Below are 136,518 nucleotides of genomic sequence, written 5' to 3'. Positions count from 1 at the left end.
TAAAAAGAAAAGAACTCCCCCCCCCTCTCCCCCCTAGGTTGCTGCTGCCCATGACCATTGTCTACCGTTCTGCCAGGAAGTCTAGAAACGCTTGCCACCGCCTAAAAGACCCTTGCGCCGACCCCCTCAAAGCAAATTTCACCTTTTCCAATTTAATAAACTCCGCCATGTCGTTGATCCAGGCCTCCACGCCCGGGGGCCTCGCATCCTTCCACTGGAGAAGAATCCTCCGTCGGGCTACCAGGAACGCTACCAGGCCAGAATACCGGCATCTTTCGCCTCCTGCACTCCCGGCTCCTCTGCAACCCCAAATATTGCGAACCCTTAGCCTGGTTTGACCCTGGATCCTGCCACCCTCGACACCGTCTTCACTACGCCCTTCCAAAACTCCCCCAGCGCTGGGCAAGACAAGAACTATGGGTGTGGTTTGCTGGGCTCCCTGAGCACCTAACACACCTGTCCTCACTCCCAAAAAACCGGCTCATCCTTGTCCCGGTCATGTGTGCCCTATGCAACATCTTGAACTGTATGAGGCTGAGCCTCGCGCATGAAGAGGAAGAGTTGACCCTCCCTAGGGCATCTGCCCAAGTCCCCTCCTCGATATCCTCCCCAACCCCTCCTCCCACTTACCTTTCAGCTCCTCCACCGAGGCCTCCTCCTCCTCCTGCATCACCTGGTATGTTGCCGAAATCGTCCCCTCTCCAACCCACACCCCGAGAGCACCCTGTCCTGTACCGTGCATGGCGGCAGCAGCAGGAATTCCACCGCTTGCCGCCTGGCAAACGCCCTTACCTGTAGATACCTAAAGGCGTTTCCCGGGGGAGCCCGTACCTCTCCTCCAGCTCCCCCAGGCTCGCAAACTTCCCATTCACAAACAGGTCCCCCAACCTTCTTATCCCTGCCCTATGCCAGCCCGCAAACCATTTATCCTCCCCGGGACAAACCAGTGGTTCCCCCGTATTGGGGTCCACACCGAGGCCCCCACTTCCCCCCTGTGTCGCCTCCATTGCCCCCATATTTTGAGGGTAGCAGCCACCACCGGGCTCGTGGTATACCTCGTTGTTGGAGGGAGCAGCAGCGGCGCCGTTGCCAGCGCTTCCTGACTCGTACCCCCACAAGACGCAGTGTCCAGCCTCTTCCATGCCGCCCCCTCCCCCTCCATCACCCACTTACGCACCATCGCCGCATTAGCAGCCCAGTAGTACCCACAGAGGTTGGGCAGCGCCAGCGCCCCCCATCCCTGCTCCGCTCCAGGAACAACCTTCTCTCTGTCGGTGTCCCTCGCACCCACACAAACCCCGTTATGCTCCTGTTGACCCGACTGAAGAAGGCCTTCGGGATAAGAATGGGGAGACACTGGAACAGGAACAGAAACCTCGGGAGCACCGTCATCTTGACTGACTGCACCCTACCCGCCAAGGACAGCGACAACGCATCCCACCTCTTAAACTCCTCCTCCATCTGCTTCACCAGCCTCGTGAAATTAAGTCTATGCAGCTCCTGGCCACCTGGACCCCCAGGTATCTGAAGCTCCTCTCTGCCCTTTTTAGTGGGAGCTCACCAATCCCCCTCTCCTGGTCCCCTGGGTGAACCACGAACAACTCGCTCTTCCCCATGTTGAGCTTGTACCCTGAAAAATCCCAAAACTCCCCGAGGATCCTCATTACCTCCGGCATCCCCCCCACCGGATCCGCCACATATAGCAGCAAGTCATCTGCATAGAGCAACACCCTGTGCTCCCCCCCACTCCGCACCAGCACCCTCCAGTTCCTCGACTCCCTCAGTGCCATAGCCAGGGGTTCAATCGCCAATGCAAAGAGCAGGGGGGGGGCAAGGGACACCCCTGCCTCGTCCCTCGATACAATCAAAAGTACTCAGACCTCCTCTTGTTTGTGGCCACACTCGCCATCGGGGCCTCGTACAGCAGCCTAACCCACCTGACAAACCCCCCCCCCCCAACCCGAACCTCTTCAGCACCTCCCACAAGTACCCCCACTCTACCCTATCGAAGGCCTTCTCAGTGTCCATCGCCGCCACTATCTTAGCCTCCCCCTCCCTCGCCGGCATCATAATAACATTCAGGAGCCTCCGCACATTCGCATTCAACTGCCTCCCCTTCACAAACCCCGTCTGATCCTTGTGGATGACCTGCGGCACACAATCCTCAACTCTCGAGGCTAAGACCTTCGCCAGCACCTTGGCATCTACATTTAACAGCGAGATTGGCCTGTAAGACCCACATTGCAGGGGATCCTTGTCCCGCTTCAAGATCAAGGAGATCAGTGCCTTGGATATCATCAGGGGCAAACCACCCACACCCCCCCCCCCCCCCCCCCCCCCCCCCCTCCCTTGCCTTATTGAAGGTCCTAACCAGCAACGGGCCCAACAGGTCCACATACTTTTTGTAAAACTCGACCGGGAAACCGTCCGGCCCCGGTGCCTTCCCCGCCTGCATGCTCCCTATCCCTTTAGTCAGCTCCTCCAGCCCAATCGGAGCCCCCAAACCCACCACCAGTCCCTCCTCCACCTTCGGGAACCTCAGTTGGTCCAGAAAGTGGCCCAACCCTCCCTCCTCCACCGGGGGCTCGGAGCGATACAGCTCCTCATAAAAGTCCCTAAAGACCCCATTGATGCCAACTCCACTCCGAACCACACTCCCTCCCCTATCCTTAGCTCCCCCAATCCTCTAGCTGCGTCCTGTTTCCAAAGCTGATGCGCCAGCATCCGCCTTGCCTTTTCCCCGTACTCATAGATCGCCCCCTGGGCCTTCCTCCACTGCGTCTCCGCCTTCCTGGTGGTCAACAGGTCGAATTTGGCCTGGAGGCTGCGCATCTCCCTCAATAGTCCCTCCTCCGGCACCTCGGCATACCTCCTATCTACCCTCACCATTTCCCCCACCAGCCTCTCCCTCTCCCTCTGTTCTCTGTTCTCCCTGTATGCCCTAATGGAGATCAGCTCTCCCCTAACCACTGCCTTCAGCACCTCCCAGACCATCCCCACTTGAACCTCCCCGTTATCGTTGTCCTCCAGGTATCGCTCTATGCTTCCTCGGACCCGCTCGCTCACCTCCTCGTCCGCCAACAACCCCACCTCCAAGCGCCACAGTGGGGGCTTGTCCCTCTCCTCCCCCAGCCCTAAGTCTACCCAATGCGGAGCGTGATCCCAAATGGCTATCGCTCAGTACTCGGTATCCTCTACTCTCGCAATCAGCGCCCTGCTCATAACAAAGAAGTCAATCCGGGAATTGACCTTATGAACGTGCGAGAAGAATGAAAATTCCCTAGCCCCCGGCCTTGCAAATCTCCAAGGGTCCACCCCTCCCATCTGGTCCATGAACCCCCTCAGCACTTTAGCCGCCGTCGGCCTCCTACCCGTCCTAGGCCTGGGGCGATCCAGTGCCGGATCTAACACCGTGTTAAAATCCCCCCCCATTATTAGGCCCCCCACTTCCAAGTCCGGGATCCGACCCAACATACGCCGCATAAAGCCAGCATCGTCCCAGTTCGGGGCGTACACTTTGACCAGCACCACCCTCTCCCCTTGCAGCTTACCACTCACCATTACACACCTACCGCCATTGTCTGTCACAATGCTCGACGCCTCGAACGACACCCTCTTTCCCGCCAAGATTGCCAACCCCCCGATTTTTGGCATATAGCCCCGAATGAAACACCTAGCCTACCCACCCCTTCCTCAATCTTACCTGGTCTGCCACCTTCAGGTGTGTCTCCTGTAGCATTACCACATCCGCCTTCAGCCCCTTCAGGTGCGCGAACACCCGGGCCCATTTAATCGGCCCATTCAGTCCCCTTACGTTCCAGGTTATCAGCTGCCCACCCCCCTCCCCCGCCGACTAGCCATAGCCCCTCCTCGGCCAGCCACGCGCCCACTCCCGGCCCGTTCCCCACGGCGGCAGAACCCCGTCCCGACCCCCTTTACTCGCTCCAGCTCCCCCTTGACCATACCAGCAGCAACCCGGTTCCCCACTACTAGGACCGGTTCCCCCCAGCTAGGACCCCTCCTAGCTGCGTTGCTCCCCCCATTACACTCCCGTAAGTCAGCTGACTCCTGCTGACCCCGGCCACTCCCGCCTCTCCTTCGACTCCTCCCATTGTGGGACTTCCACACCCACCCCCACTCCATTACCCACCAACAGGTTCTCCGCCTCCTCCATCCATCCCAAGCGCGGGAAAACGCCCGCGCTTCCCCGCCCTGGCCCCGCCTCCTTCAGCCATCAGCGCGGGAAAAAGCCCGCTCTTTCCACCTTCCCGGCCCCGCCTCCTCTGGCGCAGCTCCTTTTACAGGCCCAGTCCCCTCACCCCCGGCTCGGGCCTCACCCACCCCCGCGGGCCCCATTCCCCCTACCTGCCATCCACCCTCCCTTCCGCTTACTTGCCCCCTTCCAAGAGCCCACCCGACAGACCCAACCAAAACAGTGCCCAACCCTCCCTAATCACCCACACCAAACCCAAAAATAAACAAGAACAGGGAACCCCCCCCTCAAAATGTAACACAACCACAATAATCCCCAATCATCCCCAATCATCCCCACACATGACCCCTCGTCCCGACTCTGTTTGTGTCCAGCTTCTCGGCCTGAACAAAGGCCCATGCCTCCTCCGGGGACTCAAAGTAATGGTGTCGGTCCTTGTAGGTGCCCCACAGACCCACCGGCTGCAGCATGCCGAACTTCACTCCCTTCCTGTGCAGCACCGCTTTTGCCTGGTTGTACCCGGCTCGCTCTTCGCCACCTCCGCGCTCCAGTCCTGATAAATGCGAACCTCCGCGTTCTCCCACCTGCTGCTCCTCTCTTTCTTGGCCCATCTGAGCACCCACTCCCGGTTGGCAAATCGATGAAACTGCACCAGCACTGTCCGCGGCGGCTCGTTAGCCTTGGGCCTCCTCGCCAACACTCTATGGGCCCCTTCCAGTTCCAGGGGCCCTTGGAAGGACCCCGCTCTCATCAGCGAGTTTAACATGGTGACCACATAGGCCCCCACGTCCGACCCCTCTAGTCCCTCCGGGAGGCCCAGGATCCGCCTTGATCGATTCTCCATCTCCTCGAACCGTTCCTGCCATTTCTTGTGGAGCGCCTCGTGCGCCTCCACCTTTACCGCCAGGCCCAAGATCTCGTCTTTGTGCTCCGAGACCTTCTGTTGGACCTCGCGGATCGCCACCCCCTGGGCTGCCTGGATCTCCAGCAACTTATCAATGGAAGCCTTCATCAGCTCCAGCAGGTCCGCTTTAAGCTCCCTGAAGCAGCGCTGAAGAGCCTCCTGCCTCTCCTCCGCCCACTGCATCCACGCTGCTTGGTCTCCGCCCGCCGCCATCTTGCTTTTCTTCCCTCGCACTTTCTTTGGCTTCACCACCACTTTTTTAGTCGCCTCGCTCCTGGTCCAAGTGATACAATGTCGGGGGAATGTTGCAGTCTCCTTCCCACACTGGGAAATGTCAAAAACATGCCATTGGGGGCCCTGAAAAGAGCCCAAATGTCCGTTCCTAGTGGGAGCTGCCGAACGTGTATAGCCGCTCTGCATAGCCGCAACTGGAAGTCTTGATGATAATAGTTGATGAACAGATAAAATGCTTCAATCCATTTTATTGATGGAGCATTGTTATCCTTCTTGTTTTAACTTTCCTCTGGGCGTCACCAAATGATTAAGAGGATGTAGAGAGAGTGAAGAAGGGGCAGAAAAGATTTACAAAGAGGACGCCAGAACTAAATATATAAATGTCAGGAAAATCCGAACAGGCTGGACAAAAAAGAAGGATGTGGGGAGAACCAGAAAGTGGCCTTGAAAATTTTTAAAGGGTTTGATAGGGCAGTAACAGAGAAAATGTTTCTGCTTGAGGGAATTCCAAAACCAAGGCACAGTGAATATAAGATAGGCGGAAATAAATCCAATTAGGAGTTCTGGAAAAATGTCTTTACCCTGAGAGTGGTTAGAATATAAACTTTCGACAGCAAGGAGTTGGGGACAACAAGCATCAATCCATTTAAGGGGAAGGTAGATAAATACACTTGGGAGAGATGATCAGAAGGATTTTTAAAAAAATCATTTATCGGATTATTGGGCAGCACGGTAGCATTGTGGTTAGCACTGTGACTTCACAACTCCAGGGTCCCAGGTTCGATTCCCCGCTGGGTCACTGTCTGTGCAGAGTCTGCACGTTCTCCCCATGTCTGAGTGGGTTTCCTCCGGGTGCTCCGGTTTCCTCCCACAGTCCAAAGACGTGCAGGTTAGGTGGATTGCCCTTAATGACCAAAAAAGTTAGGAGGGGTTATTGGGTTACAGGGATAGGGTGGAAGTGAGGGCTTAGGTGGGTCGGTGCAGACTTCTGCACTGTATGTTCTATGTTCTATGGAAGTAGCTGGGTCACTGGCTAGGCCAACATTTATTGCCCATCACTAATTGCCCTTCAGAAGGTGGTGGTGAGTTGCCTTCTTGAACTGCTGCAGTCCCTGAGGGATGGGTACACTTACTGCGCTGTTAGGGAGGGAGTTCCTGGATCTTGACCCAGCCACAGTGAAGAAACGGTGATACATTTCCAAGTCAGGGTCGTAAGCGACTTGGAGGGGAACCTCCAGGTGGCAGGTTTCCCAGTTATCTGCTGCTCTTGTCCTTCTAGGTGATAGTGGTGATGGGTTTGCAAAATGCTGCCGAAGAAGCCTTGGTGCATCTTATAGATGGTGCACATGGGTTGCTACTGTGCATTGGTGATGGAGGGAGTGAATCTTTCATTAATGGGGTGCCAAACAGGTGGACTGCTTTGTCCTGGGTGCAGCAACACTCATCCAGGCAAGTGGAGAGTATTCCACCACACTCCTGACTCCTACCACAAGATAATAAACTTTGCAAGGACGTGACTTGTGCCTTGTAGATGGTGGACAGGCTTTGGGGGGTCAGGAGGTGAGTTACTCACCTGCAGGATTCCTAGCCTTTGACCTGCTCTGCTAGTCACAGTAGTTATATGGCTGGTCCAGTTCAGATTCTGATCAATGGTAAGCCGCAGGATGTTGATAGTGGGGGATTCAGCGATGGTAATGCCATTTACATAGAATTTACAGTGCAGAAGGAGGCCATTCGGCCCATCGAGTCTGCACCGGCTCCTGGAAAGAGCACCCTACCCAAGGTTAACACCTCCACTCTATCCCCATAACCCAGTAACCCCACCCAACACTAAGGGCAATTTTGGACACTAAGGGGAAATTTATCATGGCCAATCCACCTAACCTGCACATCTTTGGACTGTGGGAGGTAACCGGAGCACCCGGAGGAAACCCACGCACACACGGGGAGGATGTGCAGACTCCGTGTGGTGATATGATCTGCATACTCGTCTGCCATTGGGCCAGAACGTCGGCTTACCATTGGTCCTGGTCGGTCATGTGCCTCTCGACCGATTGGCCGAGAGGCTGAGTTAACCACGCCTCTATTAACGAGGTATAAATGGTCAGACGACTGACGATCGTCCCTTTCCATTGTAGACGATCGCAGAGCTGTGTTCTAGTCAATTAAAGCCAGACTTTGGTAAATCACTCGCCTCGCGTACAATTGATGGTACATCACTCCGCACAGACAGTGACCCAAGCCGGAATTGAACCTGGGACCCTGGAGCTGTGAAGCGATTGTGCTATCCACAATGCTACCGTGCTGCCCGTTGAATGTGAAGGGGCGATAATTAGATTATCTTGTGTTGGAGATGGTCATTGCCTGGCACTTGGCTGAAATTTTCTGGCCGCTCCAGCCGTCAGGACCTTCTCGTCCCGGAGACAGCGAACTCCCACCACAAGTTTCCTGGTAGTATGAGCGGGGGTGATACAGGGTTCCTTACAACGGCAAACCCGTTGTTTGGTGTGAATGGTACTTACCATTTGTCAGCCCAAGCCTGGATATTGTCTAGGTCTTCCTGCATTTGGACATGGACTGCTTCAGTATCTGAGGAGTTGCGAATGCCGCTGAACATCGTGTAGTCATCAGCAAACATCCCCACTTCTAACCTTATGATGGAAGGACGGTCATTATTGAAGCAGCTGAGGAGTAGCAGGTTGGCCCAGTTGTTAGCACTGCTGCCTCACGGCGCCAAGGACCCAGGTTTGATCCCGGCCCCGGGCCACTGTCAGTCTGGAGTTTGCCCATTCTCCCCATGTCTGCGTGGGACAACCCAAAGAAGTGCAGGATAAGGTGGATTATCCACGCTAAATTGCCCCTTAAATTGGAAAAAAAAGAATTGGGCACTTTAATGTTTTTTAAATTGTTGAAGCAGCTAAAGATGTTTGGGCCCAGGACGCTACCGTGAGGAACTTTGATAAGGCTGGTTGAAGAAAAGTGTGTGGAGCATGAACACCAGCCGAGGACTTTAAAGCTGAACAATCTGTTTCTGTGTTCTGAAATTCTTTGTAACTCCACACAAATTGCATCAAAACTGGCAAAAACTACCCACCTTTTCATTTCTGAAATGTCTCTCAGCCCTCCGAGGAGACACTCGTACGGGTTTCAACAGCAGAAATACGGCAGCCTCTGAATTACTAACGAAATACACAAAATAAATTGGCCAAGAAATTAAAAGCTGCAGGGAGAGCAAGCCTCAGATCCTGCTTGGAAAATTAATTCCATACTTCCAGCCCTCTTGTGCCCCTGCCCTAATTTCTAAACTCACCATTGGCATAAAACGCATTTTTATTAACTTATTTACGGACCCTTTCCCCCCGGGAATAAACCTGATTGAACGTTTGAGTGTCAGCGTTGGTCAGTTTGGATGTGGGTGTCGATCAACTTCTCCAGGCATGCACAGGCCGGCCTCTCCACCCGTCCACTACAGGAATGACCGCAGAACTCATGAGGAGGCTGCAAGTTCGGAGTTGGCCACCGGGGGGTGCCAAGCACCCACACATCTCAGTGTAACCTGACCAACTGCAGAATCAATTTTTATTTTCATTCAAGAGAGGATTGTTGACTTACTGATAGAAACCTCCCTGATCAGCAGTGGATTTCAGTGCCTTAATGTTTAATCCCAGCAAGGGGATTTGCCACAGCTCACCACTAGCTCCTTAAGGAGAACTCGGATGGCTCGGCCTACAGCACCCAGAATTCGCGATTAAATAAAAACATTTTTAAAAAACACCGGTGGTAGAGTTTGAAATCAAAAGATACAGAGTCGCACAGGAAGGGAGTTAAAGAGGAATAATTGTGGATTTAGACGGATTCTCCGGTCCCCCAGCCCCGTGTTTCCCAGCAGCACGCCGCTGGATTCTCTATTCCCCCCGCTTGTCAATGGGATTTCCCATTGAAGCCAACCCAAGCCGCCGAGAATCCCACAGGCGGGGATGCATGGCCAGCGGGAACAGAGAATCAAAGACAATGATACATTCCATAGTCCCTGAGATGTATCTTCAAGGCCACAATGGCAGAGGTTATATTTGCACCGTTCCGGCCACAAATAACTTTACCCCATCTTCTTGGGTCTGTCAGCCTACGCCTCTGCGAAGGCATTGATCACGCTCATATTAAAAACAAACTTTCAGCGATCTGATTGATTCAAATATTTGCTTTCATCAATTGCTGCAGGCCTATTGTATTGGAGTCCCCACGCCGGCGTGAAAAGTGGTGTTTTACAGCAGGAGAACTGGTGCCAAACGAGCACTGATTCCCTGCTCCGGAGGGGAGACCAGCAGCCAGGCAGCATTGAGCTCCTAGCAGCCCAGAGCATTTCCGAGTCCGTGGCCACGCATGTGCACGGCAGCACCCTGCAGCGGCCGTGCTGTGCTTCATGGCGGACTTAGCCCACAGACCCTGACAGCAAAAAAGTCCCCTTCTTCGGCTGCTCGCACCCCCGGACCGCCCCACCACAGTGCCCCCAACTCCGATTGAAGCCTCCCTTGCCTGCGGATCGGCCCTCCACCAACTGTGGCGGCGCCGGACTGAGTTCACGTCGGGTGAGACCACATCTGTCCCACTCCGTCGAGGAATCTGTCAGTCGCAGAATGGAACATTGCAGGTCGGGCCTCAGGCAATGGCCTAAGGCCGTGGATCCGGCGTGCGGCGTACTCCTAGAGTATGCTGCTTTTCAGGGGGCAGAGCATCGCAAAAGCAGCGCTGCCCTGATTTGGGCATCATCAGGGATTCTCCGCTCCGCCGCCAAATGCGATTTCAGCATCGGGGATCGGAGAATCTAGCCCGTGATCTCAGGTGTGCAGTTGCTGAGATCTCACAGCATAATTGAACAATAGACTGATTACAGCACAGAAAGAGGCCATTCAGCCCGTTCTCTACAGGTTGCCCACAACAGTAACACAGCGAGTCCTACTCACCCACACTTCCCCCATAGACTAGCAAATCTTTGCCTTTAGGGATTTATCAATCCCCTTTCAACAGGCTCGATTGAATCTTTCTCCACCACCTTTTCTGATCTTGTGTAAAATGTTTTTCTCCTATTGTGTCAATGCCATAAACCTGTGGGGCGGGACTCTTCGTTGGCTGACATCAAAATCTGGAAATGCGATTGGGCGGAGAATAGGTTCCAACGTCAAAATTACGGTGGGTGACAATTTGACGCCAAATCGCAATTCTCTGACACCACGACAGTGGCATCAATGTGTTCTACTCCACACGTACAGTAAACACAGTTTGCATGTCATTAGCGGGCCTGACCCACTATTCTCCGCGGCCTCCGTGATGCTCTGCCTCCGATGGGCCACGTTCCTGATGGCGCGGTTCACTTGTGCTTTTAAAAATCGTGAAACTGGCACCGTGGCTGGTGAGGGAGAGAGAGGGGGTATGGAATGTGTCCGACATCGCCATAGTTTTCTGACAGCTGTGCCAGTAGCCGGGGCGCTTCTGCCAGGGCCGGGCGGAGTAGCGAGGGTGGCCAGAAAATGGGCTGAGGGGCCGGGGTGGACACGCAAGGTACACCATTGCCGCAACCGGCAAGGCAGCCATGCAGCTGCGCACGCCGCTGACTGCCCACTGTGAACCTAGGGCACTCCCCTAGGTACCCTCTGACCCCCAGCTGATCCACCAGTAGTATGGGCGCACTCCAGCACAATCAGTGCAGAAGGAGGCCACTTGGCCCATCGAGTCTGCATCGACCCTCCGAAAGAGCACCCTCCTAGGTCCACTCCCCACCCTGTTCCTGTAACCCCACCTAACCTTTTGGACACTAAGGGGCAATTGATCATGGCCAATCCACAAACCTACACACTCTTGGACAGTGGGAAGAAACCGGAGCACCCGGAGGAAACACATACAGACACAGGGAGAAAGTGCAAACTCCACACACACAGACAGGGCCGGCTCAAGGCACCGGCAACTCGGGCAGTCGCCCGGGGCGCCATGTGCTAGGGGGCGCCAGAGACTCGGGTCCCGCGCATGCGCTGGTTGGCACCGGCCTCCGCCCCCCCCCCTCGGCCCCGCCCCCCGTGGCTCCGCCCCCCCTCGGCCCCACCCCCCTCGGCCCCGCCCCCCTCACACACCCCCCGCGGCCCCACCCCCCGTGGCCCCGCCCCCCCTGCGGCCCCGCCCCCCCGCTCCCCCTCGGCTCCGCCCCCCCCCTCGGTCCGCCGCCCCCCCCCCCTCGGTCCCCCCCGCCCCCCCCCCCTCGGCCCCGCCCGCCTCCCCTCGGCCCCCCCTCGGCACCCCCCTCCCCCAGGGCGCCGAAGTTCAGCTTGCCCAGGGCGCCAGCAACCCTAGGGCCGGCGCTGCAAACAGACACCCGAAGCTGAAATTGAATCCAGCATCCTGGAGCTGTGAGGCAGCAGTGCTAACTACCATGCCATCCATACTCAGAACCATTCTCAGAAATATTTTCTGCACCCTCTATAAAGCCTTCACATCTTTCAAAATGTGCAGTCTCCGGAATTGACCACAACATCCCAGTTGAGACCATACGTTGACAAAGGCTCTCCATAACGTTCTTCCTTTTGTAATCTCTGTCTCTATCTACAAAGCCTAGGAGCCCATCAACCTTATTAGCCGCACATGCTCCCGCTGTCACTGGCAGGGAGGGTGCATGATGATGTGAAAATGACAGTCCCCCAGATTTTTGTTTGTCTTTCAGTGACTCCCCTAAGGTCTATTTAAGCGGGTGAGTAGGATCATTACGGGCTTTGTGTGGGCGAATAAGACCCCGTGAGTAAGGAGATCGCTGTTGGAGCGCAGTTTGGGGGGGGGGGGGGTTGGCGCTGCTGAACTTTCGCAACTACTACTGGCCCGCCAATATAGCTATGGTTAGGAAGTGGGCGATGGGGAGTGGGGGAGGGGGGGTGGGGAGAGCAGCTGGAGGCGGCATCATGTAACGATACTGTGGTGAATCACAGTAGCGTAATTCACACCGTATTACACATGTTGTACTATGTCTCTGTAAGCTCGGCATATGAGCAGTTGCGCTGCTCTGCCACTAGGGGCAGATGCACTGGGAGTGTACGGGAGTTTGTACTGGGCTCCAACTTGGCTCCACCCACGGCTCCTCCCCCTAACCGGAAGTATAAAGATTGATGCTGAGAGCCTGCCTGCCAGTTCATCTGGAGTTCACCTTGTCACAGGCAGGCTCTGCTGTAAGACGATTAAAACCACTGTTCACTTCTAACCACGTGTCGTGTGAATTGATGGTCTCACCAATTTAATCGTCTTAAGAAACAGTAAGGAATGACCATGGAATCAGCCCTCAAGCCTAATCGACTGGAACGCAACCCGCAGGATGCAGAGGCAAAATAAATCTTTTCGCATTGGCTCCGATGTTTTAAGGCCTACCTGGCTGAAGCAAGCACCCCAGAAACTACGGAGGAGCAGAAACTCAGCCTACTGCACGCAAGGGTGAGCCATCGTATATCTACTCAGCTAAACTGTACCGGCTCATATACAGAGGCCCTGGCCCTACTCGATAGAATGTACGTGAGGTCTATCAATGAGGTCTACGCACGCCACGCTTTTACTACTCACCGCCAGCGCCCTACAGAATCGCTAGAAGAATTCCTCAGAGACTTAAAAGCCTTACCCCGGGACTGTAATTATCAGGATGTAACTGCTGCAGAACATAGAGAACTTGCTGTCCGCGATGTCTTTATTGCAGGCCTTAGATCGAATTACATGTGCCAGCGACTGCTGGAGAAGGGGGCCCTAAATTTAGAAGATACTGTTGAACTCGCTACAACTATGGAGGTCTCATTTCGTAGCCTCACTTCGTTTCCTGCCGACTGCGCGACCCCGTCATGGGCCTCCGACCAGCGACTCCCCCAGGCCTGCGCCGCACAGCCACCCAGCCACCATGCTGCCCCAGCCTGCCACTTTTGTGGCCAGCCCCAGCACCCGCGGCAGCACTGCCCGGCCCGCAGCAGCTGCGGGCGAAAAGGCCACTACGCCAGAGTGTGCCTGGCAAGGAAGGCCCCAGCCCCTAAACCTCCAGCGGCACAAAGTAATCGCCCTCCACACTCGCAGGCCCGCAGGCCCCGGAACGCAGCGGCCTATGCCCCGACTTTGCCCCCACCCGCTACGTGCAATCCATGGGGGCCGCCATCTTTAGGACCCCCACCACGCGGTCCACCACGGGCGACTTATGGGAGCCGCCATCTTGGACGCCATCTTCCTCGCCGCCCGCCACGTGCGATCCAAGGGGGCGGCCACCTTGGGCCCCATCCTCTCCACACTCAGAAAACTCGATTGAAGACTGCAACCTCAGCGGGCACTCATCGCGGGGCCATCCCAGCGCAGCCGACCGAGCCGCCGACTACCCGCAACTCAACGCAGTCACACTGGACCAATCGCGCCCAAAGCATCTCCACAACTCGATGACGAAGGTCAAAATCAACCGGTACAATACACCGTGCCTTTTCGACTCCGGGAGCACTGAGAGCTTCGTACACCCAGATCTGGAGCACTACTAGGGGGGTTTCGCCCCGGGCATGGTTGAAGACACCGGGCCCGGTACTCCTCCGGAAGCACGTCAGGGCGCACAAAACTGACCCATTCGTAGAGAAAGTGCTCCTACTGCATTCGAACCCCCAGTACGCCTTCGTAGAGTTACCTGACGGCCGTCAGGACACTGTATCCCTCCGGGACCTAGCACCTGCAGGATCCAACCCCCCCCCCCCCCACTACCATCGCCGAGGTACCCCTCACACTACATCCCACCCAACTCGCCCCCCCCACCTACTAGTTCGCTACATTTTTTTGCGCGCCCGCGCCAGCTAGCTCCCAGCGCCCCCAGTCGCCAGTCGAACCAGACGGGTACAAAGCTCGGGCGGAATCGCCCCCGGAGTCCGCCATCGTACCCCAACCGACGGTGCTCATCCAGCCACCAGAATGGGCTGCAACTCCGGTGCTCCGCCGATCACAGCGGACAACTCGGCCACCGGACAGACTCAATCTGTAAGCCACCACCCCCACCGGACTTGATTTTTTTACAGGGGGTGAATGTGGTGAATCACAGTAGCGTAATTCACACTGTATTGCACATGTTGTACTATGTCTCTGTAAGCTCGGCACACGAGCAGTTGCGCTGCTCTGCCACTAGGGGGAGATGCACTGGGAGTTTACGGGAGTTTGTACTGGACTCCACCCTTGGCTCCACCCACAGCTCCTCCCCCTAACCGGAAGTATAAAGGTTGATGCTGAGAGCCTGCCTGCCAGTTCATCTGGAGTTCACCTTGTCACAGGCAGGCTCTGCTGTAAGACGATTAAAACCACTGTTCACTTCTAACCACGTGTCGCGCGAATTGATTTTCTCATCAGGTACTGGTCTGGGAGCTTTGATAATGGCTCCTTTGCTGTTCTCGCCGACCTGTTACTCCACATGTCCGGTGGTGGTGGCGACACTGCGGATCTGGGGACAGTGAGGGATGTACAAGAAGGTGGAGGGAGCGTCGGTCTGGACACCGATATGCAACAACCCACAGGTGTGTCCCGGGTAGGATGGATCGTGGGTTCCAGAGCTGGCAGAGGGCAGGCATCAGAAGGATGGGAGATCTGTTCATAGATGGAAGCTTTCCCAGTTTGAAGGCGCTAGAGGACAAATTTAATCTGCCACCAGGAAATGCCTTTAAATATCTGCAAGTACGAGTCTTCCTGAAAAAACAGGTAGTGGCCTTTCCGACGCTGCTGCCACTGAGGATACAGGAGAGGGTGGTCCCCGCACCTGGGTGGGGGAGGGGGGGTGTCGGATATCTACCAGGAACTACAGGAGGCATAGGAAACCCCGGTGGAGGAGCTCAAGGGCAAGTGGGAGGAGGAGTTAGGTGAGGAGTTGGAAGCGAGTCTGTGGGCAGAGGTCCTGGGCAGGGTTAATTCCTCCTCATCATGTGCCAGGCTCAGTCTTATTCAATTTAAGTGGTTTGCCGGGCACACATGATGTCACCAAGAATGCGCAAGTTTTTTGGGGTAGAAGACAGTTGTATGAGGTGCAAGGCAGCCCTGCAAACCATGTCCACATGTTTTGGGCATGCCCGGAGCTTAGAGTGTTCTGGCAAGGGTTCGCGAGGGCAATGTCCAAGGTGCTTAACACCCGGGTGGTGCCGAGTCCAGAGATAGCGATCTGTGGAGTGTCAGAAGACCCGGGAGTTCAGGGGGCGAAAGAGGCCGACGTCTTGGCCTTTGCCTCCCTAGTAGCCCGGAGATGGATTTTATTAATGTGGAGGAATTCGAAGCCCCTGAGTGTAGAGACTTGGGTTAACAACATGGCTGGGTTTCTCAGCCTCGAGAAAATAAAGTTTGCCTTAAGAGGATCTACGCTAGGGTTCTCTCGGAGGTGGCAGCCGTTCGTCGACTTTCTCGGGGAAAATTAAAATGTCAGCAGCAGTTATCTGTCGGGAGCGGGGGGGTGAGTGCTTCATTGGGATGGTGTGAGAAGACTGGGTCACGTGGGGTAATGTCTATTTAATTGTTATTGTATATTCTCTTTTTGCACTATGTTAATGTTCACTCTAGTTTGTTTTGTTATTATGGTTACTACTGTTTTAATATGAAAAATTCTGCAAAACCTTAATTAAAATACTTTTTTAAAAAACCTTATTAGCCGCTTTCTCAACTTGCCACTTTCAGTGATTTGTGCTGATATACCTTCAGCTCCATCTGCTCCTCCACCCCCTTTAGAATTGCACCCTTCATTTTGATATTGCCTCACTGCATTCTTCCTGCCAAAATGAATCACTCCACATTTCTCTGCAATAAATTCCATCTCCACATGTCTGCCCATTCCACTGGCTTGTCTATGTTCTCTTGCAGTCTGCCCCTATGCTTCTCGCATCTCCAAAAGGTGGATATTGTGCCCTGTGCGCCCATGTCTAGGTCATTAATATATATCAGGACAAGTAGTGACACCAGCAATGACCCTTGGGGAGCTCGAGTTCACCTTGTGCAGAAAACAAATATTCACCGTGCTTTTTGCTTCCTATTGCTCAGCCAGTTTTGTATCTACTCCTGCCCTTGTCTCTTTTATTCCATGGCCTTTCATTTTGCTGGCAAGTCTTCTATTTGGCAATGAATCAAAATGCCTTTTGGAAGTCCATAAATACCACATCAATTATAGTACCCTCATCAACCCTCCCTGTTACTTGATCACAATTTCATCAAATACATTTTAGCTTTCCTTAATTAATTCACAGTTGTGCAAGTCACGGTTAATTTGAAATATATACAAATAAGAAGCAGGAGTAGACCGTTCAGCCCCCTCAAACCTGCTGCCTCACGATCGTGACTGATCTGATGGAAACCTCAAATCTGCATCCTGCCTACCATTAGACCTTAAGACATAGGAGCAGAATTAGACCATTCGGCCCATCGAGTCTGCTCCGCAATTCAATCATGGCTGATATTTTTCTCATCCCCATTTTCCTGCCTTCTCTAGATAGAACCTATCTATCTCTGTCTTAACGACACTCAGTGATTTGGCCTCCACAGCCTTCTGCGGCAAAGAGTCCCACAGATTCACCACCCTCTGGCTGAAGAAATTCCTCCTTATCTCAGTTTCCCCCAATAATCTTTCACCCCCTTTGCTACCAAGAATCTATCCACCTCAGCCATAAAAATATTCAAAGATTCTGCTTCCGCTCCCTTTTGAGGAAGAGTGTTCCAAAGACTGACAGGCCTCTAAGTGAAAAGGTTTCACTTTATCTCCATTTTGAATTGTTTATTTTTAAACAATGGCGCCTAGTTCTAGATTCTCCCACAAGAGGACACATCCTTTCCATATCCACCCTGTCAAAACCCCTCAGAATTTTGGGCGAAATTCTCCCCTACCCTGCGGGGCGGGGGTCCCGGCGTAGCGGAGTGGCGCCAACCACCCCGGCGTCGGGCCTCCCCAAAAGTGCGGAATTCTCCACACCTTTAGGGGCCAAGCCCTCACATTGAGGGGCTAGGCCCACGCCGGAGCAGTTGGCACCAGCCGGCAACAACGGCTTTTGACGCCCAGCGCCCGGCGCCGGGGCTGGCCGAAAGGCCTTCGCCAGTTCGCGCATGCGCCTGTGTGTCAGCTGCAGCTGACATCACCACCGGCACATGCGATCTGGGGGATTCTCTTCCGCCTCCACCATGAGGCCATGGCGGCGGTGGAAGGAAAAGAGTGCCCCCACGGCACTGGCCCGCCCGCTGATCGGTGGGCGTCGATCGCGGGCCTGGCCACCGTGGGGGCACCCCCCAGGGTCCGATCGCCCCGCGCCCCCCCCCCCCCCAGGACCCCAGGGGCCCCGTTCGTGCCGGCGATCCCGCCGGCACAGAGGTGGTTCAAACCATGGAGGCCTCTCAGCGGCGGGACTTCGGCCCATCCGGGCCGGAGAATAACGGCAGCACAGAAACCCGTAGCCTCCCGCCGGCCCCCGCCATTCTCCGAGGCGGGCAGCGGGATTGGCGGCACGCCGACCTTTTGCGGGTGGGAGAATTCTGGAATTCTGGACCCCCTGCTGGGGGTCGGAGAATTTCACCCCTTTTGTTTCAACCAAGTCGCCTTTTACTGTTCTAAACTCCAGCGGATAAGAGACCGGACTGCCCAACCGTCCCTCATAAGACAACCCGCCCATTTGAGGTATTATTCTGATAAACCTTCTCCGAACTGCTTCCAATGCATTTACATCCTTAAATAAGAAGCCCAATATTGTGCACAGTCCAGATGTGGTCGCATTCGTGCCCCTGTATAACGGAAGCATAAATTCCCTACTTTCGTATTCAATTCTCCTCAGGATAAACAATAACATTCTACAGTATTAGCTTTCCTAATCACTTGCTGCACCTGCATACAATCCTTTTGCGATTTATGCCTCGACCCTTCTGCCTCTCAGAGCTCTGCAATCTCTCACCAATTGGATAATATGCTTCTCTTTTATTCCTCCTGTTAAATTGGACAATTTTACATTATAATTTTGCCCTGGATTATCATTTCCAAAAATGTCCCCACTACCAAAGTGAAATTGTAATTGCTGGGTATATCCTTACACCCCTTTTGTGCAAGGGTGTAACTTTTACAATTCTCCAGTTTGATTGGATTGGTTCATTGTCACGTGTACTGAGGTACGGTGAAAAGTATTGTTCTGCGTGCAGCTCAAAACAACCACTCGTGCACCAAAAACAACCTCTCTAAATGTTGGCAAGACCAAGGAATGATCATTGACTTCAGGAAGCGTAGCAAGACGCCCCCCCACCCCCCTCTACATCAATGGCTACAATGAAATGAAAATCGCTTATTGTCACGAGTAGGCTTCAATGAAGTTACTGTGAAAAGCCCCTAGTCGCCATATTCCGCCGCCTGTCCGGGGAGGCTGGTACGGGAATTGAACCGTGCTGCTGGCCTGCTTGGTCTGCTTTAAAAGCCAGCGATTTAGCCCAGTGAGCTAAACCAGCCCCTCGACCATCTCCAAGTGGAGATGGTCGAGAGCGTTAAGTTCCTGGGAGTGACCATCACCAACAGTCTGTCGTGGTCCACTCACATTGATGCAACAGTGAAGAAAACCCAACAACATCTCTACTTCCTATGGAAGCAAAAGGAATTTGGCATGTCTGCATCGACTCTCACAAACATTTTCAGATGTGCCATAGAGAGCATCCTATCCGGCTGCATCACAGCCTGGTATGGCAACTGCTCGGCCCAAGATCGCAAGAAACTGTAGAGTGCGGTGAACTCAGCCCAAAGTATCACACAAGCTTGCCATCCTCCCATTGATTCTGTCTACACCTCCTGCTGCCTCAGGAAGGCAGACAGCATTGACAGAGATCCCTCTCACCCAGGTTTTTCCCTCTTCCAAACCCTTCCATCAGGCAGAAGATACAGAAGTCTGAAGACCCTGCCATGTGAGAGTACCTTTAAGAAATGGGTGTTTATATATGAGGGTGTATATAAATATCTGTCATGAGAGTACCTTTAAGAAATGGGTGTTTACTACTGCAGGGATGTCAGAGAGTGGGTGGAGCTGGGCTGTCTGTCATCCTTTTACTTTCGTTTTAGGCTGTTTGCTGCAGGGTGTCTTTTAGTTTTGCTTTCAGTGTTGGAGCTGAAGCCAGACAAAGCAGGTGTACTGTTGATCACTCTGCCATCAAAATACTATCTCTTGATCATTTGGTGAATTCAGAATTATAAATGTTCTCAGTAGTGAATGTAAACCTAATGTGCTTCTGTTAAAAGGTGTTTCTTCTGTCTTCTGGATGTTGTTCGGGAAGTTATTAAGGATTACTTAGTGTTGCATTCTTTGGGGGGTTGTATTTGAATTAATGGTTGCTAAGATGTTCATTGTACGTTTTAAAAGGGTTAACTTGAGCTCACAGAATAAACATTGTTTTGCTTTAAAAAATACTTTTCCATTTCTGCTGTACCACACCTGTAGAGTGGGCTGTGTGCTCCCCATAACACAATCTATTAAAAGTTGGGTGTCAGATGAAATCCATGATACACTTTGGGGTTCTCTAAACCCTGGCCCATAACAACCCGCACATCCAGACAAAGGAACAGTTTCTTCCCCACAGCTACTAGACTTCTCAGCGATTCTCCCTTGGACTGATCTGTTTCCTGTAAGAACACTACTCATGATGCCCTATGCTGCTCTCCAATCACTCTTTGTCAATGTACCATTTGTCAATGTGCTTTGTCGATTATTCTTTTGTCTACTATGTATGTACTGTGTACGTTCCCTTGGCCAAAGAAAAATACTTTTCACTACTTCGGTACATGTAACAATAAATCAATAAATAAATTAATCAGATCTTTCCATAGATGAAAAGAAAATACATAATAGGGCAGACATAAAATACACAATGTAAATACATAGACACAGTCCTCTAGATACCTTCGAAGGATTGGAAGCTTATGACCAATACCGTCACAATTTCCACCCTGAGTTTCCTTCACTTTCTCAGATGCATCTGATCCTCTTCTGGCCATTTATCAACGAGGCGCATTGCCAAACTTTCTAACTACTTTATCAATCTTTGCATATCCAGTAGGCTGATTTTTATATTTTATTATTTATATGCTGTAAGGGCTCTTCCTGTTGATTCCCTTATTTCCCATTTCTTTTACTTTGTCGTCATCTTTCGGATCCATGGATATGTAATTGACATATAGCTTTAAATCAAGCAGAGGAAGTGAGGAACTCAATGTTGCAAAATGGTACGACCATGGGCTGCCGGTCGTAACGCTGGCAGGGCTTGCTGGGGGGGGGGTGGGGTGGACCTCTGCCAGGCCGTGACGGGAGGGGCAGCAGGGGGTGACCAGGGGATGGGTTGTGGGGTTGGAGGGATGGACCGCCATTTCCGTGGTTATGCAGAGTGATGCCAGCCGTATGGAGGCACCCACTTCATCACCAACCGCAACCTCCACCTCACCAATTCCTCCCCCCCCCACAAGCGGCCGCCACCCTCTGGTGGTGCAGCATACGGTCCACCCAACGATAGCCACAGTAAGGGAGCGCTGGACGGGTGTCATGAAGCTTATCACTGGCAGCAAGGACAGGCGTCAGGGCCAGAGGTCCCCCTGGTGGCGGAGACCGATGGTGCCAGGGGGGCGGAAGGCAGAATGCCAGGAGGATGGCTGGGGGTGGGTTGGGGGATGGGGGGGGGATGGGGAGAAGGGGGACATGCGAGAGCAGGGTCTGCAGTGCAGACCGGGGCTACCATGTAGACCGGTGGACCTGGTTGGGCATGGGGGTACAAACCATGTTAACATGTCCTTCACCCCCTGGGGACAATGTACTTCAGAATTCAGTCAACAATGGTGGCCTTCATCCTCATTGTCGCAGCCCTGGGGGATGGACTGAAACTGTACGAGCTGGAGCTGGCTGTGGAGGACCCTGCAGCCCCGGAGCCTGCCCCAGAGAAACAGGAGCCAGCCATGTGAGAATGGGGAGCCAGCCGCCAACAGGCCGAGGAGGGGCAGATGGAAAGGAGGTGCCATATCAGGCCTCACGTGTACCAGCAGTGCCTGTAATTCGTGGACCTGACGAACCGGGCATGCCATCGAAGACACTGGCTGAGAGGGTGACAGTGCGACATATGTGCCAGATAATGGCTCACCTGGCACCGCGGGGCGGGAGGGGGTATGGGGTAGGAGACCCACTCCCGGTGCTGTCAAGGTGACTGTCACCCTGAACCTTTACGCCATGGGTCCTTCCAGGTAACCAGTGGGGGCATGTCCAGAATCTTAGACCTTGGTGTACAGGTGCATCATGCCATCACAGAGGCCCGATATGCCCAGTCGGCACAATACATCAAATTCAATGTGTACCAGCCCACCGGGATGCCCGGGCAGCGGGGTTCGCGTCATCGCCGAGATGACCCAGGATGATTGACGGGATGAATGGGATGAAAAGGAGCACCGGCCCATGACAGGCAGGTCTTCGGAAAGGGAAAGGGGTTCTGTTTGATCAACATGTAGCTGGTGTGTGACCACATCATGTGTCTGATACCCGGGCAGTGTGCACGACGCCTTCATCTAGACACACGCAACAGTTCATGACTTCTTTGAGGTGCACCCCTAGCTGAGGGGCTGGCTCCTGAGCGACAGGGGTTATCAACTGCGGTCATGGTTAATGACGCCTTTCTGGAGGCCACACACCGAGGCGGAGACCTGTAATAACGACACCCATACCGCGACCAGGGGAATGATCGAGTGATGCTCCTATAGCTGCACCTGCAGGCACTGGATAGTTGCTGACACCCCCTAATGTAATCCCTGCCTCTGCAACTGCATCTCCACTATCGATGGGACCACACTGTCCAGAAATCTGAAGCCTGTTGAGACGGCAGCTAGTCCCTGGGGTCAGGCCACTCTCTGACAGTCCGCCCCTGCTGTACCAAAGCATGTGTGTGGTGCGCACCAGATAGTGGCCCAGGAGCCTCCTTGCTAACATGTCCAACTAAGGTGAGAGGAGGGTATTGGAGATAGCTATGATGGGAAGTTAGTGTCATCCTCAGATTGGAGCTCCGGCGTGTCTCTGGCTGCGGGTCGATAGTTCCCGTCGCTGTCCGTATACCCTTCCTCGCTGCTTTCAACCTGGGGCAGTGGTTGGCGTCGGGGGAAGGGGACACCAGAAGGGTCCGCCTCATCGCCAGGTGATCCTGCAAGACACAAGAAATGACCCATGATTGGACAACAGGGGCTGGTTGTGTGAGGGGGGGGGGGGGGGGGGGGGGGGGGGGTGGTGGAAGGGTGGGTGTGGGGTGGTGGTGATGATAGTGAAGGGGGTTGTGGCGGTGGGGCTGGCGGTGGTGGTCCTGTCATCTTCCAGGTGGGGGGGGAGGGGTTACGGGTCTGTGGGTTGGGGGTTAGTGCTAGGTGCACAGTGCTGCCGACTCACATTGACCGCCCTGAGGCGGTTGTGCAGTATTATAGCGTTGGATAATAAATGCTGGCCCAGCCAGCCATGTCCACATCCCACAAATGGACTTTTAAAAAAATTCGCCCATCTTCCACATCACAGAACAAAACGTAAATCCATGCTGAACCAGGTATTGAATGTAATTAGTGCACGGGGCAATCAGCAATAAGGCTGAAGCATCCTTCAAGCATAATGAAGAAACCATTTATACCAGAAAAGTGGATACCTCAGGATTATAATCAATAGTGGTTATTTTTTACATGGGAGGTGGGCGTCGTTGGCAGGGCCAGAATTTTTTCCCCAACCTGAAATACCCTTGAACTGAGTGGCTTGCTCGGCCATTTCAGAGGGACGTTCAGAGTGAACCACATTGCTGTGGGTCTGGAGTCACATGTAGGCCATACCAGGTAAGGACGGCTGATTTCCTGCCCTAAAGGACATGTGAACCAGATGGGTTTTTACAACCATCGATCATAGCTTCACAGTCACCATTACTGAGACGAGGGGAAGGATTCTCTGGCCTCCCAGCCACATGTACCTCGATAGGGCGGGGGGGGGGGGGGGGGGGGGGGGCACGCCGTTCGTTGGCTGTGGGATTGTCAAGACCCGCCGCTGTCAATGGGAATTTCCATTGAAGCCACCCCGTGTCGCCAGGAAACCTGGGGACGGCAGACGCGCTGCCGACGGGACCAGTTAATCACGCCGCCAGCGAACAGCCAGAGAATTGAAGCCTAGCTTTATATTCCAGATCTAATAACTGATTTGGAATTCCACCAACTCCTGTGGTGGGATTTCAAACCCATGTCCCCGAGCATTACCCCGTGCTTCTGAATTACTAGTCCAGTGGCAGTAACACAAGGTCACTGTTAGGGGATACTGCCCCTCAGCTGAGATGTGAAATATCAGCCCAGTCTGCCCTCTCTGCTCAATGGACAAGATCCCAAAGCACTTTCGGTCAAGATTAGGGGAGCTCTCCCGAATATCTGGCCAACATTTATCCCTTACCCAACACCTAAAAAGAGGTTTTCTGGTCAGTTAACCAATTGCTGTTTGCAGGATATTGTGGCTGCCACATTTTCTGCATGTTAGCAGTGAATGTACTAAAAGGAAGCCATTGGCCGTGACACATTTTGATGTCCTAAGGTAGTGACAAGGGACATATCAGTCTGTGGATATTGTAAGGGTGCTTCCTGTTGATTTACTTATTTCCCATTTCTTTTATTTTGCCATTATCCTTTTTGATCCATGGATTATGGACATATAACTTTGAGTTGAGCAGAGAGAGGAAGTGAGGAACTCAAAAGTTACAAAATAGTAAACTGTGCTATCTTTCGAATAGCCCAAACTCACTTTTTGGCACTCGGGAGATCAGAGGGACTTGGTTGGATTGGTTGGCTGGTGATCAATGAATTGGCCAAGAGGTCGCATTCTGCCCGGCAACAGGTGGTGATTGGGTCCTACCCAAGTGGGATGGTTTTCAGAGAACCAAGGAAAGCACAGTCGGGCACTGGACGCTCAGTGAAGCTACCTGAGTGTGTCTCTCGCTTTCAGTCTCTCTCCGGAAAAGCTGCATAGCTAGCTGCTGTATTTCTGAACCTAAGAAAACCTGGATAAATCTACAGTGAAACCCATTACAGACTGAAAGCAGAAAGCTCGAGCTGAAAGCTTAAACTGAAGGGTGTGCTAGAAGACACCCATCTGAAGCAAAGACTCTTATCCTTTTTACTTTCATCATTATTTTTGCACTCCTCTTTTCCCCTCTGTGTTTTTCTTTCTTGTGTGCGTGTAGAGGGTGAGTCCCGTTAAAGGGGTGGGGATAGGAACTAGATAATAGTTAACCAATTGTATTTGCTGCATATTGAATTATAGTTATTGTTATTAATGAAATTAATTGTGTTTAAATTTACAAACCCGGTGACTGTAATTATTGGGCAGCCAAGGGCCAAAGACTTTGGGTATTTTTCTAAGAATTATTTGTCAATGCAAATTGTGTTGTGACTCCAGGTCAAGTGGGGCTGGAATTGACCGTGCATTAGCCCAAGGTGTCGCAACAGTGTATAGAAATGTCATTACGTCGCCATTATTTCAGTCAGGAACAGAGAATCATCATTGTAGAACCAAGCCGCTTGTGAGTTTCATAATAGCTGATGGCTTTTTGAGTGTTATCAGATGGATTTTAGCATAACATGAAGCCATGAGACAACATAAGTTGGCTCATTTGATCAACCATGAACATTGTAAATTTTGGTTATACCTTTTTGGGAAAACGTAACAGCAGAACACGTTTCTTTTTTTTGTATTGACCAATATTTTGACAAAGTGGGGGGAGGGGCATGCATGCATGCAAAGGAGGTAGGTTCATACAACTGGAATTACTGGTCAGCGACACTACATTCTTCTGGAGCCTGTTCGATTTTTCCTTGGGAGCATCTTTCTAGAGTACCCCACCGGCTAAATTGGTTGAAGGTTTTTGTTCCTTCTGTTTTTCACCTGTCCCCCCAGGCAGGAACAAACGCCTGGCTGCGTATTGACTGAGACTCCAGCATACCTGGCCGGTCAGGCTGGATGGACTAGGTGACCCATTCCTGTCCCTTTACTTAGGTTTACCTTTGTTACCCACTGAGTGTAAGAGGAAGAACATTCTAGATCCCCATGGTTGCTGCTGGAAAACTATGGTTGCTATCCAGCCTGATATCTCTTTACTGGAGAGAATTCTGCACCGGGCAGATCAGCAAGTGCTGGAGAGTGAACGCGTTAGCTCGCTCGTCAACATAGCAACTGCCATCAGCTCTTTCAGATTTCCCCTCCCACCACGAGGTTTCTAGAATTGTGCAGTCCTTAGTGAAGAGCTTCCCAAAGTAAATACCTTAGAACAACATCATCTCCTATTTATTTGGTCTGAGTGAGGTTATTACTGAACTAAAGATAGCCATTGGGTTACCAGTAAAATGGTTTCCATTCAGTTAGAACCAGAGTACCATAAGATCCCTACAGTGCACACGGAGGCCATTCGGCACATCGAGTCAGCACTGACCCTCTGAAAGAGCACTCAACCAAGACCCACTCCCCACCCTATCCCTGTAACCCCACCCAACCTGCCTATCTTTGGACACTAAGGGACAATTGTAGAATGGCCAATCCACCTAACCTGCACATATTTCTGGTGTTTTACAGCTTGTTGCAGACTTGCACTTTCTTCAGTTATGGAAAATATATATTATTTTTATCTTGCGTTGGCTTTTTTAGATCATCTTTGTTATTTGAACTTCAGGTCAATTGAGGAGCTATTGTCCAGCCATTATCTTTTGAGCCACCAATTGACCCAATTCACTCAAATGTAGGAAGCAGCCCTGTATTCACTTGCAGCCTCAGATACAGTGTGCGCTGGGTGCGGGTTGGTGAGGGGAGGTGAGTTTTATAAGCAGGTGAGAGAGTTATGGCATGGGATCAAAATTAGGCAGAACCTGTGGATGCCAGATCTCTATCCAAAAGAGAATCCATGGTCAGTTTCTGATGGGAACATCCATCAGCCTCCATGGAAGACGCCAAGGAGACAAGGTCAGTTTGCCCTGCTGGAATTGGAGAGCTTCTCTCCTGAATTGGGCAACAACTGGCGTCCATGTTCGAGCTCAGCAGGGCCACTATTCAGAACATCACCAAACCTAACAGGGTCGCTAATGTCCTTTAGCCTGCCCTCCTTACCAGGCCTGACCTCTATTAGACTCCAATCCCATTCCAACATGGTTGACCTGAATACCCTCAGAAGTAGCTTGGAAAACAATTCCGTTTCAGGGCAAATGTGGATTGGCAATGTCTTTGTCAGCGACGACCACACCTCTCGGATGGACAGGTGCTGAAAGAGATTCAGCCACATTTTATTTTGACTGGTGAAGTGGAGTAAGGGGCAATTGCTCCCAGGCCTGCAGCTTTCTCACTCAGTGTACCACTGACCGATATTCCCAACAAACCATATCGTGTTGGCAATGTTCCCAGCCAGTGGAAACATGCTGTCATCAGCACTGTGCCAAGTTACTGTTGAGAATGTGCACCTCATGTTTCACCGATCATTTTTCCAAATCAGCCAAAAGCTGATTGTCAATTAGGCGATGAACAATATGACAAAACATTCAGACCGTCAACAGTTTGGCCCTCAGGCACGTCCTTCTCATTTCCCGCATTTCTGCTCTCACCCCTTCTACTTCCTGTACTTAATGTTCCATTGCATCTTTGCCATTTAATCTCTCAATCCTATCCCAGTCATTCCCTTTTGTTCCCCCTCCCCCTTTCAACAGATTTGCACCTTCCTTCAGACCTGAAGAAGAGTCATATTCGACTGGAAATGTTGGGCTGGATTCTCCATTTCTGAGACTAAGTGTTGACGCCGAGGCAGGATTCATGGACTTTCACAACAGCAAAACTGGTGCCGAATCTGGACCGATTCAGCGACTGTGGAGGGGCTAGCACCAGTGCCATGTGGAATACAATCGATTCCAATGAAAAAAGGTGCCGGATTCCCCAGATCTGTGATTGACACTCAGGAGGCTGACAAGCTGCAGCCGCACATACACATTACACTCCCCACACACACTCATCCCAGCCAACAAGATGGCACTGGTTGTGCTGGAGCTCACCCATATGGCTGATGAGTCGGCTGGGGCCAGAGGACTTCTAGGGGAGTGGCCTGGGGGGGCCACCCATACGACCTGTGGCCCTAAGTTCACAGTGGGCTGTCACGCATGTGCACAGCGGTATGGCTGCTTTCCAGGCTGTGGCAATGGTGTTCCATGACTGTCCACCCCGACACCACAGTCCACCTCCTGGCAACTCCCTGCTGCTCCCTCCTGCCCTGGCAGAAGCCACATTCCCTCCGTCAGCAAACTATGGCGATTTTGGGCACTTTTTCCATACATTGAGCAATTGCTGTCCTTTGCATTGGGATTAAGGTCCTCCCTCTCCCTGTGCCTGATCTTCCCAAAAGGACTGCTTGCAGCACAATTCATATCCAAACACTCACAATAAGGATCTGCCTCATCATCTCCCTGTGCAATTCTGGTCATGCGGTGCTCTCGTGAAAGCATTGTCAGTGCTCGGGAACTATTCCACCTTGGTGCTTGAAAGATCTTTCCCAAACATTGGTGACAGTAACTAACTGGTTCATAAAGGTTTGTATGTCCTCTATCTGCCACTCAGGAATCATACAGTCAATGATTGCCCATCCACTGCTGTTAATGGATTAGTCAAGATTCTGATACATGTTTCCAGTAACCATGGGTCCACGTAGGGAGAATGCAGTCAGAAGATTTATACTTTGGTGTCAACACTGATGAGCTGGTGATCAATAATGGGAAGGGTAAGAAGTCTTACAACACCAGGTTAAAGTCCAACAGGTTTGTTTTGAATCACTAGCTTTCGGAGCACAGCTCCTTCCTCAGGTGAATGAAGAGGTGGGTTCCAGAAGCACATATATAGACAAAGTCAATGATGCAAGACGATACTTTGAACGCGAGCCTTTGCAGGTAATTAAGTCTTTACCAGGTGCAGATGGAGCGACTGGAGAGAGGAATAATCACAGGTAAATTGTGATACGAAACAAACCTGTTGGACTTCAACCTGGTGTTGTAAGACTTCTTCCTGTGCCTCCCACCCAAGTCCAACGCCGGCATCTCCACAATAATGGGAAGGATTAACAAAGTCCCCCCCCCCCCCCCCCCCCACACACACACTGTCAGTGGTCAGCTGACTGTGCAATACAGAGGAGCTAACACCGAGACATATATTAAACCATAGTGTAATTGGACAAGGACTGAACCATTTTTAAAAACTCGGGTGCATGATGCACATTCAGGAGCTGAAATGGAGATGCACTCAGGGAATGAAGTTTTCCTTTTTTTTAAGCTCGGCGTATGATAGATGACGGGGAAGGATGTTGCGGAGCAGTGTGGCTGTGACAGAGTTAAGTTCTGAAACTTGAAGTAGGTGTGGAATGAGAAGCAGCCTGTTGTTGTCTGGTCGGGCTGAGGCGGGAACCGGGGCATCAGCTCGACTGGAGGTCAGATCTTTACACAGGGCGACGCCACAAGAGGCAGAAAGAAACCTCTACATGTTCAACGGAAGGAGATGGGAGGTAGAATGTACCAGAGCAGCACTGCCACCTGAGGCAGGTAGTCATCAGGGGCACTTCCCATCACCTCAGAGAGAAGGCTGATTCTCAAAGCAGCTTTCATTGTTCGGCAGGATGTGGAAAGTGCACATTTGCCTGAACTGAGTTTGCAAGCAGGGTGTCTTTGCAAAGTTCTTATTTAAGGCAGAGGGAGATCAGCTCTCTTCGACCTTTTAGTCTCAAGGCAAAATCAGATTATTATTATTATTATTAATAACCCAATCGTGAATCTTGCTTCCAAGGAATAAGGAACACCAACGACAGGTCATATTCCTTGGAGGGTTTTTTTTTTTAGAAACGAGTGTATTCGAGGACGTTTGGATCAAAAGTAACAGCATGTAGATGAAAACCTTGGAATGTGAGTGTTGGAGTTCTCTGCAAAGGGGCATGCAGATCCCAGTGTGAACTCGATCTAATAGAAAAACCCTCCAATCCAGAAACCAGCGAAATAAATCAAATCCATTCCACTGAGGAGAAAGCGGAGAGGACATCAATTCCCAATATCAGATTGATGTTTATTGTTGTCTGGCTGTGGACAGCAACTCACACGGAGACAGATGGCAGCAGCCTCGCTCGCAGTGCTCCTGACCGTTACCTTGTGTGTCGACTTTGTCTTGTTCAAGTTGGTGCAGGCTGAGCGGAGCGTTGTGAAAACCACGGGGAGTAAAGCACTGCCGGTGGAAAAGGGATTCGACCCAATAATCAACGTCCCAGACAATCAGCAGGTAAGTGAACTCACAGGTAAGCTAGACAGGGGGAGTGAGCCCAGTGCACAGGTGGGCAAGTGTGTCAGTGGGGCATAGCAGGGAGAGTGTGCAAGTCGTGAGGTTCTGAAACAGGCTGTATTCTACCTGGCTGCTTTTTTTTTTGTGTGTTTAAAACATCTTAACACCATCAGAGAAATGTGCTGCCAAGGATTGAGTTACAGACTGCGGTGTAATTGCTGTATTCAGATTGTTTATAGCTGCAATAACAGATACTCTGGGAGTTAAGTTACAGGTTGGAAATAAGCAGTGAGTTTCTATATAGATTCATGGTTACAGAGAGTGAGGTGCAGGATGGAATCTAATCGAGGGCTTCAGATGGTTTATATATAAAATAATAGGCAGCTTGGGAATGAGCCACAGGCTGGAATTTAATCAAGGGGTTCGTATGGTTTATATATAAAATAACAGACACCCGGGGAGTCCACTTCAAGGAACCTAATCAAACGCATCATATGGTTTGGATATAAAATAATCCACACCTTTCCAGTGAGTGACAGGTTGAATTTACATCAAGAGGCTTGTCTGCTTCATGTGTAGAATAATATCGGAATTAAACCAAAGGGTTTGTGTGGTGTATTTATAGAATGATGGCTTTGGAGAGCCTACAGTTCAGTTTTGTAGTGTGCAGGATATGTAATTGTGCGGTTCCTCAGATTGCTTTATGTGGCTGCACATTTGTGTGATTTAAAGGGGACAGAATTGGACATGGGATGTGCGGGAGATTCCAGCTTTCTTCACAGCCGAGTGGGATCTTGTTCAGGTGTGAGTTACAGACTGGAATCTAATCTAGAGATCTGGATGGTTTGTATTTAGTATAATGGATACCCGGGAGTGTGTTTCAGAGTGGAATCTAATTGAAGGGTTTGTGTGGTTTATACCTAGAATACTGGATACCCAGAGTATTGAATGGAATCCAATCGATGGCTCTGGATGGTTTATGCATAGAATAACAAAAAAGCTGGGAGTGAGTTACAAACTGGAATCTCATCAAGGCGTTTGGGTGGTTTACGTATAGAATACTGGATACCCAGGAGTGAGTTACAAACTGGATGTTGGTCAAGATCTTCCTAAGCTGTTAACTGAGTTTTATCTTTCTGCTTCTCTTACACTTTTTCACTTTTGCTGTCGGTCTCACACTTTTGTCTGCCTCCACTTCATTTTTCTCATTCCATCCTCTCTTTCTATGAATCACTCTTGGTCTCTGTCTCCCCTCTCTTCCACGGGCCATGCACTCCGCATCCTACCCTTACACTCCCCCCTGTAACCCTCATGATTCCCCCATTATTTTCTATCAGCTGTCCCTTGACTGGTTTGCCCAGTTTGTACCATTAGTCCTTTTTGAATAGAAAGGTCCACAAATGTAAGAAAATGGCACGGGGGTTGAGGGGATACTGTAGGATGGTGGGGGGGGGGGGGGGGGGGGAGGGAGAGAGAGAGAGAGGCTGGCGTTGGGGTGGGAGGGGTGGCGGTGAAATGGGGCGCTGGAGAAAGAGAGGAATTTCAATGGCAGGACTGAAGGGGAGCAGTGCTGGAGGCAAAGGAAGTTGCCAAAATAAAACTTACTTACAGAGAGTGCAGCAAGAGGGGGGTCAAGAAAATGGGAAGTACCTTATGATTGAAAGAGAATGTCAGAGATCTTTTGGGGGGGAAGCAGGGAGATTGAGCAGAAACTCTGTTTGTGAGGGGCCCTTGTAGTGAGCAATGGGAGCTGTGGCTGCAATCATGGGGATTATGAGGCCCCATACTGAGGCTCCTACTGAACTGGAGGCAGACGAAAGTGAGGCTATTTGATAGCCTACACGCAGATCGATGAATACACAGCAGTGAGTCACAGGCAAGTGTCGAAATAAAAGCATTTGGATGGCTTGGGTTGAGGATAAGATGGTGGTGGGTTACAGACTGGGATCTAATCAGTGGAAAACAAGAAAGGGACAATGAAGATTTGGAGACTGAGGCATAAATACACTGATGTTTGTAAACTGGTAAGCTGTTTTGTCTGAGAACCTCACGAAAACTGGCTAAGAATCTTAGCCCAGGCCTGTTAGAGATGGGATTGTCCAGGCCTGGGACGTGGTGATAGCTTTGTGTGCCAAGAAAGCTCAGTGATGATGAACATGATACTGAGCTTCAGTCTGATATCACCCGATTACCACAGCACGCGATACATTCCAGAATATTGAAATGATACCACTGTCTATTTAAAGGGACAGTGCAAAACCACAACACGCGAGACATTCCAGAACCTTCAAAGCATATCATCGCCTAAATAAATGGAAATCCTTTAGGACAGAAGCTAAGGCCATACAAGTTGAGGAATTAAGAAGAAAAATACAGAAAGGAATAAAGCATTCCCAAGGGTTGTAAGGACTAGAAAAGGTATTTCTGCGCCAACGTGAAAATTATTAGTCTGGGAGCCAGAGGAACATGAGGCTGTAGGCCCATTGACCACTTCTGGGTGAAATAGAATGTTTTGCCCATAAAACGTTTAAGAAAGGTAGAAGGGAAGAAACGGAATGAGTGACCTGAATTGAAAAAAAATGTAACCATTCAAAGGGAGGTTGTCATTGATAATGCTGGTCAAGCAGTTTCAAACTTGAGAAATAATAAGGGAGCACTTTCCACGTTGGGAGTTCTTCATGACACTCAATAGTTGGAAAGAAAGTGAGGGTGAGTGTTAAGAAAGACTGCGATGAGTCAAAAGTTGTACAAATGGGACAGAATTCTCAGAATAGGTTCCTTCGGGCTGTTTCTACTTAGTACACCGACAAGAAAGGATGCAGCAAGTAAGATATTGGCGAAACGACGGCAGGGCAAGTAGGTGACTCGGAAGTAGCAGAACACTTCAATACCTGCTAAAGCTAACTAACTTCAGTGAACCTCCCTCAAGTTAACTGGTGAGAAAAAAAAATAGAAACACTTGCATTTATATAGCATTTTTATAACCGTTGGATGTCTTAGGGTGCATATAGCCAATGAGTTGCTGTGGTCTGTTTTAATGTAGGGAACATAGCAACCAATTTGCACACAGAAAACCTCCACAAACAGCAAAATATGGAAAAGACGAAGGGGATGGATTTTCCACACACCCACCCCCCTTCCACATGTTTTGTGGTGACAAAGGCCATTTGCCAGTGGCAGGATCTTCCCAGTCCCACTGCTGTCAAAGTGTTTTCCCATTGTTTCCACCCTCTGCCACTGGGGAACCCATGGTGGAATGTCAGCACAATGGGACCGGAAGATTCTGACTGCGGGAAAGGCTGGAAAATTTCGCACCAGATGTTCTGTGTTTTGTGATGTTGATTAAGAGAAACATATTGACCAGGAAACATCAAATAATGCCAAGGGATTTTTACATCCACCCAAACAGTCAGATTGGACCTTAGTTTAACATCGAATCTAAAAGGCCATGGGCGGGATTCTCCGACCCCGCACCGGGCCGGAGAATCGCCGGGGGGGGGGTGACGTGACTCCCACCCCGCCGTCCCGATGCCGGATTCTCCGGCACCGGTTTTTCGGAGGGGGCTGGAATCGCGCCATGTCGGTCGGGGGCCGTTGGCAGCGGCCCCACCCCCGGCAAATCTCCAGTCCGCGATGGGCCGAGTGGCTGCCCGTTTTCGGCGGGTCCCGCCGGCGTAAAATACACCAGGTCCGTACCGGCGGGACCTGGCTCTGCGGACGGCCTGCAGGGTCCTCGATGGGGCGCAGGGGGATCTGGCCCACGGTGGCCTGGCCCGCGATCGGGGCCCACCGATCCGCGGGTGGGCCTGTGCCACGCGGGCACTCGTTCCCTCCACGCCGGCTGGTGTAATGGTCCACCATGGTTGGCGTGGGGAAGAACCCCTTTGCACATGCACTGTGATGACGCCAGCACACGTTGATGCTCCCGCGCATGCGTCAACTCGTGCCGACTGGCGGTGGCACTTTGGCGCCGGTTGGCGCGGCGCCAAGCCCTCCGGCGCCAGTGCGGAGTGGTTCACGCCACTCCTTAGCGCCGGTACGGCCCGCCCCGCTGGGTAGGTGAGAATCCCACCCCATAACTCCAACAATGCTGCACCCGCTTACCACTACTTGAATGTCAGCCGAAATTATTCTCTTTAAACCCTGGGACTTTGAACCTTGAACCTTGTGACTCAGATGTGAGAGTGCTGGTAAATATCGGTCAAGTTATAGGAAGATATATGAGACGGGTAAATTGGAAATTAAATTCATTCTGACCTAGAGAATAACAAGATCCATGGACCAATATCAATGTTGGAGTAAAAATGAAGTCTCTAAAATTGAGCCGCTCAAAAATATACAGGGATCAATACAGGAAAAAGTGAGAGATTTGAAAGAGTTGGGGGGGGGGGGGGGGGGGGGGGGGGAGAGGTGGGGGGGGGGGGGGGGGGGAGAAGGAATGAGAGATAAAGGACATGATTCTCAATCCATTCACGGTGGCGTGATTCTTCAGCTCCGGCTGAGTGCCAAATGCTCCGTCCTCGTTAGTAGTGGTGGCGGGGCGGACTCGCAATGGAGAATCCCAGCCAGAGCATGAGTTCCTTACATTAGTGAGCACTTAAACACACATGGATAAGAAATTATCAGCCGGTGGGATTCTCCATTGCGCCGTCAGCGCACCCATGCCCGCGGATTTCCCGGAGTTGGCCACAATGGGAAATCTCATTGGAAGATGGCGGGAGCAGAGAATCCTGCTGCCGATGAGGGCTCGCCGCCCAGGAAAATGCAGCTGGTGGACCGGAGAATCCCAAAAGACAGGCCCTCATTTAATTTCATCTTTTGAGAAGGTCAGAGACCATGATCCAAAAGAATGGGGTGGATGTTGTAAGTATGGATGTTTGTCAGTCATGTGATACACACCATATAAAGGACTTGTTGCAAAACGGATAGCTGGTATTGGAGTGAACGTGGCCATGTAGATGGGGAGGTGACAGGAGGAGATCAAGCTCCATTATCTTCTAACAATCTGTTTCATTTAATGATGGTCATCGAGTTCTCCACCATCAAGATCTTGAGTCTGCCGTTGACCTGAAATATAAGTGGACCAAACACACTGACATCATGACCATAAGAGGTAAGGATGCTCCGTAAGAAGCATCATTCCACCACCAAGACTTGGATCAGGAGCAAGATGGAATACTCACCACTTCACATTTCTTATCAATTTGTCTCTGATACAAAGAAGCTATCTGGATGGAACACAGAAACGTAAAGGATTGATTGGTCAGTCGTTGGTAACGTATTTACTCGACCCCAGCTTCAAATAACACTCTGAACATTTCCTATTTAGTGATGAACCCTAACGTTACTGTAAATTCTGCCTCTTTGGCTTTGTATTTTTAAAATAAACACAGAATTGAAGGAAGTAATTTGACTTTTATACATGGTGGAGAGTGAAGCAGTTTATTATACTGTGTGAAGATTACGGGCAGAGCTCTCCCCAAAAATCTCAAGTGTTGGAAACGAAGTGCGATTCCCGCCAGGTGGATTGACACGATCCAGATCGTAATCCGTCCATAATTAGAAATGTTTTTCGGGGGGGGGGGGGGGGGGGGGGGGGTTGAATTCTGCACTGGCACTGAGAGAGGGGCGGGCCTAAACACGCTGGGAAACCAGTTTCACAGAGATTCGCGTGCCATTTAAAAACATTTTAAAGTACCCAATTCTTCTTTTCCCAATTAAGGGGCAATTTAGCGTGGCCAATCTACCTACCCTTCACATCTTTGGGTTGTAAGGGTGAGACACACGCAGGCACAGGGAGAATGGTGCAAACTCCACATGGGCAGTGACCCGGGGCCAGGATCGAACCCATGTCCTCAGTGCCCTAAGGCAGCAGTACTAACCATGGCACCACCTTACCGCCCGGGTGCCATTTTTAAGGGTGTCATTATATTTAAGTGGCAGTCAAGGCTCCATCACCGCCGCCCCGCCCCACAACATCACCCGCACTGGGACTTCAGTGTCCCCAATACTCACCATTCTCACCGGTATGAATCCACTCTCCCTATCACCTACATGCCAAGGATCACATTCTGGCTTCAGGTTCCCCCCCTCCAATGGGTCCCTCTTCAGAAACTCCCCCTCCTCCCTTCTCACTGACATGAGGCATACCCACCCAATTGCTGGTACCAGCCCTCCTCCCAGGTGAGCGACACCCCGCTATACAGATGCCTCACCCCTTTCAGGCCCTGCGCTTCCAGGCCCCACCCCATTCAGGCCATGCCTCTTGGCAGTGCCATCCTAGTGCCAAGGTACCAGAGGACTACGACCACCCGGGTTCTCCAGTGTCCGAAGAGACCCCTTGCTTGGTAATTGTGTCAGGTTCCTGGTGGTGGAGAACAGTAATGATTCCTCAGACACAGAATGAGGTGCTTTTGCTGATTGGGAGCACCGCAGGGTTTGATACAGAGAAACGCTTATTCTAAAATGTCCCATCAAACACTCCCAAGTCAGGTACAGCACGGGTTAAATTCAGAGTCAAGCTCCCTCTACAATATCCCATCAAATCCTCCCATGGCATGAACAACATCGGTTAGATACAGAGAAAAGCTCCCGTTACAATATCCTGGGGAGGTGGTGGCATACTGGTAGGGTGGCACAACAGCACAGTGGTTAGAACTGTTGCTTCACAGCACCAGAGTCTCAGGTTCAATTCCCGCTTGGGTCACTATCTGTGCGGAGTCTGCATGTTCTCCCCGTGTCTGTGTGGGTTTTTTTCTCCGGGTGCTCTGGTTTCCTCCCACAAGTCCCGAAAAACATGCTTACTTGGTGAATTGGACATTCTGAATTCTCCCTCGGTGTACCCGAAAGGGCACCGGAGTGTGGCGAATAGGGGATTTTGACAGAAACCTCATTGCATTGTTAATGTAAGCCTACTTGTGACAATAAAGATTATTATTATTGTCGCTGGAGGAGTAATCCAGAGCCAGAATAATCCTCTGAGGACCCAGGTATGAATCTCAGCAGATGATGGAATTTAAACTCAATCGGAGACCTGAAATTAAAAGTCTAATGATGACCATTGTCTATTGTCGTAAAAACCCACCTGGCTCACTCATGTCTTTTAGCAAGCCTGCTGACCTTACCTGCTCCGGCCGCCATTTGACTCCAGACTGCCCTCAGAAAAGATTGTTTTCAATCCCTACAAAGAAAACTCAAAGGAATGAAACCGACAGACACCCGACATCGACCTCGGCACCAGAAACAATAACAAACCCAGCCCTGGATCCTGGAAAGTCCTCCTTACTAAAATCTGGGGGCTTGTGCCAAAATTGTGGCTGCACCACAGACTACTCAAGCAACAGCCTGACATAGTCATACACACGGAATCATACCTTACTGATTATGTCCCAGACACCACCATCACCATTCCTGCTTTACAGCAGAGCTGGTGGTATATTGGTATACAGTGGGGAGGGAGTTGCCTAGGAGTCCTCAATATTGACTCTGGACTCCATGAAGTCTCATGGTGCCAGGATAAACATGGGCAAGGAAACCTCCTGCTGATTATAACATACCATTCCCCTTCAGCTGAAGAATCTGTACTCCTCCACGTTGAACACGATTTAGAACAGGATTTAGATGTTTCAGGCGGGATAGAGCGGGATGTAAAAGGGGTGGCGGAGTTGCGCTACTGGTTAGGGAGAATATCACAGCTGTACTACGGGAGGACAACTCAGAGGGCAGCGAGGTGAGATGGGTAGAGATCAGGAATAAGAAGGGTGCAGTCACAATGTTGGGGGTTTACTGTAGGCCTCCCAACAGCCAGCAGGAGATAGAGGAGCAGATAGGTAGACAGATTTTGGAAACTGTTGTTGTGATGGGTGACTTCAATTTCCCCAATATTTACTGGGACTCACTTAGGGGCTTAGACGGGACAGAGTTTGTAAGGAGCATCCAGGAGGGCTTCTTAAAACAATATGTAGACAGTTCAACTAGGGAAGGGGCTGTACTGGACCTGATATTGGGGAATGAGCCCAGCCAGGTGGTAGAAGTTTCAGTAGGGGAGCATTTCGGGAACAGTGACCACAATTCAGTATGTTTTAAAGTGCTGGTGGACAAGGGTAAGAGTGGTCCTCGGGTGAATGTGCTAAATTGGGGGAAGGCTAATTATAACAATATTAGGCGGGAACTGAGGAACCTAGATTGGGGGCGGATGTTTGAGGGTAAATAAACATCTGACATGTGGGAGGCTTTCAAATGTCAGTTGAAAGGAATTCAGGACCAGCATGGTCCTGTGAGAAAGAAGGATAAATACAGCAAATTTCGGGAACCTTGGATAACGAGAGATATTGTAGACCTCGTCAAAATGAAAAAGGAGGCATTTGTCAGGGCTAGAAGGCTGGGAACAGACGAAACCTGTGTGGAATATAAGGAAAGTAGAAATGAACTTAAGCAAGGAGTCAGGAGGGCTAGAAGGGGTCACAAAAAGTAATTGGCAAATTAGAGTTAAGGAAAATCCCAAGGCTTTTTACACGTACATAAAAAGCAAGAGGGTAGCCAGGGAAAGGATTGGCCCACTGAAGGATAGGCAAGGGAATCTATGTGTGGAGCCAGAGGAAATGGGTGAGGTACTAAATTAATACTTTACATCAGTATTCACCAAAGAGAAGGAATTGGTGGATGTTGAGTCTTGAGAAGGGTGTGTAGATAGCCTGGGTCACATTGAGATCCAAAAAGACGAGGTGTTGGGCATCTTGAAAAATATTAAGGTAGATAAGTCCCCAGGGCCTGATGGGATCTATCCCAGAATACTGAAGGAGGCTAGAGAGGAAATTGCTGAAGACTTGACAGAAATCTTTGGATCCTCTCTGTCTTCAGGGGATGTCCTGGAGGACTGGAGAATAGTCAATGTTGTTCCTTTGTTTAAGAAGGGTAGCAAGGATAATCCAGGGAACTACAGGCCGGTGAGCCTTACGTCAGTGGTAGGGAAATTACTGGAGAGAATTCTTCGAGACAGGATCTACTCCCATTTGGAAGCAAATGGACGTATTAGTGAGAGGCAGCATGGTTTTGTGAAGGGGAGGTTGTGTCTCACTAACTTGATAGAGTTTTTCGAAGAGGTCACAAAGATGATTGATGCAGCTAGGGCAGTGGATGTTGTCTATATGGACTTCAGTAAGGTCTTTGACAAGGCCCCTCATGGTAGACTGGTACAAAAGGTGAAGTCACACGGGATCAGGGGTGAGCTGGCAAGGTGGATTCAGAAATGGCTAGGTCATAGAAGGCAGAGAGTAGCAATGGAAGGGTGTTTTTCTGATTGGAGGGCTGTGACTAGTGGTGTCCCGCAGGGATCAGTGCTGGGACCTTTGCTGTTCGTAGTATATATAAATGATTTGGAGGGAAATGTAACTGGCCTGATTAGTAAGTGTGCGGGCGACACAAAGGTTGGTGGAATTGCGGATAGCGATGAGGACTGTCAGAGGATACAGCAGGATTTAGATTGTTTGGAGACTTGGGTGGAGAGATGGCAGATGGAGTTTAATCCGGACAAATGTGAGGTAATGCATTTTGGAAGGTTTAATGCAGGTAGGGAATATACAGTGAATGGTAGAACCCTCAAGAGTATTGAAAGTCAGAGAGATCTAGGTGTACAGGTCCACAGGTTACTGAAAGGGGCAACACAGGTGGAGAAGGTAGTCAAGAAGGCATACGGCATGCTTGCCTTCATTGGCCGGGGCATTGAGTATAAGAATTGGCAAGTCATGTTGCAGCTGTATAGAACCTTAGTTAGGCCACACTTGGAGTATAGTGTTCAATTCTGGTCGCCACACTGCCAGAAGGATGTGGAGGCTTTAGAGAGGGTACAGAAGAGATTTACCAGGATGTTGCCTGGTATGGAGGGCATTAGCTATGAGGAGCGGTTGAATAAACTCGGTTTGTTCTCACTGGAACGACGGAGGTTGAGGGGTGACCTGATAGAGGTCTACAAAATTATGAGGGGCATAGACAGAGTGGATCGTCAGAGGCTTTTCCCCAGTGTAGAGGGGTCAATTACTCGGGGGCATAGGTTTAACGTGCGAGAGGCAAGGTTTAAAGGTGATGTATGAGGCAAGTTTTTTTACACAGAGGGTAGTGGGTGCCTGGAACTCGCTGCCGGAGGAGGTGGTGGAAGCAGGGCCGATAGTGACACTTAAGGGGCATCTTGACAAATACCTGAATAGGATGGGAATAGAGGGATACGGACCCCGGAAGTGTAGACGATTTTAGTTTAGACGGGCAGCATGGTCGGCATGGGCTTGGAGAGCCGAAGGGCCTGTTCCTACGCTGTACTTTTCTTTGTTCTTTGTTCTTTGTTCTAACACTACTTGGAGGAAGCACTGAGCGTGGCAAGGGAGCAGAATGTACACTGGATAGGGGACCTCAATGTCCATCACCAAGAGTGGCTGGGTAGTGCCATCACAGACCGAACTGGTCGGGCCCTAAAGGACATAGCTGCTAGACTGGGACTGCAGCATGTGCTGAGGAAGCCAACAAGAGGGAAAACCATCCTTGACCTCATTCTCACCAACCTGCCTGCTGCAGATGCATCTGTCCATGACAATATTAGAAGTGATCACCACACAGTCCTTGCGGAGACGAAGTCCGGTCTTCACATTGAGGATATCCTCCATCGTGTTGTGTGACACTACTACCGTATTCCATGGGATAGACTTCAAACAGATCTAGCAACTCAAGACTGGGGATCCATGTGGCGGAAAAGGCCATCAGCAGCAGCAGAATTGTATTTAACCGTGATCTGTAACCTCATGGTTCGGCAAATCCTCCACTCTACCATTACCACCAAGCCAGGGGATCAACCGTGGTTCAATGAAGAGTGCAGGAGGGCATGCCAGGAGCAATACCTAGCACACATAAAAATGAGGTGTGTGGTGGGGGGACAACACAGGACTACCTGCGAGCCAAACTGCAGAAGCAGCAAGTGATCATCAGAGTTACGCAATCCCACAACCAACGGATCAGATCTGAGGTCTGCAGCCCTGACACAACTAGTTGTGAATGGTGGTGGTCAATTAAACAATTGATTGGAGGAGGAGGCTCCACAAATATCCCCACCCGCAGTACCAGAGGAGCCCAGGACATCTGTGCAAAAGATAAGGCTGAAGCATTTGTAGTGATTTTCAGCCAGAAGTGCCGAGTTCATGATCCATCTCGATCTCCTCCGAAGGTCCCCAGCATCACAGATATCTGTCTTGAACCAAATACATTCACTCCACATGATATCACAAAAGGCACTGGATACTGCAAAGAATATGGGCCCTGACAATATTTCGGCAATAGTGCTGAAGACTTGTACTCCAGTTCTTCCTGCACCCCTAGCCAAGCTGTTCCAGTAGAGCTACAAAACTGGCATCTACCCAGCAATGTGAAAAGTTGCCCAGGTGTGACCTGTGCACAAGAAACAGGACAAATCCAACCCAGCCACTTATCATCATATCAGTCCACTGTCAAACATCAGCAAACCGATGGAAGGGGTCATTAACAGTGCCATCAAGCAGCACTTACTCAGCAATAACTTGCTCGTGGATGTTTTGGGTTCCGCCAGGGTCATTCAGCTCCTGACCTCATTACAGCCTTGGTTCAAACATGGACAAAAGAGCTGAATGCCAGATGTGAGGTGAGAGTGACTGCCCTTGACATCAAGGCAGAGTTTGGCAGAGTATGGCATCAAGGAGCCCTCGCTAAACTGGAGTCAATGGGAATCCGGGAGAAAACTCTCCGCTGGTTGGAATCATACCGGCACAAAGGAAGATGGTTGTGGATGTCAATCACTTCAACTCCAGTGCATCCTTGCAGGAGTTCTTCAGGGTAGTCTCCTAGGCCCAAACATCGTCAGCTGCTTCATCAATGACCTTCCTTCCATCATAAGGTCAGAAATGGGGATATTTGCTGATGACTGCACAATGTTCAGCACTACTAGTGACCCCTCAGATACTGAAGCAGTCCATGTCCAAATGTAGCAAGATCTGGACAATATCCAGGCATGGGCTGACCAAAGGGAAGTAACATTTGCACCACACAAGTGCCAGGCAATGACCATCTCCGACAAGGAAGGATCTAACCTTTGCCCCTTGACATTAAATGGCATTACCATCACGGAATCCTCCACTATCAACATCCTGGATATTATTGTTGACCAGAAACTGAACTGGACTAGCCACATTAATACTGTGGCTACCAGGGCAGATCAAAGGCTAGGAATCCTTAGCGAGTAACTCACCTCCTGATCACCCCCCCCCCCCCCCCCCCCCCCCGCCCCTCCCCCGCCCAGCCCAAAGCCTGTCCACCATCTACAAGGCACAAGTCAGGAGTGTAATGGAATATTCTCCACTTGCCTGGATGGGTGCAGCTCCAACAAGAAGCTTGTCACCATCCAGGACAAAGCAGCCCGCTTGACTGCTACCTGTTCCACAAACATTTAATCCCACCAACGCACCGTGGCAGCATTGTGTATCATCTACAAGACGCACTGCAGGAAGAACAAAGAACAATATAGCACAGGATCAGACCCTTCGGCCCTCCAAGCCTGCGCCAATCATGTGTCCTATCTAGACCAACCGCCTGTATCCTTCTATACCCTGGCTGTTCATGTGCCTATCCAGATAAGTCTTAAAGGTCACTAACGTATCTCAACCACCTCATTTGGTAGTGCATTCCAGGCCACCACCACCCTCCGTGTAAAAAATGTACTTACCCCACACATCTCCACTAAACTATTTCCCCCTCACCTTGAACTTGTGCTCCCTTGTAATTGTCATTTCCGCCCTGGGAAAAAGCCTCCAACTGTTCACCCTATCTATATTCCTAATAAGTTTATAAATTTCTATCAGATCGCCCCTCAGCCTCCGTCTCCCTAGGGAGAACAATCACAGTTTATTGAATCCTCATAGCTAATACCCTCCATATCAGGCAACATCCTGGCAAACCTTTTCTGTACTCTCTCCAAAGCCTCCACGTCCTACTGGTAGTGCGGTGACCAGAATTGGACACAGCATTCCAAATGTGGCGTAACCAACATTCTATATAATTGTAACATAATTTTCAAGCTTTTATACTCGATACCCCGTTCAATGAAGGCAAGCATGCCATATGCATCCTTACCACCATTTCCACCTACGCTGCCACTTTTAAGGATCTGTGGACCTGCAAGCTCAGATCTCTCTGTGTCTCTATTAAGTTAATTCCATTAACTCACCAAGTCTCCTTAGGCAACACCTACCAAAGCCACAACCACTACCATCTAGAAGGACAAGAGCAGCAGGTACCTGGAAACTCCGCCACCTGGAGGTTCCCCTCCAAGTCACTCACTATCCTGACTTAGAAATATATCGCCGCTCCTTCACTGTTGTTAACAGCACTGTGTGTGTACCTACACCTCATGGACTGCAGTGGTTCAAAAGCGCAGCTCACCACAACTTTCTGAAGGGCAACTCAGAATGGGCAGTAATGCTGGCCTGGCCAGTGACAGCCACATCCTGTAAATGGATTTTATTTAAAAGTCCTATCAGATACAAAGTAAAACTACTTCTACATTGTCCCATCAAACACTCCCAGGGCTGGTTCAGCATAGGGTTAAGAACATAGAACATACAGTGCAGAAGGAGGTAATTCAGTCCATCAAGTCTGCACCAACCCACTTAAGCCCTCACTTCCACCCCATCACCCAATAACCCCTACTAACCTTTTTGGTACTATGGACAATTCATCATGGCCTAACCTGCACGCCTTTGGAAGGAAACCGGAGCACCCGGAGGAGACCCACGCAGGTACAAGGAGAACGTGCAGACTCCGCACAGACAGTGACCCAGTGGGGAATCGAACCTGGGACCCTGGCGCTGTGAAGCCACAGTGCTAATCACTTGTGCTACCGTGCTGCCAGTGGTTCAATACAGACTTTTTCTCCCTATACAATGCCCCATCAAACTTGCCCAGGGCAGGTAAAACATGGGTTGAATACAGGATAAAAAACTGTTCGCATTCTACAATATCCCATCAAGCATTCTTATGTCAGATGCAACATGGGTTAGATACAGAGAAATGCTCCCTCTACAATGTCCCATCAAACAGTCCCAGACAGGTACAACATGGGTTAGATGCAGAGTAAAGCTCCCCTGCACAGTCTTATCAAACATTCCCAAGTGAGGTACAATATGATTTGTAAACAACAAAGTATTCTAGCAGTTTCAGATTTTGTTTCTACCACATGTCTTAGGAAGTAAAACAGCTGGGAAAGAAACAGATGCATCGAACAGTTAGTTCATTAATTTGAAATTTGCCACCTTTCACTGTCAGAAGTGAGTGTTTTGAATATATGCTGAGTAGAATGGTGTTGGCATTTTTTGCGAGACTTCTTTTCTGACATTTGATCCTTGACAAACTCCTAAATGGGGAAGAAGCTGAAGGCAGGAGAGCAAATGTCACTCTGCCACCTGCCAGCAGAGGGCACACTTCTTTCTACTACAGATTGGAGGGCAGAAGTTGAATCCTTACCAAACATCCCTGAAATCCCAAGCGAGGACTCCTATTAAAAATCAAATGTACTGGATGGGCTTGAGCAAGCTACTGCATAATATCACTCTCAACCATTACATTCTAATTCATCCAGAAATCTTTTAATGTTGGTTGTGTCCTTTACTCTGGGCCTTAGGTCTTCACTTTAGTAACCTCCTCTATGACAATATTCAGTCCTTCCAGAATCAGTATTTCACAAAATGCTTTTCAACGATGTGGATATTGTTGGCAAAGTCAGCCTATGTTGGGAGGGTGTTGGTTACTTCTCTTAGAGAAGCCTTCATAAGTCTACAGCGAGTTTGAGAGTTTTTGACCCGGTCTTTCAGCATTTTAGTGAGGTTGAGATTTTGATCCAGGGTTGCCACCATGTTGGAAGAGTGTCAGTCACTGAATGGTGTCTGTTAACGAAGTCTTTATAGCATTCTGTATGTTAAACAGCAAGTCTTTATTCATAACTTGTACCTATATACATACATGTCGTAAAGGGTAGAGGCAAAGATCTCCATGTCCAGGTCGTTACACATTTCTGCTCAGCGCAGGTGTAGGTCATGTGTCTTCTTACATCATTGGATGGATGTTACCATGCCCAGTCCCACATTAACCCTGTATGTGCCAGACCCTTATACTACAGCATATATTGTCCATTTATAGTCCCCTTTGAGAAGTTGGAGAGGACCTGCCTTCTTTAGCCGCTGGAGGAATATCACACGGTGATTATAAGACTGTGTTTCCATAACTTGCGGCTAGCAACAGTTCAGCTGGTGATTGCTTCCTTAGCCTTGTTGCAATGAGCATCTAAAAAGTGTGAATTAGAAATGAAGACCTATTAGAAATAAGTTTATCCATTTGTTTACTGCTGGCTTTTAAAGCAGACCAAGCAGGCCAGCAGCACGGTTCGATTCCCGTACCAGCCTCCCCGAACAGGCGCCGGAATGTGGCGACTAGGGGCTTTTCACAGTAACTTCATTGAAGCCTACTCGTGACAATAAGCGTTTTTCATTTCATTTCATTCTAACCATATCCCCCAATAAACACCATTCAGAAGCAGATCTAATTGTTTCTTGAAGTCATCTATACCATTTCTTTCAAAGCCCATTTATTGTAGCCTTCCTGAGAAGGAGCTCTATTTACTCCAAATGTTAAAATAATATTCCTTACCTTTTACACCTTCTGTCACTGTAACATTTGTCTAAAACAACTTTATCAATCTCCAGTTTAAATTCGAAAACTTCTGAGAACTCATCTTAAAGTGATTTTTTTTTTCTAACATGCAACAACTTAATTCTTTGTGACTCAGATAATTAAGGTTTGGTATCATTCTAGTCACTGTACGCAGCCTTTATCGAGCATGAATTTTCATTTCATTCACACAATAGGACCATTACTGCACCTCATACATCAGGGTGGAATCTAACCCACCACATCAACATTATAATGGCTCATTTTAATTCTCTTCCCACATCTAGTGGTGCACTAAGGCAGACTTTGTCTGTTTCCATGACTATGCATTCCTGGAACAGGTCACTTGCCTGTCGCCAGGGGCTTATTGCTTGAGGGGGACCACTCCACATCAAGCGTAGCTGACCAGGAGACTCTCCAGCTCTTATCTGCCAGCCATTGTCATGTTTGAAAGGATTTGCACGTTGACATTCAACGTGTTTGACCGGGTTAAGAACACACCTTCCTTGGCCTTCAAGTCCTGGAATGGGACGCAAATCCAGGCCTTCTGGCTCAGAGGTAGGGACACTACCCACTGCGCCGCAAGATGGATGCCGCAATGGCGGAGAAGACTCGATGGACTGAATGGCCTAATTATGCTCCTATATCTTATGCAGACGTCCGTATAATGGCTCATATTTCCTCCCAACAATCTAAGCGAGTGCCTACAGCAAACAGGCAGTTTTAATAAGACAAGCTAAAGCTCCTTTAGAATCTCTATACTTATACAGTGAGTGGGACATGTGTAACAGGACTAACAATTATACATTACCTAATGCACATCACATCAGCTACCACAGGGATAACCACCGCCAATCCATCACAATCAGGCTAAACTTGCTCGTTAGATTTTTTCGTTTAATTAGGCAAAGGCAGAAAAAACAAGTTACTGGCACAATAGACAATAAAAATAGAATCAACCCAAGAGATACTAAAATATCTTCAGAACGTGTTTCTTATAGAGTCTGATGTGACAGAAATTTGGGAAGGAACGGATCTATTGGTGTTTTTGTTTTTACCCAATATGGGCATCGTCAGCAAGGCCAGCATTTGTTGCCCAACCTCAAATTGCTCTTGCGAGGCGATCATGAGCCACTTTTGAATGCCACTGTCCATATGATGTAGGTACACCCACAGCGCTGTTAGGGAGGGAACTCCATGATTTTGACCCAGTGAAGGAATGGTGATATAGTTCTCAATCAGGGTGGTGTAATCCATCATGCTCTTTACTTGTGCCTTGTAGATGATGCAAATGTTTTAGGAAGTTAGGAGATGTATCACTCGCCACAGGGTCCCATCCACTGATTTGGTCTTGTAGCCACTATACTTATATGCCTGGTCAAGTTAGGTTTTCCATCAATGGTAACCCCTAGGATGTTGATAGTGCAAGATTTGGTGACGGCAAAGCCATTAAATACCAGGTAGAGATGGTTAGATTCTCCTTTGTTAGAGATGGTCATTTCTTGGCACTTGTGTGGCACAAATGTTACTTGCAAATTATCAGTCCAAGCCTGAATATTGCCCAGGCGTTGACACATTTGGACAGAGACTGCTTCAGATCTGAGGAGTCAATAATGGTACTGAACATTGTGCAATTATTCGCAAACATCCCCATTTCTGACCTTATAATGGAAGGAAAGTCATTGATGAAGCAGGTGAAGGTGGTTGGGCATAAGACACTAAGTACCCTGAGGAACTCCTGCAGTGATGTCCTGGAACTGAGATGATTGGTTTCCCCCTGTGGTAGTAACCACTGTTGTATATAGTACACGTATGAGATGTAATATGGTAAGACTTCTGTACTACAGGTAGATCCCTGCCTGCTGGCTCTGCCCAGTAGGCGGAGTATAAATGTGTGTGCTCACCGAGCTGCAGCCATTTTGGCAGCAGCTGTAGGAGGTTACACATCTCTGCGTAATAAAGCCTCGATTACTCTCTACTCTCATCTCGTCGTAATTGATAGTGCATCAATTTATTAAGCAGAGATTTTACAGTGATGGACCTTCGCATCAAGCCAAATCGCCTGCAGCTGCACCCTCAAGCAGTCAACGCCACGTCGGCCTTCGACCATTGGCTAGCTTGCTTTGAAGCCTACATTGGATAAGCCACAGAACCACCCTCAGACGCACAGAAACTACAGATCCTGTACACACGGTTGAGCTCTGATATTTTTCCTCTTATCCGGGACACGCCTAACTACACTGAGGCCATGGCGCTTCAGAAAGAGAACTACACACGGCCCATCAACACACTCTATGCCAGGCACCTCTTGTCCACGTGGCACCAATTCTCCGGTGAGTCATTGGAAGATTTCTGGCGTTTCCTGCACGCCCTGGCGAGGAACTGCGATTGCCAGGCAGTTTTGGCCGTTCAGCATTCCGAACTCTTAATCAGGGACGCTTTCATTACGGGCATAGGGTCAGCGTACATCCGCCAGCGCCTCTTAGAAGGGGGTACACTCGACCTTGCGGTGATCAAGAAACTCGCGACCTCGCTAACGGTCACCTCCCGTAATGTGCAAGTGTACGCCCCCGACCACACGGCGACCCCCTCCTGGACATCGTGGACCCCGCCAATGACCATCCCCAGCCAACCCCAAGCCTCGATCACGCTCTACTCTCGTCTCGTTATAATTGATAGTGCATCACCCCGATTCCCATTGACTTCAATTTTGCTAGGGTTCCTTGATGCCACACTTGGTCAAATGGGGCCTTGTTGTCAGGAGGTCACTCTTTAAATTTCCACTTCAATTCATTTAATTTTGTCCATGTTTGGTCCAAGGCTGTAATAACACCTGGAGTCAAGTGGTTCTGGCAGAAATAAACCCGAGCCCTGATGTGCAGGTTATTGCTGAGTAATTGCTACTTGATAGCACTGGCAACAACGCCTTCCAACACCTTTGCTGATGCTTGAAAGGAAAGTGATGGCGTCGATAAATGGTCAGGTTGCATTTATCCTGTTTTTTGTGGACAGAACATACCTGAGCAATTTTCTATATTGTCAGGTGAGTGCCAGTGTTGTAGCTGTACTGGAAACGATTAGTGGCATTGCTAGTTTTGAAACACAAGTCTCCAGTACTATGGCTGGAATGGTGTCAGGGCCCATGGCCTTTGCAGTATCAAGTGTCTTCAACTGTTTCTTGACATCATGTGGAGTGAGTTGAATTTCCTGCTGACTGGCATCCCTGATCAGGAGGCAGCCATGATGGATCATCCACTTGGCACATTGAGCTAAAGGTGGCTGCAAATGCTTCCACCTTGTCTTTTGCACTGATGTGCTGGGCTCCCCGATCATTGAGGATGGAGGTTTTTGTGGAGATCACTCCCCTGGTCAGTTGGGTTTTTTTTTGTCCACTACAATTCATGACTGGATGTGGCAGGACTGCAGAGCTTTGATCTGTCTATCGGATGCTGCCTCCTCTGTTGGGCACGTCTATATTGTTGGGTGCTGTTGCTTCAGCAGGTTGGTACCTCAGCTTTAGACCTGGCGCTTCTCCTGTCTTGCTCACCTGCACTCCTCATTGAACCAGGGCTGATCCCATGTCTTGATGATAACGATAGGGTGAGGAGCACGCCAGGCCATGAGGTTACAGATTGTGGTTTTGCTGATGGCACCCAGTGCCTCATAGATGCCCAGTGTTGAGCTTGTCAATGTGATATGTGTAAATTGGCGATGTACTATTCTGTTCACTATATAAAAATCAAGTATCAAACCTCAATTTAAGTAGACCAATTGTTGCCTGGTTAGCCAATCTCACCTCGGAGGGACACTACAGTTGGCTCAGTAGTGCTGAGAGAGGGTGGAATTTGGTCAAGTTATCACGTCCCAGTTGTGTGTGAGTGAATGGCCTCCAACTGCCGAAGACCAATGTAGGTGCCAGGGTCAGGCTTTCTGGCTGTTGCCTTCCAATTCCTCCCCTCACTCAGTGTCAAGGCTCACCCTCTGGACCTCCTTTCCTACCAGCACTGTGGTGTACCTACATCACATGGGCTGCAAGCTGTTCAAGAAGGTGACTCACTACCACCTTCTCAAGGGTAATTAGGGATGGGTAATAAATGCTGGCCTTGTCTTTGATACTCACATCCCATGAAAAAAAATAAAGAAACAAAATAGCCCCCAGGGACCTGAGACTCAGCATGACTTAGCACCATCAGAACAGGGAGAGAGAAGGAGGAAAAATAGGCAGAAAAGAAAGAAATGCTGTGAAGATGTGGCTGCTAGATAGGGAGGTTTGCTGATTAATGCAGAGGTTACGGAGCTGGGCCTGACTTCAGTAATGATTGATGTTCTCTAACTGGCTACTATAATGACAGATATTCAGCCCCTGATTAGTCTAATAACCTGTCTCTTGTATCTGATTCTTGCAATAACCAATCTCTGCTGCCTGGCGCTATCCACATCGCTGTGCCGAGTGATGTCCTGTAATTGCTTCACTGACTGATGGGTTGAATTGCAGTAATTACCAAGCTCTTGTCTCCAATTGCTCCAATGATTGATCAGTCCCACAGACATAAACCAATTCAGATTCGTGTCATAACTGAGGCCCAGTCAATGACTTCAGATCTCCTTCACTATATAAGTGTAAGAGTCAGTCCCCTGCCCCACTGAAAGGACTGGTCCCCTGCCCCTAATGAATGGTCTGGTCCCCTGCCCCTGATTAATAAGCATCCTGATCCCGTACCCCTGAATACCGAATGGTCTGGTCCCCTACCCCTGATTAATGAATGGTGTGGTCCCCCACCCCTGATTAACGAATGATCTGGTCCCCCACCATTGATTAATGAATGATCTTGTCCCCTCCAACTGATCAATGAATGGTCTGGTCCCCCACCCCTGAGTAATGAATGATCTGGTCCCCTCCAACTGATCAATGAATGGTCTGGTCCCCCACCCCTGAGTAATGAATGATCTAGTCTCCCACCCCTGAGTAATGAATGATCTGGTCCCCTCCAACTGATCAATGAATGGTCTGGTCCCCCACCCCTGAGTAATTAATGATCTGGTCCCCCACCATTGATTAATGAATGATCTGGTCCCCTCCAACTGATAAATGAATGATTTGGTCCCCTACCCCTGAGTAATGAATGATCTGGTCCCCTGCGCAGAATGAATGGTCGGGTCTCCTGCTCCTGATTAATGAACGCACTGGTCCCCAGCCCCTGATTAATGAATGATCTGGTCTCCTACAACTGATCAATGAATGGTCTGGTCTCCTGCCCCTGACTAATGAATGATCTGGTCCCCCGCCCCTGATTAATGAATGGTCTGGTCCCCCTGCCCCTATTTAATGAATGGTCTGGTCCCCCACCCCTGATTAATGAATGGTCTGGTCCCCTGATCCTAATTAATGAATGGACCTGATTAATGAGTAGCCTGATGTTCTGTGCTCTGCGTCATACTTTTGTTAAAACATCTCAGACCTATGTTGCAAGATCACTTTAGTTATGCGTCTATTGGGTCCAACTGAAAATTAAGTTTCCTCCATAGGGAATAATCACCAACTCTTAAACCTATACTAATTTAATGTGTGCACATAGGAAGTGGACTACCGGCTATGATTTTTTTCCTCTATTAAAATCAATAGAGGGAAAGTTTCAGACAGCAGACACATCAAGTGAAATTCTCCATTTGAGAGGCTAAGTGCTGATGCTGGGACTGAATTGCAAGTGTTCTACGTGGATGAAAGTGGTGCTGGTCCTGGAGCGATTCAAGTCCCATTAATGGGTTAGCACCGGTGCCACGTAAAACTTGTGCAATTACAATACATGCCAACCCTCATCCCAACCAAGATGAGATGGCACTGGTTGCACTGGAGCATGTCCATCCCATTGATGGGTCTGCTGGGGCCAGAGGGTATTTAGAGGAGGGGGGTGACTTGGGGGGGGGGGGGGGGGGGGTGCATCCATACAACCCGTGGCGCTAATTTCTCAATGGGCAGTCAGTGGTATGAACAGCCATATGGCTACCTTGCAGGCTGTAGCAATGGCGATCCGTGCCCAGCCACCCTGACCCTATGCCCCACCTCCTTTCTGCCCCCAGCTACTCCCACGGCCCTGGCAAACAACCCCCCCACCACCACCGTCCAGCGGCACAACTGCCAGCACACCACACCAATGTTGGACACTGTTTGAACCCCTTCTGCGCCCTCAGCAGCCACGGCACCTGATCCCTAACTTGAAATACCACAGGTGAACCTCGTCATCGGTAATTCCTCCTGGTGGAGATGGAGCATCACGGAAGTCCCGGAAAATGCGAGGTGGGGCCAATGATATGTCAGTGGTCTTCACTGTACAATTTGCATGCCCACGCCGGTGTAGAATGCATTCACACCGCAGTCGATATACCGGAGCATGGCATTCCATTTGCCACCCGGTGCCAACCTCGATTTTCGGCTAACGCCGAATTCTCCGCCCAATCGTGTTTCCCAATTCCGCCGTTGTCTGACGGAGAATCCCACCATTATTTCTGCTGCATGCCTCTGGTGTGCGAGCTCTCTTGCCAATAGGAATGGATGAGGAAATCAGTTCCTACATGCGGGCTAATACACTGCTACATGCAGTTTTAGGCATCCGCCCTTCAAATAGACACTGAAAGGTTAAAGAGGGTTCAGTAAATAAACAAATAAAGAGAATTCTAGGGCCAGATTTGTAGATTCAGAGAGTTGGTTGACAGATTGAACTGGAAAAATGAGTGCTGACAGGGAATAGGATCCAGGACTTTGCAATAGCAAGGTTCTTTCAAGGCATAAGTAGATCATTTATGCAAAATTATAATCACAAAATTATAAACACCGATTGCAAGATCAGCTGTTGTACTGGAGATCTGTGCATTAAAGCTTGTGCATCCAAAACCACATTGCTCCAATACAGCGAGGACAGGGAGGAGATTGTCCACAGTATATCCTAGCCACAGTCTTGTGGGTAACGTCTCTGCTTCTGAGCCAGAAGCTTCAGGTTCAAGTCCCACCCCAGAACTTGATGACCAAGGAAGGTGCATTCATATCACGGTCAACCAGATTGAGCGTGTCAACCTGCAAATCCTCCCAAATATGCCAGCGACTGGTGGGTAAGAGCAGAACAGACTCCTGGTCAGCCATGTTTGATGTGGAGTGGCACCCCTCAAGCTATAAGCCCCCGGCGACCGACGAGTGACCTGTTCCAGGAATAAAGAGCTCTGGAAACAGACAAAAGTCTTTCTTAGTGCACTGCTAGGTGTGGGAAGAGAATTGGAATACCCTCGCCACAAAAATACAGGATAAATTGGACCGATCCAATTGTCACCTTATCGGCCTCCTCTGGCTGAAACAATTCAGTCCAACATCTTCACCGTCCTGAATCAGACATGGACAGAAAAGCTGAATGCTGGGAGTGAGAGGGACTGGCTTCTCCCAACATTATTTAATGGAGTACAGTTCAAGTAGCAAAGCATAACTGAAGCTGTTGGGTGTCAGAGATAAAGCCCCCTCAGCAGCTTATGCCTGCCAAAACATAATTATGATTATCCGAGACCAATCATCTCAGCTCCAGCATATCACTGGAGCCGTTCCTCAGTGAGGTATTCAAAGCTCCATTATCTTCAGCTGCTTCATCAATGATTTTCCCTCCACCATAACGTCAGGATTGTGACTGAGGAGTTCACAGTATTCAGCACAACTCACCCGATAACAAAGCCGCCCAGTCCACTGCACAACCTGGATGATGCGCTAACAATTGCACCCAAAGACTCGAACCGATACAAGAGAGGCTTTATTACCGTGAGATGTTACCCTTCGACTGCAGCTGGTAGAATGGCAGCTCAGGAGAACTCATGAATATTTATACTGCTCCCTGTGGGCGGAGCTAGCCGGCAGGGGCTTACCGACAAACCTGTAATACAGGTACTGCTGTACAGGCACACACATATATATACAGTGGTGGATCACCACACTGGATAACATTTAGGCTGAGCTGTCAAGTGTCCTCCACTAGCAGCACCAGGTTCAACACTGTTAGTCTAGACCACGATTGACTAGATAATTTACTGGGCCAACAATAACTACTCCAAGCTAATAAGACCACAATGATCTGCAATGAGTGGCTCACCACTGGATCCCACCAGCACCCGTTCCAGCACCCACAAGACTTGATCAAACTTGTTTCGATGGTTGTAGCTGCAATAACACACAAGGTGCTCAACATCATTCTGAACAGTGCTGTTAGTTTGATTAGTGCTGTGGCTACTTAATTCCTATCCATCTCCTCCATCACTAATATATTACAACTGTGCTATATACAATCTATAGTGTGTATTGCAGTAAATCACCAAGATTTATCTGAAAGACCTCCCTTGGTAGCATGGTCGCACGATGAGCAGCACCGTAGCACAGTGGTTAGCACTGTGGCTTCACAGCTGCAGGGTACCAGGTTCAATTCCCGACATGGATCACTGTCTGTGCGGAGTCTTTACGTTCTCCCCGGGTCTGCGTGGGTTTCCTCCGGACGCTCCGGTTTCCTCCCACAGTCCAAAGATGTGCAGGTTAGGTGGATTGGCCATGTTAAACTGCCCTTCAGGACCAAAAAGGTTAGGAGGAGTTATTGGGTTATGGGGACAGGGTGGGCTTAAGTGGGGTGGTCTCTCCAAGGGTCGGTGCAGACTCGATGGGCCAAATGGCCTCCTTCATCACTGTAAATTCTATGCTCTCCCATGTGACTTCTACCCTTGATAAAGAAAAATAGCAGCAATGCCATGGCAACACCATCAAATATAAGTGCCCTTCTGTTATGGTGGCTACGAAGGACATGGAGGGTTGGCATTGGATCTCCCCCACGCTTCGTGGAATATAAATTCCCCTGTTGATTGGACGGGAGCTCTGAAATAGGTGATGCATGGCGGGAGTTTAAAATCACACAATTTCAACGCAGACGGCATTTCTGTCAGTCCCCAGGCTGGGGCACAAGGACTGCATGCCTTGGATGCGGCCCTTTTTGTTGCTTCAATAAAGAGACATATTGATAGCAAACTGGCCTTGGCGAAGTCATTACATTTGCGATGAGGAGTAAAAACATATATTTCTGAGCAGCCTTCAGTTGAACACGAACAGCCTCTCCAGTGGGAAACAAAATGTTTCATTAAAATGCTTCAGTGAGCTCGAACCATATGACATTAATGGAGAAGATTCGGCACAATATGCAGAGTGCATGATTTACTTCTTCTGGGCTAATAACATCGTGGGAGGTGAGAAGCAGAACGTGAGTCTGCTGACAGTATGCGGAGCCCCGACATTCAGCGTGATCAAAAGCCTGACCTACCCAGATTCCCCTGACTCGGAAACTTTGACGAGCCCGTAGTCCTCGTGCAAAATCGCTATGATCCAAAGCCCTCTGTCATCCTTCAGAGATACCACTTTAGCACGACGGGGAGGACCCCGGGAACCCGTCACTGAATTTTTAACCAGGTTGCGGAAACTGGCAGGACATTGTGAATTTGTCCCCTCCCTCACCCAGATGTTGCGAGACAGATTGGTGTGCAGAATAAACAATGCGACAGCTCAAAAGAAGTTACTGGCAGAGGCCAATCGAGATTTCAAAAAAGTAATTGAGATAGCCCTATCCCGAGAGAACTCAGGAAAAGAGGCTCAGGAGCTACAAGGGCCATCAGACAGCAATGTTCTCTGGTTAGGGGAAGGGGGCCTTGTGCAAAAGCATCCATTCCTCAGTTGAAGACACCTGTGTGAATCACCCATCGCCAAATCAGAGCTCAGTTCGTGCCCTCCGACAGTCAAGGGAATATCATGAGAGTCCTAAGGATGATAGGGAATCTGCTTCGGAAGGTTGCAGACGTCAGAAGAGGGACTACTGTAAGCGTGGCAAAAGGGCACAGCCAAGTTAAAGCTATAGGAATAGGTAATAGGTGTGCTGCTCAGGGAAGAAGCCAAGGCCAGCAGTCTTGTACCATGCGGTATGCCCACTCACAGACAAAGAAACAAGGTTATTAAACTGTATCATCATGATCCAGGTTGGCCCAATAATGATCGAGCTGCTAGTAAATGGTCATCCATTGAACTTAGAGGTGGACACGGGGGCTGCTGTCTCCATTATTGGAGAGCAGACATTTGATCGCCTCCAAATTAGCATCCAATCCTTGAGTTTGGAAGGTACTGGAGCCAGACTAGCCACCTACACAGGGAACCTTCGCGGATTAAAGGTAATACAATGACCTCAGTGACCTGCAGGCACCGGTGAGCCCAGCTTCCACTCATCGTTGTGCGGGGACATGGATCAAGTCTTAAGGGGAGAGTTTGGCTCCAGCAGACCAGGCTGAACTGCCTAGAGATTTTCACAGTGAGTGTTGATGAGTTGTACAAAATTATCAGCAAATACCCTTAACTTTCCAAGAGGGTCTTGGGAAAAATAAGAGGAGTCAGAGCCAAAATTTATGTTGATTCCAATGATATATCTAAATATTTCAGAGCAAGACCATTTCCATCTTCCCTGTTGAAAAAGGTAGAGACCGAGCTTGGGTGCCTGGAAAATCTAGGTTTAATAAGACCCATGCAATTGGCAGAGTGGGCAGCACCTGTCATACCCGTCCTTAAACTGGACAAATTGGTCTGCCTTTGTGGGAATTACAAACTTACAGTCAACCGGGTTTCCAAATGGGATAGCAGACTGGCAGGTGTTGAGGATTGTGTCATTCTTTGGGGGCCCTGACTAGTCATTGCCCCCCCCCCCCACCCCTCCACCTCCCCCACCCCCGCGTGGCATCCAATGCTACTGGAGTTACATAATGGCCTGGGGTCTCCAACAATGGCATTGCCTTCACCCGTGGCTAGTTCCAGGCCTCCATGAAATCAATTGACGTCAAGCATATTAGAATAGCACCATATCACCCATCGTCCAATGGGCTGGCAGAATGGGCGGTGCAGGCCATTAAAATTGGCATGAAAAAGCAACTGTCAGCACCCATAGAGACCAAATTGACACAGTTTTTATTCTATTATAGGGCCATTCTTCACACAACAACAGGAAATGCCCCAGAGGAACTATTAATGGGACGGCGGTTTTGCACAAGCATCCTATTCCCATACCTGGCCGGGGAGGGTGGAGTCCCAACAAGCGAACAAGAATATAAATTATGATTCTGTGAGATCCGAAAACATATTCAAGCCAGGAGACCTAGTCTATGTGAGGAACTTCGGGGATGGCTCCAGGCGGGTCTCCGGAGTCATAATGGAGAAAATGGAGTCCGTATCCTACAAAGTGAAGGCCCAGAATAAGATCTTGAGGAAACACCTGGACCACCTTAGAAGGAGGGAGTCCATTCCCGAACAAGCCTCACTACCGGCCACAGAAGTGGCCATTGCCGACTTCCGGTGTGCACCATGGAGTGAGTGGTCACACAGAGGCAGCTCCTGCCCAAGGTTACAGAAAAGAGCTCTTTTTTAAGCAACACGGGTTGGAATTTCGATGAAAAGGCGTAGGTGAATGTTGGAGGAGTACTTTCCCCCAGGAATAGTATGTTTCTTGGTTATCAGACCCTCAGAAACAGTGCAAGATTTGGCTAAAGCAGCAGCAGACAAAAGCCTCTGCAAGCATGCAGGCGGGGGAAGGGCCAGCTTAGAGGCCTCAAGCTGACGAGGGCCTTTATGAAAGCTGGATTCTAGCAGCAGAGGGATAAACTGTGAAAAGATCTCACCAAGGCCATTGAAGAAGCGGGGACGGACTTCCGGTCGCGGTGATGCGGAGCTAAGCCGCACGTTCGGTGGCTCCCACTATGTTCGGACTTTGGGGCTCTTTTAAGGGGCCGTAGTGGTGCTGTTTGGACTTTTCCCCGTGTGGGAACACTCCTTCTCAGATTCTCCACCGGTGGATGGCCTGGACTAGGAGTGGAGCAGTCAAAGAATCGGCTTTGGAGCAGAAAAAGGTGCGAGGCAGGAAAGGCAAGATGGCGGCGGGCGTGGAAGCAACCGGAAGTCCGTCCCCGCTTCTTCAATGGCCTTGGTGAGATCTTTTCACAGTTCTTCCCTCTGCGGCCAGAATTCAGCTTTCATAAAGGCCCTCAGCAGTGGGCACGGGAGCAGCAGGAGCTGCTTCAGCGCTCCTTTAAGGAGCTGAAGGCAGAGATTCTGGAGCCGTTTAAGGCCTCCCTGGACAAGCTCATGGTGACCCAGACGGCTCAGGGTGCAGAGATCCGAGAGCTTCGACAAAAGGCCTCGGAGAGCGAGGATGAACTTCTGGGCCTGGCAGTGAAGGTGAAGCCGCACGAAGCACTCCATAAGAAGTGGTCAGCGAGGCTGGAGGAGATGAAGAGCCGGGCTCGTCGGAAGAACCTACAGATTCTGGACCTCCCAGAGGGGCTGGAAGGTTCGGATTTGGGGGCCTATGTGGCTATGATGCTGAACACGCTAATGGGCGCGGGGTCGTTCCAGGGACCCTTAGAGCTGGAGGATGCCCATCGAGTGCTGCTGAGGAAACTCAGGCCAAATGAGCCGCCTCGGGCGGTGCTGGTCCGTTTTCACCGCTTTGTCGACCGCGAGTGTGTGCTGCATTGGGCGAAGAGGGAGAGGAGTAGCAAGTGGGAGAATACGGTGATCAGGATCTACCAGGGCTGGAGTACGTAGGTGGCGAAGAGAAGGGCTGGTTTTAACGGCTAGGGAGATTGGTGGAGTTAAGGATCGGGGAGGAAATGTGGTGCGAAGGGGGGTAGACATCAATGGGGTCTTCAGAGACTTCTACGAGAAACTGTATCGGTACGAACCCCCGGTGGAGGAGGGGGGGATGGGGCACTTTTTGGATCGGCTGAGATTCCCGAGGGTGGAGGAGGGACAGGTGGAAGGGCTGGGGGCGCCAGTTGAGCTGGAGGAACTGGTTAAAGGGATAGGGAACATGCAGTCGGGGCCCCCTGTTGGTTAGGACCTTTAACGAGGCGAGAGGTGGGGGGCTTTGCCCCCGATGATGTCTCGGGCGCTGATCTCCCTGATTCTTAAGCGGGACAAGGATCTCCAGCAGTGTGGGTCGTACAGGCCGATCTCACTCTTCAATGTGGACACCAAGCTGTTGGCAAAGATCTTCGCCACGAGGATAGAGGATTGTGTGCCGCAGGTTATCCACGAGGATTAAACGGGGTTTGTGAAGGGGAGGCAGCTGAACACTAACATACAGAGGCTCTTGAATGTTATAATGATGCCGGCGGTAGAAGGGGAGGCGGAGATAGTGGTGGTACTGGACGCGGAGAAGGCCTTTGATAGGGTAGAGTGGGGTTACTTGTGGGAGGTGCTGGAAAGGTTCGGGTTTGGGGAGGGGTTTGTCAGTTGGGTGAGGCTGTTATATGAGGCCCCGATGGCAAGCGTGGCCACAAATAGGAGGAGGTCCGAGTATTTTTGGTTACACCAAGGGACGAGACAGGGGTGTCCCTTGTCCCCCCTACTTTTTGCGCTGGCAATTGAACCCCTAGCTATGGCGCTGAGGGAGTCGAGGAACTGGAGGGGGCTGGTGCGGGGTGGGGAGGAGCACCGAGTGTCGCTCTATGCGGATGACCTATTGTTGTATGTGGTGGACCCGGTGGGGGGAATGCCGGAGGTGATGAGGATTCTCCGGGAATTTGGGGACTTTTCGGGGTACAAGCTCAACTTTGGGAAGAGCGAGCTGTTTGTGGTACACCCGGGGGACCAGGAGGGTGGGATTGGTAGGCTCCCATTGAAAAGGGCGGAGAGGAGCTTTAGGTACTTCAGGGTGCAGGTGGCCAGGAGCTGGGGGGCCCTGCATAAGTTTAACCTTACAAGGCTGGTGGGGCAAATGGAGGAGGAGTTTAAGAGGTGGGACATGTTGCCGCTGTCTTTGGCGGATAGGGTGCAGTCAGTCAAGATGACGGTGCTTCCGAGATTTCTATTCCTGTTTCAGTGCTTCCCCATCCTTATCCCGAAGGCCTTTTTCAGATGGGTTAACAGGAACTTTACGGGGTTTACGGGGTCTGTGTGAGCACATGGGACCCCGAGGGTGAGAAGGGTGTTTCTGGAATGGGGCAGGGATAGGGGGGGGCTGGCGCTGCCCAACCTCTGTAGGTATTATTGGGCTTCCAATTCAGTGATGGTGCGTAAGTGAGTGATGGAGGGGGAGGGGGCAGCATGGAAGAGGATGGAGATGGCGTCCTGTGTGGGCACGAGCCTGGAGGCGCTGGTGACGGCGCTGCTGCCGTTCCCTCCAATGAGGTATACCACGAGCCCGGTGGTGGCGGCTACCCTCAAAATTTGGGGGCAATGGAGGCGGCACAGGGGGGAGGTGGGGGCCTCGATGGGATCCCCGATACGGGGGAACCACCGGTTTGTTCCGGGAAGAATTGATGGCGGGTTCCTGAGTTGGCACAGGGCAGGTATCAGGAGGTTGGGCACCTGTTTATAGACGGGAAATTTGCGAGCCTGGGTGAGCTGAAGAGGAAGTTCAGGCTCCCCCCGGGGAGCGCCTTTCGGTACATGCAGGTGAGGGCGTTTGTCAGGCGGCAGGTGGCGGGGTTCCCTCTGCTGCCGCCGTGTGGGGTCCAGGACAGGGTGCGCTTGGGGGTGTGGGTTGGGGAGGGGAGGATCTGGGCGGCGTACCAAGTGATGCAGGAGATGGACAAGGCCTCAGTTGAGGAGTTGAAGGGTAAATGGGAGGAAGAGCTGGGTGAGGAGATTGAGGAGGGGACGTGGGCGGACGCCCTGGGGAGGGTGAACTCCTCCTCTTCTTGTGCGAGGCTTGGCCTCATACAGTTTAAGGTGCTGCACAGGACTCACATGACCGGGACAAGGATGAGCCGGTTCTTTGGGAGTGAGGATAGGTGTATTAGATGTTCTGGGAGCCCAGCAACTCATGCCCATATGTTCTGGGCATGTCCAGCATTGGGGGAATTTTGGAAGGGCGTGGCAGGGATGTTGTCAAAGGTGGTAGGATCCAGGGTCAATCCGGGCTGGGGGCTCGCATTATTTGGGGTTGCGGAGGAGCCGGGAGTGCAGGAGGCGAAAGAGGCCGGTGTTCTGGCCTTTGCGTCCCTGGTAGCCCGGCGGAGGATTCTTCTTCAGTGGAAGGACGCGAGGCCCCCAAGCGTGGAGGCCTGGGTCAACGACATGGCAGGGTTTCTCAAGCTAGAGAAGGTGAAATCTGCCCGAAGGGGATCAGTGCTGGGGTTTTTCAGGAGGTGGCAGCCATTCCTGGACTTCCTGGCAGAACGATAGAAACAGGCCAGCAGCAGCAACAACCCGGTGGGGGGGAGGGGTGGGGAGGGATGTTTTGTTGTTTTGTACTAAAGGGACGGGCATAGTGGTTCTGTGCCAATGTCGGGCATTAATTCATTTCCTCTTCTGTGTATACGCAGGGGGGGGGGGGGGGGGGGGGGGGGGTTCTGTCCTGTCTATTGAAGGGACGGGCAGATGTTTTGGGGGAATGATGGGTGTTTATCTCTTCCACTGTGTATGCGCGGGGTGGGGGGTGGGGGGGTGGGGGGTGGTTGGGGGGGGGGGGGGGGGGGTGGACTGTTCTTTCTGTTCTTTGTTAAAAAAAAATCTGACTTTTTGTTGTTGATATTATGCAAAAATTTGAATAAAAATTATTTAAAAAAAAAAGAAGTGGCCATTGCTAGTGCCGGGCTCCCGCCAAAGGAAAACCCTGCGTCCATCTCCCCTAATAGGAGGAAGTAGAGGAATCTTGGTGTAGACACCAAGGAGGAATCCACATTGGTAACTCTTAGGCACTTCCTTCGGAAGCTAAGATGACCAATCTGTTCACGCCTCCAGATCCCGTTCTCCCCTCGATGGACCTCAGGCCAGTCATGAAGAGGTGGAAGAAACTTCCTCGCCTTGGGACTACTGAGAGGGAAATAGACTGAAGGGAGGGGCAATGGTTTAGTGGCCACGAAGGTCACAGGAGATCGGCAATAGATCTTCCCAGTGGGCAACGTAGAATATGGGTTTCCTGCAGGTGCTCCGGTTTCCTCCCACAAGTATAGAGTATAGAGAAATACAGCACAGAACAGGCCCTTCGGCCCACGATGTTGCGCCGAACTTTTGTCCTAGGTTAATCATAGAATTTTGGACAATTTGTCATGGCCAATCCACCCAACCTGCACATCTTTGGACTGTGGGAGGAAACCGGAGTACCCGGAGGAAACCCACGCAGTCACGGGGAGGATGTGCAGACTCCACACAGACAGTGACCCAAGTCGAAATCGAACTTGGGACCCTGGAGCTGTGAAGCAATTGTGCTATCCACAATGCTACCGTGCTGCCCTTAAGAAGTTAACCTACACTCCCTTATTCTACCCTAATCCAAGTACCTATCCAATAGCCGCTTGAAGGTCCATAAATTTTCCGACTCAACTACTATCACAGGCAGTGCATTCCATGCCCCCACTACTCTCTGGGTAAAGAACCTACCTCTGACATCCCCTCTATATCTTCCACCATTTATCTTAAATTTATGTCCCCTTGTAATGGTGTGTTCCACCCGGGGAAAAAGTCTCTGACTGTCTACTCTATCTATTCCCCTGATCATCTTATAAACCTCTATCAAGTCGCCCCTCATCCTTCTCCGTTCCAAAGAGAAAGGCCCAGCACCCTCAATCTTTCCTCGTATGACCTACTCTCCATTCCAGGCAACATCCTGGTAAATCTCCTCTGCACCTTTTCCAAAGCTTCCACATCCTTCCTAAAATGAGGTGACCAGAACTGCACACAGTACTCCAAATGTGGCCTGACCAAGGTTTTGTACAGCTGCATCATCACCTCACGGCTCTTAAATTCAATCCCTCTGCTAATGAACGCTAGCACACCATAGGCCTTCTTCACAGCTCTATCCACTTGAGTGGCAACTTTCAAAGAACAATGAACATAGACCCCAAGATCTCTCTGCTCCTCCACATTGCCAAGAACCCTACCATTAACCCTGTATTCCGCATTCAGATTTGTCCTTCCAAAATGGACAACCTCACACTTGTCAGGGTTAAACTCCATCTGCCACTTCTCAGCCCAGCTCTGCATTCTATCTATGTCTCTTTGAAGCCGACAACAGCCCTCCTCACTATCCACAACTCCACCAATCTTCGTATCATCTGCAAATTTACTGACCCACCCTTCAACTCCCTCATCCAAGTCGTTAATGAAAATCACAAACAGCAGAGGACCCAGAACTGATCCCTGCGGTACGCCACTGATAACTGGGCTCCAGGCTGAATATTTGCCATCCACCACAACTCTCTGTCTTCTATCGGTTAGCCAGTTTGTTATCCAACTGGCCAAATTTCCCACTATCCCATGCCTCCTTACTTTCTGCATAAGCCTACCATGGGGAACCTTATCAAATGCCTTACTAAAATCCATGTACACTACATCCACTGCTTTACCTTCATCCACATGCTTGGTCACCTCAAAGAATTCAATAAGACTTGTAAGGCAAGACCTACCCCTCACAAATCCGTGCTGACTATCCCTAATCAAGCAATGCCTTTCCAGATGCTCAGAAATCCTATCCCTCAGTACCCTTTCCATTACTTTGCCTACCACCGAAGTAAGACTAACTGGCCTGTAATTCCCAGGGTTATCCCTATTCCCTTTTTTGAACAGGGGCACGACATTCGCCACTCTCCAATCCTCTGGTACCACCCCTGTTGACAGCGAGGATGAAAAGATCATTGCCAACGGCTCTGCAATTTCATTTCTTGCTTCCCATAGAATCCTTGGATATATCCCGTCAGGCCCGGGGGACTTGTCTATCCTCAAGTTTTTCAAACGCGCAACACATCTTCCTTCCTGACAAGTATCTCCTCAAGCTTATCAGTCTGCTTCACGCTGTCCTCTCCAACAATATGGCCCCTCTCATTTGTAAATACTGAAGAAAAATACTTGTTCAAGACCTCTCCTATCTCTTCAGACTCAATACACAATCTCCCACTACTGTCCTTAATCGGATCTACTCTCACTCTAGTCATTCTCATATTTCTCACGTATGTGTAAAAGGCCTTGGGGTTTTCCTTGATCCTACCCGCCAAAGATTTTTCATGCCCTCTCTTAGCTCTCCTAATCCCTTTCTTCAGTTCCCTCCTGGCTATCTTGTATCCCTCCAGCGCCCTGTCTGAACCTTGTTTCTTCAGCCTTACATAAGTCTCCTTCTTCCTCTTAACAAGACATTCAACCTCTCTTGTCAACCATGGTTCCCTCACTCGACCATCTCTTCCCTGCCTGACAGGGACATACATATCAAAGACACGCAGTACCTGATCCTTGAACAAGTTCCACATTTCACTTGTGTCCTTCCCTGACAGCCTATGTTCCCAACTTCTGCACTTCAATTCTTGTCTCACAGCATTGTATTTACCCTTCCCCCAATTATAAACCTTGCCCTGTTGCTCGCACCTATCCCTCTCCATTACTAAAGTGAAAGTCACAGAATTGTGGTCACTACCTCCAAAATGCTCCCCCACTAACAAATCTATCACCTGCCCTGGTTCATTACCAAGTACTAAATCCAATATGGCCTCCCCTCTGGTCGGACAATCTACATACTGTGTTAGAAAAGCTTCCTGGACACACTGCACAAACACTACCCCATCCAAACTATTTGATCTAAAGAGTTTCCACTCAATGTTTGGGAAGTTGAAGTCGCCCATGACTACTACCCTGTGACTTCTGCACCTTTCCAGAATCTGTTTCCCAATCTGTTCCTCCACATCTCTGCTGCTATTGGGGGGCCTATAGAACACTCCCAACAAGGTGACTGCTCCTTTCCTATTTCTAACTTCAACCCATATTACCTCAGTAGGCAGATCCCCCTCGAACTGCCTTTCTGCAGCTGTTATACTATCTCTAATTAACAATGCCACCCCCCCACCTCTTTTACCATCCTCCCTAATCTTGTTGAAACATCTATAACCAGGGACCTCCAACAACCATTTCTGGCCCTCTTCTATCCAAGTTTCCGTGATGGCCACCACATCGTAGTCCCAAGTACCGATCCATGCCTTAAGTTCACCCACCTTATTCCTGATGCTTCTTGCATTAAAGTATACACACTTCATCCCATCTCCTTGCCTGCAAGTACTCTCCTTTGTCATTGTTACCTTCCCCACTGCATCACTACGTGCTTTGGCGTCCTGACTATCGTTTACCTTAGTTGCTGGACTACAGATCCGGTTCCCATTCCCCTGCCAAATTAGTTTAAAAACCTCCCGAAGAGTACTAGAAAACCTCCCCCCCAGGATATTGGTGCCCCTCTGGTACAGATGCAACCCGTCCTGCTTGTACAGGTCCCACCTTCCCCAGAATGCGCTCCAATTATCCAAATACCTGAAGCCCTCCCTCCTACACCATTCCTGCAGCCACGTGTTCAACTGCACTCTCTCCCTATTCCTAGCCTCGCTATCACGTGGCACCGGCAACAAACCAGAGATGACAACTCTGTCTGTCCTGGCCCTTAACTTCCAGCCTAACTCCCTAAACTTGTTTATTACCTCCACACCCTTTTTCCTACCTACATCGTTGGTACCAATGTGCACCACGACTTCTGGCTGCTCACCCTCCCCCTTCAGGATCCTGAAGACACGATCAGAGACATCCCTGGCCCTGGCACCCGGGAGGCAACATACCTTTCGGGAGTCTCGCTCGCGACCACAGAATCTCCTATCTATTCCCCTAACCATTGAATCTCCTATTACTATTGCTTTTCTATGCTCCCCCCTTCCCTTCTGAGCCCCAGAGCCAGACTCAGTGCCAGAGACCTGGCCGCTGGGGCCTTCCCCCGGTAGGTCATCCCCCCCAACAGCATCCAAAACGGTATACTTGTTTTGAAGGGGAATGGCCACGAGGGATCCCTGCACTGTCTGCCTGTTAGTTTTCTTTCCCCTGACTGTAACCCAGCTACTCTTGTCCAGTACCTTTGGTGTGGCTACCTCCCTGTAACTCTTCTCTATGACCCCCTCTGCCTCCCGGATGATCCGAAGTTCATCCAGCTCCAGCTCCAGTACCTTAACACGGTCTCTGAGGAGCTGGAGTTGGGTGCACTTCCCGCAGGTATAGACAGCGGGGACACCAGTGGTATCCCTCACCACCCACATCCTACAGGAGGAGCATGCAACTGCCCTAGCCTCCATCCCCATCCCCTCCAGTCCTGAAAGACGTGCTTGTTAGGTGAATTGGACATTCTGAATTCTCCCTCAGTGTACCCGAACAGGTGCCGGAGTGTGGTGATGAGGGAATTTTCACAGTAACTTCATTGCAGTGTTAATATAAACCTACTTGTGTGATAATAATAAAGATTATTATTATTATATGAAATGCCTTATTGAGTGTGTGGTAACTCGCCCAATAGGAGTTGCTTGGTGAATGTTTAAAACCCACAGTTCCGACCCGGACCGCCATCTCCATACGTCCCCAGGCTGCGACGTACGTGTTGTGCACTGTGGTAGCGGCCTTTTTGGAACATCATATGCGAGGAAGGTAACTTGAGTTGGATTGAGTCAGTCAGTTTATGACGTTGGGTCAAAAATCTGCAGAATTGGGCAGTTCTCAATAGAGCCAATGGATCTAATAACTTCAAACAAAGGAGTTATTGTTAGTAGACTGGCCTTGGCAATATCATTACACCTTCCAAATCACAGGCCATCCAAACATAGACATTTATCAATGTTCCTTCATATTGCTGGATCAAAGTCCTGAAATTTACTGCCTAGCACCATTGTGGGAAATCCATCACCACAAAAGCCCTGCTGCAGTTCAAGGTTACCAACTGAGATTAAATGCATTCTTGGAGGGATTTTCACATTACTTTCCCCCTCACGCCAGCCATTAGTCGGCCAACACATCCATCCCTGTGGCGCGCTGCCTTCCTACGCCGATTGGAAACCAAAAACACATTACCCACTGGATGACGCTTGCCTGTCAGGCAAACAACCTTTTCCCCCAGTTTCAATATTATGTCTGCGAAAGAGAAATGGTCAAAGAAAATGACAATCCAAACAATTCTTTTTTGACATCCCGGTGACATAGCAGTGTCCTGGAGACTTACCTTCGATTCCTGGAGACTCCAGGTCAATCCTGGACGGTTGGCAAACCTATATCAAACAGAAGGCCCACTGTCGCCTCTCGGGCCAACCAGGGATGAGCAACGATTGCCACCTTGCCAACATCACCCTCATTCTGCTTAAGCAGCTCATACTACCCTTTAAGTGGGCTTATTCTTCCATTAAGATAGGAGACAATGGAATCTGATTGGAACATGTCAAGTAATTATACAGCGATAACTCTAACAGTGATTTCTTGGCTATTGCTGTCAGACTGGAGAGATTAGCTAGTTTAAAATGCAACAGGGTAAATATCTAATTGAGAACAGGACTATGGGCTCTAAGGCTCAATACGGTCAGAGATTGAATATTCTGATGAACACCAGCATTTCTCTGTCCAATTGGGAACATTGGAATATCATGTGCGAGGAACATAACTTTGTGTTGGATTGAGTCAGTCAGTTTGTGAGGTTGGGTCAAAAATCTGCAAAATTGGGGCAGTTCTCACTGGAGCCAATAGCACATTCTGAAGTCCTGCCCTGGAATTGCAGACTGCCCTAAGATGGTCAAAATGTACATGATCGACTGCGAGGTGCTGACTTGTTGGACCAAAGGTCAGTCCTCAGTACAAACTGGAGCTCTGTCGTGATACTTGCTATTCATAGTAACATAAATGTTATTGCGCTGGTACAGGAATTAGCTCATTACTGGTATCGGTTACCAGAATTCCATCACATGTAGCAGCAATTATTCCAGTAAATGCTCCGATTTAATTGTGGTTTAAAGATTCCTGAATCTTGGCATTCTCTGCCATTCAATCTTGCCCGACGGCAAATGTTACCAGTCAGTATAATACTAGCATCAATCCAAAGAGGCTCCATGTCCATTTAAGACAGTGAAGAATTGAGGAAGTAGATTTTGGTAGGAAGAACATGGCTGGACAATATAAAATAAAGGGTACAATGTTAAAGGGGTGCAAGGAGCAAAGGGACCTTGATGTATACATGCATAAGGAATTGAAGCAGGGCGGGAGAGAGCACAATTAATAAAGCATACAGTATTCTAGGCTTTATTAATAAGGGCATAGAGTAAGACCAAGGAGGGCATGTGGAATTTATATATGACAGGGCGGCATGGCGGCACAGTGGTTAGCACTGCTGCCTCACAGCGCCAGAGGTTCAATTCCAGCCTTGGCTGATTGGCTGTGTGGTGTTTGCTCTTTTCTCCATATCTGTGTGGATTTCCGGGTGCTCCAGTTTCATCCCACAGTCCAAAGATGTGCAGGTTAGGTAGGGTTATGGGGTTGCAGGAATGGGACAAGGGAGTGGTCCTCAGCAGGGTGCTCTTTCAGAGGATTGGTGCAGACTCGATGGGCCAAATAGCCTCCTTCTGCACTGCAGGGATCTTATGGATTCTATGGACAAACTCCGCTGGAGTATTGTGTCCAGTTCTGGGTGCCATACTTTTGGAAGGTTGAGAAGGCTTGGGGAGAGTGCAAAAAATATTCACGAGAATGGTCCCAGGGATGAGGAACTTGAGTTGTGAAGAAAGATTGGAGAAGGTAAGGGCTGGAGAAAAGAAGGCTATGAAGAGATTTATTCGAGGTATTCAAAATCATGAGGGGGCTGGACAGAGTAGAGAATCTGTTCCCACTCATGAAAGGATCGCGAATGAGAGGGCACAGGGTTAAAGTGATGGTGATAAAAGCAAAGGCAACATTAGGAAAAAACATTTTCATGTGGTGAGTGTTAGGGTCTGGAACACAAAGCCTGAGAGTGTAGTGAAGGCAGGTTCAATTGAAGAGTTCAAACGGGAATTAGGTTGTTATCTGAAAAGGAAGAATGTGTAGGGTTACAGGAAGAAGGCAGGAGAATGGCAGTAAGTGTATTACTCAGTTGGACACTAGTGGGCCGAGATCTAAAATTGTTGGTATTTGTCGGAGGCTGTCCAATTGGTGACGGCTGTTATTTAGAGGTACCAAGGGATACTCCGCATTGGGAAAGATAATGGCACATCATTGGCATCTGTCCAAAGATGTGCAGGTTAGGTGGCTATGTTAAATTATCCCTTAGTGTCCAATGGTTAGGTGGCTTACGGGGTTACAGGGGAATGGTCCTAGATAGGGAGCTCTTTCAGAGGGTCGCTGCAGACTGCATGGGCCAAATGGACTCCTTCTGCACTGTAGGAATTCTATGATTCAATGCTGGAGGACGCATTTTATTGGAGTTGGTGCTGAAATATTATTTCACTCTGTATCTAGTCTGTGCTATATCTGGCCCGAGAGCATTTGAAGGGACATTGCAACAAGTGTTTTATTCATTACCTAACCCAAACTATTCTGAAAGGGTTTGATGGGACAATATGGGGTTTTACTCTGGTAACCTATTCTACACCTGAACTTGGGGCGATTGATGGTGAAGTGCAAGAGGGATCTTTGGGCATGATCTAACCAAATTGGATTAGAGTCCCGTGATGAACACGTTTAGCAGGGTGTTTCACGGTGCTGCGACTGCCTGGAAAGCCATGCTATCTATCGGGACTCTGTCTGAGTTTGGAGCATCAGCAGGGAACGCCCTTCCGAGGCAGCACTTAATTCCGTTCGCTGAATGGAGGAGCTCCGTTCGCTGGAACTCCTCAGTTCAGGAAGAGATCGGGACGCTATTTTTAAATGGTGTCCCGATCCCAAAGCCCCAACTCACCTATAAGAGGGTCCTCTGGCCCCCACACTCCACCTCACATGTGCAGGGCACCCCCAGGTCCAATCCTCACCATGGGAAAAATGCCAGCCTGGCACCAGGCTGGCAGTGCCAGGGTGCCAGTGCCAAGGTGTCACCCTTCCCAGAAGGCCAGCGCCTGGGGGCCTCTGATCCCATGGGAGACCCTCACAAGTGCCGTTCTGTCTAGTCTCCATTTGTGGGACCAACACTGAACAGTGCTTGCCCAAGGTCCCCAAGGCGAATGGGTTAGGTTCCAATGCCTCAGCTAGGTCAGGGGACTGCATATTAGAGTGAAACTAACCGTCTCAATCTACTATGTGGATTTGAAAAATACTAATCCTGCCCAGAATGGGCAGGATTCAGATTGCGACATTTTACGAGATCGCATTAGATCCCGCGAAGCATGGCAAGCCGGGTAGATCCCGGAAGAGGGATGGCCCGGCTTCTACTGGCTGTGCCACCATTCAGGCGTAAAGCCGCCAGTAAATCATGCCCTTTACCCTTTTTCTAACTTCCTCTGCAGAATTCTCCATCAGCGGGATCTTCCGGTCCGCCGGCAGCGCACCCACACCCGCGAGTTTCCCAACTGTGTGAGGTGACCACAATAGGAACCCCCATTGGTCGGCTGTGGGAACAGAGAATTCCACTGCTGGCTGGGGCGCGCCATGTCGGAATACGTGGCTGGCGAACTTGAGAATCTCGCCCCCTAACGTGGGAGTGTTCAATGGAACAGGATAGAAGAAACTTTACACTAACCCATACTGTACAAGACAGAGAGACAGTGGAGAAGGAACATTATTATTTATCTAACAAGTATTTTACCTGACCGTGGAGTGTTTGATGTTACATTTCTCTCAGTAGTTTTGGCATTGGAATTGAAGAATTACATTCAATATTTGCCTAGATTTGGGGATTAGCTTGAAGTGATCGCTCCCCTTCTATCTTCCTTAGCCTCCTCCCTATGTCCCAGGTAGAGTGTATAATGAAAATATGCTGTGGCAGATTGAGATCAAAGGAATAATTCTTCCTAACCAAAGCTGCCTTGAAGACTCACTATCATATGTAAGATTAGATCTCTTGATATGTATGGAGATCTTTGTTCTTTAGTTCTGAAAGTTTGTGTACATTACTGTACAACACGATTTTGGGAAAACAGATTATAGACCATCAAGTTAACCCATTTGTAGAACCCCTGTGCTCTGACCGTCCTCACCTATCCATCACATCCAATTTTAAGCAGGATGGAGGGAGAAAAATCCGATTGAAGAGTCATAATAAGGAAACATTCACTATCCAGCTTGGGAACAGAAAGCAAATTTGGTTGCTAAATGTTGGCGAGATACACAATTTCAGAGAGATTTGGCTAAATTGTGGATAAAACTGCATAATGGATTTCAATGTAAAGTACTATACAATAATTTAGCAACATAGGAACAAATGTAGGCCATTCAGCCCCTCAAATCTGTTCCGGCATTGAATCAGATCATCGTTGAATTCCATATTAATTCCATTAAATCTATCGATTCCAGTTTTGAAATTTCCGGCTGACCTATAGCTTCAACAGCTTTTTGGTGGAGAGAGAGTGTCAAAATGCCACTCACCTTTTTTCTTTCGAAAAAGTGCTTCCTGACCCAACCCTAAATGGCACAACTCTGATGATAAGATAATTTCCCCTTCTGCATTATTCCCCCAGAGGAAATAATTTCTCTCTATCTATACCATTTATTTGTTTTAACCACTTCAATTAGATCATCTCTTAATCTTCTATATGTTAGGGAAGACAAACTTTGTCTCTGAAACCCATCTTTATAATTGAACCCTTTTAGCATGAGTATCATCCTGGTGTACCCTCACAGCAATGTGGATGTTTCTACACAGGCAGCTCACCACCATCTTCTCACAGGCAATAAATGCTGGCCTATGTTGCTAAATTATTGTATAGTACTTTACATTGAAATCCATTATGCAGTTTTATCCACTTAATTTAGCCAAATCTCTCTGAAATTGTGTATCTCGCCAACATTTAGCAACCAAATTTGCTTTCTGTTCCCAAGCTAGATAGTGAATGTTTCCTTATTATGACCCTTCAATCGGATTTTTCTCCCTCCATCCTGCTTAAAACTTAAAACTGCGTGCACCCACCAATGAATTTTTAAAAATCAGCATCACATCTCCTCCTAGATCCTTCCTGAGATGCAGTTCCCAGACATAGTTCAACCAGAAAGTTTGGCAACTGCAGCTACTGTTGTGTAATTTTCACCCCTTTTTATTCCAACTTTTAAATTTAATTATTTTTTGTGTCTGTTTATTAGTTTTTTTTGTAATTTCTGTATTTGGACCCGAAATCTCTCTGGCGTTCTAGAGTTCCAGCTTTTCGTCATTTCAAAAATACCCAGACCTTTCTTTCTTCGGTGGATGACCACAGGCTTTGCCACACTCAACATCATCGCACGCAATATTGTCCACTCACTTAATCAATCAATGTCCCTTTGCAATATGTTGTGCCGTCTGCCTTATTTATATGCCACCTAACTCAGTGTCAGCAACAAATCGGGACAAATGTCTCCTATTCCTTTTATTTTTAGAATAAATTTAGAGTCCCCAATAATTTTTTTCCAATTAAGGGACAATTTAGCGTGGCCAATCCACCTACCCTGCACATCTTTGGGTTGTGGGGGTGAGACCCATGCAAACACAGGGAGAATGTGCAAACTCCATACGGACAGTGGCCCAGGTCCGGGATTCGAACCTGGGTCCTCAGCGCTGTAGGCAGCAATGCTGACCACTACGCCACCGTGCCACCGTCTGTCTCGCTATTCCAATAGAGGATAAGGAAGTGCGAAACGTCAAGTTCAATGGTGGTGCACACTGCCATATGGACAACAGAATATTAGGGATGGTTCAGCTGGTTACCCCAGAAAGACCTGAAAAGTTCAGGTTCAAACAAGATTGATCTCAAGCAAGATAATAGTGAGGGGGAACTGTATAATAGAACATAGAACATAGAACAGTACAGCACAGAACAGGCCCTTCGGCCCTCAATGTTGTGCCGAACAATGATCACCCTACTTTAAACCCACGTAACCCGTATACCCGTAACCCAACAATCCCCCCATTAACCTTACACTACGGGCAATTTACCATGGCCAATCCACCTAACCCGCACATCTTTGGATTGTGGGAGGAAACCGGAGCACCCGGAGGAAACCCACGCACACACAGGGAGGACGTGCAGACTCCACACAGACAGTGACCCAGCCGGGAATCGAACCTGGGACCCTGGAGCTGTGAAGCATTGATGCTAACCACCATGCAATTGGCCTCAGCGCCAAACAAAAGTGATTTTATCTAGTGGGTGCTACACATGTACGGGAGGTTGCAATGAGGCCCACATCAACCGCACAGTGCTATAAAGGAATGAATCATTCCTTTTTATCCACAGTGTATATTTCATGTACAGAAGCTGACACTGCGACACACACACAAACCATACAACACTACACAGGAGTGAATTGTTCCCTTTTTTTATCCAGTGTCTTCTATTCCTCTTAATCATACAGAATTTGACATTTCTCAGCCCACTGCAGAAAAGGCAAACACAAAGGTGGCCTCGTTAAATTAAAATTCATCCTTTTGAATAAACGTTGTTGACTCCATTAATGGCATTCTGATGCATTTTACTCACTAGGACCTAAGGAGCATGTAAATGTGTCTTTCTGAAGTTTGCGAGACTTTAGAAAATTGCACCCTAAATATATCTTAGCTTTTTCTGCAATGCCTTTAATAATTTTGCCAGTGGCCTAATTTATTACATTTATAAAATGAAATGGAATATTTTACTTTAGACATTTCCATTGGAGGATTACATTGCTGTTATTGTATTCAGTGAATCGGTGCCCCTCGGCACTGGCGCCAGTCTGTTTACCTAACCGCATAGCTCGGATAGCCCTGCAAGGGAAAATAAGATTACACTCGTCTGAAGCAAAATAAATTATTCACACATCAGAAAATCAGCAGTTTCCATTAACCCCCTCGAAAGTTGGCAACCCTGGGTTCCAGCAGTATGTACCCAGGATGGTATTGACATGAATTGGCAGTGCCAGGCAGGGATATGGTCCCGCTCTCCTTTTAAGAGATTGGAAGGTCAGATATAATGCCCCACAAAGGGGAGATGACAGGGAGCGTTTTGCTCCTTTCTCCCTGAAGGGAGGCTGATTGATGACCTGCTGATCATATCAACTCAGGTGGACCTCAGAACCAGAGTAGTGGGAGCTGAATTAGCTGGTGATGACTTCTCTATTAACTGCCCTCTAATATTGCGACTTTTGGAAAAATATTTAACCCAATGTTGTGTGTTCTATAAAGCCCAGTAATGTGCAGGTAGATAATCCTAGCGATCTAAGGGATATTGGGGCATATTGCAAGGAGGATAAAGTATAAAAGCAGGAAAGTTTTGCTATAACTGAACAGGTCATTGGTGAGACCACACCACAGTTTTGGTGTCGTTATATGAAATGAAAGTCACTTTAGTCCCAGAGGACCATTTGCTCTCCCTTTTGAGAGAGAGAGAGAGCAAGCTAACTGATGATGATTTAACCTGAGGGTCATGACACCTCAGGTAAGGGGCAAGGTTAAAAAGGAAGGGCCTTCATGGACAATATCAGCCGGTACAAGAATTGAACCTGTACTTTGCTCTGCATCACAAACCAGCCACCCAGCCAACATAGCTAACTGAACTCCGGTGTAAGGGGGGATGAACTTGCATTGGACGCAGTTCAGAGAAGATTCATTAGATTGATTCCTGGGATGAAGAGGTTGTCTTACGAGGAAGGTTTGGGCGGGTTTGGCCTGTACTCATTTGAGTTTAGAAAGATGAGAGGTGATCTTATTGAAATATATAAAATTCTGAGAGGGTTTGATAGAGTAGATATTGAGAGGATGTTCCCTTTCATGGGGGTGTTCTAGAACTAGGGAGCACAGTTTCAGTATAAGGTGTCTTTCATTTAAAATGGAGATGAGGAGGACTTTCTTATCGGAGAGCGTGATTAAGCTTTGGAATGTTCCTTACTCGTGAGCAGTGGAGGTTGGGGGGTCATTGAATATATTCAAGGTTGAGTTAAACAGATTTTTGATCTAAAAGGGAGTCAAGGATTATGAGGAGCAGACAGAAAAGTGATCAAATCAGTCATAATCGTTTTGATGGTGGAGCAAGTTTGAGGGGTCAAATGGCCTAATCCTGCTCCTATTCTTATATTTCTTATGATTGGTGTCTTATGGGTTGCAAAATTGTTGCACACATTATGGGCCGGATTTTGTGCTCGCCCCCCCCCCCCCCCCCCCCCCCACTGCAGCAAAGGCAGCCCACCATTGGCTGGCAGCAGTATCTTCCCATCTCACTGTTTACCTCAGGGCTTTGCATGGCTTGCCCACCCTGCTGCCGTGGTACCCAGCCCTGATGATCGCCTTCGTAGGACTGGAAGATCCGACTGGCAGGAAGGGCTGGAAAATCCCACCCTATTGGCTAGATTCTCCAGTCCCCCAGCCACGTGTTTCTCGACGGCACGCTGTTCGCTGGCGGCGGGATTCTCTACTCCTGCCGCTTGTCAATGAGATTTCCCATTGAAGCCAACCCATGCTGGCCGGAAGCCCATGGGCGGGGGTCCACTGCTGGCGGGACCCGGGAATCTCATCGGCCATAGACCTCCGGCCCATGTGAAGGGGTATTATTGTTTTGGAGTTTGTTGGAACATGAAAAGTTTGATATGGAGCAGCTAAAACAGCAACCATTGTATCTTTTTAGGTATAATCATAGAATTTACAGTGCAGAAGGAGGCCAGTCGGCCCATCGACTGCGCCAGCCCTGGAAAAAGCACTCTACATAAGCCCACACCTCCACCCTATCCCCGTAACCCAGTAACCCCACCTAACCATTTTGGCGCTAAGGGAAATTTAGCATGGCCAATCCACCAAACCCGCACATATTTGGACTGTGGGAGGAAACCAGAGCACCCGAGGAAACCCCCGCAGTCACAGGGAGAACGTGCAGACTCCGCACAGACAATGACCCAAGCCAGGATTCGAACCTGGTAAAGGCAGATCATTTGAAGTTGAGGACAGGGTAGGGGAAGAAAACAGGACAATGGGCTTATTTTGACCAAGTGCCAAAATAGGCACAATAATCATGGCCTCCTCGTGGATTTAAATCTCCGCTGTTTTATGGTCCAAGGTTCTATGGGCACGATTCTCCGCTGCCCATGACGGGTCAGAGAATAGCGGGAGGGCGTCCCCGACATTTTTCACGCCCTCCCGCAATGGAAAATGTATTTTCTTTTATTCCCTTTTCTTCCCATTTACTTAATGATCTGTTGAGCTGCTCGCAGAAAAATACTTTTCACTGTACCTCGGTACACGTGACAATAAACAAATCCAATCCATCCAATCCAATCCACACACTTACCCCTTGGCTGTGCGAAGATTCCCAATGCTGAAGCCCTGCTGTTTACTGTTTGATTGTTAGCAGCTGCCTCTATGGTGTTGATGCTCCTCAAATTCAAGCACACCGTTCAGGCATCAAAGGTTGCTTGAAATGCTATGTACTTTGGGACATCCTTTGAGACATGGCACATGTGCCCTCGAGGAGGCACTGGAGAGAGTGTGAAGTGCTCTCACAACTAACAAGGCTAATTCATCATTTGCAATAACATTCAGCTGTGAAGCTAGAGGCTGCTCACAGTCAAAGGGAGTGAAATTGACTTTCATCATTAAAGCCACAGCAGAGCTCTGTCCTGGGTGAATTTGGTAGGACAGAGAGACTGCAGCTGTGGGTGCTCCTGTTGTGGGTCTCCACAATAGTTTAAAATGGCTTGAAGGCCTCACAGACGCAAAGCCCCTCATGCTCCGGCTCAGGGTTTACCCCTAACCTGCAACGCTTCAACCCCCTGACCAAGTCATTCCCACCAACCCTCTTTGCCTGCCCCTAACCCCCATCTCCCTGAGCACTCAGGTGGCCTTGAGCTGCATGCTGGAAAATGGAAATGGCTACTCACCTCCTCACATTCCCTCAGCGGCCTCTGCACCAATTTCACATTTGTGATAAGGAATACTAAAAGATGGCCACGTGACTTCTCGCTGGGGAGTCGGTTAATTCCCAGGAAGCCACTGCATTCGACTGGGTCTCACTAATGAGATGCGACCATTTCTGGCCGAGATCCGCTACTTGCCATTGGGAGCGGGCCAGCTGAATTGCAAACTGGTCCGTGCCCGGCCCGAGTCTCAATTTTGGCCTATCCCATTATTTACATGGCGCACCCAGACCTGCGCTGGGCACATCAAGGCAGCCAATTGCGCCCAGAAGGTAGGCATAAAAGGATCTTTTTCCGGTTGGTTGGTAGGATGTGACAAGTGGCGTGCCATAGGGAATCAATGCTGGGGCCTCAAGATTTTACTTTTTATATAAAACACTTGGATGAAGGGACCAACGATATGGTTGCTAAAGTTGCTGATGGGTAGGATAGTAAGATTTAATGGACGTAATGAGGCAATACAAAGGGGCATATATACGTCAACTGAGTGAGCAAAGATCTGGCAAATGGAGCAAAATGTGGGAAAATGTGAAATCAGCCATTTTGTCAGTAAGAATAAAAGAGAAGCATATTATCTAAATGGCAAGAGATTGCAGAGCTCTGAGATGCAGAGGGATCTGGGTGTCCGAGTGCATGAGTCACCAAAGGCTAGTGTGCAGGTACAGGAAATAATTAGGAAAGCTAATAGAATGTTATCATTTATCGGAGAGGAATTGAATACAAAAGTTGGGAATTTATGCTTCAGTTATACAGGTGCACTAATGAGACCACATCTGTATCATTATGTAAGTGCGTTGGAAGAAGTTCAGAGAAGGTTTTCTAGACCAGTACTTGGAATGGGCAGGATGTCTTACAAGGGATAGGCTTCTATCCACTGGAGTTCAGAAAGGTAAGAGGTGTAAGATCCTGAGGGGTATTGTCAGGGTGGATTTGGAGAGGAAGTTCCTTCTGTGGGAGAATCTAGAACTAAGGTTCCCGTTGAAAATAAGGGGTCACCCAATTTAAGATAGAGAAGAGGGGAATGCTTTCCTCTCAGAGAGTTCTGAGTCTTCAGAACACATTTCCTCAAAAGGTGGTGGTAGCAGAGATTTTGAACATTTTTAAGGCAAAGCCAGTTGGCTCCTTGATTAACAAGGGGGTCAGAGCTCATCAGGGTCAGGCAGGAATGTGGGGTCGAGGTTACAATCAGATCAGCCATGATCTTGTTGAATGGTGGAGCAGGTTCGAGGGATACCGAATGGCCTCCTCCTGCTTGTAATTCCATTATTCGTGTGTTCAGACATAGGCCTAGATTCCGAGTTTCTGGGTTTCATGTATCTGTGAGATAAGGTTTTTTAATTTTATTTTTCCAGTTAAGGGGCCAATCCACTTACCCTGCACATCTTTGGGTTATGGAGGTGAGACCCATGCAGACACGGGGAGAATGTGCAAACTCCACATGGACAGTGATCCTGGGCCAGGATCGAACCTGGGTCCTCGGCGCCGTGAGCCAGCAGTGCTAACCACGGTGTCACCCCTAAATAGTAAGGTTTAGCATCAATGGAAATTTCATTTCATTGTTGATCTATTTGTTAACTGGGTATCTTTTCTGGTTTGTGTTTGGTCAGTGCATATAGACAATGAACCATTATGGAAGTAACCACTTTATTTTTATTACATTTTCATTACAATCTGAGATTTTCTGTAGGCAGAAAGGAATTTTGCCATTGAATTTTTGCCCCTGAGACAGTTCTTTACGCTGCTTGTTCCAGTGGGGAAAGGGAGTCATAGCCAAGTCTCATTCTTTCCTCATCCAACATGCCTGCTCACAGACTGTCCAGCATCATTAGAATGATGGTTAAGAAAGGAATATTACCTCTCATTACACTAAGAGTGTGAAGGTCAATTTATCATCAGTACTGTGAGATGAACTAACTCAACGCTGACTGGTCTCAGAATTTGGGATCTCTCTTGCCTGTTTGCCTCAGCACCACACTAGGTAATGCATCTACCAGCTGAGAGCTCTGGACTCCTTCAATGCTGACTTCTTGTGCATTCCAGCTCCCTCTGCTTCATCATTGGTGGCACAGATGACGGAGATATTGGATTTCATCTGCCTAACCCTTAGCTCTCTCCCGGAACCTCTCCGTCTCCCTCAACTTCCCTCCTCCTTCAAGTCACTCTTTAAAAACTATCTCTTTGACCAAGCATGCAGACACTGCTCCCAATATCTCCATCATCTGTGGTTCATCACCAAATTTGTCTGATAATGTTCCTCTGGAGCATCTTCAGATGCAATACAAGGTTAAATATGGGTATTTGTTATTGAGCGTTTGAAAGGATTTAATGCTACATACATGAAGCCTTGAAAGAAAGACATTTGGTCATTATGGTGGCATTCAGCAGCAATGTACCAATGTACTTCACCAGGTTGGAGTTTAATGAGGGTTTAAAGCCCCCATTGTCAGCATTAATGAATCCACATTCCAATCTGTGTCAATAACATAAGTTTGTTGGACCTAGTTCTTTCTTAGCTGGTTACATGTCAGCACTGTCAGTTGCTATAGGTGTCATCTCTGGATGGATGTATTCCTGGAAGATTCACCACATGACCTCCAGGCTCTAAGCCCCAACTCCACACTCCCACCATTTGTTGTCCACCTTCACAGTACATCTACAAAATGTTACTGAGGCTCCTTTGACAACACCGTCCAAACCATTGGCCTCTACCAACTGGAAAGACAAGGTCTGCAGATGCATGGAAACACCACCATCTGACTTGGAGCTATATTGCCTTTCCTTCACTGTTTCTGGGTCAAAATCCTCAAACTTCCTGCTCAACAGCTCTGCAGGTGTACCTACACCACATAGACTGCAGCGGTTCAAGAAAGCAGCTCACCACCTTCTCAAGGGCAATTAGGGATGGGCAATAAATGCTGCCCTAGCCAGTGACGCCCATGTCCCCAGAAATAATTTTAAGAAAAGATGCTTCATTTGCCAATTGGATGACATTTGACTCTCAATCAAATGGCCTTTTGTGCCCATGGTCAATGATTGTGTAACTAATGAGCAAAAGTGTATAAAGCAAATAGAAAAAATCATTTCTTAGACACTATGATTATTCTTCTGGGTTTCTCACAACCTGGGATTATTCACTAATCGTCAGAGAATCTCAGCCAATTCTGGAGTGTTGGCATTCCCACCAGGGACCTGAGATATAGTCACCAGCCCAGTCATCTGTCCGTTTGCATTTAGAGATCAAGAAAGAGAAAGAGGAAGGAACAATTTGAATAAGATATGGGCCGAGAAATTGACTTGTGCTGACCGGCTGGGGAAGGAAGATGGAGTGGTGTAGATCAGATTTTCTTCAGATAAGTGTGACTCATGACCTTACTGTTTACTGAGATGTGAATTCAGGTTCTAGGGGAGGCAATAAGGACAGGAAGGCCAAAAGTACTGCTTCCTCGCTCGCTCGGGATTAAAACTATAGGTGTGTTTGCTTTTTGTTCCCAGGTTTTCCGCCTGTCATCTAGCTTAACTGTTGGACAGGAAAGGCTGTGACACACGGCTTCAGGCACAAGTGGACTTAGCAGAGGTGAAGGCAGAGGATGATGCCAATCGCAAGGAGTATCAGGAACTTTAATGAAGATTGGGGATCAGAGATTGTGGATGTGGGGCTCAGAGAGATCACGGCAGGGCAAGTGATCACGGTGGTCTGAGATCATTGAGGTGTAGGGGGAGGTGGGATGCTGATTTTCCAGGGCAGTTGAAACACTCCATTGTTGCTGGGCCCACAAGCAGTGCTGTAAATACATTTATGTTATGGAGACGGCACTTCTCACCTTTCTCCTGTTCAGTTTCACATGGCTAGGGAAACTCGAGCAGACAGTACTTACAATTAGAAACCTTGTTAAAATGGAGACAGGCAGCCTCCTTAAAAAGTTCAACAATCGATGCATCTTCCTCCAGTGACTCGATCACCCTTCCTTCATCCCGCCTCTGTTAAAGCTGGAATTAGGTAGATTCCAAGGTGATGAGGGATCATGTTGAGGTTTTTCAATTTTAACTCTCCTACCCGCCCCAAAACCAACCCAGTTAGAGGGGTTACAATTACCCCCATGGTGGCTGATCGTAGTGCAGAAAAGATGGGGGACTGGATTTTTCAATTCTGCGGCTAAGTGCCGACGCCGACGTGGGAACTGTGGCATTTTACAACGCCAAAATCGGCGCGGAATCCTCACCGGTTCTGGGACCGGTGAGGGGCTAGCAGTGGCGTTGGGTACAACTCCCGGCTCCCGAGCCAGAAACGGCCAGAGAATGGCCGGTCCGTGGCCGCGCATGCGCAAGGCGACGACCTGCAGCGGTCGCGCCAGACAACATGGCGCCGGCTGTGCACAGACCCAACCTGCCAGATAGAGCCCCACTGGACCTCCACCCCTCGTCACCCCCAGACCACCCTCCACCATTTCCCCCAGCCCTCGCCGAAGCCCTCCCAGGCAGTGGCATGGTTCCCCCCCCCCCCCCACCACTGACTGTGGCAGCGCTAGACATAGTCCGCAGCAACCATGCGAGGTTGACTAAAACAGAGCACAAGTGAACCGCGGCGGCGGGAACCCGGCCCATCGGGGGCGGAGCATCGGGGGAGGGCCTTCAGGTGACGTCTTGAGGCTGTCCCAACGGCATGCGTCATACTCCCCGATGACACCATTTTGGAGGGGGCAGAGCGTCCGAAAGCAGGTGCCGCCCCCGATTTTTTCGTAAAAAGGGATTCTTCGCCCGATCACCGTTTAAGATATCGGCGTCGGGCAACGCAGAATCCCTCCCAGGCTTTTGGGAAGCCTGAAATCTTTCATTATCCCACCTGAACAGTTAAGGAAGATCATTTGAATGCATAGGATTAGCTTTAGATAAATTAATGGAGGGCAAATGTTTCTGGAAAATAAGGCAAGAATAGTTTCAGCAGGTCAGCTAATGTGATAGACACAGAATCAAGTGAAGAAATCCTGAAATGTAACTGTAAAACCAGTTGTGGTTATTAAAGATGGCCCAGAGATGACTCATGCAGTAGAGAGATGTCTGATGGACAAGAGATCTCATACATGGTATGTCGCGGTGAATGAAATATGCAGATGCTGTGATTCCACAGTGGTATAAACACATGTGAAATACTCTAGTTATTTCTTGAGCCACCAGAGCGATTTGTACAATAGAGGTGCAAGGTTTTCAGATCTGACCTCAATGACATTGAAAGTTGTACTTCAGTAAATTCTCAATGATCGTTATTGATGTGGATCAGAAAAAAAAGCTTGCATTTATTTATTGCCTTTCACAACCTCTGGACATCCCAGAATATTTTACAGCCAATGAAGTATGTTTATTGAAGAATAATCACTGCCACAGGATCTTTAAACCTGACAGTCAATTTGCACACGGCAATAGGATAATGACTAGATTATCTGTTTTGATGATGTAGGTTGAGGGATAAATGCTGGCCGGGATACCAGGGGAAGGTTGATGTACTTCTTCCAGATGGTGCCATGGTAAACAGGGCCTCATTTTAACATCACTTTGGAAAGACAGAACCAGCAAATGTGAAAAATCCCTTCAATACAACACAAAGTGTCAGCCAGGATTTTTTACTCAAGTCTCTGGAGCAAGACTTGAACCTGCAACTCAGAGAGGGTCACCAACTGATTCACAGCCAACACGGAGATCGCTGCGGCAAGACAACATCTGGCAACAGTCTTTAAACATTGCATTGTTTTGAAATCATCAACCACATCCACAATAAGGTTGGAGCCTGTTGCAAGTGAATACTAATGGGCACATTTTTAAAGTAGAGAGCTTGCATTTATGTAGCACCTTACATATCTTCTAGCATTTTACACCAATGGATTACTTCTAAAGGGCAGTCACTGTTGATTAAGTAGCAAAGTGTAATGTGTTCCCAATCTTGGGCTTTACAGGACAGATTATGTTTTGAAATGCCTCCTTTAACGTAATGTCAAACAGAATATTCTTAAAAGGGGGACGGTGAGGTCAAAGGAAACTTATTGAAATCAGATGTCAATTTTGACATTTTGGCACACACTACAGCTGTGGGCCACCAGAAACTATTGAAATCATGTGACAATTTTGACATTTTGGCACACACTACCGCACAGAAAAAGGGACAGCTGTTTTTCGAGTTGCAGAGGGACAGAGAAAGCAACTACTTAATGACAGGGAAAGCAATACAGTTACTGCTGTGGGGAAGCAGAAAGATGGTTTTGTATTATCAACCACAAGAATCATAGCATTATAGAATTTACAGTGCAGAAGGAGGCCATTCGGCCCATCGAGTCTGCACCGGCTCTTGGAAAGAGCACCCTACCCAAAGTCAACACCTCCACCCTATCCCCATAACCCAGTAACCCCACCCAACACTAAGGGCAATTTTGGACACTAAGGGCAATTTATCATGGCCAATCTACCTAACCTGCACATCTTTGGACTGTGGGAGGAAACCGGAGCACCCGGAGGAAACCCACGCACACACGGGGAGGATGTGCAGACTCTACACAAACAGTGACCCAAGCTGGAATCGAACCTGGGACCCTGGAGCTGTGAAGCAATTGTGCTATCCAAAATGCTACCGTGCTGCCGCAATGCTACCGTGCAGAAGAAGTGAGAGCCTCTTCTCCATTTGAATAGACGGAGACAAAACAGACGGGATTTTTGGAGACTGAAGGAACAAAAGGTTTGGCAAGGTGGGCCTCACCGGTGATGGTCACTCAGGCTGGGTGGAATGCTTCTGAAGGGCAATGGGAGTGTTTAATAGCAGGCCACGGTGAATTAAGCCTACTGGAGAGCTGGGGGCTACTTAGCACCTTATCTTGTAATGCTAAACATCTGACAAAAGCGCAGTTCTCAGAAAAAGGCACGTGCAGATGTATCCTGATTCTGTTAGTTTGCTAAGGCGAAAGTACCTTTTCTTCAGTTTCCTTTATTAGTTGCCTGTTAAGTAATGTTTGACCATGGTGATTTCAGTTTGTTATAGTAAAAGTCTTAAAATGTAAAATCTTATTCTTCAATCATTTCCAGAAGTCACTGGGAAATTCATTTCTTTGTACATCTTATCAGTCTCTATGGGGCTCATAGCAGTTGGCCAAATTGTTCCACAAAAAATAAAGCCCCCAATCTGTTTTTGTTGTGATTGACTGAGAGAAAAATGTTGAGCCAAGACACTAGGAGAACTCAGGGGATGTTTTACTTCCACCTGATAGGCGACACTAGCTGACATTGTTATTGTTAGGCATGAGAGCCAAAGTATTATTATTCACTTAGTGTAGCCACAAAGAATTTGGACTGGGTGATCTCGCTAATTATCTTGTCGAAATCAAAATTCAAAATAAATGCAGTGCTTTCAACAACAATAACCTCCATTTATACGGTATCTCTCACAAGATGTCTGAAGGGGGACTGGGGGTCGGGGGTGGGGGGGGGGGGGCTTGACAGACAGTGAGCTGGAGGTTAGGGAAACATACTATTTTTAATCTGAAGATATTTGGGGTTGTGGGGGAGGGTGGAAGAGAGAAATTCCACAGTAGACACCTACTTAGAAGGGTGCCTGTTCAGTTGAGAAGAATAACGTATTCAGACCCTTTTGAGTGCAGATGATTTCATTTCATACATAACGACGATTCTCAAGTTAAGGACTGAAAAAGAGTATTGTATGAAAGAAACGCTGAAAGTGATATGTGAAAGAGTTAGTGTAAGCAAACATCCAAACTGTTCCAAAAGTGCGTGCCAATTCACAAACCCACCCTCGAAGCATCATGGCCATTACTGTATTTGCAAGAGTGAAACTCTTGGCTTTGCCCAAGCAGACATATTCCAGCTGCTTCAGAATTAGTGGCAAATTCCCACCAGTTCCAACTCCCTCTATTTTCCACAAAGTCTCAGCAGTTCCTCTCAATAAATCTCCCTGTGTTTTTATATTACTCTTTCCAAAGCAAATTTTTTCTTAATAACTGAAATGTAACCACCGATAAAGAACAAAGGCAACAAGAAAGGTGATGCATTTGTTGGGTAAACAAGGTCCTTGATCTGATTGGCTATGACAATGGCCGGAATTCATCGGCCTTAGCGGTTTTCTGTTACCGATGGCAGCGTACCTCCGCCCAGGGTTTCCTGGCGGAGTGGGGTGGCTTCAAAGGGAAATCCCACTGACAAGCGCCGAAAGTACAGAATCCCGCTGCCAGCGAACTGCGGGTGGCGGAGAAACTAGCCCGATGTTTCAATGGCCGGGTCGAAGCTGGGATCTTACATTGTCCCATCCACCTATTCCCTTATTGAATATATTGACCTGTGCTCATTAATTTTCATCAGCAAACATAGCAAGGGTTTCAGGAAGCTTAAACTTTAACAAATGTTTGCAACTCTAGTAATTATAGACAATTTGTTTCAAAAACGGGACGAGTCTCAATGGCAATCTTTTTTAAATCCTCAATCATTAAAATCTGAGTAGAGAGGGGCTGGGTGGGATAGTGGGTCAGACACTGTCCTTTCACACCCTGGGACTGGGTGGGTCAGTGGGTCAGACACTGTCCTTTCACACTCTGGGACTGGGTGGGTCAGTGGGTCAGACACTGTCCTTTCACACCCTGGGACTGGGTGGGACAGTGGGTCACACACTGTCCATTCAAACTCTGGGACTGGGTGGGACAGTGGGTCAGACACTGTCCTTTCACACCCTGGGACTGGGTGGGACAGTGGGTCAGACACTGTCCTTTCACACTCTGGGACTGGGTGGGACAGTGGCTCAGACACTGTCCTTTCACACTCTGGGACTGGGTGGGATAGTGGGTTAGACACTGTCCTTTCACACTCTGGGACTGGGTGGGATAGTGGGTCAGACACTGTCCTTTCACACTGGGACTGGGTGGGACAATGGGTCAGACACTGTCCTTTCACACTCTGGGACTGGGTGGGACAGTGGGTCAGACACTCCTTACACACTCTGGGACTGGGTGGGATAGTGGGTTAGACACTGTCCTGTCACACTCTGGGACTGGGTGGGACAGTGGGTCAGACACTGTCCTTTCACACTCTGGAACTGGGTGGGACAGTGGGTCAGACACTGTCCTTTCACACTCTGGGACTGGGTGGGACAATGGGTCACACTGTCCTTTCACACTGGGATTGGGTGGGACAGTGAGTCAGACACTGTCCTTTCTCACTCTGGAACTGGGTGGGACAGTGGGTCAGACTCTGTCCTTTCACACACTGGGACTGGGTGGGACAGTGGGTCAGACACTGTCCTTTCACACTCTGGGACTGGGTGGGACAGTGGCTCAGACACTGTCCTTTCACACTCTGGGACTGGGTGGGACAGTGGGTCACACACTGTCCTTTCACACACTGGGACTGGGTGGGATAGTGGGTCAGACACTCTTTCTCACTCTGGGACTGGGTGGGACAGTGGGTCAGACACTGTCCTTTCACACTCTGGGACTGGGTGGGACAGTGGGTCAGACACTGTCCTTTCACACTCTGTGACTGGGTGGACAGTGGGTCAGACACTGTCCTTTCACACTCTGGGACTGGGTGTGAGAGTGGGTCAGACACTGTCCTTTCTCACTCTGGGACTGGGTGGGTCAGTGGGTCAGACACTGTCCTTTTTCACTCTGGGACTGGGTGGGCAGTGGATCAGACACTCCTTTCACACTGGGACTGGGTGGGACAGTGGGTCAGACACTGCCCTTTCACACTCTGGGACTGGGTAGACAGTGGGTCAGACACTGTCCTTTCACACTCTGGGACTGGGTGGGACAGTGGGTCAGACACTGCCCTTTCACACTCTGGGACTGGGTGGACAGTGGGTCAGACACTGTCCTTACACACTCTGGGACTGGGTGGCTCAACGGGTGACATGCCACCCTTCTAACCGGGATTGCATAATACCGTGGCTCCGGCATCCGGTTGAGTCTAAAGTCAACTCTGCTGAGGATTTACAGAATGAAAGTTTTTGCTAGTTGTCCGGGTCCATCTGAACCACTGCTAGTCCAGTTTTGCAGCCCCAAGTTTTCAGTCTTTTCAAGGGCACTGGATTGATTGTACAGATACACTAAGGTTGGATCAGAGACATAGTTATCTTTATGTCATCTGTAATTTATCAGGCAGAAGTCTGATGGATTTCACTCACCACCTAACTTCCCAGAGTACTGCATCGTCCATTGTTGAGGGGGCTCTACTCCGTATGTAACCTATGCTGCAATTTGAGTGGTTAACATTGTTCCAGCTTGAAGAATTAATGTATTAAAGAAATAAAATTCAAGTTCTCCTGGGAACATTGCCCACTGTTATCTGAATTAGTTAATTCTTAGCTCATTCAAAGCTTCTGCAGTCCATGCCAAATCATGACTATGTTCCATAACTCAGTCCTGTTCTCAGTATCTGGACTCCAGCCTTATTTCTCACCTTTTCTCTGGCAGCTACCAGATATGCCCGTGGACCCACACGATAGCTGGCTTCTGTTTGTGGAACACTCCGAGAAAGGGGTCAATGACAGGAGGAAGAACAAGGGAAGAGGACGGAAATCTCAGGTAATTATTATGTGGCGATGGACGATGTGGTGATTTGGCATTGTGCCAGGCGCAGTTATCATATTGATGTTGGCGTGTGAATAACTTGTTTGAAATTCGTAAAATTGCAGTTCCGTTGACAATTTAGCATGATCTGAACATGGAACATGAACAAAAGAAGGATCGGGTGTCACCATCAAAGTGGGTGGGTTGGCTGATGTGTTGGAGAAGGAGGCCTCCCTCATTTGATAGAGCAATCTGGTTCCTTTAGCAGGATAACATCATAGTGGAACATTTCAGTGGATGCTATTGATTCTAACAAGCCTAACATGTTCAAAGGAGAAATCCAATATTTTAGGCAGCACCAGACTCAACCAACAAGAATAACGTGCACCCCATGATCTGTGAAGCTACATCCATTGACTATTTGTACCAGCTCTCTTAGCCCTATGTATCCAGACCCTGGATCTGTGTATCTTCATTCCTGGATTTGTGTACAGATGAAAATATGAACATGTGAATTAGGAGCAGGAGTAGGCCACTCGGCCCCTCGAGCCTGCCCTGCCATTCAATAAGATCATGGTTGATCTGACTGTAACTTCAACCCCACATTCCCACCTACCCCCGATAACTTTTCACCCCCTTGCTTATCTATTTTGCTCTGCATTAGAAATATTCAATGACAGCAACTTCTGGGTTGCCTTATTTGGTATGTTATCAGGGATTTTGGGCATTCAATCGGAGCCATGCCCGTTGGTGGCTACCTTTGGACTGTCTGGCTCCCGGGGGCTACAGGCAGCGGTTAAGGCAGATGTCTTAGCCTTCGCCTCGCTAATAGCCCGGAGGTGAGTTGTATTTGGTTGGAGGCCCCCAGTGCCGCCTAAGTTGTTGACTTGGTTGGGGGATTTGATGGAATTTCTACACCTGAAGAAGATTAAGTATACCTTAAGGGGGTTGATGGAAGGGTTCTACTTGACATGGCAGCTTTTCATACGTTTTTTTAGGGAACTGGTTACTGATAGCTGTTAGGTGGAGGGGAAAAGGTTTGTCTTCTTAGTTAGGTTCAGGATTTGCTAAGGTTTTGTGTTATTTATGGGGGGCTATGTTGTGTTATGTAATTTGGAATAACACAAGCTGCCACTTGATGCAGTTTTGAGTAAAAGATGTTCTAGACTTTGAAGGGAGTTCAATATGTTTTATTGAACTATTAGCACAGTTCTTAATGAGTTTGACTCTCTGCTAATCTACATGTAGTAACTCAGTCTAACTGAACCAGCCTTGCTCTAAGCCACGGGCTGGGGTGTGATGCTGAGGGTACACCCTGTCTCACTCTGTAGATGTTGGTCTGTGGAAAGAGGCGGGGTGTGAGTGCCTCATCCCTATTATAGTGAGATACCACCCCTGAGTGTCCTGACTGCTTATTGGTTGTGTCCTATTCTATGTGTTCATCAGCTGCGTGTTTGCATATCATGACAGGGAAGAGTTCAGGATATCTGGATGGGTGTAGTTTAAGGATAGGGCGGAGTCGGGGTTGTATTGTTGGTGGGTTTATTTGTTATAATGAAAATTTTGCTTGAATAACATTTTTTTTTAATATTCAAAGACTCTGCTTCACCACCTTTTGAGGAAGTGAGTTCCAGAGACTCATTACCCTCTTAGAGAAAAAAAAATTCTCTTCATCTCTGTCTTAAATGGGCCATGCCTTATTTTTAAATAGTATCCTCCAGTTCAAGAATCACCTGCACGAGGAAACATCCTCTCCACATCCATCCTGTCAAAACCCCTCAGGATCTTGTATGTTTCATTCAAGTCATCTCTTACTCTTATAAATTCCAGAGGATACACCTTTAGCCTGTCCAACCTTTCCTGATAAGACAATTCTCCCATTGCAGGTATTAATCTCGTAAACCGTATCAGGGGCGAAATTCTCCGACCCCACGCAGGGTCGGAGAATCGGCCGGCAGCGGTGTTAATCCCGCTCCCGCAGGGTTTTTTATTCTCCGACCGGCCAAAAACCGGCGCTGTGCAAATCCCGCCGGCAGCCTCTGAAAACAGCTGGCGCCGGCGGGATTTCATTATATTTTTCTTTCAACAAATCTCCGGCCCGGATGAGCCGAAGTCCAGCCGACGTGGCCACGGGTCACGTCGGCGAAAAACAGAGTAGCTTTAAAACGGCGTCAACCATTGATGATGGTTGACGCCGTTCAGTGTCCGAGGGCGAGTGGGGGGGGGGGCGAGTGCGGGGGGGGCGAGTGCGGGGGGGGGGGCGCGTGCGGAGTGGGGGGGGGCGGAGTGCGGGGGGGGGCGAGTGCGGGGGGGGAGTGCGGGGGGGGTTGCGGCATTGAGAGGGGGGTAGGGGTGGTGGCGGGGTAGGGGTGGTGGGGGGTAGGGGCGTTGGAGGGGGGTAGGGGTGGTGAGGGGCTCGGGGTGGTGAGGGGGTAGGGGCGTTGGAAGGGGTAGGGGTGGTGAGGGGGTAGGGGTGGTGAGGGGGTGGGGCGTTGGAGGGGGTAGGGGTGGTGAGGGGGGGGTTGCGGTAGGGGCAGCGGCGTGCAGAGGGGGCGACGGTGCGTTGGTCCCGGCCATCCGTCGCCCCCCCCTCTGCACGCCGCTGCCCCCTACCTCAACCCCCCCTCACCACCCCTACCCCCTCCAACGCCGTCCCCCCTCTCTCAACGCCGGTACCCCCCCACTCCTCTCAACGCAGGTACCCCCCCTCTCCTCTCCTCTCAACTCAATGCCGCAACCCCCTCCCCCCCACTCAACTCAACGCCGTAACCCCCCTCTCCTCTCCTCTCCTCTCCACGCCGCAATCCATCCCTCCCTCCCTCCCTCCCTCCCTCCCCTCTCTCCCTCCCTCCCCTCTCTCCCCTCTCTCTCCCTCCCTCCCTCCCCTCTCTCCCTCCCTCCCACCCCTCTCTCTCTCCCTCCCTCCCCTCTCTCCCTCCCTCCCCTCTCTCCCTCCCTCCCTCTCTCCCTCCCTCTCTCCCTCCCTCTCTCTCTCCCTCCCTCTCTCCCGCTCTCCCCCTCCCTCCCTCCCTCCCTCCCTCTCCCCCTCTCAACTCCGCAACCCCCCCCCCCAACAAACGCCGGGTCTCTCCCTTCTTGCCCCCCCCCCCCAATGCCGGGTCGCACTTCTCTCCCCCCCCCCCCCATGCCGGGTCGCTCTTCTCCCCCCCCCCCATGCCGGGTCGCTCTTCTCCCCCCCCCCCCAATGCCGGGTCGCTCTTCTCCCCCCCCCCCCCCCCCCATGCCGGGTCGCTCTTCTCTCCCCCCCCCCCAATGCCGGGTCGCTCTTCTCCACCCCCCCCCCCCCAATGCCGGGTCGCTCTTCTCCCCCCCCCCAATGCCGGGTCGCTCTTCTCCACCCCCCCCCCCCCCCAATGCCGGGTCGCTCTTCTCCCCCACCCAATGCCGGGTCGCTCTTCTCCCCCCCCCCCAATGCCGGGTCGCTCTTCTCCCCCCCCCATGCCGGGTCGCTCTTCTCCCCCCCCCCCCCCCAATGCCGGGTCGCTCTTCTCCCCCCAGCCCCCCCCAATGCCGGGTCGCGTTTCTCCCCCCACCCCCCCCCAATGCCGGGTCGCTCTTCCCCCCCCCCCAATGCCGGGTCGCTCTTTCCCCCCCCCCCCCAATGCCGGGTCGCTCTTCTCCCCCCCCCCCCCCCAATGCCGGGTCGCTCTTCTCCCCCCAGCCCCCCCCAATGCCGGGTCGCGTTTCTCCCCCCCCCCCCCCCAATGCCGGGTCGCTCTTCCCCCCCCCCCAATGCCCGGGTCGCTCTTCCCCCCCCCCCCAATGCCGGGGTCGCTCTTCTCCCCCCCCTCCCCAATACCGGGTCGCTCTTCCCTCCCCCCCAATGCCGGGTCGCTCTTCCCCCCCCCCCCCAATGCCGGGTCGCTCTTCCCCCCCCCCCCCCATCCCCATGCCGGGTCGCTCTTTTCCCCCCCCCATCCCCATGCCGGGTCGCTCTTCCCCCCCCCCCATCCCCATGCCGGGTCGCTCTTCCCTCCCCCCCCAATGCCGGGTCGCTCTCCCCCCCCCCCCCAATGCCGGGTCGCTCTCCCCCCCCCCCCCAATGCCGGGTCGCTCTTCCCCCCCCCCCAATGCCGGGTCGCTCTTCCCCCCCCCCCCCCCAATGCCGGGTCGCTCTTCCCCCCCCCCAATGCCGGGTCGCTCTTCTTCCCCTACCCCCCACCCCACTGGGTCTCTCTCTCTCCCCACCACACAAACGCCGGGACTCGCCACTTCTGCAGCGGGTGAAACTGACGCCTATCGCGTCAGTCCGCTGCTGGCCCTTCCGGGAACGGAGATTGCCAGCTTAAAAGAAGGCCCGGACGCCGGAGTCATGCACACCGCTTTTTCCCGCCGGAAATGGGCATCACGTCGGTCCGCGGAGAATTTCGCCCCTGATCTTCCAACACATTTACAACCTTTCTTGAATAGGGAGACTAATATTATACACAATTCTATGGTGATCTCACCATTGCCGTGCACAACTCTCTACTTTAGTATTCAATTCCATTCTATTTGTTTTCCTAATTACTTGCTGTACCTGCATGCTACCTTTTGTGATCCATGCACTAGGACACCCAGATCCCTTTGCACCTCAGGCATCTGAAATCTCTCACCATCTATTATTCTTCTTGCCAAATTGGAAATTATACATTTTCCCACATTCTGCTCCATTTGCCAGACCTTTGCTCACTCGCTTAAACAATCTATATTTCTATGTAGCCTCCTTCTGCCCTCTTCACAACTTACTTTCCTACCTATTGTCTTGTTATGCTCTTGGCGTAGCATAAGCGGCTTCCTTGATGTTTACTCTGGTAAAGGAAGGTTCAGACGTGGAGATAACTTCAACACGTTTATTAAACTATTAACAATTCTCTTACTCGGGTTCGCCACTACTGTTAATCCTTCTATAGCTACTCAGACTGACGAACCAGTCTGCTACAATCCACGTGGTGGGTGTGATATTGAATCAACCCTGTGTCTCTACTCACTGAGTGTCTCCACTGGAAAGAGGAAGATCATGTGTGCTGTGTCCTTTATATATGGGTTGGTGTAATGCCCTCCTGTGGTAGTGTCACCTCTGTGTGTATCGTGAATGCCCATTGGTCATGTCCTATCTAACTGACCTATTGGTTGAGTGTCTGTGTGTCATGTCTCTGGTGCTCCCTCTAGTGTCTAGCTAGTCTACATGTATTTACATTAACCCCTTGTGTATTTACAATGATGCATATCACCACACCTATCATGTATCATAAGAAAATTAACAACCATACTTTCACTCTCTTTATCCAAGAGTACCAATATGAATTGTAAAAGGTTGAGGCCCCAGGACTGTGGCACACCACTCGTTACGTCTTGTCAACCAGAAAATTACCCATTTATACTTACTCTCTGTTTCCTTTAAACCAGCCAATCTTCTCTGCGAGCCAATATGTTACCCCCGCACCATGTGCTTTCATTTTTCGCACTAATCTTCGATGTGACACCTTAAAAAATGCCTCTGCAAATATATCTGATAACCTGTACTGAACATAATGCCTCAAGATGCTTCACAAATGGAAAGTCAGCACCAAACTATAGGGTAGAAATTAAGTGAGGTGTTGAGATTCTTGAGGTTCCTGAGATTCTGATGAGGAAGATGGATCTTGAGATGACTTTTAAAAATGGAGCATGAAGTTGAATGGCAGTGTAGGAATGAACGTCAGTGGAGCCAGAGGTGCTGAGGATTCTGCCCTCAATGATGCATGAAGGGAAATATACCAAAGGCGAAAGCAGGAGAAACCATGTTGAGAGAGGGCATTTGAGACATTTGTTGAAAAGTCCGATCACTTGATCCAGTTCACTTTTCAGTGAACATTGAATTCCTTACCCATGAAGCTGCATCCTAAGCTCTAGGATGGTCCATACCAAAATGTTGCTGCCTTTGTCTTAACACGCACAAAATCCCCTTCCCTATCGCTTCTGTGCTCGCTAACCGGCTATAGCTTCCACTCAAGCGCTGTCATTATTTTAAAATTCTCACCCATGCTTTCAAATCTCCCCATGGATTGGCCCTTCCCTATCCCTAAACTCCGTTGCCCAAATAGAGTTTTCCTCAGTTGTCAGAAAGCTGCACTTGGTGGCAAGGAGACAAGACTTTCTGCAGAGCTGACTGAATTTATCTGATAGCATTCTTGTGAAGCATCCTGTCAAAGTTAAATATGCTAAAGACGTAAATTATTGGTGTTACTGTTGAATGATAACCAAAAGGTCAAACAGTGTGCGAAAGTCCTTCACCTTAATATGGTATCAATATGGTATCAGAAAAATGAAAGAGATTGCCATAAGAAAACATTTGACCAAAAGTATAAAGATAGGAAAAGAGGTTCAATGTGAAACAATGTAAGCTTCCATATATGAAAAAGCAAGCTAGAAATGTTTGCATAGGTTTGCTTAGTACATTTAAAATAAATTAAGGTTTGCATTCATGTCGGGCCTATCACATCCTAGTGAAGTAGTTTTTGTAATGCATGTCAGGGGATAGACGAGAGTTAACAGTAAGGGTTGCGAATAGGGGATATGGGATAGGAAACAAGAGACATGATAGTGTTATGAAATTGGGAGTATGGAAAAGGGGATATTAGATTGGAGCCATGAGTACGGTGCAAGATGTTTAAGTGTAGCGGCCAAAAGGTATGGAATGGAGGTAGATGATGAGAGGGATGGGATTGGGGAATAAGGATATTAAATAAGATATTGGATAAGGGATAACGTGTATAGGGCGGAACTATGGGGAAAGAGTAGGGGAAGGGTCTGCTTGGCTAACCCTTTCAAAGAAATGGGAGGGACAGATTTTGATGCTAACGGAATCGAGGGATACGAGAATAGTGCAGGCAGGTGTTGCTGTGATAAAAGATCAATCATTATCTTATTTAATAGCAGTTCAGGCTTGAGGGGCTGAATGGATTTCAATTTCTTATGATCGCATGCTTGTGTGTCCTTATGTGACAAAGGAAATGTGGGAACCAATTTGCAAATGGTGAGGTCCCACAAAGGGCATTGTAATAATGGTCAGATAATCTGTTTTAATGATGCCAGTTAATCTGAATCGATTCAGTAATTTGCTGCAATTACAACATGGATTAGCAATGATGATTGAGAGCTAGTGCTCTATTCCTGAAAGGAAGCATTGAGAAAAATATAGCAGACGAAGAGTGAAGGCACTCTATACCTGTTCATGCATGTGGCTAGTAATTACAATGCCCTCAGTCAGTTCTTTAATATTATTTATAATAATTCTTCAGCAAATTATTTTGCAATAATTTACAGAAACCCGTAGAACTGGATCCTAACCAAGGCCCTGAGGTTCTGTGGGGCTTCAGTTGTTTCCCACCCTATGTTTTGCGGAAGGTCAGTAACAACCCAAGAGAAACATGTCTAATTTCAGCCATCTGAGGTTTCTGGTAGTCTCACATCGAAGTGCTGGAAGGACACCAATTGTAACTCTGAAGAACCTCAGGGTCAAAATAGGTCTTCCCTGACATTGTGATGGTAGATAAAGGGGAACCAACAGGTCTACTATATTTGGATATTCAAAGGCATCCAATAAGGTGTCACACAAAAGGTTAATAAGGGCTCATGGATCTGGTAATAGTATATTAGCATGGATGAAAGATTGGTTGATGGCAGGAATCAGAGAGTTATGATTGAACTGCGTTGGGATGCCCATGATGGGAAACCCCATTGGCCGGCTGCTAGGACGAAGAATCCCGCTGCCGGCAGAGGTACGTTGCACCAGAAAACGGGAGCAGCGGGACAGAAAATCCCACCCCTTACGTTTTATGTATATATGTCTGCGCCATTAATTTGAGCTTTGCATTGCCCCTGAAAGTTGAGATAATCCAAAAGATGGTGCATTAAGAGGCCAATGATTCAATCTAAATCTGTAGCATTCCTCCAATCTGAGTAACTTCCCTTTTCCTTTGTACTCTCCAGCATGGTCTTCCAGGACCACCAGGACCGCCAGGACCCCAGGGACCGCCCGGGGCTATTGTCACACAGGAAGTGCTACTGAAAGAGTTCAAAGAAATGCTTAAAGGTAAAGCCATGTGATGCTTCAATAATTAAAATCGCAATTGAAATAAATACTCATATTTAACACAAATGGGATTGTTCCCTGATACCATTTCCTCTCCATCACCAAGAGTGGGTACTCCCACTTCCATAACATTGCCCGTCTCTCAGAGAACTTAACGAGGCGAAAAACAAATTTATACAAGTTTTTTATTTAAGAACCACCTCATCTGCTGCTAATAACCTTCGTTACGTCCAGACTCGACTATTCCAATCCTCTCTTGCACTCTATAAACATGGGCTCATCCAAACCTTTGCTGCCCATATCTTAAACTTGCACCACCCTGTTCAGTCATTACCCCATTGATCTACATTGCCTCCCGGTCCAGCAATGCTTCACTTTAAAAATTCTCATCCATGTTTTGAAATCCTTCATTGGCTTCCTCCAGTTGGTATCCTCCTTATCTCTGTAACCGTATCTCCACAACCCTCCAAAATGTCTGCACTTTTCCATTTCTGGTGTCTAGTGCATATTTAACTTTAATCACTCCATCATCGGTAGCATTGCCTTCTGCCGCCTAAGGCCCTGAACTCTGGAATTCCCTCCCTAAACCTTTCCATGATTCTATCTCTCTCTCTCCCTCTCTCTTCCTTAAAACCTGCTTTTTTAACCAAGCTTTTGGTCCCTTTCCTCACATCTCCTTAGCTGTCTCAATGACAAATTTTGTTTGAGTACTTGCCTGTGAAGCGGCTTGAAATGTTTTACTACGTCAAAGACGCTCTTGCAATGGACGGTGAGTGAGTCAATAATGAATATAAATGTGCCCATAACACACAGGGAGAAATAATATCAGAAATAAATGGAACTTTAAGAGAACTTGAGGGAGACAATATTTAAAATAAAGCAACTGCAAATGGCACTAAAGACAATCATTAGGATTAATGGGACTGTAATATAACCTGCAGGGAGTGATAAATGAAACTGCAATAGAGACTGAATGATAGAGTGTTTGAAGTATATGAGGGCGACACATAGGTTGAGAGTGATAACTAAAATTAGTGAGACTGGAGGGGAGATTGAAGCATGTACAAAAGTTAATGGGACTGCAATAGAGGCTGAGTCCAATAATATAAAACATAAATGAAGCTGTATTAAAGATTGATGATAATGAAAATGAATGGGATTGTACCCTAGCTGTGGCCTAATCAATGGCTTCTATAGGTTTATTAGCACCTTCTTAATTTTTTAATTCAATATCCTTGTGTGCAAAACCCAGATCCTATTTGCCTTTGCAATCTATATTTAGTAATGTTTATTTGTACCTTTAGATCAATGTATTTGTACCTCTATCTCCGATACGCTAATGATAGAATTATAGAACGTTTACGACAGAGAAAGGCGCCACTAGCCCATCATGTCTGCCCAGCCAATAAACAGACCATCCAGGCTAATCCCACTTCTTGGCATTAGTTCCATAGTCCTGGAGGTAATGGCATATCCAGCCACCTTTTCAATGAGTAGTGGGTGCCTGCCTTCATTACCCTTTCAGACAGTGAGTTCCAGACCCCTAACACACTCTGGGTGTTTTCTTTCCCCCTCATTCCCCACTGATCCTTCTATCACTTTAAATTTACGCTGCTCCCCCCCCCCCCCCCCCCCCCAGTCACTGACCTCTTGGTTAAGGTAAATCGGCCATCCCCATTCATTCTATCCAGGCTTTTCCACAATTTTCCACATCATCAAATCTCACCTAAGCCTTCTCTATTCCAAGGAGAACAGTCCCAGCCTTTCCAAACTTTCCTCATAGCTGCATTTTTCCAGTCATGGCAACATTCTCGTAAATCTCCTCTGTACCCTCTCGAGTGCAATTACATCCTTTCAGTAATGAGGTGACCAGAACTGTAAACAGTACTCAAGCTGTGGCCTAACTAATGATTTATACTGTTCCAGCATAACCTCCCTGCTCTTATATTCTATGTCTCGACGAATATGCTTTCTCAACCACCTTATCGACCTGTCCTGCTACCTTCAGGAATCGTGGACAGTCCATGCTAAGGTCCTTTCCCTGTCCACTTTCCCTGCGTCGCACAGTATTCTCCCATTAATTTTGTATTTCTCTGCCTTCATCAACCAAATGCAGCACCTCACACTTCTCGGCATTGAATTCCACTTGACATTTATCTGCCACCGGATCAGTCCATCGATATCGTCCTGCAGTTTGCAGCTATTCCCCTATCCAAAGATATGCAGATTAGGTAGAGTGGCCATGTTAAAATTGCCCCTTATTGTCCAAAGATGTGCAGATTAGGTAGGGTTATGGGGTTACAGGGATAGGGTGGGGGAGTCGGCCAAGGTAGGGTACTCTTTTAGAGGCTTAGTGCCGACCCGATGGGCCAAATGGCCTCCTTCTGCGCTGTTGGGATTCTATGGATTCTAAGGTTCTATGATTCTATCAGTATCCCTGCCTGACCTTCTGCCTGTTTGCTGCATTTTCTGTCCTTGTTTCACACTTATCCATGTTAAACTGCATCTGGTGACACCACAAGCATGTCAATCTCTACAATCTCTTGCGTTCGCCCTCAAGACTTTACATCCTCCAGTTTGGCATCATCAGCACATTTTAATGTTCCCTCAATGCCCATGGCCCATGTATATAGGTGGAGCAGTTTCATTCATTTTTAAAAATTCATTCATGTGATGTGGGCATCGCTGGCTAGGCCAGCATTTACTGCCCATCCCTAATTGCAGCAGTTCATATGGTGTAGGTACACCCACAGTGCTGTTAGGGAGGGAGTTCCAAGATTTTGACCCAGTGACAGTGAAGGAACAGCGATATATTTCCAAGTCAGGATAGTGAGTGACTTAGAGGGGAACTTCCAGGTGGTCCTGGTGATGAGATAGTGATGAGTATCATCATCTAACAATAAGAGCAGAAATCATGTCCAAGAGACTAAGTAGTATAATGGAACAGTCTGCACGTGAGAGTGAAGCACTTACCTAGAAGCTTGTCATATATTATAGTGTAAATAAACGTGCTCTTGAAGAAAACTACCAGAGATAGATCTAAGTCACTCGTACAAAGAGGGAAACCTTCCCAATACTGATCAGGCCACAAGTTACCCAAAGAGGGATCTAAATTCAATTTAAGGTGGAAAACAGGCGCCAGAATGCAGAATACCTCAGCTTAAATAGCACAAGAAACACCCCAACGTTATTCAAATTAATGATGAATGAACGGGCTAGTTTAGCACAGTGGTCTGAACAGCTGGCTTGTAATGCAGAACCGGCCTCCCCAAACAGGCACCAGAATGTGGCGACTAGGGGCTTCATTGAAGCCTACTTGTGACAATAGAACATAGAACAGTACAGCACAGAACAGGCCCTTCGGCCCTCAATGTTGTGCCGAGCCATGATCACCCTACTCAAACCCACGTATCCACCCTATACCCGTAACCCAACAACCCCCCCTTAACCTTACTTTTTTTTATTAGGACACTACGGGCAATTTAGCATGGCCAATCCACCTAACCCGCACATCTTTGGACTGTGGGAGGAAACCAGAGCACCCGGAGGAAACCCACGCACACAGGGGGAGGACGTGCAGACTCCACACAGACAGTGACCCAGCCGGGAATCGAACCTGGGACCCTGGAGCTGTGAAGCATTTATGCTAACCACCATGCTACCCTGCTGCCCTGAAGTGATTATTATTATTATTAGATAAATTGTTCTCTTATATCCAACTTCAGTTGACTTTCTTTCTGCAGAAGTGGTTGAAGAGAGAAATAGGATCACGTTGCAACAAAAGTGCCAGGAGTGTCCAGGAATTCAGGGCAGTCCTGCCTTTCCCGCACTGTTACCCAGGGAGATGGGCCCATATCATAGGCTGGAGGCAGCCTTCCATTGCAAGCTGAAGGACAACCTTGTGATAAACAGAAAGAGTCTGAGGGAGCTGCAGAACTTTCATATTGTGAGTGGTTTTTGAACCTACATGACCAGTATAACGGTACTTTCCTGCACCAATGTTAGTGAGCAGTAAGAATATGTATAAATAATGGGCTCCATCTGGCGCAACACAGCCGGTAGATGCTGGGAGAAACATCCCACAGGCTTGCTGACTGCCAGTACGCCTTGCGAGATCTACCCAGATCTCGCGAGGCATCGCGATCAGGATCCTGCCCACAATGGGCATGACCAAGTCTCACGCACCTAAGTAGGTTTTAAACCCGCTTAGACATGCTCACCCGGGATCTACGACCCCTGGTTTCTTTACGGCCTTCCCAGGGAGTCCCCAACCAGGAGCCATTCAGTACTGGTCCACACAAACTTTGTTAAAGCCATCCAGACATGAAACATTAGCTATCATCTCTCTCCACAGATGCTGTCAGCTGCTGCGATTGTCCAGTATTTTCTGTTTTTGTTTCAGATTCAAACATCTGCAGTAATTTGCTTTTATCACTGAGACGAAGGCCTGCAATGGTAGAAAGTTGGCATATAGTAGAGGAAAAAGAGGTCAATACCGTTGTTACTCTTTCTGGAGGACTAGTGCATCTTAAAAATTTGGGGAAGACACCAAATTGGGGGTTCCTGTTAGTACTGGGGAAGACTTGACAAAATGCTATGTTAACCAACACTGTAGAATGAGTATGTACTTAGTGAAAGAATTCCAACATGGATAAGTGTGAGGTAGTGTATTGTGATAGGAGGAATAAGGAGACAAGGACTCACGGACAGTAAGAGCTTAAATAGGGCAAAGGTGCAAAGGGATCTAAAATTACAGATTCATAAATCATTTAAAGCAGCAATATAGGTTAACAAGACCATAAAAAGGCAAAACAGTGCCCTTGGATCTATTTCTTGAAGAATGGAATTCAAAATCAGAGAAGTAGGTTGGCGACTAATCAAGTATTGTGGAGTATTGCAAACAGTGTTGGAAAGTTCAATATAAAAAGGACACAGCGACACTGGAGAAGGTGCAAACAAGATTTACAATTTTTATACCAGACTAAGAAGGCGTAACCTTCAGGAAGTTCTGAACAGGATAAGTCTTTTTGCTCTTGAAAATAGAATGCCGAGAGGTGACCTGAAAGACATCTTTAAAATTGTGAAGAGTGCAATAGGGTAGACATTATAATACAATATATTTCTGGAGCATAAACAGAGGCATGACTGAATGGACTGAAATGGCAGCCAGTTTGGTTGAGTGACTCGTTTCTAAACTGTGTCCCGGGCAGAATGTATATGGACTCTTACTGCACATGATCAGCATGTTTTGTATGGAAAGAGGCATGCCCTTTCTTGGAGTTTGTATCCCAATTAAGTCACTCAGCAGCAGGTTTTTGTGAGTTTAAAAAAGAAAGAAGGTTATTTATCCTCATACACTTAACTCAAATTAAACACAATGTCACACACACTTAATCTCAAACACACACTCGCACACTTAAAGATTGGATACAGATAAGGAAAATGCACTTTTACAAATTATGGTTATCTTAGCACGAAAGAGAAAATGCTGGAAATTATCAGCAGGTCTGGCAGCATCTGTGGGGAGAGAAAAGAGCTAATGTTTTGAGTCCGATGACGCTTTGTCAAAGCTTTGACAAAGAGTCATCGGACTCGAAACGTTAGCTCTTTTCTCTCCCTACAGTTGCTGCCAGACTTGCTGAGGTTTGTCAGCATTTTCTCTTTCGTTTCAGATTCCAGCATCCGCAGTCATTTGCTTTCATCCAATGGTTATCTTAGTTCCTGATTTGTGATTTCTGTCCCCCGTATGGCAAGCCTGTGGTATTTTGGAGGGATTTGATGATTTAAAGTTGAAGTGAGGATCTTATAAAGTGAAGAGGTCGCAGAAGATTGGGTGGTTTCTTATAGTCAAATAGCTAAGAGGTTGGTTCTCAGGTGAACCTTAAAACTGAAATGCATTAAGTACTCTGGCTGCCTGGTGTCTTGCAGCTGGGTTTCTAAGTGTGGTTCACAGACTGGGTAAACTGATGGCTCCGATGGTTTTAGACGTTCTCCTGAGAAAACTATTCCTACACGATCAGTCAGTGTTTTTGTTTTAGAATGACCCATTCAAATCATATCACACCCTTTCGATTGGTTTCAGGGCAAGTCATAAACTCACATCAGCATGGAAATGTTCACTTTTTTGCTCTTGAGACATGAGTGCCTCAAAAGAAGTCAAGTGATCATCTTTTTATCCAGATTTCTTTTAATTGAAAATTAATTTGAAGTTCAGAATATGACGTACCGGTATTGGGCATGATAGCTGTAAATTCTATGCAGTCATTCAATGTAATATGAAGTCCTCTTCTTCCCACCTTGGAGTTTGAGGGTTTCAGGGCCATAACCCTCAAATTACCAGCAGATGGCATCAGAGGTATATAAGAGGGTAAAGGATCCCCATTTTCCCATTGCAAATGGCCAACAGTTGTCCTGGTAGGGTGCGGAATGAAGTTAAGGTGTGAACGCACCAGTAGGCCTCGCTGCCTGATTCCCCACTCTGTGCTGCTGGCCCACCCCATTTGACCCACACCCCTAAGAGGAGACCTGCATCTCAATCAAACCCAGATTGATGGAACAAAGGTCCTGATTTAATTACTGTAAGAATGCAAGGTGAAAGAATCCTGTTTACATTGGATCCACAGTACTTGTTGATGATATTGACAAAAGCTCAACATGTTAGTATAACACTCCACAGATGAAGAGCAAAATGAACCCATTGATTTGATGTGATTTAATGTCTTCATTAAAGTTGCATGAAATTACAAGGGCCTGTGGACAATGTAACTGGGATATTAATCCTTAAGGTTTCGCTTGGTTGCATGTATTGATCACAAAGCATGGAAAATGGGTCCCAGTCTGAGCTATTTAATAAGTGTGTTTACTTTCAGCCTGAGAAAGATGGCGTGTTCCTGCGAGGAATCGGTCTGAATCTGACCAGTGGTCAATACGTAGCCCCAGTGGCAGGATTCTACCAGTTCTCAGCCAACCTCCATATTGGTAAGATCAGGGAAGCAATTGGTTGTGCATGAGTAATGAGACAGCTGGGTGTCTGTCTGGAAGCGCTAAGTGAATTTATTGCAAGAAATATTGCTTCAGTGATGCAATTTATTGAAATCTCACACAGCCTTGATAAGAACAGTCAAAATGTCTCCATTTTTATCGGACTGTAATAGATAAGAATTTATTTTCACTTTGAAATTTCTCGTCTGCTGAAACAAATACAGAGCTGGTTTGTTACCATAGCAAAGTTGGTGTTTCTTTTTAACTCTGTTTTATCATGAACTCATATGCAGAAATGACATTTGTGTCAGAGATTGCCAATGGAAAGGCAATTCGCCCTACAAAGCAAAAGCACAGCATCAACAAAATAATACATGGGGATGAACAATAGGCAATCTGTGCGTGTTAGGGAAAAAACAGAAAAATAGAAACTGTTTTCGAGGCAGTAGTTCCACCTCATTTTGATGCCGAAACTCTCTGAACTTGGTGTCTATGTTGTGACGTCTTTCTCCCTGTGTCTCCAGGTTTGATGTTCTTAATGAACGGTGCATGTTTGTTGATGTGTCTCTCACTGGTTCTCACAGCTTCAGTTACTTAACACTCCAACACTCCTTGGTTGCCGCAATAATCACTCGATTATGGTGCGCTTGATTCTCTAACCATCTCTTGAGATTATTGTCTAACCTGGCTTGTTGTCTGATGCTGTAATAATATCATGCATATAAATGCATATTCCTTCATCCTGCCAACATTTTCCTTGTTGCCCAAGAAAGGAAGTTTCTTCAATCATTTTCAGTCATGTGTGTTATTGGAAGATATATGATATGGATTGAAAATTCACCAATTCTTTTCTTGTAGAATCATAAAGCACAGGAGGTCATTTGGCCCATCATCCCTGGAAATAGCTCCATTCCCCTGTGCTTCCCTCATAGCAGCCCTGCAAAGTTTCCTTTTCAAATATATATTGAATTCCCTTTTGAATGTGTTTACTCAATTCATTGTCCTTTCAGACATTCCAGATCACAACTTGCCACAAGGGCGGCACGGTGGCACAGTGGTTAGCACTGCTGCCTCAGAGCGCCAGGGACCTGGGTTTGATTCCAACCTTGGGTGACTGTGTGGGATTTGCACATTCTCCCTGTGTCTGCATGCATTTCCCCATGGTGCTCCAGCTTCCTCTCACAGTCCAAAGGTGTTCAGGTTAGGTTGATTGGCCATGATAAATTGCCCCTTAGGGTAGAGTTTGCAGGAATAAGACGGTGGATTGGGCCTAGGTAGGCTGGTCTTTCAAAGGGTCGGTGCATACTTGATGGGCTGAATGAACGCCTTCTGTGCTGTAGGGATTCTATGATAAAGATATTCTCCTCATCTTTCATCTGTATCTTTTATCACTTATCCTAAAGCTGTTTCCTTTGGTTACTAGAAGTCCTGCCAATGGAAAGTTCCTCCATACTTGCTCTATCAAAATCCATCGTGATTTGAGCACCTCTATTACATTTTGACGAACCATGATTGATTGATTGAATGATTGATATTTATTGGCACATGTACCGAAGTACAATGAAAAGTATTTTTCTGCGGCCAAGGGAACGTACACAATACGTAAATAGTAGACAAAAGAATAATCGACAGAGTACATTGACAAATGGTACATCAACAAATAGTGATTGATTATAGTGCGGAACAAGGACCAAACAAGAGCAGCATAGGGTGTCGTGAATAGAGTTCTTACAGGGAACATCAGTCCGAGGGAGAGTTGTTGAGAAGTCTAGTAGGTGTGGGGAAGGAGCTGCTCCTCTATCTGGATGTACGAGTCTTCAGGCCTCTGTATCTGCTGCCTGATGTTAGGTCTGGAAGAGGGCAAAGCATGGATGTGAGGGGTCTCTGATAATGCTGTCTCCCTTCCTGAGCAGTGGGAGGTGTATACAGAATCAATGAAAGCTTGTGTGATGCGTTGGGCTGAGTTCACCACACTCTGCAGTTTCTTGCGATCTTGGGCCGAGCAGTTGCCATACCAAGCTGTGATGCAGCTGGATAGGATGCTCCCTATGGCACATTCTCTGCTCTAAGGAGACCAACCCCAGATTCTCTAGACGTTCTCCATAACTGAAGTCCCTCATTCCTGCTGCTATCCTAGCAAATATCTTTTACACCCTCCCCCAGGCCTTGACACCCTTCCAATCGAGCAATACCTCAATCAGGTTCAGCATTCCAGCCAATTAGGCCTAAACAATAATTGGGAAAGGTTTAACACAACTTTCCTTGTATTTTGTACTCCACGTGGGAAGTAATCAGCTAATCCCTGAAAATGAGCATTGGGACACGGTGTGTGATTAACATACACTGCACTGCACTGTAGGCAGCACAATATACTAATGCTGCCCATATTACTTTACACGATGGCTGCCTGCTGCCTGCACTGGTCATTACCGAAGGGTGTTTAGTTTATTTTTCTATGCATTATGTCACGATTGAATGTCTAACTTTGGATAGGAATGTGTATTTTCTGGTGGTTTTTATTTTTGTATTTCTTGAAGGAGGATGATGTGATGATTAGTGATAGACGAGAGGAGTGCGGTGAATGGAGAGGTGTGGCCATTTGCAGTAATGTCTATAATGTAGCCTCCCTTCCCCTTTCTGTTCCTTCCCTTCCTGTTGTGCTTCCTCCTCATCCTCTTTTTCACACCTTGCGCGCTATTTGTTGTTGCATTCTGTCTACCCTGTTGCCAGCGGTCATTGGGTGTATGTCTCCAAATCTATTTTTAGCAAACTGGCCTGGCATGCTTTCGACTGAGTGGTTGCACACACCTCAAGTGCCATTTTCTCACGCAAGAAGGCCACGCAGTACCTTAAAAAAATAGGTGTTTCTTAGCCCAATTTCTTCACTAATACCTCTACTGTATTCATAAAGAGTGGGATTCTCTGCACCTCCTGCCCACTGGCAGAGGCAATCCGCCATTGGTGGGTGTTGGGTTCTTCCAGTCCCGCCAATATTTTGTGTGGCTCATATCCTCTGTCGCTGGGGAACCCACCGTGGAGGGGGGGGGGGGGGGGGGGGGGTCACGCTCAACATTGGCGGGGCCTGAGAATTTCACCCAAAGCCAAGTTTCCTTTATGCCTTTTTTAACAGCATGTCCTTGTTATCTGAGTTCTCCGCCCCACCCCACCCCGCCGTGCCACATTTCTATTTCACCCTGCCGGCGGGATATTCCGTTACGCCAGCCGGTCAATGGGGTTTCCCATTGTGGGGCAGCCCCATGCCGTCTGGGAAGTCCCGGGCTTCCGGCAAAACGGAGCATCCCACCAGCAGTCTAAAGTAAATTAAGTGAATTACAGATCCAAAAATAGTAGAAACCTCCAAGTACGAATGTCTACCAGACAAAAAGTTTTGACTGATTTTGGAGGCGGGTTAATTTTCAACAGCTACCCAATTGACAACATATTCCAATAATCTAATCAGTCAGATGGTCGAATTGAAACATTTCAATTGATGCTGGATTGCAAGAGGCCACCATCATTGTCCTCTCCTTTGTTCATTCTCTCTGGTTCTATTCATTTTCCACTGCTCATGTGAAATCCCACATGAGTGAAAGCCAGCGCATTGCGACCAGAGGACGATAGTTTGTAAAAGGACTGTGGATGTGACAAGTGTAAGACAAAGTGAAGGACAATATTTCAAGAGCTGGAAAAGGTGGCAAGGAAACCTAATGGACGTGATTGTAACCCGTGGGACCCACCAACTAATGACCATATAGGTAAAACGGTGAAAGCTGTGCCACAGACTAGTCAAGCAACAATGTGACATAGTCATACTGATGGAACTATACCTTACAATCTCCCAAACACCATCATCGACATCCTTGGGTTTGTCCTGTCCTACCAGAAGTGGAGGCACAGTAGTCAGAAGGGAGCGGCCCAGGGTGTTTGGAGTACCACCAGGGTGCTGCTCCAGCAGCACAGCAAGAGATGACAAGGGTCACTTCATTCCAGTGCAGATGCGGCATTGCTGCTGTGAGTGGTACTGTGGTGCAAGTTCAAAATCTTTGTGCTTTCCTTGATAGCAATGTGTTTCCTCTTTCCTTCAGAGCACAGAGAACACCAGAGGCGAAGGCACAGCAGACCTCACGATAACATCCGAGTCCTCATCTGCATTGAATCTCTCTGTCAGCACAATGCGTAAGTGATGATAATCCAACTGTTGCCATGGAACCATTAAGCACAATCCTGTCGCAAAACAACAAGCAAAATCCAACCTGATTTAGGTCTCAGATTCTGACACTTAAATCTACCAGCAAGACTGTGAAGTGAATGTCTGATGTTGGAAAGGTTCGCATTGTCAACGGACAGAGACAGGAATTGAGGGATTTGGGAAGAGGGGCAAATGTGTTGGTCCCACCCAGGAAAAATGGAGGGTCCTGTTCACCTAATTCTTCACCTCTGTTCTTATAAAATCTTAGATTGTGTTCAGTTCTGATGCTGTCCATATTTCAGGAATGCACTTAAGGGGAATGGGAGTGAAATTGATCTGGATTGCGAACTAAATGGATAAAAGAAAATGTGATGGTAGCTATACAGCCTTCCCAATTGTCTTTCCTGTTGACTTGAATGGAAAAGAGCATGAAATGGGTGTAAAACAGTTGATTGATTCTATTCCCCCCTTTGTGCTCTTGTCAAAGATCATTTTCTCACCTCAAGGTGCCACACTTTTAGACAAGTGGGCATAGTCAGGCTCTGTCTCCTAAATCTCCCTATTTCATATTTTGTAAATATACCAGCGGAATCTAGTGGCAGGGCACCGCCAATCTTTATTTACTCTGCATTGACATTGACATTGGCTGTCCAATTGGACACCTATCGAGAGTTGGGTAAGTGCAGTTGACACTAACATTGGTCCCAGTCGGGAACTAACCAAATACTTCAAATCCATATCCTCCAATTCACAGACAGGATTAAGCCAATGATATGTTCAAAACAATTTTCTTAACTTATCATTAATGGAATCAGAGGGTAAAGCTCTCCTATATGTCTATCTATAAGAGTAATAATATAATAATAGAACATAGAACATACAGTGCAGAAGGAAGCCGTTCGGCCCATCGAGTCTGCACCGACCCACTTAAGCCCTCACTTCCACCCTGTCCCCCTAACCCAATAACCCCTCCTAACCTTTTTGGACATTGACAGCAATTTAGCATGGCCAATCCACCTAAAACTGCATGTCTTTGGAATGTGGGAGGAAACCGGAGCACCCGGAGGAAACCCACGCAGACACGGGGAGAACATGCAGACTCCACAGAGACTGGCAACCGAGGCCGGAATTGAACCCGGGTTCCTGGCGCTGTGAGGCAGCAGTGCTAACGACTGTTCAAATAGTGATGCTACAGTCCTGTTTTAATATTACTGTAATACAATGGGACATTATTACAACCATCCGAGGTACATTATTACATCTGTATAATATTAACATATTACAGATGACCATAGGCTGCTTTCCCCCTTGAGGGGTAGAGCTGAAAAGTGATGATTTAACACCACACCTCAAATGAGGGGCAAGGTGGAGAAGGCGGAGCCCTCATGAACAACCTCAGCCAGTATGGGAATTGAACCCACGCTGCTGACCTCGCTTTGCGCCATGAACCAGCTGTCCAGCCAACTGAGGCTGAATCAGCCCTCTGGATTCAGTCTAACCATAGCTTCATACACCGTAGCATAACTTCTACTCCTTTGTATTCCTGGAGATGAAGACCAATGTTCCATTCACTTTTTTAAAAAATTGTTTGTACCTATCTTCATGTTTTAATGGTTCCTGAATTTGGATCCCCCTCTACAAATCATAATTTCACCATTAAGTAAATATTATGATCAGTCTTTCTTGGTTCCAAAGTGGATGACCTCATACTACCCCATATTGAATTCCATCTGTCACAGTTTATTCACTCACTTTATACCAACAAAAAGGAAGGACGGTAGAAAGAGGGAAAATCGACCGTGGATACCTAAGGAAATAAGGGAGAGTATCAAATTGAAGGAAAAAGCATACAAAATGGCAAAGATTAGTGGGAGACTAGAGGACTGGGAAATTTTTAGGGGCAACAGAAAGCTACTAAAAAAGCTATAAAGAAGAGTAAGATAGGTTATGAGAGTAAACTTGCTCAGAATATAAAAACAGACAGTAAAAGTTTCTACAAATATATAAAACAAAAAAGAGTGGCTAAGGTAAATATTGGCCCTTTAGAGGATGAGAAGGGAGATTTAATAATGGGAGATGAGGAAATGGCTGAGGAACTGAACAAGTTTTTTTAGGTCGGTCTTCACAGTGGAAGACACAAATAACATTCCAGTGACTGATGGAAATGAGGCTATGACAGGTGAGGACCTTGAGATGATTGTTATCACTAAGGAAGTAGTGATGGGCAAGCTAATGGGCTAAAGGTAGACAAGTCTCCTGGCCCTGATGGAATGCATCCCAGAGTGCTAAAAGAGATGGCTAGGGAAATTGCAAATGCACTAGTGATAATTTACCAAAATTCACTAGACTCTGGGGTGGTCCCGGCGGATTGGAAATTAGCAAAAGTGACACCACTGTTTAAAAAAGCAGGTAGGCAGAAAGCGGGTAATTATAGGCCAATTAGCTTGACTTCGGTAGTAGGGAAGATGCTGTCATCTATCATCAAGGAAGAAATAGCGAGGCATCTGGATGGAAATTGTCCCATTGGGCAGACGCAGCATGGGTTCATAAAGGGCAGGTCATGTCTAACTAATTTAATGGAATTTTTTGAGGGCATTACCAGTGCGGTAGATAACGGGGAGCCAATGGATGTGGTATATCTGGATTTCCAGAAAGCTTTTGACAAGGTGCCACACAAAAGATTGCTGCATAAGATAAAGATGCATGGTATTAAGGGTAAAGTAGGAGCATGGATAGAGGATTGGTTAATTAATATAAAGCAAAGAGTGGGGATTAATGGGTGTTTTATCTGGTTGGCAATCAGTAGCTAGTGGTGTCCCTCAGGGTTCAGTGTTGGGCCCACAATTGTTCACAATTTACATAGATGATTTGGGGACCAAGTGCAATGTGTCCAAGTTTGCAGACGATACTTAGATGAGTGGTAAAGCAAAAAGTGCAGAGGATATGGGAAGTCTGCAGAGGGATTTGGATAGGTTAAGTGAATGGGCTTGGGTCTGGCAGATGGAATACAATGTTGACAAATGTGAGGTTATCCATTTTGGTAGGAATAATAGTAAAAGGGATATTATTAAAATGATAAAATATTAAAACATGCCGCTGTGCAGAAAGACCTGGATGCGCTAGTGCATGAGTCGCAGAAAGTTGGTTTACAGGTGATTAAGAAGGCAAATGGAATTTTGTCCTTCATTGCTAGAGGGATGGAGTTTAAGACTAGGGAGGTTATGCTACAATTGTATAAGCTGTTAGTGAGGCCACACCTGGAGTATTGTGTTCAGTTTTGGTCTCCTTACCTGAGAAAGGACGTACTGGCGCTGGAGGGTGTGCAGAGGAGATTCACTAGGTTAATCCCAGAGTTGAAGGGGTTGGATTACGAGGAGAGGTTGAGTAGACTGGGACTGTATTCGTTGGACTTTAGAATTGTTGTGAATCTATGGAATTCCTTGCCCAGTGAAGCAATTGAGGCTCCTTCATTAAATGTTTTTAAGATGAAGATAGATAATTTTTTGAAGAATAAAGGGATTAAGAATTATGGTGTTCTGGCCGTAAAATGGAGCTGAGTCCAAAAAAGATCAACCATGATCTCATTGAATGGCGGAGCAGGCTCGAGGGCCAGATGGCCTATTCCTGCTCCTAGTTCTTATGTTCTTAATGTATAGGTGTCTCTTTGCAACCTTCTGCTCCATCAATACGTGCCATCTCACAAGAGTCCTGAGCAAATTGAGATATCAGGGGCGGGATTCTCCGAGCCTGTGCGCGAAACTGCAATCGGCGCAGGGGCGGAGAATGCCCGTGATCGGGTCTGACGCCGACATGCGATTCTCCGGCTCCGGCCGGGGGCCGTTGAAAGGGCCACCCTCGGCGATTCTCCGTGGTCGACCGACCGAGTTCTCGTCGAATCCCACCAGCCTGGTTCGCGTCTGGTTTCACCCTGCGGGAGCTCAGCATCGTGGCTGCGGGGGCCGTCTTGGTGGGTTGCAGGGGGATCAGACTCCGGGGGGGGGGGGGGGGGGGGGGCCTCCACGATGGCCAGGCCCGCAATCGGGGGGCAACCGATCGGCGGGCACGCACATGTTTTAGGGGGGGTGCTGTCTTCTGCGCCGGGCCGCTGTAGGGCTCCGCCATGTTAAGCAGAGGTCAGCGCAAAAACGACCGCCGCGCGCCCGCACAGGCCCGCGGTGAGAATTGCTGGGGCCCATATCGGCAGCCGGAGCTGCGTGAAGCACTCCAGCACCATGCTGGAACCCTGTGGATCGCAGAATCGCTGGGCCAAGAGGCCCGTTGACGCCAGTGTGAAACACTCCGGTGTTTCACGTTGGCGTCAACGCTTTCCCGCGATTTTGGAGAATCCCGGCCCTCACTATTTCTTCACCGAAGCTAGTGATAAACATAATGAAAACCTGAAGATCGAATACAGATTCCTGACAGACACCACTTCCAACCGGAGTCTAATCTACTCTGCCTCTTGCATTCCTAATCATTTCCTGCCTGTATCAAAATGTTGGGCCCAGCTTTAACCTTCACCTACTTGCGCAGACCGAAAATCGAACTCAATCATTGTTTTCAATTCCATGTGCTCTCATTTATACTAACAGTCTCTTATGTGGAATCTTATTGAGAGCCTGCTGAAAATTCATATAAATAGTATCTGCAGACACTTCCTTATCTGCCATATTTGTGACGTCTGTGAAAAATTGAACGGGGTTGGTGCTGCAGTGAGAATTCTATTTTGTAACTTATTCACAGCGCACCTCCCAATGAATTTTTTGGGCGATTTTGTTTTTATTCTTTTATGGAATGTGGGTGTCACGGGCTGGGTCAACATTTGTTGCCCATCCCTAATTGCCCTTGAACTGAATGGCTCGCAGCAACATTCCAGAGTCAACTATATTGCTGTGGGTTCAGGATTGCAGATAGGCCAGACAAGCTAGGGGAGGCAGATTTCCTTCCGTAATGGATTGGTGAACCAGACGGGTTTTCTCCATAATTGACAGTCGTTTGCGCGGTCACCATTGCTGAGACTAGTTTCATATTCCAGGTTGATCAATTGAATGGTGGGTTGGAATCAGTGTCCCCAGAGCATTAAAGCCTGGGCCTCTGGATTATTAGTCCAGCAATATTACCACTACATCACCTTTACTCAGTAACAAAGATGGAGCTGAGATTGTTTGCCATGATAGTATAGCCTGTATTTAACCTGTCTTGTGCTTTACTTTGAATCCAGCTGATGTTGTAATTGACATTGGAGTGCTTGAAGGGATAATGTAAATGTATATTTGCCCTGCTTTTAACCTGTTTTGTACCTAACTTGGGAGTCATTAATGCTGACAGTCGAAGACCTGAAATAGAAAGGGTTTCTTTACCTTGACTTCCCTTACCTGACTGAGCATAATATTTACAGAATAGAGTTGTATTCTGTTCTGTATGACAGCTTCCCTGAACCTGGGCAGGAAGAGCAGCCCACATTCCCTGTGTTTATGCTTAAATGATCTGAGTGAGATCTATTTACAGGATCTGCAGTTGCTGTGGATAGATTAGAATCTCTGTATCTTCCTCTCATCCCTTTCACTGTCAGCAACAAAAATTCAAACAAAGCTCATGCCTGTCTGAGTGCAAAAAACAGACTCTCTTTCACTGGCAGTGATTGGCCTCGCAGTCTTTTGCTTCTCTTATCCCTGATGCACACCACTGATGTTGTTCTGTCTGGACAAGCAGCAACTAGAAGGGAAAGAATGAGTCGTGAAATGGAGTCTTGTCTTGTGCTCAGCAGAGCGTACTTCTCTGTATATACAGTACACCCCTGGCATCCAGGTTATGGGTGGCAATTCAATCTCATCTTGAACTGTACAATGGGTCACGCACACTGTCGCAACTCGCTGTGTTGACATTTGAACTCACATCATCTTACTTTTGAGTTCAGGAGTATAGCCAAAATGCTGCAAAAATGGCTTACTTTTCTATTTAATCTGGTGATTTTACCGCTCTCCGGTGGTGTGTTCCCTGACGACATAGGTGGCTTGCCATTGGCTGCTGACGGGATCTTCTGGTCCCTCCGATGTCTACGGCTTTTTGTATAGTTCACCCATCCCGGCACCGGGGAACCCGCCATGCGGGGGTGGGGTTACCATTCGGCGGGACTGGAAGATCCTGCTGGCGGAAAGGGCCGGAAAATCCAATCCTAAGTAATTCGCAGGAGTTGTTTAACACTTGACACCAAGCAACAATATTGAATATATTCAAGGTGCGGCTGGATATAGCACTTGTGGAGAATGGGATCAAAGGCTATGGGAGAAAGCAGGATTAGGCTATTGAGTTGGATGATCAGCCATGATCGTGATGAATGGTGGAGCAGGCTCGAAGGGCCAAAAGGCCTCCTCCTGCTCCTATCTTCTATGTATCTATGTATGTAACATCAGGAGTTATTAGGACAACAAAAGGAAGCTTGGTCAAAAAGCTTCTTTTTTTGGTGCTTAGAATCATAGAACTTACAGTGCAGAAGGAGGCCATTCGGCCCATAGAGCCAGCACCGGTCCTTGGAAAGAGCACCCCACTTCAGCGCACGCCTCCACCCTATCCCCGTAACCCCACCTACCCTTTTGGACACTCAGGGAAATTTATCATGGCCAATCCACCTCACCTGCACATCTTTGGACTGTGGGAGGAAACCGGGGCACCCGGAGGAAACCCACGCACACACAGGGAGAAATTGCTAACTCCACACAGGGAGTCACCCACGGCCGGAATTGAACCCGGGACCCTGGAGCAATGAGGTAGCTGTGCTAACCACTGTGCCACCGTGTTGCCATCTTAAATGAGGTGAGCAAGGTAGATAGGTAAAATGGAAAATTACAATCATACCATAATGCTGTATTACATACAAACATTGTTACTGCACTACAATGTTTCAATATTATAAATAATACTACATTCAATATTACAACCAATCCATGGTAGTGGATAAAAGCCACACAATAACAATATATGCAGGGATGCAATGGGACAACATTTTACTAGATTATAACGATATATTACTCCCATAAAACATTATATTGTAGCCACACTTTTCTTTTTTACTATCAAATTAACACTATATTATCTTACAATGGTACTTTATTGCAAACCATTAAAAATGCAATAAAGTATTACTGCACAGCAATCATACATTGTAACTATAAAACATGTGTGCTGTACAAATAGGGGAAATGGGGCGATTCGCTCCTGCCTTTTACTGTACAGCTTGAATGCATTTTAGTGTTGGCTCTGATGCAGGTACAGTACATACTGTGTAAGCATCTATCCTGGTGTGCACAATGTTCTCCCATTACACATAGAAAACAAGGTGGTTTAGAGAACTGGAGTGGAAAAATTAGAATGTTTGAAAGATTTGACTCCAAGGTTTATGAAGATGGAGCTGGGAGAATGGAATTTGATATGAACATTTGAAGAGAGAGCATACTAAAACATAGGGAAAGACTTGGAATTAGGGTATGTGACCCCAAATGAAGAGTTGGCATTTTAAAATAATAATAATCTTTATTGTCACAAGTAGGCTGACATTAACATTGCAATGAAGTTACTGCGAAAAGCCCCTAGTCGCCACATTCCGGCGCCTGTTCGGGTACACTGAGGGAGAATTCAGAATGTTCAAATTACCTAACAGCGCATCTTTCGGGACTGGTTTAGCACACTGGGCTAAATCGCTGGCTTTTAAAGCAGACCAAAGCAGGCCAGCAGCACGGTTCAATTCCTGTACCAGCCTCACCAAACAGGCGCTGGAATGTGGTGACTAGGGGCTTTTCACAGTAACTTCATTGAAGCCTACTTGTGACAATAAGCGATTTTCATTTCATTTCATTTTTTCACTTGTGGGAGGAAATCGCAGCACCCGGAGGAAACCCATGTAGACACGGGGAGAACGTGCAGACTCCGCACAGACAGTGACCCAAGCCGGGAATTGAAGCTGGGACCCTGGAGCTGTGAAGCAACAATGCTACCCACTGTGCTACCGTGCTGCCCATTGGCATATTTGCAATGTAATCTCCTTCTGTAGTTTGTGTTTTAGAGCAAGTACTGGTGTTAAATACACCGAGTGGCCACAAGGTTAATTACATAATTCAGTTGTAGTTTAGAAGATAAGCCTTGGAGTGTCAAAGGGGAGTGGGTACTATGCCACTCACCCTACCCTGCTCAGTGTACGATTTCCCTCAGTGTGGGTGGGCAAACACTTACGCGGGGAAAATTGGAGGGAGTCCGAATAGCATAAGGGGCAAACAGGGTGAACTAATTTGTTAAAAGTTGGCTTTCAAGATCGTCACAAATAATAAGGAAAAATCTTTCTACCTTTCCCACAGCTGCCTGGAAACAGTTTATGGCCTGGATAGCAACAGTCATATATTCACCATGTTTGTCAGTGGTGCCCTCTACCTGCAGGTAAGAGTGTAGTGCTCCTCATTTTACACAACCTGTTCTCCAGCCACACTGTGACCACAGCCCCTGCTTGTGAGAATGGAGTGGGTATTATCAGAATGTCTGTTTATTAGCATCAGCTCCTGTGCCTGTATAGTTCACCGAGGGTAAGAAGGAACAGTTGACTTCCCTTTGGTACAATCTGGTAATTGTGCTTTAACAGCACATTTAAGAAAAATGGAAAGAACACAGTCCCAGCTGATGGCCTAGGAACTGAATCTGTGCCAAAGAAGTGTTGAAAGGTTCAACATGTGTGTGACGTGGGTGCGCTTTTTCCACTGAGATGGGGTATCCTGCAGCCTCCCATGGGGTCCGTATTAAACAAGTGTGTGCGCATCAGGGACCGAGCACTTATTTCAGAGCCTTTCCTATAATTGGGTGGTGTCGAGGTGCAGCATGCTGCGAGCTGCAGATCGGTCCGTCAGACACGAAGCAGATGGAACAAAACATCCTTAAAGGGACCACAAGTGGTTGCGAGAGAAAGGCCGAGTGAACAAAGTTATCTTATCTGAACATGCTGCCCGAAGTGTTCCAATCACCTCATCCCTAATCTCCATGCCCCACTTTCCACCAATCCCAATGTCCACCGATCCCAATCTCCTCCTATCCAAATCTCCACCTATCCCAATTGCTACTTATCCCAATCGCCACCTATCCCAATCGCCACCTATCCCAATCTCCACCTATCCCAATCTCCACCTATCCCAGTCACCACTTATCCCAATGTCCACCCATCCCAATGTCCACACATTCCAATGTCCACCGATCCCAATCTCCATCTATCCCAATCTCCACCTATCCCAGTCACCACTTATCCCAATCTCCACCCATCCCAATCTCAACCTCTTCCAATATTCCTGATGTTATCCTCTTCCCAATCCTCCCTTCCCCAATCTCCATGTCTCCGATCTCCGTTCCTCCCGACCAACACAGCTCTTTGATCTGCTGCCCTCCCTGAAAATGCCCATTCCAATCTCTTCCCCTCTTCTCCATGCTCCCTCCCTAATCTCCCCTCCCAGATTGTGCCAATCTCCTCCTCACTCTGATCTCCTCACTCTGAGCTCCACCTCTCTCTGAGCTCCTCCTCACTCTGAGCTCCACCTCTCTCTGAGCTCCACCTCTCCCTGAGCTCCTCCTCTCTCTGAGCTCCACCTCTCCCTGAGCTCCTCCTCTCTCTGAGCCCCACCTCTCACTGAGCTCCACCTCTCCCTGAGCTCCTCCTCTCTCTGAGCTCCTCCTCTCTCTGAGATCCTCCTCTCTCTGAGCTCCTCCTCTCTGATCTCAACACTCAATTTTCCTCCTCACTCTGCTCTCCTCCTCATCGCAATATCCTCCACACTTTTATCTCATCCCCACCTCACTTTCCTCCAGACTCCAATCTACCCTCACGCAAATTGCCCCTCACTCCAATCCCCCCTCACTCCAATCCCCCTCACTCCAATCCCCCTCACTCCAATCTCCCCCTCACTCTAATCTCCCCCTCACTGCAATCTCCTCCTCACTGCAATCTCCCCTCACTTCAATCTCCCCCTCACTCCAATCTCCCCCTCACTCCAATCTCCCCCTCACTCCAATTTCCTCCTCACTCCAAGCTCCCCCTCACTCCAATCTCCCCCTCACTGCAATCTCCCCCTCACTGCAATCTCCTCCTCACTGCAATCTCCCCTCACTTCAATCTCCCCCTCACTCCAATCTCCCCCTCACTCCAATCTCCCCCTCACTCCAATCTCCCCCTCACTCCAATTTCCCCCTCACTCCAATCTCCCCCTCACTCCAATCTCCCCTCACTCCAATATCCTCCTCCCTCCGATCTCCACCTCCCTTCAAGCTCGGCATCCCTCAATCTCCTCCACCCACCAGCCTCCTCTGCCCTCCAGTCTCCTTCTCACCTCAAACTCCTCCACACTCAATCTCCTCCTCCGTCCACTCTCCCCCTCACTCCAATCTCCCCCTCACTCCAATGTTCTCCTCACTCCAGTGTTCTCCTCACTCCAATGTCCCCTGAATCTGCTTTCCTCCACACTCTATTCTCTTCATTTGAATTTCCTCCTCTGCTCTCCTCCTCACCTCAATATCCTCCACACTTTTATCATCTCCTCACTTCACATCCTCACTCTGACCCCCTCCTGACTCTGACCCCCTCCTCACTCTGACCCCCTCCTCACTCTGACCTCCTCCTCACTCTGACCTGCTCCTCACTCTGACCTGCTCCTCACTCTGACCTGCTCCTCACTCTGACTTCCTCTTCATTCTGACCTCCTCACTCTGACCTCCTCCTCATTCTGACCTCCTCCTCACTCGGGCCTCCTCCTCACTCCTATATCCCCCGCAGTTTTATATCCTCCTTACCTCACTCTTATCCTCAGTCTGACTTCCTCTTCACTCCAACCTCATCACTCCACTCTCCTCCTCACTCCGATCTTTTCCTCACTCCGTTCTCCTCACGCCGATCTCCTCCTCACTCTGACCTCCTCCTCACTCTAGTTCCATCTTACTCTAATATCCTCCTCACTTTTATCTCCTCCTCACTCCAATCTCTTCCTCACTTCAATCTCCTCCTCACTCTAGTTCCACCTCACTGATCTCCACCTCACGCCAGTCTCTATCTCACTCCAATCTGTTTTTTCTGGTTTTGTATCTTGCCCTCAAGGCAGTACTTTTTAAAAATAGGTTGGTTAAATATGTTGAGAAGAGACCTATCTACCACGAAAATTCAATCGTAAATATACCTGTCTAACATGCAAGAAAAATTTAAAATCTTTATCCCTTGTGAGTAAAAAGTGCCGAGGGTGGTTACAAATAACCAAATACTAAAACCCCATAAACCCTGTACCCTGAAAGGGCGCGATATATTATCATAACAGACAGAACGAAACCCCAAATCTAAACAAGAACTATAAAAATTCAACCCCAACGAGAACAAGAAAATAGAAGAACAAATATCAAACCCCAACAATGCTACAATTCAACACGCCCTTTCTAAAAAAACCCAAACACTCAATTACACCGAGTCCAACTTGTGTTTCTTAACAACGGAGTCCACCTTTCCTGATGCGTCAAATAAATAGTCCTTTCCATCGAACATTACTCTAAGTCGAGCCGGGTAGGCCACCCTGAACCAAACTCTATTTTTATGCAGGACGGTCTTGGCTTTATTGAATGCCAGCTCCCTTCCCATATCATGGTAGAACCTGATGGTGTGGCCTTCCCATTTAAACTCCCAAAGTTCCTTCGCCCATCTCAGACCCTGCTCTTTCTCCTTGATGTTATGGAAATTTACTATTGCCGCACGTGGCGGATTCTCAGGACGAGGCCTCTGCCAGGGTGTACAGTGGGCTCGGTCCAACTCAGGAGAGGGAAATGAATCCACCCTCACCCACCATCTTACCGAACATCTCTGTGAAGTACTCAGTGGGCGTTGGGCCTTCCATCCCCTCTCGCAGCCCCACAACTAGAATGTTTCGCCTCCTGGACTGATACTCTAGGTCATTCACCTTGGCCTTCAATGATTTGTTTGTTTCGGCCACCGAAGACAGCTCTGATCCCGGTGAGGCAATCAGGCCACCTTGTCTCGAAAGGGTCACTTCCATATCGTTTATCGTTGCTTCATGGGCTTTCACGGTTTCATTTTCTCCAGAGCCACTCAGATGGGCGCCAAGGCCTCTTCCATTGATGGCCGGAGGTCCTCCAACACAACCCTCCAGTGTTTATCAAATTCCTTCGCCAAGGTTTTCGAAAGCACCTCAGTTGTTAGTGGAGTGGCCGGAACCCCACAGGCACGTCCACCATTTTATTTGCCGACGTATTCTTGACTCCTCTGACTGTGTCGATGAACCATCTTTCCCCTGACCGTTCTGGTCATATCAGCCAGATATCAGGGTCCCTATTCCATTAACTATGTGAGTTTTCAAAATAAAATACCCCCTGATACTAAGGGGGACAAAATGTACAGTGCAGCAGGAGCCACCTCGGATTCATCTTCCCTCTACATTATGCCACCAGACGTCCACTTACTCCAATCTCCACCCCACTCTTACATACTCCAATCTCTTCCTCACTCCGATCTCCACCTCACTCCGATCTCTTCCTCACCTTTAGCTCCTCCTCACACCAAGTGCTCCTTCACACCGATCTCCTGATTCCGAGCCCCTCTTCACTCAAATCTCCTCATTTCAATCTCCTCCTCATTCCAACCTCACTCCCCATCACTCCAATAGCCTCCTCCCTCCGATCCCCTCCTCCCTTCAAGCTCGGTCTCCCTCAATCTCCTCCACCCACCAGCCTCCTCCACCCTCCAGTCTTTTTCTCACCTCAAACTCTTCCGCCCTCCAATCTCCTCCTCACTCCAATCTCCTCCTCACTCCAAACTCCTCCACACTCCAATCTCCTCCCCTGTCCAATCTCCTCCCCCGTCCAATCTCCTCCACCGTCCAATCTCCTCCTCACTCCAATCTCCTCCTCACTGTGGTTAGCACTTCCTCATGGTGCCAGCGACCGAGGTTCCAGCCTTGATTGACTGCCTGTGTGGAGTTTGCATGTTCTACCCATGTCTGTGTGGGTTTCCTCCGGGTGCTCCAGTTTCCTCCCACTATGCAGAGATGTCCAGGTTAGGTGGGGTTAAAGGAATGGGATGGGGGAGTGGGCTTAGGTAGGGTGCTCTTGGGGCGGCACAGTAGCCAAGTGGTTAGCACAGTTGCTGCACAGCTCCAAGGTCCCTGGTTCGATTCCCGGCTTGGGTGACTGTCTGTGCGGAGTCTGCACGTTCTCCCCGTGACTGCAAGGGATTTCTCTGGGTGTTCCGGTTTCCTCCCACTGTCCAAAGATGTGCAGGTTACATGCATTAGCCATGCTTAATTGCCTTTAGTGTCCAATAAAGGTGGGTGGGGTTACTGGGTTACGGGGGTAGAGTGATGGTGTGGGGCTTGGGTAGGGTGCTCTTTCCAAGGGCCGTTGCAAACTCGATGGGCCGAATGGCCTCCTCATGCAATGTAAATTCTATGTTCTATCATCTTTCAGAAGGTCGGTGCAGACTCAATGGGCCAAATGGCCTTCTGGTCTGTATGGATCCTTATGGTTCAGTCTCCTCCGATCTCCTCCATGCTCCAATCTCCTCCTCGTACTCCAATGTCCTCCTTGCACTCCAATGTCATTTTCGCATTCTAATGTCCTCCACTTCACTCCAATATCTTCACTCCAATCTCCTCTTCTCGCCAATCTCTTCACTCCGATCACCTCCTCACTCTGATCTCCTCTCTCTGAGCTCCTCCTCTCTCTGAGCTCCTCCTCTCTCTGAGCTCCTCTCTGAGCTCCTCACTGAGCTCCTCCTCTCTCTGATCTCCTCCTCACTCTGAGTTCCTCCTCTCTCTGAGCTTCTTATTCTGAGCTCCTCCTCTCTCTGAGCTCTTTCTCTCTCTGAGCTCCTCCTCACTGAGCTCCTTCTCACTCTGAGTTCCTCCTCACTCTGAGCTTCTCATTCTGAGCTCATCTCACTCTGAGCTTCTCCTCTGAGCTCCTCCTCACTCCGATCTCTTCCTCACCTTTAGCTCCTCCTCACTCCAAGTGCTCCTTCACTCCGATCTCATTCCGAGCCCCTCTTCACTCAAACCTCCTCACTTCAATCTCCTCCTCATTCCAACCTCCTGCTCACTCCCCCTCACTCCAATATCCTCCTGCCTCCGATCCCCTCCTCCCTTCAAGCTCGGTCTCCCTCAATCTCCTCCACCCACCAGCCTCCTCCGCCCTCCAGTCTCTTTCTGCCCTCCAATCTCCTCCTCACTCCAATAACCTCCTCACTCCAAACTCCTCCACACTCCAATCTCCTCCCCTGTTCAATCTCCTCCCCCGTCCAATCTTCTCCCCTGTTCAATCTCCTCCCCCGTCCAATTTCCTCCTCACTCCAATCTCCTCCTCACTCTATGGTTAGCACTGCCTCATGGTGCCAGGGATCTAGGTTCCGGCCTTGAGTGACTGCCTGTGTGGAGTTTGCATGTTCTCCTCGTGTCTGTGTGGCTTTCCTCCGGGTGCTCCAATTTCCTCCCACTGTGCAGAGATGTCCGGGTTAGGTGGGGTTAAAGGAATGGGATGGGTGAGTGGGCTTAGGCAGGGTGCTCTAGGGGCAGCACAGTAGCCAAGTGGTTAGCACAGTTGCTGCACAGCTCCAAGGTCCCATGTTCGATTCCCGGCTTGGGTGACTGTCTGTGCGGAGTCTGCACGTTCTCCCCGTGACTTCAAGGGATTTCTCTGGGTGTTCCGGTTTCCTCCCACAGTCCAAAGGTGTGCAGGTTACATGGATTGGCCATGCTTAATTGCCCTTAGTGTCCAATAAAGTTGGGTGGTGTTACTGGGTTACGAGGGTAGAGTGATGGTGTGGGGCTTGGGTATGGTGCTCTTTCCAAGGGCCGATGCAAACTCGATGGGCCGAATGGCCTCCTTCTGCACTGTAAATTCTATGATCTGTCATCTTTCAGAAGGTCGGTGCAGACTCAATGGGCCAAATGGCCTTCTGGTCTGTATGGATCCTTATAGTTCAGTCTCCTCCGATCTCCTCCATGCTCCGATCTACTCCTCGTACTCCAATGTCCTCCTTGCACTCCAATGTCCTTTCCGCATTCTAATGTCCTCCACTTCACCCCAATATCTTCACTCCAATCGCCTCTTCGCTCCAATCTCTTCACTCCGATCAACTCCTCACTCTGATCTCCTCGCTCTGAGCTCCTCACTCTGAGCTCCTCACTCTGATCTCCTCCTCACTCTGAGCTCCTCCTCTCTCTGAGCTCCTCCTCACTCTGAGCTCCTCCTCACTCCAATCTCTTCCTCACCTTTAGCTCCTCTTCACACTAAGTGCTCCTTCACTCCGATCTCCTCCTCGTACTCCAATGTCCTTTCCGCATTCTAATGTCCTCCACTTCACCCCAATATCTTCACTCCAATCTCCTTCTCTCCAATCTCTTCACTCCGATCACCTCCTCACTCTGATCTCCTCACTCTGAGCTCCTCCTCTCTCTGAGCTCCTCCTCTCTCTGAGCTCCTCCTCACTCTGAGCTCCTCCTCACTCCAATCTCTTCCTCACCTTTAGCTCCTCTTCACACTAAGTGCTCCTTCACTCCGATCTGCTCCTCGTACTCCAATGTCCTTTCCGCATTCTAATGTCCTCCACTTCACCCCAATATCTTCACTCCAATCTCCTTCTCTCCAATCTCTTCACTCCGATCACCTCCTCACTCTGATCTCCTCACTCTGAGCTCCTCCTCTCTCTGAGCTCCTCCTCTCTCTGAGCTCCTCCTCTCTCTGAGCTCCTCTCTATGAGCACCTCCTGAGCTCCTCCTCTCACTGAGCTCCTCCTCACTGAGTTCCTCCTCTCTCTGAGCTCCTCTCTATGAGCTCCTCCTGAGCTCCTCCTCTCACTGAGCTCCTCCTCACTCTGAGTTCCTCCTCACTCTGAGCTCCTCACTGAGCTCCTCCTCTCTCTGAGCTCCTCCTCACTCTGAGTTCCTCCTCACTCTGAGCTCCTTACTGAGCTCCTCCTCTCTCTGAGCTCCTCACTCTGAGTTCCTCCTCACTCTGAGCTCCTCCTCTCTCTGAGCTCCTCCTCTCTCTGGGTTCCTCCTCACTCTAAGCTCCTCCTCACTCTGAGCTCCTCACTCTGAGCTCCTCCTCTCTCTGAGCTCCTCCTCACTCTGAGCTCCTCCTCACTCCGATCTCTTCCTCACCTTTAGCTCCTCCTCACTCCAAGTGCTCCTTCACTCCGATCTCCTCATTCCAAGCCCCTCTTCACTCAAACCTCTCACTTCAATCTCCTCCTCATTCCAACCTCCTGCTCACTCCCCCTTACTCCAATCTCCTCCTCACTCTGTGGTTAGCACTGCCTCATGGTGCCAGGGACCTAGGTTCCGGCCTTGAGTGACTGCCTGTGTGGAGTTTGCATGTTCTCCCCGTGCTCCAATTTCCTCCCACTGTGCAGAGATGTCCGGGTTAGGTGGGGTTAAAGGAATGGGATGGGGGAATGGGCTTAGGTAGGGTGCTCTTCGTGCAGCACAGTAGCCAAGTGGTTAGCACAGTTGCTGCACAGCTCCAAGGTCCCTGGTTCGATTCCCGGCTTGGGTGACTGTCTGTGCGGAGCCTGCACGTTCTCCCTGTGACTGCAAGGGATTTCTCTGGGTGTTCCGGTTTCCTCCCACTGTCCAAAGATGTGCAGGTTACATGGATTGGCCATGCTTAATTGCCTTTAGTGTCCAATAAAGTTGGGTGGGGTTACTGGGTTACAAGGGTAGAGCGATGGTGTGGGGCTTGGGTAGAGTGCTCTTTCCAAGGGCCGATGCAAACTCGATGGGCCGAATGGCCTCCTTCTGCACTGTAAATTCTATGATCTGTCATCTTTCAGAAGGTCGGTGCAGACTCAATGGGCCAAATGGCCTTCTGGTCTGAATGGATCCTTATGGTTCAGTCTCCTCCGACCTCCTCCATGCTCCAATCTCCTCCTCGTACTCCAATGTCCTCCTTGCACTCCAATGTCCTTTCCGCATTCTAATGTCCTCCACTTCACCCCAATATCTTCACTCCCATGTCCTCTACTCTCCAAACTCTTCACTCCGATCACCTCCTCACTCTGATCTCCTCACTCTAAGCTCCTCCTCTCTCTGAGCTCCTCCTCTCTCTGAGCTCCTCTCTCTGAGTTCCTCCTCACTCTGAGCTCCTCCTCACTCTGAGTTCCTCCTCTCTCTGAGCTCCTCCTCTGAGCTCCTCCTCTCTCTGAGTTCCTCTTTGAGTTCCTCCTCTCTCTGAGTTCCTCCTCTGAGCTCCTCCTTTCTCTGAGCTCCTCCTCTCTCTGAGCTCCTCTCTCTGAGTTCCTCCTCTCTCTGAGTTCCTCCTCTGAGCTCCTCCTTTCTCTGAGCTCCTCCTCTCTCTGAGCTCCTCCTCTCTCTGAGCTCCTCCTTTCTCTGAGCTCCTCCTCTCTCTGAGCTCCTCCTCTCTCTGAGTTCCTCCTCATTCTGATCTCCTCTCTGAGGTCCTTCTCTCTCTGAGCTCCTCCTCTCTCTGAGCTCCTCCTCTCTCTGACCTCCTCCTCTCTCTGAGCTCCTCCTCTCACTGAGCTCCTTCTCTCTCTCTGAGCTCCTCCTCTCTCTGAGCTCCTCCTCTCTCTGAGCTCCTCCTCATTCTGATCTCCTCTCTGAGGTCCTCTCTCTGAGCTCCTCTCTGAGCTCCTCCTCTCTCTGAGCTCCTCCTCTCTCTGAGCTCCTCTCTGAGCTCCTCCTCTCTGAGCTCCTTCTCTCTCTGAGCTCCTCCTCTCACTGAGCTCCTCCTCTCTCTGAGCTCCTCTCTCTGAGCTCCTCCTCTCTCTGAGCTCCTCTCTCTGAGCTCCTCCTCTCTCTGAGCTCCTCTCTCTGAGCTCCTCCTCTCTCTGAGCTCCTCCTCTCTCTGAGCTCCTCTCTCTGAGCTCCTCTCTGAGCTCCTCCTCTCTCTGAGCTCCTCCTCTCCATAAAATCAACTATTTGTGTACACACGCCCACCTCCACCCACTCTCCCTTTCAATCTGAACCTGTGTCGTCTTCTCTATTTTAGTGCTGTTTCTTTAGTGCTCACCTGACGTTTCCTCTTTTCAAAATTCCCAACTGACCCATACTCCTTCTCCAACCTGTATCCTTTCTGATGAACACAAGCCTTAATGTGATGTCTTATTCAAACTCAGTCCTCTCCTGAACCACAGAGTATGCATCTTCTTATTTTCCTTAGTCCTCCAGTCTACAGGTTTTAGAAATACTGCATCCTGATTTCACTCAACTCCACTCCTATACACCTGTGTCGATGTATTAATTTACAGAAAATTTCAAATGCAAACGTACAAATACAAAAATGTATGTGCAATCTGTATACTTACATGCATGCTTGACATTCATACATATGTACAAAAACCCAGACACACAAAACATCATACATGTACAAATGTACATACAGAGAAAACAAAGGGCCAGGGTTAATTACAAATACTCACACTAGTATAGAGTCATAATGAAATGAAAATGAAATGAAAATCGCTTATTGTCACGAGTAGGCTTCAATTAAGTTACTGTGAAAAGCCCCTAGTCGCCACATTCCGGCGCCTGTCCGGGGAGGCTGGTACGGGAATCGAACCGTGCTGCTGGCCTGCTTTAAAAGCCAGCGATTTAGCCTGGTGAGCTAAACCAGCCCCTGATGCATCATAAGATGCAGATGAGGGTCTTCGGCCCATAGAATCTGCACCGACAAAACTACTATAAATCTACACCAGTTCCATTTTCCAGCGTTAGGCCCATAGTGCTGAATGTTGTGACATTTCAAATGGTCATCCATGTATTTTTAAAAGGTTGTGAGATTCCCCGCCTCACCTACCCTCCCAGGCAGTGCATTTTAGACTCCCATCACCCGCTGGGTGAAAAACGTCTCTCCTCAAATCCCCTCGAAAGTTCCTGCCCCTCACCTTAAATTTGTGCCTCCTCGTTATTGACCCTTCAACAACGGGCACAGCTACTTCTTACCCACCCTGCCCATGCCCCTCATCATATTGTGGTAGAAGGTGTGAAGCATTGTCCCATTGGAATTAGAGTCAGGAGCACGGTTCTCCACATTTACAGAAGTAACTTTGGCACAGGAACTGGAACTAAAACATCAATATTTGCACACATATTGGTTGGCATTGTTAATACAAAGAGGACTGGGACAATATTATAGAAAGGTGTTAATAAACTTGCAGCATGGATGTGTAAATGGCAGGTGAATATAAAGTTATGAAGTGGCACAATTTATAATAATAATCTTTATTGTCACAAGTAGGCTTACATTAACACTGCAATGAAGTTACTGTGAAAAGCCCCTAGTCACCACATTCCAGCGCCTGTTCGAGTACACAGAGGGAGAATTCAGAATGTCCAATTCACCTAACAGCACGCCTTTCGGGACTTGTGGGAGGAAACCGGAGCACCCGGAGGAAACCCACGCAGACACGGGGAGAACGTGGAGACTCCGCACAGACAGTGACCCAAGCCTGTAATCAAACTTGGGACCCTGGAGCTGTAAAGCAACAGTGCTAACCACTGTGCTACTAGAGGATTTAAAGGCCACTTATACACTTTGGAAAAGAAAGTCTAGATGAAATGAAAATCACTTATTATCACGTGTAGGCTTCAATTAAGTTACTGTGAAAAGCCCCTAGTCGCCACATTCCGGCGCTTGTTCGGGGAGGCTGTTACGGGAATTGAACCGTGCTGCTAGCCTGCCTTGGTCTGCTTTCAAAGGCAGCGATTTAGCCCAGTGTGCTAAACAGCCCCTAATCAATCAAGTAGCGGAGGTCAGGAATCAATGGTATAGGTTCAGAAATCATGAAAAACAGTGGCACAGATTATCAAGGCTATAAAAATGCAAAGAAGCTTCATTTCCATAGCAGCAAAATTGAAAGGTGGGGTAGTTATGTTAAATTTCCGTACAACATTAATTAGACCACACTAAGAATACTCTGCTCATTTTCGGGCTCCATAATACGAAAAGGATATTGTGGCACTGCAGGGGCGCAAATAAGGATCGTATCTGAGGTTTAAATTATTTGGCAAAGTTGAGCAGAGCTCATTCCCTGGAAAAGAGAAGGCTGGAGGTGACCTAATAGAGGGATTTTAAAATTAAGAAAGGGTTTGATCACATAGATGTAGAAAAGATATTTCTATTTGTGGGGATTTCCTGAGAAATGTCTTGACACAGATAAGTGCTTCGGGTGTGGTATTTGTTATCATGTGAGGTGCTATAGGTGAATAGCACTGATATACTATAGGAGAAGCGAGATGAATGCATAAGATGAAAAAAATTAAGTAAGAGTGAATTTAAGTAAAGTGGGAGGGGGTTTGTGTGAAGAATAAAAATCAACATCGACCATTTGGGGCATAGAGGTTTTTTTTGGTGCTGTGTTCAGTACATTGATGTACATGATGTACACATACGCATTCCTGCACAGACATATATTTACATGCAGGTGCACCTGTATAAATAGCAAAATGGTCCGCTCATAGTTTACGTGGTGTAATTATCCCGTCATTGGAGCTGTGAAGATCCTTCGTTTCATTTCTTATCTTTGCCGCCAGCATCTGACAGCTACGCTCGATGTCACGCTGAAGACTTAATCCTCTTTCTGAGGCAATTTTTAAAGAAGCAAAGAAAACACAGTTTGGCATTATTTGCATTTTGCTGTGGTTACCACCTGTGTTGCTAGCTGGCCTCACACACTGGCTATTTGTACCCAAAAACACAGGGCCTTTGATTCTCTCAAACATTTCCATTGCTGTTTGGCTCTATTCTTGATGTACCCAGACCTCCTGATGGTCCTGTATCTTGACATATAAACGGTAAGAATCAGAGATTGTCTGCAGTACCATTGCAGACTTCTGGTACATCACCTTGCATTGCCATCTCCAGACCAGTCGGTATGAGATACACGGGGAGCAAGCTGTTAATTAACTTTTAGTATTATAAATAACTAGTTACTGGATTGTGGGAATTGAAAGCAGCGATCAGGGAGGCATTATAATATGCAAGGAACCAAGGTGAATGCCTTGCTAACTCAAATTGTTAGTCCCAGTTCATGCTATAACTAGATGGGAAGACCCCAGAATGGAACTTAGGCTCAAAAGACCAAGAACAGGATTCTCCAGTTCCCCAGCCACATTTTCCAGTGCTCGTGCCCCTGCCAGCAGCGGGATTCTCCGTTCCCGCAGCCGACCAATGGGGTTTCCCAGTGTGGCCACCTCACGCCATCAGGAATCCCGCAGTCGTGGGTGAACTGCTGGTGGACCGGTGGATCCTGCCAATGGAGAATTACACTGAATAACCTTGAATTTCACCTCAGAGTCACCCCAGATAATGACCACATGAGAGTTTCCCAACTCCACTCCCCACAACACGCTGTAAAATATTCTCTTATAATAATTAGAGGTTTGCATGTAAAATTCCAGTCCAAGTTTTACAAATGACACTTTTAAATACAGCTTCCATTCCACTTTAACAGCAAATCCAGTCGAGCGTTAATTAACTTTTAGTATTATAAATAACTAGTTACTGGATTGTGTGATTTCTTTTTTTGACTGCTGTGCAGACTGTGCACAATTGCTTTAACTCTTAATCCCCAGACTGTACTAAAATTAGATTGATCGTTTCATTCACCTCTGAAATCTGCTGTCCCACATTAAATCTAGTTACTGCAATTGTCTCTTTAACTTAGAACACTTTGTTTATTCTTCCTTGAATTGTTCTGAACAAGACTTTGGTCTCTGTTCATTTAACTTGAAACTTCACAAGCAGTCTTTCTGTCCCAATTCCTTGGTTATCTTGATGGTACCTTGTTTCTTAGAAAGCCTGTATCCTTGCAACTCCCTTGTCCTGTCCAGCTTCTGCTGGCAGAGTTAAGAGCAGTTCACTCCTCCGTGACATGTCCCCTACTGCCCTGGCTTCCAGTTAAACTAAGAATAAAGGAAAACCCTTACCTTTGGGAAATGGGCCCTTGTTGTTCAGTTACGCCCCTACTGCTACTATTTATTCTTCACGCCGCAGCCCTCTCTAAGCATAAAACAAACACTGTTGGAACTTAACTAATCCTCACACAAACACCTCTGCCCAGCATAATTCTAATGATAGGTTTTACATTACATAAAACCCACTTAAAACTATACCTTATTTCTAATGTGTATCAAAACAAATATAAATCCCTTAAAACTACCTTTATTTTCCGAACAAGATATACGTCTAAATTAGCTAACTAAAGTGAATCAAAGCCACTTTTCTCACCAGCTGCCACACTCGGCAAAGAAAAAGTAAAATTCCGCACAGGATCTCGAGTGGGATTTTCTGGTCCTGCCCACCCTGAGACCAGAAATCAGACCTTTCAATAGCCTGCCAAATTTCCCATCCTGCCTGCAATGATTCCTGTGGTGGACGAGACAGGAAAATGTACCCCCTCAGTTTTACGTCAAACATGAAAGGCAGCATCTCCAACAGTGCAGCATTCCCTCGGCACTGCACTGGAGTGTGGGTCTGGATTTTGTGCTCATGTTGTTAGAGAGGGACTTGAAGCCGTAACCTTTTGATTCAGAGGCAAGAGTACTACAAACGGAACCACGCTGATACTTAATAAGTATGATTTTTTTTAAAGAAATGCATATTCTTACAAAGAATACCAAAGGATAGAGTCATGGAGTAATTATTCAGCAGCAATTTTCTTAATAGAAGTCTTGGAACCAGCCACTGGAAATGATATGTGATGCACAGTCCTTCAATGGCTGCAGTTATGTTGTACTAAGTTGGGCTTTAGTCTCTGTGCTGACGCTGTTTGTTGCTAGTAATCTGTAATGATGTGTGACAGAAAGAGTAGAATGTATTTAAGTAAGATTTCTATCAGCAGAGTATTTAGTCCTGTGATTTGATCAGACTGTGATCTAGTGCCTCTCCACATTCCACCATTATTAGATAGGACAGTCTTTCGATACCACAAGATAACTGCCTTGTGACTGAGCAGCATTGTACAAAAACATGAAGAAGGGAATGCAACCAGTTTGCAATGTTAAACCTTCTTCATTTGAGTTGAGGAGCACTTTGTTGTTCTTAACTCTGTACTAACGTCAATTATGTTGGATCTCCAATGTGTGTCTGAGGGCAGATCTACCCGACAAAGGTATGGAGACGAGGAGAACCTGATTGAACTCCATTGGCCACAAATTTGAAGTGTAACAGTTTTGCATCTAACCCGCCTGACTGGAACTGGTCGGGTATCCATTTTCCACAACACCCGGTTTTACTCTTCATTGGAACTCCACGCAGAATAAAATCAGATGCAATGTGCAGAAGGCTTAATTCCGACATGAACGTGACCCATTCTCGCAGGGTGAGGTTAAAATTGCAGCTGTATTATTTGGCATGCATTGAATTTGTCTTCATTGGATCCTGCTTTAATATGGGGATACCCATTGTGGGGTACAGTTGTGCTTGCACAATGGACACTGAAGCACAGTTGATCATAGCAGAAAAGTTTGAATTGTTCCCACTTATCTTCTCTGCACTTTACCTGCACAGGAGTTCCCACTGAGGCACGTCTGAGCTGCACAGCATGAGGCAATAGTGTATCCCCATTTACGTGGGTGCCCACTGTAAAAATAAAACTTGTGCTTTGACACTTATGCCTAGCCATAGAGTACTGGATGGGGCTGAAATATTCCCAGATGTTTGGTCTGCTTACCTAAGAAAGGATATACTTGCCATAGAGGGAGTGCAGTGAAGGTTCACCTGACTGATACCTGATCGGCAGGATTGGCATATGTGGAGAGATTGGGTCGACTGGATCTGTATTCACAGGAGATTGGAAGGATGAGAGGGAATCTCATTGAAACATATAAAATTCTGACATGCTGGTGGACGCAGAGATGGTGTTTCCTCTGGCTGGGGGTGGAGGGCTGTTTTTAGAACAAGTCTAAGGATACGGGATACAGGGCAGCACCGTAGCGTAATGGTTAGCACAGTTGCTTCACAGCTCCAGAATCCCGGGTTCGATTCCCAGCTTAGGTCACTGTCTGTGCAGAGTTTGCACGTTCTCCCCGTGTCTGCGTGGGTTTCCTCCGGGTGCTCCGGTTTCCTCCCACAGTCCAAAGATGTGCAGGTTAGGTAGATTGACCATGATAAATTGCCCTTAGTGTCCAAAAAATGTTAAGCGGGGGTTACTGGGTTACGGGGATAGGGTAGATACGTGGGCTTCAGTAGGGTGCTTTTTGAAAGGGCTGGTGCAGACTTGATGGGCCGAATGGCCTCCTTCCGCACTGTAAATTCTGTGATTCTATGATTTAGGGCTGAGATGGGGAGAAACTGCTTCGCTCAGAGGGTGGTGACCCTGCGAAATTCTCTACCCCAGAAGGCTGTGGAGGCCAAATCACTGAATATATTTCAGAAGGAAATAGATTTCCGGACTCTAAAAGGGTCAGGGGTGTGGGGAGAGCGCGACAATATGATTTTGAGATAGAGGATCAGCCTTGAACAGATTGAAGGGCCCAATGGCCTACACTGCTCCTATTTTCTATGCATATTGTACATGGTACTGAGACTCATACAGTAAAAGACAGGAGTGATTCATTCCCCATTAATTTGTGTGTGCTGTGCCGGACACACAAGCTGCACCGTGATAGATGGAGTTGAATTTTCCTCTCTCAATTGGTGTTTCACCAAGCCACATATATCATTGTTTAAAAGACACAAATAATTTCCCTGCAGCCTCCTCCAGTATGAAACAGAATGGCTTCACCGATCTCTGCCTGGATACTTACATATTTATTCTCCTTCCTGGAATCTTACAGCATAGATCGGAGGCCATTCGGCCCAATGTGCCCCTGCCAGCTCTTTGCATGAGCTATCTAATTAGCACCACTCCCCCTCCTCATTTCCCAGAGCACTGCAATTCTTTCCATTTCCAATATAAATCCAATTACATTTTGAAGATTCCTACTGAAACCATTTCCACCCTCCTTTCAGGTCCGATCATGACAATTTCTTGTGTCATTTGTCTTTTTGCTTCATATCTCTTCTTGTTCTTTTGCCTGTTATCTTAAAGCTGTGTCCTCTGGTCACCCACCCTCCTTCCAGTGGAAACAGATTCTCTCTGTTTCCTCTGTCAAAATCACTCAGAATTTTGAGCACTTCCATTCAATCTCCCTTTAACCTTCTCTGCTGTAAAGGGAACATTCCCAGTTTCTCTAGTCTCTGATCTATCACTAGTCTTTCATCCCTGGCAATATTCTGGCAAACCTCCTCTGCATCCTCTCCATTTATTCTCCATCCCTCTATTAATAAAGTCCTCACATGCTGCCTTCAAAGATTTATGGTTCTGAACCCCCCCACCCCAGGTCCTTCCCCCTTTGACATTGTCCCATTTGGTTTATATTACCTCTCCTCAATCATCCTTCGAGAATGTGTCACTTAACGTCCTGTATTAAATCCCATTTCCAGGCCCTTCCCGACTCACTAATAACCTTTTGTAGTTAGAAATTCAAAAATGGCACAAAATATTCAATGGCCATAATAATATAGCGAATGTGTTGCATTCGAAAGGCAGCTTGATGCAGCTGGAAGATGCTGGGAGATCCCTCTTCCGGGATCTACCCGGCACGCCATGCCTTGGCGATCTGAATCTCATCCACTGTGGGCGGGATCACTATTTTGCAAATCTGCATATTAGTCTCAGCTTGCCTCACTCTAACATGCTCTCCCACCGTCTACCCAAGGCGTTGGGATCTAACCCCTTCGCCTCGGAGATCTCAGGCGAGCACCGTTCTGTGATAACCCCCGCAAACAGGAACCAGACGGGCTCTCCCAGAGGATCGCAGGCCCCCAAGTGCTTTCCCTCTGGGCAGAGTTGCGCCCTGGTACTGCTGGTGCCACCTGGGCACCACCAATGTGGCACCTTGGCACTGCCAGCCTGGCACCCCAGCAGTACCACCTGGTGGTGCCCAAGTGGCACTGCCAGCTGGCTGGGACACTGTCATGGTGCCAGGCTGTCAGTGCCAAGGTGCTAAGCAGGCATTTTTCCACGATGGGTATCGGGCTTGGGTTGCCCTGTGTGGGTGCAGGGGGGCCCCTGAGCATCCCCTTATAGGTGAGTTGGGGTTTTGGGGGGGTGATTTCAGGGGTCGTGTCAGGAAGCTCCCGTTCGGTTAGATCATACCCAATATTCCCAGTTCAGGGCTGAACTAATTTCTGTGCCTGGTTGTTATATTATGTTCAATTACCCTTGAGATGTGCCTCCTATAGCTTCAGCCTGAATGGAAATAAGGGATGATGCTGCATCTGCAACACACGTCCTCTTCAATTGGAAGGTAAGTTGACTGAATGGAGTTCCTGGTCCTGACACCTCTCTTCTCTCCACAGGCGATGCAGTACATCTCCGTGTTTGTTGACAACAGATCTGGCTTTTCCATCACCATTGACAGCGGCTCAGATTTCACAGGGATCTTCCTGGGCACGTAGAAGCAGCCAGTGGATTGGATCCGACCTGCTCGACTCCCTTGTCCCTCTTCCTCCTCTCCCACTCTCAGACTGCTCTTGCCACAACGTCTCCTGCACACACCGCATCGACCATGAATTTATCCCTGCGGTCACGAGGGCCAATAGTAAAGGGCACTCGGGGACAACAAAGACATTTACCAGAATTAATGGATCTCTGGGGTTGTCCCGGAGAGGTCTTACTTTTCATTTTATTTTAATGACATTATTTTCCTTGAGTGAGTGTCTGACCTGTCGGGAACAGAAGAGCAATGGACTTTGTCTCTTAATGACACAAGAATGTGGTTTAGGACTCAGAATTGGCCTGCATTTTGCTTGTGACCTGATTGTGTCTTTAAAATAAGCTGGGTATACAGTGTACATTTCACAAAAGCGGGGGGGGGAGGGGGGGTATAAATAATGTGGCATTCTCCCACTGTCGCGGCAAAGCTGCAGTTCCCCAACTCCATCTATTGTCACTTTTAAAATGATCCCACGCCAACTGTGCAGAGATTTACCTCACATTCCCAAATATATTGCTTCTTTTTTGTTGTCTCTTTCCTCCTTACCCCTGATGGAAACAAAAGCCAGGAACCTGCAAGGCAGCAATGGGTCCATAGTTGGCTTCCTCCCTGGGAGGGCTCAGGATTTGGATACTGGTGTTTGAGAATAGATCAGAGGCACATATTCTACAGGCAAAACGCTCTTCAAGTCACAGGTGAACTGCAACGGTTCAAGAAGACGGTTCACCGCCACCATCACCTTCTCAGGGGCAATTAGGGATGGGCAACAAATGCAGGCCTAGCCAGCGACACCCACATCCCGTGCAAGATTGAACAAAAAAAGACCCGCTGGGCTTGGCATCAAATTGTTCATTGACTGAGCTTAGATCCTCGGGACTTTGGCTTCCAAACTGATTTGGTTTGACAAATATAAGAAAGTGGGAGTCCCAAATCATAGAATTTACAGTGCAGGAGGAGGCCATTCGGCCCATCGAGTCTGCACCGGCTCTTGGAAAGAACCCCCTACCCAAGGTCAACACCTCCACCCTATCCCCATAACCCAGTAAACCCACCCAACACTAAGGGCAATTTTGGACACTAAGGGCAATTCATCATGGCTAATCCACCCAACCTGCACATCTTTGGACTGTGGGAGGAAACCGGAGCACCCGGAGGAAACCCACGCACACACGGGGAGGATGTGCAGACTCCGCACAGACAGTGACCCAAGCCGGAATCGAACCTGGGACACCTGGAGCTGTGAAGCGATTGTGCTATCCACAATGCTACCGTGCTGCCCTCGAATGAATGATGGAGATGGCTATTAGGGGAGAGGGAAGAGTGGGTTGTCGGCGGGCGAAGGAATGGGACTGCAGGTCAAGCATTGGGTCTGAAACCAAACCAAAATGAGGAAGGAGAAGTCAACATCCAGCTTTTCGGTTGATCAATAGGAGCCTTGATCTGGTTGCCATGGTGATGTGCAACTTTTGCGATGACCTGCTGTCTGGTCTGATTGCAAAGTGCTCGCACGCACTCGTGGTGTTATGATCTTATTGGTTGACACTCATATCCTGGTTTAAGCTGCATTATTCTGTAGAGTAAATAAAGTGTTAATAAATATCATTCTGAAAAGAAAGGCCTGCGAGACGCACAGAATCATTCAGCAGTTGACATTCCCGACTGAAAAATAAACCTTGCTTTTGGCCCACAGATCTAAAAGCCAGCCGGGACAAATTACATCTGAACCTCTCAAATAGTCTGTAACTCACTCCCAGATAACCAATAATCTATATATAAAACCTGTGTGTGTGTGTGTGTGAATTCCTCGATTAAATTCCTGCCAGTAACTCACTCCTGGCTATCCATTATTCTCAGGTACTCAAATTAGAAGGAGGTGGCTGGTGGGATTGCACAGGCATCTGTGTTGGAATCTCAACTGATTACTAGTAATGAGGATGATGGGGCAGAGAGCCACATATCCAAGTTTGCTGGTGAAACCTAATAGGTGGCATCATAAACAGTGTATATGGAATCTAACATTACAAAGAGATATCGATAGATTGAATGGGCAAACTTGAGACAAACGGATTCCAATATTGGCAAGCCCACCTATTGAACCCAGCAAAGATAGATCGGAGTACTTTCTGAAAAAAGATGGAACAGTAGAGGTCCCAAGAGAATTCATGTACGTAGATTATTAAAATGTTATGGAGTGGTACAATAAATAATCAGGAAGGCATTCGGAATGCTGGCCCTTATAGGATTAGAATGCAAGGGGATAAAGAAGCTCTATAAAACCCTGGTTAGATCATACCTATAGGACCTTGAGCTCTGGGCACGGCACCATATTGGGCCTGGAAAGGGCTGCAGCATAGATTACCAGAATGATAGCTGGTTTCAAGCATTAAACTATGAGCAGAGATAACACGGACCAGAGTGTGTTGCCTGGAATGTAAAAGCTGAAGGCTTTAATATATTAAGCAGAACTGATAGGATAGATTGAAATTATTTCCAATGGTTGGGGGATCAAGGGTGAGGAGATTAGGGGCGCAATTTACCAGCCTCATCTTGCCCGACTTGTTGACCCGACAAGGTCGTTGAATCTCACGAGAGGCGTCTTGTGAAATTCACAACACTTGAAACGTCTCGTGAAATTCAACGGAATCTCACGAGACGTCACAATCTGGCCGTGATTCAGATTGGCTTATTTAATTTACCCATTAGGCTCATTTAAATATGTCTGTGCAGGATTCTCCCGGCACCCGGGACCTAACGGCCTCGCCTGGGAGACCTCAATAGGGCACCGTTCAGCACTGGGTTCCACAAACTTGGACCAGGCAAATGGTACCTGGAAGTGGGGGGTTCCCAGGCCATTATTAGGGGGGGGGGGGGTGTTCCCCAGGCCATTATAGGGGGGGGTGTTCCCCAGGCCATTATAGGGGGGGGGTTCCCAGGCCATTATAGGTGGGGTTCCCAGGCCATTATAGACCCCCAGGTGGTTGTGCATTGGGCAGGCTGGTACCCTGGTATTCCTCAGACACCTGGCTACCTTGGCACTGCCAGGGTGCCCAGGCTGGCAGTGCCAAGGTACCCAGGCACCAGCTGTCTGTACCAGGGGTTGGGCCCGGGTACCTTTTCCTTAAGAGGTGGGGTGAGGGTGAGGGAGGGCTCAAGGACATCGGAAGTAGGAAGTTGGGAGTGGTTGGGGGGGAGGGGGGGGGAGGGGGGGGGGTGTCCAAAGGCCATAGTGGTTGGTAAGATCGGGGCTGTCTTTTAAAATGGTGGTCCGATACATGAGTCGTCTTCCTGCACTTGCGAGCTCAGCCCGTCAGTGGAAGAAATGATGTAAGTGTGGCCTCGATGGGGTGTTACCTGCCATTGAATAGTGGGGTCTTTCTCGGTATTGCGGGTGCTGAGAAACAACCTGCTAAACGCATCCTAAATGGGACTCTGTTTTTGGAGAATCGCTCGGGGCCGGAGTAAATTCTCCACTACCCGGGAATCGGTGGGGGCGGGAATCACGTCGCGCCGATCGGCAGGCCCCCTGCGGCGATTCTCCGGCCCGTGATGGGCCGAAGTCCCGCCGCTGACAGGCCAATCCCGTCGGCGGGAATCAGAGCACCTCTGGTGCCGGCGGGAGCAGGCGGCTCAAGCGGACCCTGGGGAGGGCGCTGGGGCGATTTGACCCCGGGGGGGTGCCCCCACGGTGGCCTGGCCTGCGATCGGGGCCCACCGATCGGCGGGCGGTCCTGTGCCGTGGGGGCACTCTTTTTCTTCCTCCGCCACCACAGCCTCCAACTGAAGAGACCCCCTCCACCGCGCATGCGCCAGGGTGACGTCAGCGGGCACTGACGCTCCAGCGCATGTGTGGACGCAAGCCAGCTGGCGAAGGCCTTCCGGCCTGCCATTCACGCTGGCTGGCGGGGCGCCAACCACCCCGGCGCGGGCCTAGCCCCTAAAGGTGTGGAGAATTCCACACCTTTGGGGAGGCCCG

General features: G+C 48.6%; 1 protein-coding gene across 2 annotated transcripts; it reads left to right on the top strand.

The window, feature by feature from the left end:
- Nucleotides 1-28,845: 28,845 nt before the first annotated feature.
- LOC119976765 (erythroferrone-like) lies at nt 28,846-133,592 on the top strand. Of its 2 annotated transcripts, XM_038817510.1 has the most exons (8): nt 28,846-29,671; nt 86,690-86,800; nt 94,760-94,862; nt 98,606-98,808; nt 101,732-101,840; nt 105,929-106,019; nt 114,381-114,459; nt 132,409-132,692. In XM_038817510.1, exons 1-8 carry the CDS (start codon nt 29,504-29,506, stop codon nt 132,505-132,507), a joined length of 963 nt encoding a protein of 320 aa, XP_038673438.1. In that variant the 5' UTR covers nt 28,846-29,503; the 3' UTR covers nt 132,508-132,692. The 2 variants fall into 2 exon arrangements, with proteins under 2 accessions (XP_038673438.1, XP_038673437.1); XM_038817509.1 differs by lacking the exon at nt 114,381-114,459 and having other exon boundaries at nt 132,409-133,592.
- The last annotated feature ends 2,926 nt before the right edge of the window (nt 133,593-136,518 follow it).

The sequence above is a fragment of the Scyliorhinus canicula genome, chromosome 13, assembly GCF_902713615.1.
Source record: "Scyliorhinus canicula chromosome 13, sScyCan1.1, whole genome shotgun sequence".
In the NCBI taxonomy this organism is placed as follows: domain Eukaryota; kingdom Metazoa; phylum Chordata; class Chondrichthyes; order Carcharhiniformes; family Scyliorhinidae; genus Scyliorhinus; species Scyliorhinus canicula.
Note: the sequence above shows the minus strand (reverse complement) of the source record. Positions and strands in the feature narration are given on the sequence as shown.

Excerpts from the sequence above, each read along its gene's own strand:
- LOC119976765 (XM_038817509.1), top strand. The coding sequence starts at position 29,504 with ATGGCAGCAGCCTCGCTCGCAGTGCTCCTGACCGTTACCTTGTGTGTC. Across the intron at positions 29,672-86,689 it reads ACGTCCCAGACAATCAGCAG|CTACCAGATATGCCCGTGGA; the intron begins GTAAGTGAACTC and ends TTTCTCTGGCAG. Across the intron at positions 86,801-94,759 it reads GAAGAGGACGGAAATCTCAG|CATGGTCTTCCAGGACCACC; the intron begins GTAATTATTATG and ends TGTACTCTCCAG.